Here is a 121,896-nt window from a genome sequence, read left to right on the forward strand (position 1 = left end):
AACAATCCTTTTAGTATGAGTTGCTTGTATTCTACAAACGTCAATGCTGTATGTGTCACCTTCTTTTTTCTAACATGAAGTTGCTTAACTGCTTTGATCTTCAAAGGAAATGTTATATTATTTGGCTTTTAAACTACATAACCAAGTGTTTTGGTTTGTACATGATTATTGCTCAGCAACCCATCAAGCTTGTGCAATTACTTTCTGAACAAGAATGTTATGCGCTGTGCACTAGGCATGATATCATCCACTAGTTTTGATTTCATCTTAGACTGCAGGTGCACTATAGGTCAATTTAAGGTGAGCCTTTTCTCATCAGGAATTGCTTATATAACAACTTACATTATATGAATCAGTTAGAGCACTGAAGCCACAGGAAACTCACATGCCTTGTGATTTCCAAGCGGTTTATCAATATCAATAGGTTGTTATACTGTTATCTCCTGTGGACAAGGAAATAAATCTCTCATGCTGAATTCATTTATATTAATGGTGCAACTTCATCTTTCAATATATGTGACGTATTTGTTTATTCTTATGCACTTATGTTTAATAGTTAATGAATAGAGATGAGCGAACACTAAAATGCTCGGGTACTCGTTATTCGAGACGAACTTTTCCCGATGCTCGAGTGCTCGTCTCGAATAACGAACCCCATTGAAGTCAATGGGAGACTCGAGCATTTTTCAAGGGGACCAAGGCTCTGCACAGGGAAGCTTGGCCAAACACCTGGGAACCTCAGAAAAGGATGGAAACACCACGGAAATGGACAGGAAACAGCAGGGGCAGCATGCATGGATGCCTCTGAGGCTGCTTAATCGCACCATTATGCCGAAATTATGGGCAACAGCATGGCCATGACAGAGTGACAGAATGAAGCTAGATAGCATGTAAAACATCCAATAATTGACCCTGACACTATAGGGGACGGCATGCAGAGGCAGAGGCAGCGGCAGCAGGCTAGAGAGTGGCATGGCGACATACCCTAATTGGACTCAGGCTTCAAACCAATGGGTGTCAGAGAGGAACCAAAGGAGGTGAGCAAGAAGCGCTCAAATAATATCGGTACATGATAAAAGTTTGCCAGTATATTTTGTGGATTACACAGCAGGGTGGCGACAAAGTTAACATGGAAGCCATGAAAACAACCCAAAATTCTGCCTGACACAGCTCGTTTGATAAGGGGACCATGTATGCTTACAGTTCATGCCAGTCGCTGCACTGGCTGCCAGTCTCCTTTCGAATACAGTTTAAAATAATAATAACCCTCATCCATAAAGCTCTGTATAATGCTGCACCCCCCTACCTCTCCTCTCTTATCTCAGTCTATCGCCCAACCCGTGCTCTTAGATCCGCCAGTGATCTTAGATTAACCTCTACCCTAGTGCGGACCTCCCACTCGCGTCTCCAAGACTTCTCTAGAGCTGCACCAATTCTATGGAATGCTCTGCCCTGGACTATCAGACTAATACCTAACCTCCAAAGTTTCAAACGTGCTCTTAAAACCCATTTCTTTAGGCAAGCCTATAACACTCATTAACTGCATGAAGTTTTAACTCTTCTACTAACCCGTCCTGTGTCGTCCTCCCATCTGTTATCCAGCAACCAACAGGCACCAGACTTCTCTGCAGTCCCATTCACCCTGGACCTGGTATATAAGATGACGGCTGAGTGGTTCAAGCGACAGCAATTCCATTTATTATATTTTTTTCTATTCCCTAAGAAGAATGGCTTGACCATTAAATATTCTTTTACCTCGTGTTACCCCATCATCTTCATAAACCGTAAGCTCTGGCGAGCAGGGACCTCACTCCTGTTGTTCCATACAAATGTTGTGCTCTGTTACATTACATTTGTATTTGTTTCCTATGATTTGTAAAGCGCTACAGAATATGATGACGCTATATAAATAAAGATTATTATTATTATTATTATGGAGGCAGTGAACTAGTAGTAGATTAAAGGTGCTGCAACTATGTTAGTTGGATCTTGGGATGGAGCTGGCGCTCTGCAGCCAGGCGAGCTTTTGCCAATCCAAGCCCCTGTCTCTAGGCTACTCCCCAAACAGCACTTCTAAGAAACTTTTGTATAAGATCAAGTGTAGTAGCGTTCTTATAAGTTTAGGATATGGCGGGTGAGGGGAATGTAAACAGATGCGCAAGAAGCGCTGAAATAATATCCCTAAATGGTAAAAGTTTGCAAGTATATTTTGTGGATTACACAGCAGGGTGGCGACAAAGTTAACAACTTTGATGTGGAATGCCCTGTAATAGCTCTTGGGCGGTGTGCCTTTTATCGCCTAGGCTCAGCAGTTTCAGCACCGCCTGCTGTCGCTTAGCGACGGCACTGCTGCTGTGCCTAGAGCTACCGACTGATGGCGCCATGCCCACGGATGGTAATTCGGAGGAGGAGGAGGTGGAGGAGGGGTGGGAGGAGGTATAGTAGGCCTTTGAGACCTGGACCGAGGTAGGCCCCGCAATTCTCTGCGTCGGCAGTATATGACCAGCCCCAGGGTCAGACTCGGTCCCAGCCTGCACCAAGTTAAGTGTAGTAGCGTTCTTATAAGTTTGGGATATGGCGGGTGAGGGGAATGTAAACAGATGCGCAAGAAGCGCATGATGCGCATGGAGCTGGCGCTCCGCTGCCAGGCGAGCTTTCGCCAATTCAAGCCCCTGTCTCTAGGCTACTCCCCAAACAGCACTTCTAAGAACCTTTTGTATAAGATCAAGTGTAGTAGCGTTCTTATAAGTTTAGGATATGCCGGGTGAGGGGAATGTAAACAGATGCGCAAGAAGCGCATGATGCGCATGGAGCTGGCGCTCCGCTGCCAGGCGAGCTTTCGCCAATTCAAGCCCCTGTCTCTAGGCTACTCCCCAAACAGCACTTCTAAGAACCTTTTGTATAAGATCAAGTGTAGTAGCGTTCTTATAAGTTTAGGATATGCCGGGTGAGGGGAATGTAAACAGATGCGCAAGAAGCGCTGAAATAATATCCCTAAATGGTAAAAGTTTGCCAGTATATTTTGTGGATAACACAGCAGGGTGGCGACAAAGTTAACAACTTTGATGTGGAATCCATGAAAACAACCCAAATTTCTGCCTGACACACCTCGTTTGATAAAGGGACGATGTATGGAGGCAGCTATATGGACGACTTTTGGAGGTAGCAATGGAGACAACGTGTGGAGGCTGCTATGGAGACAATTTAATTTGGATAGTGCCTGTATGTGGCAGTCCCAAACATTTTTCAAACCAGAGGAGCAGGTAGGTGGCCCTCCAGTAAAATGGAATAGATTGAGTGCCTGTATGTGGCAGTCCCAAAAATGTTTCAAACCAGAGGAGCAGGTAGGTGGCCCTGCAGTAAAATGGAATAGATTGAGTGCCTGTATGTGGCACTCACAAAAATTGTTTCAAACAGAGGACCGGGTAGGTGGTCCTCCAGAAAAATTAAATGCATGAAGTACTATAGCAAGAGCCAGTGGGCCCTGTCAAAAAATAGCCATTTTCCTCTGCTTTACTGTACAAAGAGGAGGAGAAGGAGGAAAATGAGGAGGAGGAGGAGTGGATCAATTATTCAGGTTGAGCTTCCTTCACCTGGTGGAGATTGGAAATTCTGAGAAATCCAGCCTTTATTCATTTTAATAAGCGTCAGCCTGTCAGCGCTGTCAGTCGACAGGCGTGTACGCTTATCGGTGATGATGCCACCAGCTGCACTGAAAACCCGCTCGGACAAGACGCTAGCGGCAGGGCAGGCAAGAACCTCCAAGGCGTACAGCGCCAGTTCGTGCCACATGTCCAGCTTTGAAACCCAGTAGTTGTAGGGAGCTGTGTGATCATTTAGGACGATGGTATGGTCAGCTACGTACTCCCTCACCATCTTTCTGTAAAGATCAGCCCTACTCTGCCGAGACTGGGGACAGGTGACAGTGTCTTGCTGGGGTGACATAAAGCTGGCAAAAGCCTTGTAAAGCGTACCCTTGCCAGTGCTGGACATGCTGCCTGCTCGCCTACTCTCCCTCGCTACTTGTCCCGCAGAACTACGCACTCTGCCGCTAGCGCTGTCAGAAGGGAAATACTGTTTCAGCTTGTGCACCAGGGCCTGCTGGTATTCATGCATTCTCACACTCCTTTCCTCTGCAGGGATGAGAGTGGAAAGATTTTGCTTGTACCGTGGGTCCAGGAGAGTGAACACCCAGTAATCGGTGCTGGAATAAATTCTTTGAACGCGAGGGTCACGGGATAGGCAGCCTAGCATGAAATCTGCCATATGCGCCAGAGTACCAACGCGTAAGAATTCACTCCCCTCACTGGCCTGACTGTCCATTTCCTCCTCCTCCAACTCCTCCAACTCCTCTTCTTCTGCCCATACACGCTGAACAGTAAAGGACTCAACAATGGTCCCCTCTTGTGTCTCACCAACATTCTCCTCCTCTTCCTCCTCATCCTCCTCCACCTCCACCTCCTCCGATATGCGCTGAGAAACAGACCTGAGGGTGCTTTGGCTATCAACAAGGGAATATTCTTCCCCTGTCTCTTGTGACGAGCGCAAAGCTTCCGACTTCATGCTGACCAGAGAGTTTTTCAACAGGCCAAGCAGCGGGATGGTGAGGCTGATGATGGCGGCATCGCCACTGACCATCTGTGTTGACTCCTCAAAGTTACTCAGCACCTGACAGATATCAGACATCCACGTCCACTCCTCATTGTAGACTTGAGGAAGCTGACTGACCTGACTACCAGTTCTGGTGGAAGTTGACATCTGGCAGTCTACAATCGCTCTGCGCTGCTGGTAAACTCTGGATAACATGGTCAGTGTTGAATTCCACCTCGTGGGCACGTCGCACAACAGTCGGTGAGCGGGCAGTTGGAGGCGGCGCTGCGCTGCCCTGAGAGTGGCAGCATCTGGGCTGGACTTCCTGAAATGCGCACAGATGCGGCGCACCTTCGTGAGCAAATCAGACAGATTGGGGTATGTCTTGAGGAAACGCTGAACTATCAGATTTAACACATGGGCCAGGCATGGCACATGTGTCAGTCTGCCGAGTTGCAGAGCCGCCACCAGGTTACGGCCGTTGTCACACACAACCATTCCCGGCTTGAGGTTCAGCGGTGCCAGCCACAGATCAGTCTGCGCCGTGATGCCCTGTAATAGCTCTTGGGCGGTGTGCCTTTTGTCGCCTAGGCTCAGCAGTTTGAGCACCGCCTGCTGTCGCTTAGCGACGGCACTGCTGCTGTGCCTAGAGCTACCGACTGATGGCGCCGTGCCCACGGATGGTAGTTCGGAGGAGGAGGTGGAGGAGGGGTGGGAGGAGGAGGAGGCATAGTAGGCCTGAAACACCTGGACCGAGGTAGGCCCCGCAATCCTCGGCGTCGGCAGTATATGAGCAGCCCCAGTGTCAGACTCGGTCCCAGCCTCCACCAAGTTAACCCAATGTGCCGTCAGCGATATATAGTGGCCCTGCCCGGCAGCACTCGTCCACGTGTCCGTGGTCAGGTGGACCTTGTCAGAAACGGCGTTGGTCAGGGCACGGATGATGTTGTCTGACACGTGCTGGTGCAGGGCTGGGACGGCACATCGGGAAAAGTAGTGGCGGCTGGGGACCGAATACCGAGGGGCGGCCGCCGCCATGAGGTTGCGAAAGGCCTCGGTCTCTACTAGCCTATAGGGCAGCATCTCCAGGCTAAGCAATCTGGAGATGTGCACATTAAGGGCTTGGGCGTGCGGGTGGGTTGCACTATATTTGCGTTTCCGCTCCAGCGTCTGGGGTATGGAGAGCTGAACGCTGGTGGATGCTGTGGAGGATCGTGGAGGCGACGATGGGGTTTTTGTGGCAGGGTCCTGGGCAGGGGGCTGACTAGCAGCTGACACAGGGGAAGGAGCAGTGGTGTGCACGGCCGGAGGTGAACGGGCTTGTTGCCACTGAGTGGGGTGTTTAGCATTCATATGCCTGCGCATACTGGTGGTAGTTAAGCTAGTAGTGGTGGAACCCCTGCTGAGCCTGGTTTGGCAAATGTTGCACACCACAGTCCGTCGGTCATCCGGTGTTTCCTTAAAGAACCTCCAGACTTCTGAAGATCTAGCCCTCGCCGCAGGAGCCCTCGCCACGGGAGCTTCACTAGTTGACACATTTGGCGCTGATGCACCAGCTCTGGCCCTGCCTCTCCGTCTGGCCCCACCACTGCCTCTTCCAACCTGTTCTGGTCGAGGACTCTCCTCCGTCTCAGAAGCACTGTGTTCACCCGGCCTCTCAACCCAGCTTGGGTCTGTCACCTCATCATCCTCCGATCCCTCAGTCTGCTCCCCCCTCGGACTTCCTGCCCTGACAACAACTTCCCCACTGTCTGACAACCGTGTCTCCTCATCGTCGGACACCTCTTTACACACTTCCACTACGTCAAGAAGGTCATCATCACCCACAGACTGTGACTGTTGGAAAACCTGGGCATCGGAAAATTGCTCAGCAGCAACCGGACAAGTGGTTTGTGACTGTGGGAAGGGTCCAGAAAACAGTTCCTCAGAGTATGCCGGTTCAAATGCCAAATTTTCCTGGGAGGGGGCAGACTGGGGGGGAGGAGGCTGAGGTGCAGGAGCTGGAGGAGTGGCGATTTCGGTGACATGGGTGGACTGCGTGGAAGACTGACTGGTGGTGGACAAATTGCTCGAAGCATTGTCAGCAATCCACGACATCACCTGTTCGCACTGTTCTGGCCTCAACAGTGCTCTACCACGAGTCCCAGTAACTTCAGACATGAACCTAGGGAGTGTAGCTCTGCGGCGTTCCCCTGCTCCCTCATCAGCAGGTGGTGTCTCACCCCGCCCAGGACCACGGCCTCTGACCCCTGCAGTAGTTGGACGCCCACGTCCCCGCCCTCGTCCTCTACCCCTAGCCCTCGGGTTAAACATTTTTAAAATGAGAGTTATAACTTTATTTTTTTTTTTACTTTTTTTTGTTTTTTTTTGTGTTTTTTTTTTTTTTTGTGCTTTTTGTTTTTTTTTGGGTTTTTAAAACCAAACAATGCTATCCTATTGCTATGGCTATTTTCTAGCCAAGTATCAAAGCACACTACTATGCCAGATGAGATGACACTGAGTTAGTGCCTAATTGAAATCCAACCCCTACTAAATTTTCCCACTTCGGTCTTTGCTATGGATATGTGCGTCACTAAGCGCAGAACACAGCGGTCGCAAGTCTCACTACAAATTGCTCAGAATTGGCTAGTACATGCACTGCAGAAAGTACAGCCACCAGCAGATCAACCAGAAATCAAATATATAGAACGCTACTGTATGCGTAAGTAAGCTCTTTGTATTCTCCTATGGCTATTTTCTAGCCAAGTATCAAAGCACACTACTATGCCAGATGAGATGACACTGAGTTAGTGCCTAATTGAAATCCAACCCCTACTAAATTTTCCCACTTCGGTCTTTGCTATGGATATGTGCGTCACTAAGCGCAGAACACAGCGGTCGCAAGTCTCACTACAAATTGCTCAGAATTGGCTAGTACATGCACTGCAGAAAGTACAGCCACCAGCAGATCAACCAGAAATCAAATATATAGAACGCTACTGTATGCGTAAGTAAGCTCTTTGTATTCTCCTATGGCTATTTTCTAGCCAAGTATCAAAGCACACTACTATGCCAGATGAGATGACACTGAGTTAGTGCCTAATTGAAATCCAACCCCTACTAAATTTTCCCACTTCGGTCTTTGCTATGGATATGTGCGTCACTAAGCGCAGAACACAGCGGTCGCAAGTCTCACTACAAATTGCTCAGAATTGGCTAGTACATGCACTGCAGAAAGTACAGCCACCAGCAGATCAACCAGAAATCAAATATATAGAACGCTACTGTATGCGTAAGTAAGCTCTTTGTATTCTCCTATGGCTATTTTCTAGCCAAGTATCAAAGCACACTACTATGCCAGATGAGATGACACTGAGTTAGTGCCTAATTGAAATCCAACCCCTACTAAATTTTCCCACTTCGGTCTTTGCTATGGATATGTGCGTCACTAAGCGCAGAACACAGCGGTCGCAAGTCTCACTACAAATTGCTCAGAATTGGCTAGTACATGCACTGCAGAAAGTACAGCCACCAGCAGATCAACCAGAAATCAAATATATAGAACGCTACTGTATGCGTAAGTAAGCTCTTTGTATTCTCCTATGGCTATTTTCTAGCCAAGTATCAAAGCACACTACTATGCCAGATGAGATGACACTGAGTTAGTGCCTAATTGAAATCCAACCCCTACTAAATTTTCCCACTTCGGTCTTTGCTATGGATATGTGCGTCACTAAGCGCAGAACACAGCGGTCGCAAGTCTCACTACAAATTGCTCAGAATTGGCTAGTACATGCACTGCAGAAAGTACAGCCACCAGCAGATCAACCAGAAATCAAATATATAGAACGCTACTGTATGCGTAAGTAAGCTCTTTGTATTCTCCTATGGCTATTTTCTAGCCAAGTATCAAAGCACACTACTATGCCAGATGAGATGACACTGAGTTAGTGCCTAATTGAAATCCAACCCCTACTAAATTTTCCCACTTCGGTCTTTGCTATGGATATGTGCGTCACTAAGCGCAGAACACAGCGGTCGCAAGTCTCACTACAAATTGCTCAGAATTGGCTAGTACATGCACTGCAGAAAGTACAGCCACCAGCAGATCAACCAGAAATCAAATATATAGAACGCTACTGTATGCGTAAGTAAGCTCTTTGTATTCTCCTATGGCTATTTTCTAGCCAAGTATCAAAGCACACTACTATGCCAGATGAGATGACACTGAGTTAGTGCCTAATTGAAATCCAACCCCTACTAAATTTTCCCACTTCGGTCTTTGCTATGGATATGTGCGTCACTAAGCGCAGAACACAGCGGTCGCAAGTCTCACTACAAATTGCTCAGAATTGGCTAGTACATGCACTGCAGAAAGTACAGCCACCAGCAGATCAACCAGAAATCAAATATATAGAACGCTACTGTATGCGTAAGTAAGCTCTTTGTATTCTCCTATGGCTATTTTCTAGCCAAGTATCAAAGCACACTACTATGCCAGATGAGATGACACTGAGTTAGTGCCTAATTGAAATCCAACCCCTACTAAATTTTCCCACTTCGGTCTTTGCTATGGATATGTGCGTCACTAAGCGCAGAACACAGCGGTCGCAAGTCTCACTACAAATTGCTCAGAATTGGCTAGTACATGCACTGCAGAAAGTACAGCCACCAGCAGATCAACCAGAAATCAAATATATAGAACGCTACTGTATGCGTAAGTAAGCTCTTTGTATTCTCCTATGGCTATTTTCTAGCCAAGTATCAAAGCACACTACTATGCCAGATGAGATGACACTGAGTTAGTGCCTAATTGAAATCCAACCCCTACTAAATTTTCCCACTTCGGTCTTTGCTATGGATATGTGCGTCACTAAGCGCAGAACACAGCGGTCGCAAGTCTCACTACAAATTGCTCAGAATTGGCTAGTACATGCACTGCAGAAAGTACAGCCACCAGCAGATCAACCAGAAATCAAATATATAGAACGCTACTGTATGCGTAAGTAAGCTCTTTGTATTCTCCTATGGCTATTTTCTAGCCAAGTATCAAAGCACACTACTATGCCAGATGAGATGACACTGAGTTAGTGCCTAATTGAAATCCAACCCCTACTAAATTTTCCCACTTCGGTCTTTGCTATGGATATGTGCGTCACTAAGCGCAGAACACAGCGGTCGCAAGTCTCACTACAAATTGCTCAGAATTGGCTAGTACATGCACTGCAGAAAGTACAGCCACCAGCAGATCAACCAGAAATCAAATATATAGAACGCTACTGTATGCGTAAGTAAGCTCTTTGTATTCTCCTATGGCTATTTTCTAGCCAAGTATCAAAGCACACTACTATGCCAGATGAGATGACACTGAGTTAGTGCCTAATTGAAATCCAACCCCTACTAAATTTTCCCACTTCGGTCTTTGCTATGGATATGTGCGTCACTAAGCGCAGAACACAGCGGTCGCAAGTCTCACTACAAATTGCTCAGAATTGGCTAGTACATGCACTGCAGAAAGTACAGCCACCAGCAGATCAACCAGAAATCAAATATATAGAACGCTACTGTATGCGTAAGTAAGCTCTTTGTATTCTCCTATGGCTATTTTCTAGCCAAGTATCAAAGCACACTACTATGCCAGATGAGATGACACTGAGTTAGTGCCTAATTGAAATCCAACCCCTACTAAATTTTCCCACTTCGGTCTTTGCTATGGATATGTGCGTCACTAAGCGCAGAACACAGCGGTCGCAAGTCTCACTACAAATTGCTCAGAATTGGCTAGTACATGCACTGCAGAAAGTACAGCCACCAGCAGATCAACCAGAAATCAAATATATAGAACGCTACTGTATGCGTAAGTAAGCTCTTTGTATTCTCCTATGGCTATTTTCTAGCCAAGTATCAAAGCACACTACTATGCCAGATGAGATGACACTGAGTTAGTGCCTAATTGAAATCCAACCCCTACTAAATTTTCCCACTTCGGTCTTTGCTATGGATATGTGCGTCACTAAGCGCAGAACACAGCGGTCGCAAGTCTCACTACAAATTGCTCAGAATTGGCTAGTACATGCACTGCAGAAAGTACAGCCACCAGCAGATCAACCAGAAATCAAATATATAGAACGCTACTGTATGCGTAAGTAAGCTCTTTGTATTCTCCTATGGCTATTTTCTAGCCAAGTATCAAAGCACACTACTATGCCAGATGAGATGACACTGAGTTAGTGCCTAATTGAAATCCAACCCCTACTAAATTTTCCCACTTCGGTCTTTGCTATGGATATGTGCGTCACTAAGCGCAGAACACAGCGGTCGCAAGTCTCACTACAAATTGCTCAGAATTGGCTAGTACATGCACTGCAGAAAGTACAGCCACCAGCAGATCAACCAGAAATCAAATATATAGAACGCTACTGTATGCGTAAGTAAGCTCTTTGTATTCTCCTATGGCTATTTTCTAGCCAAGTATCAAAGCACACTACTATGCCAGATGAGATGACACTGAGTTAGTGCCTAATTGAAATCCAACCCCTACTAAATTTTCCCACTTCGGTCTTTGCTATGGATATGTGCGTCACTAAGCGCAGAACACAGCGGTCGCAAGTCTCACTACAAATTGCTCAGAATTGGCTAGTACATGCACTGCAGAAAGTACAGCCACCAGCAGATCAACCAGAAATCAAATATATAGAACGCTACTGTATGCGTAAGTAAGCTCTTTGTATTCTCCTATGGCTATTTTCTAGCCAAGTATCAAAGCACACTACTATGCCAGATGAGATGACACTGAGTTAGTGCCTAATTGAAATCCAACCCCTACTAAATTTTCCCACTTCGGTCTTTGCTATGGATATGTGTGCCACTAAGAGCTAAACACAACGGTAGCAAGTCCCCCTGCTAATTCCTCACAAAATGGTACTAGATGCAAATTAAAATAAAAAAAGTAGAACGTTATTGTAGCCCTAAGAAGGGCTGTTGGGTTCTTTGAGAATCACTCCTGCCTAACAGTAAGCTAATAGAACACCCTAACGCTTTCCCTGACCAGCAGCAGCTCTCTCCCTAGCGGCATCCAGACACAGAATGATCCGAGCAGCGCGGGCAGCGGCTAGTCTATCCCAGGGTCACCTGATCTGGCCAGCCAACCACTGCTATCGACGTGTAAGGGTACCACGTCATGCTGGGTGGAGTGCAGAGTCTCCTGGCTTGTGATTGGCTCTGTTTCTGGCCGCCAAAAAGCAAAACGGCGGGAGCTGCCATTTTCTCGAGGGGCCAAGTATTCGTCCGAGCAACGAGCAGTTTCGAGTACCCTAATGCTCGACCGAGCATCAAGCTCGGACGAGCATGTTCGCTCATCTCTATTAATGAACTTTTACAAAGTATGTTTCAATAGGGAAGTTACAAAAAACTAAGATTGACTTTATTTTTCCTTCTCTGAAACTGTCACCTGAATTGTCTAGAGGGTTTTTTAACCTTAAAAGGGTGTTATGATTTCATAATGAATTTTACAAAAATGCGATTCCCATTTGAAGGACAATCAGATCAATGTTCATATTGTTTTGATTACCATTTTCTTTCCATAGTTATATCATTTTCTGTTCTGAAGCTACTTGTCAGAAATCTTCCTCAGCAGCAGTGAAGTGAACGGTTACTAAACCTCTTCCTGCCTTTGCCCTAAAGCCGAGTCAAATTTAGGATGTCCTCAGTTTGACTTGTGTTTTCCATGTAAGTAATTTAGCAATAAATACAGTGATAGTCCTACAACTAAATCCAATAAACACTTCATAGTATGTACGCACAGGATTATACAGGGCTTAGTCTGGCAGCTTCCATCACATAGACAAGCAACAGGGTATAAGTCAGTGATGGCAAACCTTTTGGAGACAGAGTGCCCAAGCTACAACCTAAATCCACTTATATAGCATGAAAGTCCAGATCGGCTCTACTCACTCCCATTACACACCGGTGCGCTGCAGACACGGAACGCCCAAGGCAGGGGCAAGGTACACTCCAATAAAGAAAAAATTATCCAGCGCAGCGTCATCCACGGTTAAAACTTGATTTATTGGTGCATCAGTACATCAGGTGTATTACATAGAAGATAAAACGATCAAATCTTCTATGTAATACACCCGATGTACTGATGCACCAATAAATCAAGTTTTAACCGTGGATGACGCTGCGCTGGATAATTTTTTCTTTATTGGAGAAATCCACTTATATGTTGCAAAATGCCAACATGACAATTTTAGAAAAAAATTATTGATCCCTCCTATATCACAGTTTTTAATCGTATTAGCATCCTGAGTTCACTAATACAATAGAAAGATGATGGCAAAATTTGGATTGTAGCTTACCTCCAGGGTCCCCCGAAGAGGAAGCTCCAATGACAATCCATCTCTATCCACACCTTCTCACTTCTCCTGTAGCCAAGGATGTTGCTTAAAAATAGTGCTGAGCATGGCACATCCTGGGCTGTATTGAACCACAGGAGAAAGCCTTGAGTTTTATCTGGCAAACTATGTGTTGTGGTGAAGGCCTGGGTGCCCACATAAAGGTCTCCGAGTGCAATCTCTGGCACCCGTGCCATAGGTTCGCCACCACGGATGTAAGTAATAGAAACCAGCAGTGAAATAGTTGGTCTGTACTGTGTGACCATTAAGTGTTTACAACTCCCTGATGTGTATATGCTGTCCAAAGTGCAGAAGCTGGAGGAGGGTTGCTGCAGGCGTATGACACATAGAAAGTTCTGTAGATTAACATGTTTTGAAGGACTGATATGGAACAGGAAACAACTTGTACCTCACTATTCTGTGTAGAGAAGCACCACAGAGAAGAAAACACTCAGCTACACAAAAAGAACACTATTATATGACCTCTGACTCCTTCCTCCAGAGTGAGCAGTGAAGCCATCCAATAAACAGCTGCAGATTCAGTTTAAAATAGGAGGACAGCAAAGGAACTGCTGGACATAGGCAATAAAGATAAAAGGTATAGTTGTTCTACATCCTAAAAACTGTGATAAAAATAAATATTGGAGTTATGCTTTATTGTTTAAGCTCATGTCCATTGAACTGTCCAGCTCATGTCCATTGTACAATATACTGCAAAATAAATATTATAATAATAAAGTAGTTTTTTCTCAAGTCATTTAGCATTTTTATAATTGGAACATTTAATAATAGCAGATAAAGGAAATGTATCACTTTGGCAAAATTTATTTTATAAAGTAACTTTTCAAACTCTTGTAATTGCAGGTAAACTGGAATCCCAATTCTGCTAGTTATAACTGGGAGGAGTCCAGGCCTTAAAGTCAACATGGCACCAAAGAAAGGAAACCAAAAAATATTTAGCTCACTCATTCTTGTGCTCACATTTCAATAAGGAAACAAACTAAGCATAAACCACACCACAGACACTTCTTACTTACACTTCAATTATATGAATATGTGCTGCCACCACCTATTCTGGAACCAGTAGGTACTCAAGACGTCTACTTATTATCCCACTAGACAAGCACACTAAGACGTGCAAGCGAACCAACATTAGAAAAACCTACCACTAGGAATCTTCTATTAGAAGTAGATCTGTTGGTAGATTCCTCCTGCCTGCCTCTGCCCTAATCTATAATTTAATAATCCTACAACCTAACCTAATTTGTTAAAAAAAAGCTTGATTTGAGTAATATGTGAATTAACAGCAGAGGCTACTGGGGCGTGTACTTGCCTGGCCAGGCAATGGGAGCAAAAGCTAGTACTGCAGTTAGTTCACATATTGCTTAAATAAAGTTTTAAAAAAGTTAGTTTAGGTTCCAGGATTATAAACCCTTACAGGACCCTTTTTCATTTTTTGTGTTTCTGTTTTTTACTCCTCTCAATCCAAAAGTGATAACTTTTTTATTTTTATGTTTATGATGTGTGAGGATTTGTTACCTGTGGGACTTTTAGTGGCCTAATTTAATATTCCACGCTATGTACTAGAAAGCTTTATTCTGCACTCCAAATAACGTATATTCTTTGGGTAGATATAATCACAGGAATACCAAATTTATATAGGTTTTATTTTGTTTTAGTACATTTTAAAACATTAAAATCTTTAGTACAAAAAAAAAAATTGCCACTTTGCCAAATAACTTTTTCACACTTCAGTGTAATATTTTGTCGTATGTACTGCCATTTTCATTTATATCAATTTCGGGCCTGTATGACTGTTTGATCATTTTTATTCAAATATTCATGGATGGAAAAAAGTGCTGTTTCGATGCTATTTTCCGTTTCAGTGTTCACAGCCAGGAATAATCTTTTTTATATTTTGATAGAACTGCCGTTTTGGGAGGTGACGATACCTATCATGTTTAGGATTTTTACTGTTTATTTCTTTTTATATGTGATCTAGGGAAAGGCGTGTGATTTAAACATTTACATGTATTAATATTTATATAATTTTTTTATGAATTCTTTTTTTTTACTATTATTTCAGACCCTCTACGGTACTTTAACCCTACAGGGTCTGATTACTACTGTATTAGTATATATAGCAACTTTGATGTTGATATCTAATAGCCTGACATATGCAGGTTATTGGATATCATTACACATGGCAAGTCTACAAGTGACTGTAGACTGCCATGACAACCAATCGCCAACCTCTGTGCATGGAGAAAGCTCAGCCTGTAAACTCTCTCCATACACCCCCAGCACCACCAGGGCTCGTGTGTGTAGAGGTTACATTATATATTAGTGCAGAGGCAGGTAGGAGGAATTTACAATCAGATCTACTTCTGCTTGTAGAATCCACATGGTAGGTTTCCTTTAAAGGACATTATCACCAGGATTAAGGATTATAAACCAGGCACACTGACATACTGGTGTGTGCCCCTCTGGCAGGAAGTGTCCTCCTTTAGCTTCTTATGCCCTGGCTTATACAGTGCATAAAAAGACTTTTAAAATTAAGCAAATAAGCCCAAGGAGCTCCAGGCTCTAAAGGTGTTAATCGTGCCTGATGCCCCTGAGGCTTAATTGCTTGATTTTTAATGCCTTATTTTCTTAAAAACAAGGGCATAGGAAGCTTAAAGAAGAGCGGATCCTGCAAGAGGGGACACAGTATGGCAGTGTGCTTGGTTTACAAAGGTAAAAAGGATACAAAATATGACACAACACAGCAAAACAGTCTAAAAAAAAAATAAAATAAATTTCCAAGTTAAAGTAAATTTTGATTAATTTGAAGATATAGGAAACATGGAACACTTTGGACAAAGTGTTCATTTAGGAGGAGAGTCCAGGGATATCAAGCAGTTCTTTGCCTCCAAAGTCCTTGTGGAGGAAGGGTAGGTGGGGCGAAGAAATACCCATGTGTCCTTTTGAAGTTTTTAGAAACCAGGCTTAAGGTTAGAGGTTATCAAGCTGATACCCTGATAACATGATGTCATAACCTGTGCTGACAACTTCAAAATATGCCAATTGCCCTTTAGTTTACCAATTTGTACACACTTTAGTTTATAAATTTCATCACAACTTGAATTTAAGTGACTTAATGTTCTTCCAGCCCCTCCCCAAATTTTGATGTAATTTTTGCACTATTTAACATTTGTATATAAATCTGGTGAAAGTTAGCTAATAGTCACATTTCCCATATATTAGCAAATAGGCAAAGTGCCTCATAATAGCCTATTCACAGTGTCCCTAAGTTGCCAAGTCACAGTGTCCCACATAGTAGCTAAACCATATTGCCCCACAGTAGTCAATTTACATTGCACCCACAGTAGCCACGTCCCATTGCCTCCACAGTAGCCAAATAACATTGTCCCCACAGTACCCTTGTCACATTGTCCCTTACAATAGCCAAGTCACATTGTCGCTGTCAGGAACCTTGCTGCTCAGTGACTAGAGCTGACTAAGGTCCAGGAAGAGAGATTGCCGGGTTTCAATGGACTGTGCTCTGACAACTCCCTGCCCTCCAAAAGCCTGAGTGATTTTAGCTGCCACCACTCGCCATATATAGGTTGACAAGACACATAGGATATATTATGCATGAGTATGATTATACTATCACAAATTAAGCAATCAATGTAGGTAAGATTTGCCCAGGCATATAGAATCGTTCGAACATAGGAAGACTCTTGATAAATTGAAGTTGGATATCAAAAGGACAGTGCATACAAATAAAAAGGATTATTATACAAAAAGGGTGACATATTAAACAGACATAAACTAACAATGCAAAAAATATCAGTATGGTAAAATATAAAGGGATTAGAAAAACATAACATAATACATTACGTGACGTTATTAGTCTGGCGCCTGGGGAAACAGAAATGCATGTTCAAACTATCCACTTCTCCATTTCTAGGTGGAGACTTTCATCTAAATAGATTCTAACATTCAAAATACCAAATAAATAAAAACAAGAGGAAAGGACAAGGCTTCAATGCAACAACATAAAAGGGAAAATCTTTATTTAGTAAACAACAATGGGAATGCATAAAATAGACTGAGAAGCATCTCAGAAAAGATACAAAAAAGCACGCCAGGTAATATGTCCTAAAATACATGAACAAATGTAAAATGTACAATGTAAGGGACCAAAACATGTAATGAACAGTAATGAACGACAATGGGTGTAAAGTGGTAATGAGGTAGAGCCCTTATATAGCTAGCAGGTATACTGTAATAATAACAGAGGTCACAGACGCCAAATGATAAACATGGATAAACACATACAAATAGTGCAAAGTGAGTGGAAGCTAGTGTGACCAAGAGGAGGACATGATATTACCTGGCGTGCACCCCAACGCGCGTTTCAATCGCAGCAGGTCTTTCAATGACTAGAGGACTTGGAACACTTGGAGTACATCCAACTACCTTAATGGCACTTTAGCACCTATATATACTACTTTAGCAGACTTTATATACTAGGGTGACTTATTATTAGCACATATATATGGATACTATTGTTACATTGTAAGGCACAAAAGGATCAACCATACTATGGAATACTATTAGAATCTGCACCTTATATTTATGAATTTATTTTTTTTAATAATAAGTTAACCCCTTGATATGTGACACATATGTATATTTGATGGGATGGCTTTATAAGGTAATGTGACTGCCATTTTTTGTATATATGTCCACTCTGTTCACTTGTTATTTTGCTTAAAAAAGGCTCAATGTGATGCAAAATGTTGCTACTGTCACTTGTGGAATAAAAAAGACCACAACTTTATTATCACAAAGTTTTTGGAATGCTGCTCATTTTTTTCTGTTTCTAGATAGATAGAAAAGAGAGATAGATAATATAGAAAGATTGATAGATATATTTACGATTTTGGGCAATGTCGGGGCCTACAGCTAGTCAAGGATAAAGTTTATCTTCACTGTTGATTCCACCAGTCACAGAATAATGCGCCAAAAGTGAAGAATAGATCTTATTTTTATGTAAAACATAACTTTTACTTCATTTGTTTTAAAACATGAGTTATCAAACATGTACAGTAAATGCTAGACAACCAGCTGGACCACCGTCCAAGCTCCCGCCAATCTGGTCTTTGTAGATACACCTCACAAAAGGATGATGGAAAGAAATGTTACACCAGCTATATGCAATTATTAAAACCAGGCCTCATTTGGGAGTCTTACCAATCCTTGATGCGGTCAGTGCTTAGGTGTTGATCCAATGAGGTCTGCATGATAATCTTATTATTATAATGTGAGCGGAGAGTCTGTCAGTAATTGAATAACTGTGTTACAAAAATAATCAAGGTAGCCAGCAAGTATAAACCAGTGTTCACACTAACAACGTCAGAGTTAAATATAATGACACAATTAGCACATCCTTAGCTGTACTTTGTGGACAGAGCATGACCTTAAACAATCTAGCTTGTGAGCCATTAATCATATTTCCTGACTTCCATGAAATATCATATTTGAGAGAAGATGTGACCAGCTGCCCATTTATCCTTCAATGACCATATAGTAAGATAATACAGGATTTAAAAATAAGTCCAACTCTGGTCAACAAACATTTTAAATGTTTGTGGATATATTAGCAGCCAAATATGATAAAACCGATCACATAAAATCCAGCATACCGTAAAACAGCGAACTCATAAACATAGAAATAGAGATATTGGGGATATGTGATACAAGGCATAAGAATAATAATAGTAGCCGGAGCTGAGGCTATACCGGGCAGCTACTCCTGACCGTAGTATCCTCTTGCGTTCCACCTACCAATCCCGCTTTAGTGTGGAGCTATGAGGAGCTGCGCACACTTGTTCGCGAAGCCGGGTTCTGCACATACGCAGTAGCTTCAGCTGAAGCTGGATTGGTAGGCGGATCGCAAGAGGCTACTGGGGCATGGAATAGCCGCGCCATGTAGCCTCAGCTCCAGCTACTCCACGCCCCAGTAGCCTCTTTAGTAAATTTGCATAGTAGGGCCATTAAACATTATAAAAATTTGGACAACTAAAGGATCAGCCCTAAAAAGGGCTATTCTACTATAAATTAGAGGAACCTGCCATCGTATCTACCTTAATAGGTAGGTTTCCTTTAAATATGCACATTGGGCATATAGAGACATACAAAATTAACCTTCTTGTGCTTCTTTGAGATAGGTATTTTAGAAGTTGCATTCCAAGCATATGGACTATTAGTACCTCACTACCTAATTACATATCCACTTAAAGCAATTATAATGTCATTTTTTTGTATGTAAATGTGATTCATTAGGGGAATTTTGTCTAGTTAACAAAACAGAGGTGTAAATCAGTGTTTATTCTTACATTTGTTCTAACAACATATGCTGTTTTTTCAGGCTGACTAATCTCTGTTCCAATGGAATTATCCAATTTCCTTATCAAGACTTGAGCACAGCATAGGAACCATGCTACCTACTGTGTCACCATATTACCCTCATGCCAGTATGAAGTCCAATATGTAGATTGTCTTCATCTTATATAGTATAGCACACATTGCTGTAAATAATAAAGATAAAGAGGGATTAGGCCAATTCACGGCATTTCTAATCTGTCAATTTAAAAAAGAAAAGCCATATTGTATAAAGAATACATTATCATTGAGCAGCTAGCAGCGTTAAATAAGACATGAGATTGTAGAAACAAAGATATTAGCAAAGAACATGTTGGGAAAGTATTGTGAGAATCATCTCATGATGAGTCTAATCCTGTATTTCTAAACAGTATAATACACAAGCTGGATTCCAAGCTATAACTAATACAACAATATTATTACAATAAATGAACACTGAATGCAGCCTAGAAATTACAGTGCATTTTCATAATAATAATAATAATAATATAACGTGCTGGTGTCACAGGTGTCCTTGTCACGGATCGCAGGCACCCTCTTGCCTTCCAGGCCATGCGCTCCCGCTGCGGTCTTAGTCATACATGAGGCTAAGTTCACACTGTTTAGGAGGTGTCTAAACCTGTGGATTACTAATTTGATTAGCCGCATTAAAGCATTCCAGAGAGACAGTGCAGCATGAGAAAAGCCAGGAACACAGGTATATGATTTTTGGATAAGACAGGATAAAGTTTAAGTTTGTTGGAAGAATGAAGAGTATAAAAGACAAAATGAGGAAGGATTTGTAGGGAGGTGCAGAAGTATGGAAGGATTTGTGGTTAACTGTAAGGTGTTTAAATGTTAATGATGATGGGATTTGTCATAAGTATTGATTATTTTTTTTCATTTTAGTAGTGCCCATAGCATTCTGGATCTCTGTACAAATTAATGTCACTTAATTAAAACGTCACAGATATTCACAGTAAGATACATACAATAAAAACACATTGTAAATAAAGCTGCATTCAAAATCAAATTACAGAAGAATCTGGATCATGCTAGATTTTTTTTTTAACACAGGTATTTTTGGTTAAGGGCATTTGTACACATAAGAGAAGATGGATCCAGTTATGCAAGGAGGTATCTCATAAAAGTTGTCCAGCAGCATGTAGAAGAGAGCTTGGGCAGCTCCAAGTAGACAATGATGTAACAAGGCAGGGGCGTTGCTAGGGTGGTAAAAGATCCGGGGCACGGGCCCCAATGCATGTGTATTGCACTTTCAGTAATGCCCCCTCCTGTACATAACCCCCTCACATGTGGTTGTGCCAATAACAAGGTTACTCCTGGCATATAAAGCTACAGAGAACAAAGGAGAAATCCCTACGTGTTCTATCCAGTGCCTGTAGGTGACGCGTCCTATATCTTCTTCATTAGGCATCACCACATCTTATGTTCCTCATTGTCCCTACATCTTGGTTCCCTGACAGTGTTATCCTGCTGCCGCCCCTAACAATCTCCCCAAATACTGTAAGGCTGCGCTCACACTTTGTCTTGCATTTAAACAAAACCAGGTGCGTGTTACCCATCACTTGTGTATTACTGGAAAATATATGTGATCAAACCAAGGCCTGTCCTAGTGCCATGTGTGAACACGCTCCAAGAAATGTCCCCCACACAGCCCCCCCATAAGTAATGTCCTCACACAGTCCCCCAGTAAGTAATGTGCCTCACACACAGCCCCCCAGTAAGTAATGTGCCTCACACACAGCCCCCCAGTAAGTAATGTGCCTCACACAGCCTCCCAGTAAGTAATGTGCCTCACACAGCCCCCCAGTAAGTAATGTGCCTCACACACAGCCCCCCAGTAAGTAATGTGCCTCACACAGCCCCTCAGTAAATAATGTGCCTCACACACAGCCCCCCAGTAAGTGATGTGCCTCACACAGCCCCCCAGTAAGTAATGTGCCTCACACAGCCCCCCAGTAAGTAATGTGCCTCACACAGCCCCCCAGTAAGTAATGTGCCTCACACACAGCCCCCCAGTAAGTAATGTGCCTCACACAGCCCCCCAGTAAATAATGTGCCTCACACACAGCCCCCCAGTAAGTAATGTGCCTCACACAGCCCCCCAGTAAGTAATGTGCCTCAGACAGCCCCCCAGTAAGTAATGTGCCTCACACACAGCCCCCCAGTAAGTAATGTGCCTCACACAGCCCCCCAGTAAATAATGTGCCTCACACACAGCCCCCCAGTAAGTAATGTGCCTCACACAGCCCCCCAGTAAGTAATGTGCCTCACACACAGCCCCCCAGTAAGTAATGTGCCTCACACAGCCCCCCAGTAAGTAATGTGCCTCACACACAGCCCCCCAGTAAGTAATGTGCCTCACAGCCCCCCAGTAAGTAATGTGCCTCACACAGTCCCCCCAGTAAATAATGTGCCTCACATAGCCCCCCAGTAAACAATGTGCTTCACACAGCCCCCCAGTAAATAATGTGCCTCACACAGCCCCCCAGTAAATAATGTGCCTCACACAGCCCCCCAGTAAATAATGTGCCTCACACAGCCCCCCAGTAAATAATGTGCCTCACACACAGCCCCCCAGTAAATAATGTGCCTCACACAGCCCCCCAGGAAATAATGTGCCTCACACAGTCCCCCCAGTAAATAATGTGCCTCACACAGCCCCCCAGTAAATAATGTGCCTCACACACAGCCCCCCAGTAAGTAATGTGCCTCACACAGCCCCCCAGTAAGTAATGTGCCTCACACACAGCCCACCAGTAAGTAATGTGCCCACACACAGCCCCCCAGTAAGTAATGTGCCCACACACAGCCCCCCACTAAGTAATGTGCCTCACACAGCCCCCCAGTAAGTAATGGCCCTCACACAGCCCCCAGTAAATAATGTGCCCCACACAGCCCCCCAGTAATGTGCCTCACACAGCCCCCCAGTAAATAATGTGCCTCACACAGCCCCCCAGTAAGTAATGTGCCTCACACACAGCCCCCCAGTAAGTAATGTGCCTCACACACAGCCCCCCAGTAAGTAATATGCCTCACACACAGCCCCCCAGTAAGTAATGTGCCTCACACAGCCCCCCAGTAAGTAATGTGCCTCACACAGCCCCCAGTAAATAATGTGCCCCACACAGCCCCCCAGTAATGTGCCTCACACAGCCCCCCCAGTAAATAATGTGCCTCACGCAGCCCCCCAGGAAATAATGTGCCTCACAGCCCCCCAGTAAATAATGTGCCTCACACAGCCCAGAAGTAAGTAATGTGCCTCACACAGTCCCCCCAGTAATGTGCCTCACACAGCCCCCCAGTAAATAATGTGCCCCACACAGCCCCCCAGTAATGTGCCTCACACAGCCCCCCAGTAAATAATGTGCCTCACACAGCCCCCCAGTAAGTAATGTGCCTCACACAGCCCCCCAGTAAGTAATGTGCCTCACACACAGCTCCCCAGGATATAATGTGCCTCACACAGCCCCCCAGTAAGTAATGTGCCTCACACACAGCCCCCCAGTAAGTAATGTGCCCACACAGCCCCCCAGTAAGTAATGTGCCTCACACACAGCTCCCCAGTAAGTAATGTGCCTCACACACAGCCCCCCAGTAAGTAATGTGCCTCACACACAGCTCCCCAGGAAATAATGTGCCTCACACAGCCCCCCAGTAAGTAATGTGCCTCACACACAGCCCCCCAGTAAGTAATGTGCCCACACAGCCCCCCAGTAAGTAATGTGCCTCACACACAGCTCCCCAGTAAGTAATGTGCCTCACACACAGCCCCCCAGTAAGTAATGTGCCTCACACACAGCTCCCCAGGAAATAATGTGCCTCACACAGCCCCCCAGGAAATAATGTGCCTCACACAGCCCCCCAGGAAATAATGTGCCCCACACAGTCCCCCAGGAAATAATGTGCTTCACACAGCCCCCCCAGTAAATAATGTGCCTCACACAGCCCCCCAGTAAGTAATGTGCCCACACAGCCCCCCAGTAAGTAATGTGCCCACACAGCCCCCCAGGAAATAATGTGCCTCACACACAGCCCCCCAGGAAATAATGTGCCTCACACAGTCCCCCAGGAAATAATGTGCCTCACACAGCCCCCCAGTAAATAATGTGCCTCACACAGTCCCCCAGTAAATAATGTGCCTCACACAGCCCCCCAGAAAGTAATGTGCCTCACACAGCCCCCCAGTAAATAATGTGCCTCACACAGCCCCCCAGTAAATAATGTGCCTCACACAGCCCCCCAGGAAATAATGTGCCTCACACAGCCCCCCAGTAAATAATGTGCCTCACACAGTCCCCCAGTAAGTAATGTGCCTCACACAGCCCCCCACTAAGTAATGTGCCTCACACAGCCCCCCAGTAAGTACTGTGCCTCACACAGCCCCCCAGGAAATAATGTGCCTCACACAGCCCCCCAGTAAATAATGTGCCTCACACACAGCCCCCCAGTAAATAATGTGCCTCACACACAGCCCCCCAGTAAATAATGTGCCTCACACAGCCCCCCAGGAAATAATGTGCCTCACACAGTCCCCCCAGTAAATAATGTGCCTCACACAGCCCCCCAGTAAATAATGTGCCTCACACACAGCCCCCCAGTAAGTAATGTGCCTCACACAGCCCCCCAGTAAGTAATGTGCCCACACACAGCCCCCCACTAAGTAATGTGCCTCACAGAGCCCCCCAGTAAGTAATGTGCCTCATACAGCCCCCCAGTAAGTAATGTGCCTCACACAGCCCCCAGTAAATAATGTGCCCCACACAGCCCCCCAGTAATGTGCCTCACACAGCCCCCCCAGTAAATAATGTGCCTCACACAGCCCCCCAGTAAGTAATGTGCCTCACACACAGCCCCCCAGTAAGTAATGTGCCTCACACACAGCCCCCCAGTAAGTAATGTGCCTCACACACAGCCCCCAGTAAGTAATGTGCCTCACACAGCCCCCCAGTAAGTAATGTGCCTCACACAGCCCCCAGTAAATAATGTGCCCCACACAGCCCCCCAGTAATGTGCCTCACACAGCCCCCCAGTAAATAATGTGCCTCACGCAGCCCCCCAGGAAATAATGTGCCTCACAGCCCCCCAGTAAATAATGTGCCTCACACAGCCCAGAAGTAAGTAATGTGCCTCACACAGTCCCCCCAGTAATGTGCCTCACACAGCCCCCCAGTAAATAATGTGCCCCACACAGCCCCCCAGTAATGTGCCTCACACAGCCCCCCAGTAAATAATGTGCCTCACACAGCCTCCCAGTAAGTAATGTGCCTCACACAGCCCCCCAGTAAGTAATGTGCCTCACACACAGCTCCCCAGGATATAATGTGCCTCACACAGCCCCCCAGTAAGTAATGTGACTCACACACAGCCCCCCAGTAAGTAATGTGCCCACACAGCCCCCCAGTAAGTAATGTGCCTCACAGACAGCTCCCCAGTAAGTAATGTGCCTCACACAAAGCCCCCCAGTAAGTAATGTGCCTCACACACAGCTCCCCAGGAAATAATGTGCCTCACACAGCCCCCCAGGAAATAATGTGCCTCACACAGCCCCCCAGGAAATAATGTGCCCCACACAGTCCCCCAGGAAATAATGTGCTTCACACAGCCCCCCCAGTAAATAATGTGCCTCACACAGCCCCCCAGTAAGTAATGTGCCCACACAGCCCCCCAGTAAGTAATGTGCCCACACAGCCCCCCAGGAAATAATGTGCCTCACACACAGCCCCCCAGGAAATAATGTGCCTCACACAGTCCCCCAGGAAATAATGTGCCTCACACAGCCCCCCAGTAAATAATGTGCCTCACACAGTCCCCCAGTAAATAATGTGCCTCACACAGCCCCCCAGAAAGTAATGTGCCTCACACAGCCCCCCAGTAAATAATGTGCCTCACACAGCCCCCCAGTAAATAATGTGCCTCACACAGCCCCCCAGGAAATAATGTGCCTCACACAGCCCCCCAGTAAATAATGTGCCTCACACAGTCCCCCAGTAAGTAATGTGCCTCACACAGCCCCCCACTAAGTAATGTGCCTCACACAGCCCCCCAGTAAGTACTGTGCCTCACACAGCCCCCCAGGAAATAATGTGCCTCACACAGCCCCCCAGTAAATAATGTGCCTCACACACAGCCCCCCAGTAAATAATGTGCCTCACACACAGCCCCCCAGTAAATAATGTGCCTCACACAGCCCCCCAGGAAATAATGTGCCTCACACAGTCCCCCCAGTAAATAATGTGCCTCACACAGCCCCCCAGTAAATAATGTGCCTCACACACAGCCCCCCAGTAAGTAATGTGCCTCACACAGCCCCCCAGTAAGTAATGTGCCCACACACAGCCCCCCACTAAGTAATGTGCCTCACAGAGCCCCCCAGTAAGTAATGTGCCTCATACAGCCCCCCAGTAAGTAATGTGCCTCACACAGCCCCCAGTAAATAATGTGCCCCACACAGCCCCCCAGTAATGTGCCTCACACAGCCCCCCCAGTAAATAATGTGCCTCACACAGCCCCCCAGTAAGTAATGTGCCTCACACACAGCCCCCCAGTAAGTAATGTGCCTCACACACAGCCCCCCAGTAAGTAATGTGCCTCACACACAGCCCCCAGTAAGTAATGTGCCTCACACAGCCCCCCAGTAAGTAATGTGCCTCACACAGCCCCCAGTAAATAATGTGCCCCACACAGCCCCCCAGTAATGTGCCTCACACAGCCCCCCAGGAAATAATGTGCCCCACACAGTCCCCAAGGAAATAATGTGCTTCACACAGCCCCCCCAGTAAATAATGTGCCTCACACAGCCCCCCAGTAAGTAATGTGCCCACACAGCCCCCCAGTAAGTAATGTGCCCACACAGCCCCCCAGAAAATAATGTGCCTCACACACAGCCCCCCAGGAAATAATGTGCCTCACACAGTCCCCCAGGAAATAATGTGCCTCACACAGCCCCCCAGTAAATAATGTGCCTCACACAGTCCCCCAGTAAATAATGTGCCTCACACAGCCCCCCAGAAAGTAATGTGCCTCACACAGCCCCCCAGGAAATAATGTGCCTCACACAGCCCCCCAGTAAATAATGTGCCTCACACAGCCCCCCAGTAAGTAATGTGCCTCACACAGCCCCCCAGTAAATAATGTGCCTCACACAGCCCCCCAGTAAGTAATGTGCCTCACACAGCCCCCCACTAAGTAATGTGCCTCACACAGCCCCCCAGTAAGTACTGTGCCTCACACAGCCCCCCAGGAAATAATGTGCCTCACACAGCCCCCCAGTAAATAATGTGCCTCACACACAGCCCCCCAGTAAATAATGTGCCTCACACAGCCCCCCAGGAAATAATGTGCCTCACACAGCCCCCCAGTAAATAATGTGCCTCACACAGCCCCCCAGTAAGTAATGTGCCTCACACAGCCCCCAACTAAGTAATGTGCCTCACACAGCCCCCCAGTAAGTACTGTGCCTCACACAGCCCCCCAGGAAATAATGTGCCTCACACAGCCCCCCAGTAAATAATGTGCCTCACACACAGCCCCCCAGTAAATAATGTGCCTCACACACAGCCCCCCAGTAAATAATGTGCCTCACACAGCCCCCCAGGAAATAATGTGCCTCACACAGTCCCCCCAGTAAATAATGTGCCTCACACAGCCCCCCAGTAAATAATGTGCCTCACACACAGCCCCCCAGTAAGTAATGTGCCTCACACAGCCCCCCAGTAAGTAATGTGCCCACACACAGCCCCCCACTAAGTAATGTGCCTCACACAGCCCCCCAGTAAGTAATGTGCCCACACACAGCCCCCAGTAAATAATGTGCCCCACCCAGCCCCCCAGTAATGTGCCTCACACAGCCCCCCCAGTAAATAATGTGCCTCACACAGCCCCCCAGTAAGTAATGTGCCTCACACACAGCCCCCCAGTAAGTAATGTGCCTCACACACAGCCCCCCAGTAAGTAATGTGCCTCACACAGCCCCCAGTAAGTAATGTGCCTCACACAGCCCCCAGTAAATAATGTGCCCCACACAGCCCCCCAGTAATGTGCCTCACACAGCCCCCCAGTAAATAATGTGCCTCACACAGCCCCCCAGGAAATAATGTGCCTCACAGCCCCCCAGTAAATAATGTGCCTCACACAGCCCAGAAGTAAGTAATGTGCCTCACACAGTCCCCCCAGTAATGTGCCTCACACAGCCCCCCAGTAAATAATGTGCCCCACACAGCCCCCCAGTAATGTGCCTCACACAGCCCCCCAGTAAATAATGTGCCTCACACAGTCCCCCAGTAAGTAATGTGCCTCACACAGCCCCCCAGTAAGTAATGTGCCTCACACACAGCTCCCCAGGATATAATGTGCCTCACACAGCCCCCCAGTAAGTAATGTGCCTCACACACAGCCCCCCAGTAAGTAATGTGCCCACACAGCCCCCCAGTAAGTAATGTGCCTCACACACAGCTCCCCAGTAAGTAATGTGCCTCACACACAGCCCCCCAGTAAGTAATGTGCCTCACACACAGCTCCCCAGGAAATAATGTGCCTCACACAACCCCCAGGAAATAATGTGCCTCACACAGCCACCCAGGAAATAATGTGCCCCACACAGTCCCCCAGGAAATAATGTGCTTCACACAGCCCCCCCAGTAAATAATGTGCCTCACACAGCCCCCCAGTAAGTAATGTGCCCACACAGCCCCCCAGTAAGTAATGTGCCCACACAGCCCCCCAGGAAATAATGTGCCTCACACACAGCCCCCCAGGAAATAATGTGCCTCACACAGTCCCCCAGGAAATAATGTGCCTCACACAGCCCCCCAGTAAATAATGTGCCTCACACAGTCCCCCAGTAAATAATGTGCCTCACACAGCCCCCCAGAAAGTAATGTGCCTCACACAGCCCCCCAGGAAATAATGTGCCTCACACAGCCCCCCAGTAAATAATGTACCTGACACAGTCCCCCAGGAAATAATGTGCCTCACACAGCCCCCCAGTAAATAATGTGCCTCACACAGCCCCCCAGTAAGTAATGTGCCTCACACAGCCCCCCACTAAGTAATGTGCCTCACACAGCCCCCCTGTAAGTACTGTGCCTCACACAGCCCCCCAGGAAATAATGTGCCCCACAATGTTCTCCCCCTTCCCTAGTCCCTATCATGTTTCTCACCTCACAGATGCAGCTCTCTCTCTTTCTGTGCGCTGCTTTCCCCTGCAGGTCATGTGATCATGACATCATCACAGGTCCTTCAGCCTCTGGAACTCCCGGAGGCTAGGTCCTTGCAGGGGAAAGCAGCGACTGCACTCGTTCTCATCACGATCTGAGGACACAGATCGTGATGAGAACGAGAGGGAAGGAATCTCCCGGGCAGCGGGGCAGATGATCTGCTGACCCGAGGAGATTCGGGGCACTGGCCAAAAGATCCGGGGCACGAGCCCCGGATCTTTTGACCTAGCGACGCCCCTGTAACAAGGTAACAGTTTTTAGCATTGTAATTGTAATGTGCACATGGAAAAGAAAAAATGCCCGTGGACTAAGGATTAATCATCTAAAACATGTTAACATACTTTTTCCTTTTCTATGTGGACATGACTCTTTTTACCATGCCTTCAATAAAAGTTATTTTTCAGCCCTCACCTATTTTAAGGCACTATTACAACCAGAGGAGTAAAATAGGGGCAAAAATGGGTCACATGCAAAATAGGGTTTCTCACTAAAAATGGATTACCCACTTGCCCCCGATGACCTTTTATTATTTTTGGCGTTTCCATATTTTGCTCCCCTCCTTCAAAAATCCATATTTTTCTGTGTACAGAACTATATAGGGGCTTGTTTTCTGTGTAACAAATTGTCCTTCCAAGTGACAGTGTTTATATTTATATATCATGCTGTGTATAGGGAAATGGGCAAAAAAATTCTAAATGTGGTGAATTTGATGGCTCTGTTTTTATGGCTTGGCATGTGCGCTCTAAATGATAGCACTCCTTTATTCTCTGGGTTGGTACCATCACAAGTATACAAAATTTATAAAGGTTTTATTTATTTTAATAGATTTTCAAAAATGAAAATTGCTGCTGGCTATATACAAGGGGGCTGCTGGCAATATACTGGGGGCAGGGGGCTGCTGACTAAATACAATAGGGCAGGTACTGGCTATATACAAGGGGGCTGTGGCTATATACAAGGGGCAGGCACAGGCTATTTACAGGGGGCTGCTAGCTATATACTATGGGGTGGCAGGCTATATACTAGAAGACTGGCTATATATTAGGGGGCTTAGGGCTATATACTACAGGGTGGCTGGCTATATACTAGAAGACTGGCTATATATTAGGGGGCTGCTGGCTATATACTGGGGGGCATGTGACCAATGCATTTCCCTCCCTCGGCTTATACTCGAGTCAATAGGTTTTCACAGGTTTTTGTGTTAAAATTAGGGGCCTCGGCTTATACTTGGGTCGGGTTACACTCGAGTATACACGGTATATCAAGTATAAAAGGAGACGGCTCTGTTCTGAATTTTGTCCCGGGGACCAGTGGGCTCTAAATACACCACTGATTACAACACTAGAGATGAGTACTTTACACAGTTGGGAAGTATTGAACATGTCACCGAGGTCTTATTGAAATTCTCAACATATGTTGGTAACAGCCCATCTAAAGTACAATGGCAAAGAAATCAAGTCATAGATGCCCATAAATTGAGTTATGTGTAATAATGTAAAATGACAGACAGAAAAAGTATTAATGCTTCTTGAAGTTTAATCTTTGTACAAAAGTCTTTGTTGGTGATGGGTCGGAAGTAAAAGCTCAAAGTTGCCTTGGAGGTCTGCGGAGACTTACAGCCATTGACGCTCCAAATTCTGGAAAATTTGCAAATGCATTTTCTGTGATGAAGAAAAACCTTGCCTCTTAGCTTGTACGGCGTCCCCCTTAACATCTATCATGACTTTCAGGAATCCCAATAAGATGATTTGTTGGTGATGACAGCTTTAAAATGGCTCCTTTATGAAGAAATTAGTTGCATGCTTTGCTCAGGTGTGATTCTGACCCTTTCTATCACACAAACACTCTTCAAATCCTGAAGGTTCAATGGTGTCGCTCTATAAACTGTGAGCTTTAGATACTACCATAGATTTTGTTTTGGATTCAGATCAGGTGATTGAATAGGCCATTCTATAAGCTTATTGAGAGTTTCCTTGAATGTGTGCTTGGGGTCATTGTCTTGATTAAATGTCTACCATCTTCATCATCCTGGGAGATGGCAGCAGTTCGCTATCGAAAATGTCTTAATAGAATTGTCTATTCATCCTTCCTTCAATAATATGAAGTTTTCCAGTGCCATATGCTGAAAAACAGACCCATACATGTTCTTTCCACTCAAGGATTGTCAGCCCAACTCATTGAAGCCTTTGGTATTTTAGATATTTAGAGGAAGCAGAAAAGAGATGTATAAGGGATGGTAAAGTATAGTGCAGAGAGAATAATAATAATAATTCTTTATTTATATAGCGCACACAGATTACGCAGCGCTGCACAGGCATTTCAAATTGGTCCCTGTCCCCATGGGGCTCACAATCTAAACAACCTAACAGTATGTTTTGAAGTGTGGGAGGAAACCGGAGTACCCGGAGGAAACCCACGCAAACACGGAGAGAACATACAAACTGTTTTGCAGATGTTGACCTGGGTGGGATTTGAACCCAGGACTCCAGTGCTGCAAGGCCATGTTTGGTTGTAATAATTGGTTTAAAGGTATTTGGTTTCTAGAGTGAATATTCATAACATATAAGCAATTTCTATCAGAAAATGTTTCAAAGACCTTCATGAAAAAAACATTCTTCTATTCTCAGTAAAATTTTGAATTTTGTACCATCACATACAATTCAGCATTGTATATTTTTTGCCTACTTTGGCATCCTTGATAAACATTCCATTTTTTATCTTCACATCATCAGTAGTGTGATTTGATTTCAAAGAGAAAAAACTATTTGGCAGAGGACAGGATACATAACAAACGCTTTCTTCAGGATTCCCAAAAATGCCACTTAGGTGATTTCTTAACCCTTGCTATGAAAACGAAGGTGACATTGAAAGGAAATTGATTTCCAGTTTAGAGTTAATCATGTTATTGGTTGCCTAGGAACCTCTTTGTGTTGTGCCTTACTTTGTAATTACATGCCAGATCCCCCGGTTGTTAATTACAGTTACTCGGTATCAAATAGCTTTGTACTTTTTGAAAGGAGCTCAAATAAATTCCACAATAAAAGGCCAGATTTAGGACTATTAAATTGTTCAGGGCATTGTGTGACCCTTTGTACTTTCAGGGGGAATAAAAAAAAACTATAGAGAACATGATCAAGCAATAAAACTTTGGATTTGTAGGACATTTGTTGACATGCAAAACCTAATAAATCCCGAATGTACAGTGAGTACAGAAAGTACTTTAAATTTTTCACTCTGTTTCAGTGCAGCCAAGTGGTTAAATGAAAAAAGTTCTTTTTTTTTGCTCATTACGGTAGACTCTACACATCATCTTGACAGAATAAAACAGAAATGTAGATATGTTTCATAATTTATTTAACAAGAAAAACTGAAATATTACACGGTCATAAGTATTCAGTCCCTGTGCTCAGTATTGAGTTGAAACACCTTTTGAGCTGGTACAGCCATGAGTCTTCCAGGGAATGATGCAAACAGTTTTTCCATGATTTGGCAAGCTCTGTGCAGCGATGCAGAATATGCTGGTGCTATAGAAATAAAGGAATAATAATAATAATAATTATTATTATTCCCTCCTGGATTTGGGGATCCTCTGCCTTTTTTCCTTGCAGATCCTCTCCAGTTCCCTCAGGTTGGATGTTGGTGGACCATTTTCAAGCCTCTCCTGAGATGCTCAATTGAATTTACATCATGGCTCAGCTGGGCCCGTCAATAATGGTAACAGAGTTGTCCTGAAGCCCCTGCTTTGATATTTTAGCTGTGTGCTTTTGGTCATTATCTTGTTGGAAGGTGAATCTCTGTCCCAATTTGAGGTCCAAAGCAGTGTGGAAGAGGTTTTCATCCGGGATATCTCCATACCACATTATCTCTGGCCACATTAATCTTTCCTTCAATTGCAACCCTTTGCTCTGTCCTTGCAGATGGAAAACACCCCCATAGCATGATGCTGACACCACCATGGTTCACTGTTGAGATTGTACTTGTCAGGTGATAAGTAATGCCTGGTTTTCTCCACACATACCGCTTAGTATTATGACCAAATAGTTCAATCTTCATCTCATCAGACCAGAGAATCTTATTTCACATAGTCTGGCAGTCCTTCATGTGTTTTTTTGCAAACTGTATGGAGGGTTTCATATGTCTTGCACTGAGGAGAGGTTTACGTCAGCCCACTCTGCCATAAAGCCCCAACTGGTGGAGGGTTGCAATGATAGTTGACTTTTTGGAACTCCCCCCGCCTCTCCCTACTGCACCTCAGCCACAATGATCTTGGGTTTCTTATTTGCCTCTCTCACCAAGTCTCTCTCCCACTAGTGCTTAGTTTGGCTAAATGGCCAGGTCAAGGAAAATTTGCGGTTGTCCAAAACTTCTTCCGTTTAAGGATTATGGAGGCCACTGTGCTTTTAGGAACCTTTAGTGCTGCAGAAATCATTTTGTTACCTTGGCGAGATCTGTCTTGACACAATTCTGTCTTTGAGCTCCTTGGGCAGTTCCTTAGACCTCATGATTCTCATGTGCTCTGACATGCACTTTAAGCTGTGAGGTCTTATATAGACGGGTGTGTACCTTTCCTTATCAAGTCCAATAATTTTAATGAAATACAGATGGACTCCAATGAAGAAGTATAACTATATCAAAGAAGATAAGAAGGAAATGGACAGCATCTGAGTTAAATAATAGCGTCACACTATGAATACTTATGACCATCTGATATTTCAGTTTTTCTTGTTTAATAAATTAGCAAAAATATCTACAATTCAGTTTTTTTCTTTAATATAGGATGAAGACTATACATTAATGAGCTAAAAAAAAACTTTTTTGATCTTACCAAGTGGCTGCAGTGAAACCAAAAGTGAAAAATTTAAAGGGGTCTGAATACTTTCTGTACCCCTAGTACACAATGCATAAAATCTCACTAAAGTTTACATTTAGTGTATGAGTTTCTTTTTGTTACAATTGTTTTGGATTTCTGTTGCTTATTAGAACAATGCTATTTAACTAATAATGCTTGCCTCATTTTATTTCTCACTGGGTATTAGATATGCCAAAAAATGTATGTTAACCTCAAGAGATTGTATTGTATGAATAAATTATCATCTTGTTATGTTATGGTTCTGTTACACTCCCAAGAAATAACTACAAGTGTCAGTTGCATGTACAGCCATGGGCCCGTCACTGAGGTTCACTTGAAATCCACCAGCTGGCTGTTATATGCCTCATTGGGTCCTTCTTGCAAGTTTGACAATACAAACTGAGGAAGAACTATTTAAATCTCAAACCTCATATCTGAATAGACACATGTCTCCTCCAATATTCCACCCATAATTTTTTTGGCTGCATTACCTTGGATGTTGATACCATTAAGAAGACTGGACAAAGTGTGCTTAGTTAAACATTAAATTGCTGACAGGCCCAAAGAGCAGCATTTAAAATGTGAGGCATACTTTAACCGGTTAAGGACCGGGCCCTTTCCTGTTTTTTCATGTCCATTTTTCACTGCCCACCTTCAAAAATCTATAACTTTTTATTTTTACACGTAAAGAGCTGTGTGACGGCTTGTTTTCTGCGTAACAAATTGCACTTCATAGTGATGGTATTAAATATTCCATGCCATGTACTCGGAAGCGGGAAAAAAATTCCAAATGCAATGAAAATGGTGAAAAAACGCATTTGCGCCATTTTCTTGTGGGCTTGGATATTACGTCTTTCACTGAGCACCCCAAATGACATGTCTACTTTATTCTTTGGGTCGGTAAGATTAAGGGGATACCAAATTTGTATAGGTTTTATAATGTTTTCATACATTTACAAAAATTAAAATCTCCTGTACAAAAATGATTTTTTTGATTTTGCCAACTTCTGGCGCTAATAACTTTTTTATACTTTGGTGTACAGAGCTGTGGGTGGTGTCATTTTATGCGAAATTTGATAATATTTTCACTGATATCATTTTTAGGACGGTACAACCTTTTGATCACTTTTTATAGATTGGGCGCTATTTTCCGTTACGGGGTTAAACGCATTGTAAAACCGTTATCATATTTTGATAGATCGGGCATTTTCGGATGCGTCGATACCTGATGTGTTTATGATTTTTACTGTTTATTTATATTTATGTCAGTTCTAGTGAAAGGGGGGTGATTTGAAATTTTTGGTTTTTTTATTATAATTTTTTTTAAAACTTTTTTTTATTTTTATTTTTACTATTTTCCAGACTCCCTAGGGTACTTTAACCCTAGGTTGTCTGATCAATCCTATCATATACTGCCATACTACAGTATGGCAGTATATGGGGATTTTCCTCCTCATTCATTACAATGTGCTATCAGCACATTGTAATGAAGGGGTTAAAACAAAATAGCCTCGGGTCTTCCATGGAGACGGATCGCCACCCCACGATGACGTCACGGGGAGCGGCGATCCCAGGTAAGATGGCGCCGTCCGTGCGCCGCTATCTTTTTGAGGCTGCCGGCAGCCATCGCTGCGAAAACACCCGTGAGCCCTCTCCATGCAGCGCGACCCGACCGCCGCCGTGAATACACGGCGGGGGGTCGCGAACCGGTTAAACCTTCAGTATGCGTTGTAGTTCCTGTGCAACGAACATCAATTTTCATCAAATACTGTCACTAGAAATACAGAATACAGAAATACATAAAACAAGCCCTCATATAGTTCCATACATGAAAAAATTAAAAAGGAATGGATTTTTAAAAGAATAGACCAAAAAAATAAAAACACAAAGTCCATTGGTGACAAGGGAAGACAAATGTTAGATAAAAGTTTTTAAAAGGTTAAGGCAAATGTTAAATAACTGTTGCAATATATATTTTTTTCACCAATGGACAAACTGGAACAATTGGCTGCTATGGTCATGGGGCACTAAAATTATGTCTCATACCATGATAACCAGATTAGCTAGCATGCAATTGGCATTACAAGACTCCAGTGTGCCATGGTGTAAACCTAGGATCAGGGCCCAATATACCTAAACCTTCACCAGCTGTCCCCATAGACATACTATAAACACTCGTGTAGTTTTGAGTTAACACTCAAGTATAGGTACATATACATATAATTATATCCACCCCTAACTATACTTACCACACACAATATAATACCACACAAAAAGGTAGATACCTGAAACGAATATACAGGCAGTCCCCGGGTTACATAGGTTCTGTAGGTTTGTTCTTAAGTTGCGTTTGTATGTAAGTCGGAACTCTACATTTTATTATTGTAAGCCCAGTCAAAATTTTTTTGGTCTTTATGACAATTGGATTTTAAAAATGTTGGATTGTCATAAGCTATAAACTATAAATCTTAATTACAGGCACCATTGATAACTGTTACAGATGTTTACTGTAGCCTAGGACTAAAGTACAGTAAATTAACAAAATCCAGAGGTCCGTTTGTTACTAGGGGTCGTATGTAAGTCAGGTGTTCTTAAGTAGGGGACTGCCTGTACTGCATACAGAAATATATACCAACAGTAAATATACTGCATACCAAAATATATAGAGGGAAAATAAATGTACTGCACATCAGGGCTGCCATCAGGTAGACATGGAAATCACTTACTGTATAAATCAATCACAGCTGCTCCATTCACCTTTCTCCTGCCCTGGTCATTTTTGGTCTTTGCCATGTGACAATTGTCTTCATGTGACAACTTCTAGAACAAAGACTTCATCTGGCCATGATTTATTGCTATGATGTCCTCTGATGTTTTCAGCTCCTTGCCTCACACTGCGACCCTATATACTTAAATCATAATGACTACTGTACCACACTTTGCGGAAAATAACATATAATGCTCAACAATGCCCTGGTTTAACTGTTATTGTTTTATTGGCTACAGCTATTATGAAAATACTTAAACAGACTATATATACACATCCTTCTGGTGGTCCTGTGCAGCACATTGCCACCATTACTATGGTGCTACAATGCAATTCCAGAGAGAGGTAAGTATATGCTGTTATAAGGCCCACATTGTGCCAATATTACAATAAAAGTTGATCTTTGGCACGCCCTTTAATAGATACCTTTGTTAACCATTAAAGTAGCCCCCCTTTATGAATTAATTTAAAAAACAGCTCTATTAATTTATTAATATATAGAGTACTTGCCTCCCTTAGGAATACAGTTCAGCATTTCCCCTCGTGATTTTTTTCAGTTCGTAACAGCCCCCCATTTATATGCAGCAGAATGCCCCATTAACTAGTCTGAAGACTGCGTCAGTTAAAAAAATATATATACACTTCTCAAAAAAGGGATAACACATCCAAATAGGAATGAATGAAATACTCTCATTGAATAGTTTGTTGTGTACAGTACAAAGTTGATTGTGCTAACAACAAAATACCAAAAAAAATCATCAATGGAAATCAAATTTATTAATCAAGCCCCAGCCCCATTTTTTGTATTCTCACTTATTAAAATGATTCTGAAATTGTTTTTTCCCTCACATGTTGTACTTCATTTTAGCGGTAAATTTTGGCTAATAAGTTTTATCGTTTATTTACCATAAAAAAACCTTTATTGAAATTCTAAATCATTGCGTTTTCAGACAGATAGATCTACCATAGCCTCTTTGACACAGCAAACCTTCTGGCCACAGCTTGCATTGATGTGCCATCCTGAATGAACTGTACTACCTGGGTCGTAGAGTACGTCTCATGCTACAACAATTGTGAAAGCACAATCAACATTCAAAATTGACCAAAACATCAGCCAGAAAGCATGATGTGTGAAGTGCTCCCACCTGAAGAACCACTGTTGTCTATTCCATTTGCAACACAGCATGTGAAATTGATTGTCAATCAGTGTTGCTTCCAAAGTGGCATTTTGATTTCACAGACGTTTGATTTATTTGAAGTTATATTATGTTGACATCATGGCACCGCTGCATCATAAAAAATGTGCATGCTTTGATATCTTTGCCTGCGCATTCTCTATTCTCGGCAGTGATATGGTGGCTCTTTTAATCAAATGTATGCATGTCTTAAATATGCATAATACAATTGATTCCTTATTTGCCGCCATGATCTACAGTCTACCATCTAGAAGATGTGGGTTCTTTCTAGCAGGAGAGTACTGCTGACAAGATTTTTGGAGCAGCTTTTATCTCCAGTTGTCAAAAAAGGAAGCTCAATAGTCCATGTATGCTGAATTTTGTTTGACAAACTCACTACTAAGGAAACTAATTCTGCAATAATAATTAAATGAACAGTATAAACATTGTTTTTATTATCTTCTTGTGCCTAGACCCTGTGGCTAAAACTGTGGCATCCTTTATTTCTTTCACAGACAATCCAGAGAAGTGAGACTATGGAACTCTGTGCTACAGGATGTTGTAATGATTCAGACACTGGTCAGGTTTAAGAGGGACCTGGATGCCTGTGTTGAAAGCAAAACATAGAACTTTATGATAAACTTGTTACATTCTTGAGTAGGGATGTTGATGCATGCATTTATTATGACTGCTATATTTGGGTTTAGTAAGAATTTTTTGCCACTATGGGCTAATTGCCATTCAGCCTTGTAGGGTTTTTAAAATTTTGATTTCCTCTTGATCAACAATAGAAACAAGAGTAATGATTCAGCTCCATTAGAACACTCCAGGAATGGTAAAAAAAAGTTAATCCATCGTTAAAAATACATCATATATACATCACTAGGCAGAGATTTGTTGGACATGTATGATGGATTTTTAATGATGGATTAAATGAAAATACTTTTTTTTACCATTGAGGCCCAGGTGTTCCATGCTCAGGAATCTCAATGGGCATAACCCCCCACACACTGGTGAGCTGACCTTTCATTTTTGTTTTGTCTGAATCAACCATGTAGGATTATAGATTGTACTTATTCCATGTAATCTACTATAATATTGTAAAAATACAGTAACCATTTAAAATCCTTTTTTTAGAATATGGCTGAAACAACTAACTTTGGTGCGGAAGCTGTAGGCAAACAGATAATCTAGGCGACCAGGAAAGATCATATAAGTTCTGTGCAGATGTTGATGATACTCTTGTCAGACCTTTAATCTTCTGCCTGTCTGCCTGTCAGACCTTTAATCTAATTTTTTATTTTGTCACATTGCTGGTTTTGGCCATACTGTATGTATTTATCTGAGAAGGGTACACACAAACAGCATGGACATGGAGTTTTGCATTTACTTTATGAAAAAACAAGACAATAGTACAGTTACTCTCATGATAGCTGGGAAGTGTTTGATGCTGGAACCCCTTCAATCGCAAGAAACCAGAAATCGCTGCTTCATTTATTTTCACTTAAGTTCTGAAATGGTGGTGTCTGGCAGTCCTAGTTTTATTTAAGTCTTCTTACCTTTTTACATTTTCTTTTTGCATTTCACCCCAATACATGAAATAAGTATTTTTGTAATGTCTTTATTAATTATTCAATATAGGATTATTAAACCAATAATACATCCATCTCTAAAATGAAGAACAGGAATTTCTGTGGTCATGCTTACAAAAGTAGGAGGGAGCAAGAATTTCTTGTGTGTTTAAAAGATACCAATGAATAGTAAAAAGGAATGTCTTTTTAATGCAAACATTGAAATTATTCCTGAAGATTTTATGATATCAACCAATCCTCTATCCACATTCCACAATACCAGGGAATGTGGTGTGCTATGACTCAAAGCCAATAAAAAACATTAAAGAAAATCTACCATTTGCTTTTATGCATTATGAGCCAAATATACCTTGAGAATGCTGTAGCTACACTGCTGCAGAAACATTAACATGAATGAACATTAATTTTTTTCCCTGAATTGAGTGGTTTTGCTGAAAAAACAATTATAAAATTATGAAAATTTTACCCTACAACACACTGCTCCGGCCTTGTCCTGCCAGCATAAGCAAGAAAGTGTCGTCACTGTGTTGTCCCTGACAGGCAGAAGTAATTAATCATTGCACCATCCCCCAGCTGCTGTGTATAAGTCATCCAGCTCAGGTTGATTAGTTCTGTCTGGACATTTCAGGAAGCCATGTAATGTGTTTATGAACGCCATTGCGCATCTAACCCAGCTTTACATTATTCTGCATTTTAGTATTAGATGGCAAACATGCAGTCATACAGTAATGAGAAAAAAGTCCACCCTCTTTCAATTCTATAATTTTATATGTAATAACTTAAAGCATAAAGTTACTGACAAAAAATAGCTTTAGCACAGCTTGAGAGAGCCTTTGGCAACAATTCCAAAAATACCTGTATCATGCTGATGGTTCTTCCTAGCCTGATATATAGGGATAACAGATATAAGGCTATCTGTAAAATCCACTCAGCTTTTCCGGAAGTGGGTGGAACTTCCTGGTTGTAGCATCAGCACTCAGGAAATTTATATCAATCAAGGCCGCATGTTTGTAATTGAACAACCTAAAGCATGTGATGAATCACATGCTTGTGACATGACTACAGGTTCTACAGCCACTCGTCTCTAACTTTTCTATACAGTTTCCCATGGTTACCAGAAATCATGGTAGATGGAGATTAACCTGGGGGACATGGTAAAGCCTATGCTAGCTGCTAAACACCTGCAGAAAGCTAATTAGAGTAAATTAGCGAATTGCTTATTTTTGCTTAGTGCAAACATTTTGATAGTTTACAGCAGTACTTTGATAAAGAAAAATCTTGGTTAAATGCAATCTCAGATGACCAACAAATCATTATTTATAAAGAAAATAAAAACTGAAATAGAGAAGCCAAGTTTAAAAACGTGTACCCTATTACAAAATAGCTTGCAGAACCCTATACCCTAAAGTAATCATTTTCTCTATGGTTTCATCAATCTCTAATATTGTTATGGAAGAATTGGGGCCCACTCTTACAGAATTTTACAAGATTTTATTTGTGTTATGATCTGGACTTTGACTAGGTCATTGCCACGCCTTGCAATGTTGCTGGATTATTGGAGTTCAGTTTGGCACTCAGTACCTCAGGTATGTATCCTGCCAGCTCCCCCCATCCCCCAGCTACTCCCTTAACAATGAATTTATTTATATAACGCACACAGATTACGCAGTGCTACCTCATGTAGAGAAACTTTATCAGCAGTGTACAAATAAGTTCCTGCATGGTGTCTTATCTGGTCAGCTTCAACAATGTATTGCCATATTTACTGCAGTTTGTTAGATTATGGTAATCATCAAAGCATTGAAAGAAGTACAGAAGTTGGAAAATGTAAGTCTTAAGCCATGCCACACAGGATAGTACCACCCCCAAATTGTCCTCAAACTTGACCTGCCTTGTGGCCCATACACTCTATACCACTTCTTTTAATTTACTCTACATAGTATAAGGTACCCTTTCTGTAACACCCCACTATGTATAATGCCTCTCCTTCATATGACCCACCCATAATGTATAATGCCTCCTTCCTATGACTTCCACTAAATAATGCCTCCTGTCCAGTGACCATCCCCCAAACTATAGAATGCACCTCTGTAGATCCCATATATTATGCTCCCTAATATTGTTCACCACCTAATAATGTACCTCCAGGTAAAATCCCCCTTCCTTTTTCTCCTAATCTCAATATTTGTGTAGCCCCTTTATAATGCTCCTTTTTTTGTAACCCTTCTCACTTACAATGACTTCAATTCCTTTTTGGTGTAAATTTAAAAAAAAATCAGATACTTACCTGGAAAATATAGATACAGTTGACATATCACCCACCACCCGAGACAAACAGTCCCGGACTATGCTGCTCAGTATGAGACAGTCAACAGTTATGCAAATGAAGGAAAGTAAAAGTGTTACCGCTTATGGAGACACTTGGTCCAGCTTGAGTTTAAATGAAAAATAGAAACTTTTAATTAAAGGGGTTGTCCACTTTCAGCAAATAATTAATATGGTTTGTTTAAAGAAAAGTTGTACAATTTTCCAATATACTTTCTATATCAATTCCTTGTAGTTTCCAGATCTATTTTTGCTTTGATTCTATAAAAAGATTCTATGTTTACTTCCACTATGTAAAAATCTGTCCATGTGATGTGATGAACATCCAGGTGAATGAGCGGTTATTATCACAGAGAGTAATCAGAGCTGTGTGATTCTAACAGCTTGTGCACCTGCATGTCCATCAGAAGACCATGGACAGATTTCTATCCAGTGGAAGTAACCATAGAAGTTTTAAATAGCAGGACAGCAACCAGACATCAAAATATTGATACAGAAAGTATACTTCTAATTTGTATAACTTTTAATTATACAAACAATACCAATTATTTGCTGAAAATAGACAACCTTTTTGAGGTCATGTTACTCCTTTTTTTATTTCACCTTTGTTTTTCTCATGCGATCCTTGAGTACCCATCTTCTTCTCTGCATAGCTAATATAGCTACATTTCAACCTCACAAACTCATAAAGTCTTATAGTTCATTAAACCACATATTACGGTACTTAATTACTCATATTACTTTAGGTTGACAAGGCTACAAAACAGTATCACATTTCCTCTTCCCCATTAGTAATCATAAATTGTGCACCTAACTAGGACTAAAAATTATAGTCAATAAATATAATAAAAACATAAATGAATGGCGAAACAGAGGGCTTGATGGCAAAGTCAGCGGTCCTGCAATCATTCTAATCAGGCATCTTTCCCAGGACTTGTGCTGCTTTTAAGTTTCGTCCAAATTGAGGAATTTAGCTGAACCATAAACATAAACCACATGTCTCTCCTAGCCAGTAATTAAAAGGCACACATTTGTTTGGATGCCTTTTAAATAACAAATCTGGTAACAGGGTTATAGCATATAGTTTAAATCAAAGGAAGCTGTCAAGGAAATATTTAGACTGCATGTGGGAGGAAGCCAAAGACAAACATAGCATTGAAATTAAGAATGACGATAATGTCCACAGTCTTTTCACAAAGACCATATGGAGGACTAATAAATAGCATAGGACAACTAGGAGCTACTTAAAGCCTTAGACCTGGAATGGCTTACACAAAGAAAGCAGCTGATTAGAGAACTTCATCTAAATTGATATGCTTGTTTTCTTGGCCTGATAGGTACTATTATCATGCACACAGTTACTGCAGGGGGACTCATAAATATATCATCATATCTGGCAATCATTTCAGCCTAATGAACCAGGCTGCTAGCTTTTCACTGGCCATCAAAAAGAAAATATTGCTACAATAAATAATATAATTTACACGGAAATATGGTTTTGCCCATCTCAAAATTGTCCTTCTGTTCTCCTTCCTTTATCAGAATCAAAGGACATCTTTAGAATGATGTCACAGACTTTGATGTATTTTATAATTTAATAATAAGGCTTTCATTACCACATTCACAAATATGTAAAAAAATGTATAAATATTAACATAAAAAATAAATAAACTTTGTAATAAAATCTGATGATGTCACATTTACCATTCCCAATATCATCAGCCCCTGAACCATCCAGGTACATCACCAAGCTAGTCTCCTTGGAGGTCTTACCCAGTGCATCTTTTCTAAGTGCAACTACACTGTATTCAAGTGCACAAAAGAATTATTCCAGAATGTAGCATTATAGAATATGGCCTCACATTCCATCATAATTTTCAATGTCATCACTTTCACCTGGTCTCACCATCACTCACTTGTCTCATCCACAAGTATGTCTGCTTAATTCGGCACCAAAACTCCCAGCATCTCTTGCAGCATTGTTTTTTTCATGTTAATAGGTATGTGTACATGCATCCGTATCTGCCCTAGAGACTTCATGACTCCTTTCTCTGTCTATCCACCCTCTGGATTAACACCTAGTAGTTTAACTAATCTGTCTTTGGTGTATAAATTGCAGACTGCAGTAATACCTGACCAAGGTCGTACACAGTGCATCTTTCTTAAGTGCAGCTATTTAAGTGTACAACAGAATTATTCCAGAATTGAACCAGAAGGGAACAAAGGGACTTTATCTGTATGGACATGTCTAACTCTTGTCTCTCACAATATCATCTGAAAAGCACAATAACCTCGTTCCTCCATCGCCTTTTCCCCCTCTTGTGGACTTTTATTAGCACTTAGAAACTTGCACTTGCCAAATGGAGCAGCTGTAGGTGGTTGCCTATGCTATAGTTATGATTTTTAACCCCCCTCACCGTGCCCTGCAGCAACAACTTGGCGCACTCACGCCCACTAAGCTAAACATCAGCATCAGGGGCTCCATGTCGCACAACTGGTTGCAGCAGAGTGTCAGAAACGGACCTTGGCAGCCAAAAGAAACAGCTAAGACTTCATCGGAGTGTCTGAAATGTAAGTGATAACAACCAACCTTACTGCAAGTCAGGAGGAACGCTGCACCAAGGCTCCAGTGGCAGCCACAACCAGGGAGCTTGAGCACCAGTACTTTCCAAAAGTGGAGCTACGGGCAGTGTCTCTTCTGCCAAACTAACAGGAGCAGAACACTGCTGTATGACTACAACACTGTTAGCGTCGACCAGCACCCCTACTATAGTATCACCTATATATGTCTTTTTAATCTGTGTCTATTTGTTATTGTAACTGATATATTTTTGTATGGAATTGTTTCCCCATATGTAATGTAATATTTTCATGTAGCCTGTATTGTGCTTTATTGCAATGTAACTATGTTTGTATGCAACCAAGAAATATAATAATAATATTCTTATTATTATTAACTAAAATTCTTTAAAGTTAGACAAAAGTGACCAGAGATTCACTTTCTGTAAATCTTAGACAGGAATAGTAAATCTGGCCCATATGTAGTGTGATGCTGCAGCCTTGTGTTCCTCCTACTCCTACCCTACAAACTGATAGAGAGTAATACAAGAATACATATCCTCACTACACACAGGGTTTATTTGCAATATGTAATCATGAAGGCAAATAGGTCAGCATGGGATCTGTGGTTGTAAAAGCTTATGAGCTTTCCCCTACTCACTACTAGGTCTGGTAACTAGGCCAGGATCTCATGTGGATTCTTTCTAAATTAATTTCACATTGAACTTTTTTTATGCATTCCACTAGAGGAAACATGAAGAGGGTTAGTAATTAATTGTATGGGGGCAGACATAGAGAGCTCTTTATGCAGTGACTATTCTGCTATGTTCTTAGTCCAACCTACAATTGTAGGACCTCTTGTAGTAGAAATGACAGCTGTCTGGATAGGAATACATTCTAGAAGTTAGTTATAAGCCTGTTTTAGCTATAGTTCATGACAGGTGGTTTTACTCAGCATTTCATTCTAGAATATCACAGCAGAGTATTGTTTACTTTTCCAACATCAGAGGAAACGCTGATCTAGGCTTCCTACTTAGTTAATTGAGTGGAAAATGTTGCACTGAACAGCTCGGTTCCGGGAAACGCACTGGTGATTTGTAGAGTGATGCCTGCAGCACATGTTATTATAGGTGAAAATAGGAGAATTCCTAGAAAATGTCATCATAGGATATGAAGAAATCTTTCTAAGATTCTTTCCACAATGTAAACTCATAAGATAATCAGTCTGAGTTAGGTCAGACAATCTTCTTTGCATATTTAATTTCCCAGCCTGAGTTTGGAAATTCATGGCATGCACTATTGTAGGGCTTGTAGTACAATATAGCCTTCATGTACTTTTCACTCTTTTTGGTCCATCTGTGTGACATGTCTGCCACCTAGTGCCCAAAAAGGTGTTTGTACCAATTTTCTGTTTACATTCAAGTGAATGGCATTAGAAGGCACATTTCATTGTGTTGTATGGCGTAGGCATATATTTACATCAAAACACCAAGAAAACCATAAATAACCAATGCAAACAAGTCACTTTCAGAGTATGGAGGAGATTGTCACTTGAGCTGACAATTCATTGGGTTCTATAGTCCTTCGAACCAGGAGATATGGGCAATTAAACTAATACGCAGGAACTGGATCTTTTATCTCGCATTTACCGTATTTCCGTAGCTCATACTGTATCTGAAGCATGAGGTAAATGAAAAATTAGATTCTCATCTTTAATATGACAAAATCAAATTTAACAACCAAAACATGTTTCCAGGGGCATAACAATCATGGTCATAGTGGGCGGGAAGAAGCCCGGAGGGCCTGCATATGCCTGACGGTAGATCGCTGGTCCATGAAGAGGGATGTATAATGTTGTAGTTGTGTCTTAAAGATATGAAATATTTCAGGGGGTAACAGGGACTGCTGCTAAACTCTGCATTAAGTATTCAGGGGGAGAAGCGGTGCTGATGAACTCTTCATTAAGTATTCAGGGGAGGCTGCTGCTGAACTAATTAACAAGGGGGGGCCCTCCAGAACTCAGCATAAATTAACAAGGGGGGCTGCTGAAATCATTAATAATAAGGGAAATGTGCTGTATGGAGCCAAAGACACCAGGGTGGCAAATTCATCACTCATCAATAAATAAATGGCAGGAGAATTTGTTCTATACTTGATAGAGAAGAATCTGTAACTGCTCCATCAGAATGATGACAGGGATGGACCAAGCAAGCACAGAGGTAGAAGGCAGCAGCTGTGACCTATTTTGACACAGCAAGAGATATACCTGCCTAATGGTTGCCTGCTGTGCAATATGATTGCTGTTGTTATGCAGTATATTCCCTGCTGATATATATTTGTGTAGTATATACACTGTTGGTATACATGTATTGTGTATTCATTTCAGTATTTGCAGTATTGTGCAGATATATGTGTATTGTATTGTGTGTTTATGAACTACAATACTATACACAGTAATATCTGTAAATGTATGTGTAGCATTTATATGGAGTGTATTTGTAGCATATAAATGGTGTATGTAGTGCATATATAGTGTATGTGCATATGTAGCAAACATGTGTATTCTAAGGTATAATGTGCAAGATTTTAGGTGTATGGGGCTCCAAGCATATGTTTGCATTGGTGCCCACAGGGTTTTGTTACATCAGTTTCTAGATACCATAGAACCCAAGATAGGGGTGAATGAAACCCCCATTCAGATTTTCAGTGTGACTCATCTTGGGTAAATGGCAGATGTATAACACAATATACTGAATTCTAAAAGGATATTTCATAAGCTACTGGAAGGTGCTAGACGTATAGCGGGATAGCTTTCCTGTCCCTTCTACCACTAAAGCATTCATATGGCAGCTTTACTAATGATTTCTTAATGTTGGAAAGTATCCCCCCTCCTCCAAGCATCTGCACCACTTTTTTTTATGAAGTTGGGGGGATTGTTTGCAGTAGTCTGTGGTATGCCCCCTCCCTTTTCACAAACCCTACTGCCATACATTTACATTGACTTTTGGCATCACAATGTTTCCTTTTATATATGTTATGCCAGTCATTTAACATCAACTGTCAAGCATGGTGGCAGATGGATCATAATTTGGGCTTGTTCCGCAGCCATAGAACCCGGTTACCTAGCAGCTGTTCAATCCACCATCAACTCCATAAGCAATCCATTCAGTAGTCATTCATAAGGATAACGGAAGTAACTTATTAACTCGAATGGAGTTTTGTTTCCATTCTCATCAGTTCCTAAAAAGGGGACTAATGGGGAAAAGATGGAATTGACAATCTCTCATGCCTGTTGTCTGGTGTAAATGAATGTTACGGTTGACTCCAGTTCCCTAGTGGAGTCAAATGTACTGAGCCACACTCACTATAGAGTGCACAGTGGGAGGGATCTACTACTTTTTGAGACTTATTTGTCTCTAGACTAGGAGGAAGGAGGACTAGGAGGAATAGGTCCCCTCCAATATTTTGTGAAAAGTCTTGATAAATGTCTGCAATGTCCAAAGTACACCAGAAAATCGACAATAGAGTGGGTAAAAAATGGTGCTGTCAAAGCCCAAACCTCCACAAATTAAAATGCTGTGTTGGGACCTTAAAAGCGTTATCCCAACAAGGTGATGAGACCCCCACCAATCACAAGAAGAGGAATCGTCCTGCTGCCACACCCATTAGTAAGAACGAGATACCTGTTCTCTGGAGAGTTAGTGGTTCCACTATCCTGATCAGCGTGGATCTCAGCAGTCAGATCCTAACTAATCACCTTGCTATCCCTGTCTTATGGATATGGGATAACTTCATAAACCCTTTATGGGTATCTGAAAATCTTATTGAGGGTTGAACAATAGGTTTCATTATCTGAAAATCTTGTATATTACCTGCGCATTTCAAGCGGTAGTATGCAAATCTGCAGGATAATACAGTTTAATACACTTTATTACTGCAGATCAAATGGTGAATTAGTCCATCATTAGTCCACCATGATGGACTTATGGAAACAGAATTAATTCATAATAATTCACCATTTTAATCACGTCTCGCATGACCCACCTGGAGAGTAAGTATATTTACGGAGGGACCATTGCTTGGAGCACCTTTCACTCAAAGCTCAAATCATGAGAAGAGGAGATGCCCAGATTATAATGTCTCACAAAATGTTAAAGAGCTTGACCATGTGGCTGCCTTGCATGTCTGATCTATGGGGTTCCCTCTGTTCTTCCCAAGGTGTAGCAACTGCTCTAGTAGAGTGGACCCTAATCTCATGGGGGGATCCAAGTTCTGTAATTCATTTGATTATTTAATCATATTTTTTAACTATCTAGCAATTGTATATTTTGACGCTTTTTGACTCAATTTTTTTTTACGGTTACTCAGTCTATCACTGAAGGACGAAGTATGGTTTCCTGGTTACAATGTAAGCCAGGCATTATTTTAGGGAAAAAGAAAGGGTCTACTTTAAAGTTAATTTTATCCTCTGAAATTACAATATAGAGATCTTTAGAAGACAGGGCTTTAAATCCCCTTCCCTGCCGCCAATGTTATGGCCACTGAAAAAACTGATTTTAGTGTCAGCTTTTTAATGTCATGTTCTGGGATGGGTTCAAAACTAAAAAGAGAGATCCCATTTAGGAGTATCACGCTAGGAACAAAGTCTAAGAAATGCAGTCTGAGCTGACTTTCAAGTTGTGACATCAGCTCAGGGCAATGAAGCCAGAACAGCACAGCATGTTTGTAAATGCCGATCTGAAGCATGTAAGTCACATGATTGTGACATCACTGGATGTCTCTTGCCAGAACACCAAGGACGTTCAAATAATGCAGGAAAGCATGTTTATAATTGGACAACATGAATCATCACTACAGGTCCTACAGCCCTCCTCAACAAGCTTCCTGTCATCTCTAGCTGTACTATATGGTTTCCTATTGCAACCAGAAAGCATGGCAAATGGAGATATGCCTGGGGATCAATGTAGCTGGCTACTAAACACCGGCAGATAGCCAATTATAATAAGTTAGAGAATTGCTTATTTTTGCTTAGTACAGAGCTAGGCAAAAGTTTTGTTATACTTTACAGTTGTACTTTAACAAATGTTCTTATCCTTCTATTCTTGGCGAGAGGTATTTCAAACAAGCAAATGTGTTTACTATTTTACCAAATATTACTTTTATACCAAATACCGGAGCTTAGTCTTTTGGTAGAATTGTCAATAGTAAAAAATCCAGAATCTGGGAGACATTTGGATTGTTCAGAACAATCAGGCAAGCTGATATGAAAACTTTTTTTTTATTTTGAAGTATACCTTTGTTGCCACTAGATTGAAGATAATAATAATTCTTTATTTATAAAATGCCTACAGATTACGTAGCGCTGCACAAAGCTAGCCAAATTGGTCCATGTCCCCATGGGGCTCACAATCTAATCAACCTACCAGTATGTTTTGAAGTGTGGGAGGAAACCGGAGTACCTGGAGAAAAGCCATGCAAACACAGAGAGAACATACAAACTCTTTGCAGATGTTGACCTGGGTGGGACTCGAACCCAGGACCCCAGCGCTGCAAGGCAGAAGTGCTACCCACTCAGCCACCGTGCTGCCCTGGATAGGATAAGGTATTTATTACCTCCTTTAAAAGATCTCTCCTTATAAGGAGTTTAAAACCTGATTGAGTAGGGGTCCCTGATAAAGAAGCGCTTTCTCTTGTGGGAAAATGATAGGTTCTAATATAGAACATTTCTGAAGTAACAGGAACCAATTTCTTTTTGGACAAAAGGTAGCCATGCCCATTGCTTTACCCAGAGGACTAGATCCACTGAATTGTATAATGCACCTTCTTTGGCAGAGAGTCTAATGCTAGGAATCCTGTTGTAAAATGAAGGAGAAGCATTGATTGAATCAAGAGTTCCGCATCAGCATCATTCCTTAAGTGGTCTTCCAGTTCTCCCAGCCAATAATAAAGGGTTCTGGCAACTGTGGTTGCTTCTATGTTAGATTTCATGTATCCACGGAGGAATCCATATTTTCTTAAGTAAGTTGTCCAATTTTCTGTCTATAGGTTCTCACTTTAGTTACCTGTACATCCACCTTGAGTGGAAAATCCCACAATTAGTTTTCCATCTCCTCAAAAAGTCTTTCCATGAATTATTTCTTTTAGTGTCTGGTTGATAGGGGGAACTCAATCTTGAATTGACTTGGACTCCATTATGTCCTGTACATTATGGCAAGTCTAGCTCATCAATGGAGAAAATGTTTTTGTAGAACAAGGTTTCTCATATGCTATAGAAGTTTCATCATCTTCCACCAAGTCCTTCAGTGAGTGGGAAAGAGCTGCTGACACTTGATCTGAATCAGATAAGGTCTGAACAGCAAATGCTGCAGTAGTGGAATTTTTCACAACGGATGTATGCATGTTTTACCAAAAAGTTGCATGTCCAAAATTGTAGTTGGCATACAACTTTTTGAGCGCAAAAAAAAAAAACACACATCAGTTGTGTTAAGATTTTTGAGACGTCAGGCAGAAAGCTACAACAACATGAGACCAGCAACTTGATTCTCATTTCATTCCAAAATTAACTCTCAACTGTAAGAAATGGAAAAATGCGGCTCATGTCCAAAACAGACCTGCACTATAAATGCAATACTTTTTAACAAATCAACTCACATATCCATTATTTCTACAGACCATGCGCACATTCCTGTTAAAAAGTAAAATGTATCCTAGTGAGAACCACATGGTTCACTTGTAAACTATAGTCCATGGGGTTTAGTAAAAAGAAGATGTCAATCAGTCATTAAAAAAACGAACGTTTAAGTCGACTTTACATAGAGAGCTGCTTCTAGCCTAACAGGAATACATGCTTGCGAGCAGGGCCGGTTCTAGACAAAGTGGGGCCCTGGGCAAAACAAAAAGTGGGGCCCCAAAATAAAATTATTTTAAGACCAGTCAGTCAGCAAGAGGCTCCCTTTAGTATGGTAAAACAATCTATAATATGGGAGAATTTTATAGGAGATAGATGATAGGGAGATTGATGGGCAGCAAGGTGCCTCAGTGGTTAGCACTACAGCTTTGCAGCGCTGGTCAACATCTGCAAAGAGTTTGTTCTCTCTGTGTTTGCATGGGTTTTCTCTGGGTCCTCCGATTTCCTCCCAGACTCCAAAAAATTACTGGTAGGCTGAATAGATTGTGAGCCCCATGGGGCCAGACTATGCATTTGGCAATTACATTCAAAATTTCCTCTAAAATATTTAAAAATCCAGAATACTTAATATAAAGAAAATATACTTTCCTAAAACAGTAAGATTTAAGGAGATCATACAGACCCCACACCAATATATTCACCAAAATATGCAGCAAAAGGAACCTTAAATCTACAGGGGACACCCAACATTTTTTGCAGAAAATTGCACTGAGCGTCACACAGATCTATCATTGTATGTCCCTTACACAATGGTAACCCAAATAAATATAAATATATATATATCCATAAACAAAGCTAATGAGATATGATAAAAGTCACTTTTAGATGTGCGCCAATGTATTAGCCACACAATAACAGAACCCTCCGCGCTTCATAAGAATTTGAGTGAGAACATAGGTGTAAATAATGGAGGATGGTGTGAAATTAAACTTTATTCCAGAACATGTGTGTGTGTTTTTGGTGTTACATATAGCTTTATGGACATATTCTGGGTCGCGGTTGTTAATATATAACAGCAACATTAGGCAAAGAGGATTGAATGTTCATTGTATCAGTCAATTTTCGAGAAAAAAAAATCTATCATGAAATAAAAGGCAATGCGAGAGAAAGTGTGTTCTTAGATAGTTTGCAAAGAGAAGGGTTAAAAACATGAATATTAGTTGATATTATCCCTTCTCAAAATGTAGTAACATATTAAGTGAATATTTCCATTATCTGAGGTGCAGCAGCTCCTGTGTGCAGCAAATTCTCACTGTAGCTGCCGCCTAAGAATCGGAGAGGGGGGGGGTGACACTACAGGGGGCTGTATCTCTGGCTCTGTGACACATAGAACCTCACTTCTTTTTTTCTATGAAAGAAGAGTCTCCTCCTCTTTTATATGAATCAAAATTTGTGTTTCTAATTGTCAGCTGCCATCGGGAGTGATTTTTATATATAAAAATGGCACTTGATATTCTCACTTTAAACCTGAATATCTTTGGATCCATTGCACCTAGAAACAAAATTCATTTGAAAGAAGAGATTGCCCTGGGCAATTGCCCACTTTGCCTACCCATAGCGCCGGCCCTGCTTGCGAGACATATCTAGAAGTTTTAGATAAACTTTTAGATAACTGCTAGAATTACTCTGCTCCTGGCTCTTATACAAGGTATCTATTACAGTCAGAGAAAAGTAGTGAGCAAGGTTCCTTAGAAGCTGCATGACAACCCAATTTTCTTTATCTCTTTGTGGGTAATAATAATGTTGCCCATTACTTCCACAATTTCTTGAGTAACCAGTAAGGACAGAAGGCCATCCTTCTTTTACCAAAAACAAGATACTATCCAGGTTACAGATGATCCTCATAGAACACGGAGGATAATTTTTTTTTTACTTTTCCCATTTGTCTCATTTGAAACAGATATTCATGTTATAAGCTAGTGGGACAGAAGTAGAACAGTAGATGTTTTAAGCAACATTTGCCAATCTGGATCTAGAATCCCTTTAGATGACTTTTCTTCAATACATGATGTTATAAAGGGAGGCATAGAAAGGCCGGTTTTCTAAAGTAAAAGATTACTAAATGCCAGTGTCAGGAATGCCATAAGTATAATTATGGCCATCAAGCCAGTATCCCGAAAAGTTAATTATACACAAAATATGTACGAGTATGTCTATTTTATCGGATGAAGTAAAGCTGCTGGTTGACTGTGCACTTATCACATGTTCCATGAATGAAATCCAGTTTAATTAAACAGCCACAGACAATACCAACTGTTTGTATCAGAGTTTACTGCACCAGAAATAGTCTTAAAATAATTTCATTTTAGTGCTTACAGACATAAATAATTTCTTTCATGAAACAAAATATATATATCAACTTTTCCTGTATTTTTGTTTTAAGAATGCAGAATATGCATATATATACGTATTTTATAGTACAATTACCATAGAAAATAAGAGCTACATGGGACAACAGGTCAAATCACGCGGGATAACAGTCATTAAATCTATAACTCAGCTAGTTGAACCTCCAACAGAATGTATCTGTTGCTACATTCTTTCAGATGCAATAGTTTTACAGAAGCATAGCCTGTTAATTTCATCATCATGGAGGGGTGGATGGCGGTGTGCCTTTCAGGCTGCTGAGAGCTGCATGGATTCGGAAATGCAATCTGGATTCCATGGAATAGTCTTTATAATTGGTCCTATAAGTAACAAAAGCATTTGTTAGTCAAATATAATTTTGTAAGTGACATTTATTTAGCTTAAATGAAAACTTAGATAAAAGCTAGAAAGCAGTTACTTTCTAGTAAGCCATTGTGCTGCAGTACCCCAGAAACGCCACTATTAAGTGGATGGAGCTTGTTGCTTCCAGCTCCGTCTCTTGTATGGTTTCTAATACCTGGAAGCAACCAGAATAGTTACTTGCTGTATGCTCTGGTTGTCAAATGGTAAAAGCAGAGAAAACCCCTTTGTTAATAGGACCCCACGGTAAATCAGAGCCAACAGTAACACGTGGAATACATTGACGAACGTGACCTACCATACCCTTATAAAAATATATAAGAGAAATAATGGTGAGATAGCACAAAACAGAGCAATGAAAAGTGGATGCTACAGAATAGTTATAGTATGGATATTTGACGGTATTTAGCAAAACAGGAGAGATGACAAGTCCTCTTTAATGTTGTTTTCCAACATGATAATGCCAATAACCTATCAATAAGATAAGATCTTCACTATCATATCTGTAACACTTGAACTCCCACCCATCAGCTGATCCTGATGAAGTGGCTCCTGGTCAGCTGCAGTTCCTGGCACTGGACTCTAAATACAGAAAGAGGCTAGACTTCTGGTTCCATTGTTATTCCAGTACCTGGAGGCTGCTGGAATCATCTAGTCAGTGGGAGTCCCTAGTGTCGGACCCATGCTAAAGTCATACGCATGTGGAAAAAATTGTTATTAATGAAATAAAAACAAAAGTAAAAATAAAATAAAATTTGCTTGTCAACCATGCTTCAATAGAATTTTTTTAAAAAATCATGAAACAGGCCTGGACATAAATAAACTTAAAGGGGTATTCCTATTTTGTTAAAATTAAAGGAAACCTACCACTTGAAGTGGTAGGTGTAAGATGCATATACCGAGCACCAGCTCAGGGTAGAACATTTCTGACCAGGCCGGTTTCATGAGGCCGGTTTTATTTTTAAAAGTTCTGTTGAAGTGTGGTTAAAAAGTAATGTCTGCCTTTCATTTGTAAATTTTCATAGAAATCTTATTCAATCTTATTACTTTTGTCAAGTTATTTCTGTGACCATTGTGGGTTTTTCTTTCATTAAACGAGGGTTACCAACAATTTTGAGGACCTTTCTTATGAATAGGTAATCAATATGATATGCTTTAGATAAAATATCTAAAAAGGACTTACTTTGCATTTTCAATAAAACGTATGGCTTTCACTTTGTCTCCTTGCTCTTTGTACAAAAGTCCCAGTTCATAATAAGTAAATGGTATTAAGTAGTGGTCGTACTTTAGCCTCTTTTCACTGAAATGTCAGAAAACAGTCAGTCATTATAATTTCAACCTTAAAAAGATATGATTGGCTTTGCCTTCACAGTTCCTGCTGTAAACCATGAGCGACATTACGTGTGGGGTACCTCCCACCTCTTGCTCATCGTTGCTCCTTTGCTGCCCTGACAATTGGTATTGCCTAACCTTTTAGTATAGGCGTCTGCATTATGTGTGTGCTGTTGGACTGGTATATAGATATATTTGTTGCATACACTTTTTTCCAGAGTTTTGTTATCTGATCCAATTTCTGTTATATTTATTGGATATTGGGTCATGAGATATTCTTTTGGGTTTACCTTTTAATGCACTGCTTTTATCCAGTACTGATGTCTAGAGGTGGTAACTTGGCAAGACAGGGTTTACACTAATCCAGTTAATGTTCGTATGTACTAATAACTACAGAGCAAAATAAAAGTTGTGCGCCATGAGGCATCAATACTAGTGACAATGCATAATGCTTTATGGTTCTTTGTGTGTTGGGATCTGAACAGCTCTAAATGTGGTATAATTGCCACCTTTGGCTGTTGTAGAACAGCATACAGACTCAAAGAAAGTCTATGAATTTATATACTTGCTAAGTCTACCTTTCAAAAGAAAGGCAAAAAAAAACGAGCCTAGCTAACCAGTAGAAACCATTCAAAGCTTCTGATACATAAGCATTCTGAAAGAATAGTTACTTGGTGAAAGGGAATCCATCAACAAGATTTTCTATGGGGTGGATTACAGGGAGGGCTTCAATGGCCTGCATGCCGGGACCACACCACTTTACTTATACGGAGGCCCACACCAGCAATGTCTGACGGTCACCTCGCACTGTGCCAGCTAGGCCAGAAGTTAGGCTAAAATGTAAGTATCAGAATGTTTAGAATTAATGATCATTTAGTAATGTGTAACACAGTCTGGGGTACATTCAGAAAGAGCCCCCACCAGATTTTGTGCCAGAACCTACCTTAATCCGGCTCTGCCTACACACTTTTTTCTGTCCAGCTGCTCCCTCCAAGCAAACAGTAAACTTTAGAATTATGTACATGAGACTGAAGTGCTATGAGTGTGTTAGCAGAGCACCTCAGGGCTCTGGCTTCACAACAACAAAGACACCCCCACTATACGGTCACCATTCAGCACTCTCATTCACCACTTTTAGTTACATCACTTCTGATGTGGAGTTGGAGTTCTTAGGTGCTCTGCTAACACCCCAGAGCACTTCAGCCGTATTGACAGAGTTATAAAGTGAAGTTCTGGCATGGAGGGAGCACCTTGATATTATAAACAAAAGGTATGGGTGGAATTTGTGGGCACAGACCTACATTACATAGCAGCTAGTTAAGGTAGGAAGTTGTGGTGATGGATTCCCTTTAAGACCATCAGACTATGACATGGAACTGTAGTACAATGTAATGAAAAATGTTTGTTCAAGTATACATATTGTCCCTACCTCTGAATCACTTGATCAAAACAAAGTTCAGCCTGTAGCAATCTACCAAGATGTTTTAAGCACAGGCCTTTCAGTAACTGGACAAGGCACTGATCATCTCCATAGTATTCAGTGGGATCTAAAATAAAGACAAAACAAAGGAGACACTGAAGCTTTACTCATTCTAGAGCTCTGGACATTATATACACACAGTTCTGCATACACCAATATGTGCTCCAGCACAGGAAAAAGTAAGAATGGATTAATGTAGAGGTGATAAACTGTTACTGCAATGACAGCAAATGGACATTGCATCAAGTTACAGTGCATCAACGCCTTAGGCATTTCCTTCCTTTTATTTTCCCTCTGATACTATAGTATAACATGCAGAAATATTTCAAGTTACATTGCAGTCCCTAGTAGAACTTCCAGTACAAATTTCCTCACACTCTGCAATGGGCAAATTGCACATGAACCAGTTGGCCCAACAATTTGCTTTTCAGAGGATGGAAATAGACCACAGAAAAACTATAATGCATAAATTAAATATTATAACTATATATGACATATTACTCCCGCCACTGGCTCACCCCTTCCCACAACCCACCCAAGTAATATTTTACTACTGTGTTTCTTTCGTTTTGTGATTTAATAGGTTTTGCTTTACAATGTTTGAAATGCTTATCTTCTGTACAATTTACTTTACACAAGGGGATAAGTAAAGTTGTATTCTATTCGTAAAAAAAACTCAATGCAAAAAGCCTGGACTAGAACCAGTGATCTGATCAATGCATCACACCACTTCAATATCTCTAGCCCCTCAATAATTAATTGTTGCTGGTGGAATATTTACAAACGGCTTGTGAGGTGTTCATAAAATGCATATTTTATCCTTTTTTAGTCTGCTGCACTGACACTGCTACTGAAATTTCTATAAATATTAAAGGCAATTTTTATAATGGTCTCAGATGCAATTCCAAATCAGGACCCTTGTGGTCAGAGGCAGCAACAGTGTGATGAGCCACTGGCTTAGTGATTCTTTTCTTACGGTAGACTAAATATCTAATCTTAAGAACTAAATTTAATACAACTTTAGATCAAGAGATATTTAGTTTTATCTCCATATACCAGTATTTTGTACCTGTAATTAATAAAATTTAATGAGGCTTTTAGGCTAATAACAGGTGAGTTTTTGGTTCATCACGCTATGTTGCTGCCTCTAATACCAAGGGTCCAGAGTCCAAATTCCCTCCCAGACTCATTGTTTATGGTCATCTCAGGTGCAATGCTTGTGCTTTCAGAAGACTATTCGCAGCATCAGAAGGGAGTGTGAATCTTTCTGTCCAAAAAAAAAAAAAAACTCTAAAAAAAGAGTTTAAACACACAAAACTCCTTCCATTTAAGTTACCGTATATGAGAAAAATGTGTATTTGGAAGCAAGTCTTACTTTTTTCATTCTGCAAATCAGTTTCTGCCTTTTCAACAGTAACCAGTAGGCTTTCAGTGAGATCTGACCGTCTCCCTACAATTGTAAAGCCATTCCATACATACATCATTTCCTGAAACACATAATGATAGAACAACACATAAATCAAACATCCGTGTCAACCTGTTATATATTAAAGCTTTTCCATTGTGCCATGTTCTTTCTATAGTTATTATGCCAAGGACTCTAAGTATTACAGTCAAAGTTCAGTACAGCTGATGACGGACAGGAATGAATACATTTCATAAACGTTTTTTTAATTATTTTATTTCAATTATAAAAACTGTCTATTACAGGAAAAAATAATAATCAGTGAATACATACACAAGAACCCATACACTTATTATGCATAACCCACTGCTCTGTCATTTCTATTCCAAGATTTCTCAGCATATGGTACTGTCATTACTGTAGTCAGTTACTAACAGTACAGTGTCAAGATTGGACAAGGAAGTGCAAAGAGCCGGGGAAGCCATTGGTATCAAGAGTGCTGCTGGGATTCCCCGATGTCTGCGAGGACACAATCATGAAGCAGCTGATGCACTAAAAGTCTGTCCATTTCTGTGACCTTAGGAACATTAGTGTACTACTATAGTGAAAGATTACTGCTAATGGCCATTAAAGACCCATAAAAAAACATAACATACCCCACTTACAAATGGTACAATTAATGCTCTTTGCTTCCTTTCAAAGTTCCTGATTGAGACACTTAACTGTGCCATATGTATATTTTTATTTAGTGTTGCATTAATTTTATTTATATACTATCTGTATCAATGTATTCTTTATTGATTGCATACTTTAGTTTTCATTTATTGTATACTAACATTTGCATATGGTACCGATGTATATGAGACAAAACAATTCTATAGGCTTTTTCTATGCATATGCAATATAATTTGCTCATGAACATTACTATATCAGCCTTACCAAGGCGGGCAGGATCAATTTGACAGGGTTAGCAGCTGCATATCTTCGAGACTTTCGAACTGCAAATTTTTCTGTTGGTATTGACTTTCCAGCAATTCTTTGTTTCAAACCTTCTACTTGTCTGAAATAAAATAGTACTTTTAAAACTGGTCCAAAAAGAGAGGCAGTGAAAAATAAATAGTTGGTGCACATGAATATTCTGACTTGTCTTTTTACACTACTTCTTGGGGGGTTTAATTTGTGACCAATACAAATTCTTACTATGATAATACTAGTGCAAGTCCACTTAACACTTTCAAAAATAGTGTAAGTATGCTTAAAATGTGTATTTAAAACACAATGCTGTACTTTGCTTACGAAGGTTTGCCCAACTAATAAAGACAAAATAACAAACTAAAAATACAACCTAGTATGATAAAGGAAATGAGTTGTATTTAAAAAGAGAATTTCCCATTCTGCACATTTATAGGATATGGCAGTAGCGTCTAACCATTGTGAGCCCCATTAGGGACAGGGACCAATTTGACAAGCTCTGTGCAGTGCTGCGTAATCTGTGTGCGCTGTACAAATAAAGGAATTATAATGAAAGACTCTAACACTGAGACCCACACATCTCTGGATGGGTGACAGTGTAGCTTAGTAATTTTCAGAAGTCCCATAGAAGTAAGAGGAGAAGGCAGCCCTAGCACAGCCATCTGTCCATTCACTGGCACCAGAACAAAGAGTTTAATGGCCCTCTGTTCTTGACAGTGGGAACCTAAGTGAACCACATACTGTAAACTCTACCTACATAACATAACCGTGTTATCTGACTAAAACAAGCTCACAGCCATGCCTTAAGAAGTCAAGCCTCAGTAAAAGTCAGTGTTTTTCTACAATTATTCCTGACTCCATGCCATTTCCATCTAACCACTGGTCAGATGTCTGATGTAAAAATCCTGGGGTGAGAGTAGCTTCATCTGAAAGATACCGGCTAACAGTCAATTGTTGAAACAGTTCTGCAGACAGAATTCCCATTACAAGTGGAATCAGACACCAGTACAGTTTTCATATACGGTATCCTAATTCCTTTATGAACTTGGTAATACGTTGACTACAAAACTGTCAAAACAGTAACCTCTACATTGATATAATGCAACTTTTTTGGCATGTGCACTATTGAGCCTTTATTTGCGTCTAACGCAATAGCCCTTTAAACTTTGCAATGGTCTCATTTTCATCAGTGTTGCCCGAGTAATTACCCAAATCCATATGTGGTTCTCAAAATTCACTAAATTAGGAATTCGAATAATATTTATTGTGCAAAATTTTGTGAAAAAAAATAAAAATAAAAAAAAAATTCCAAATATACTAAAGACCTTTATTCTTCAAACGCCAGATGTATATAAAGAGAAGAAAAAAAAGATACATCTGACCACCAGAAAAAAAAGAAGGTGCACAAAGCCAGACTTATCATGCATGTTTCTGGGGGCTGTCATTGCCCATAAAATCCTTCGAGCTGCACTGGAAGGAGTAAGTAGTTAAGTGTGCTATCGCACATTTTCAGTGATTTTGGTTATAAATGCTTCTGGCTGGAGCACTCCTATCATAAGTCAGTTATGAAATATCCAACAAACTGTTTTGTTCATAGGGAGAGCTACTTTTTAGATGGAGTCAGATCCAGACCATCTCACCTGAACAAGGCCACTATATCTTCTCCTGTGGATCTCGCATCCTCCTCTGGAAGCATGCTCAAGATGGCAGCTTTTTGAAACACATAGATTGCCTAGAATAGTAAACAGAATTCATGTTTAGGATGCCGTTTTATTTATTTTTTATACCAAAACATGTAATAAAACAGAAGCAAACGTTATGAAAACAGTCCATTCACATGAAGGAAAAGGCAGGCAGTATAATCTGTAATGTGATCTATGTTCTGGTATTCATCCATTACTAATAGTATATAAAAGAACCAGAATGTCAGGCTTTTGTTATATAAAAGCTAAGTGAATGCAGCATTTGTGAACGTTGTGATGTCAATACCATGCACTTTAAGGCGATTTACCAGATGATATGGTACATTATATGCCCCTAGTCCCAGCAGTTTATGAATGAAAAAGTGGGTTTTACTGAATGAAAACTAACAAAGATCTTAAAGATATGTGTAGTAAAGCGTGAAACGGTCTTAAGTGACTGGCTGCTTTCAATTGCAGCTATAAGCACATTATTCATATTCCATAACACAAAGCATGAGTAACACCGGCAATAGATAAGTAGACAATAAATCTTCATATCACAACAGAAGTAAGAGTGCCTCCACTCTTCTACAATTATCACAATGTCATTTTCTCAATCAACAAACTATCTGATTTTAAACACACAAATACAGGTGGTGATGGAAATTGTGAAATCGAGATTACATAGCATTATTTATACCTAGCATATGACTCTCCTTTATGGAACAGTTAAATTTAAAACCTGTTCTAAAACTAAACTAAAAATTGCAGTCTGCAACTAGCACACAGCCCAAAAGATGTTTGTGTGCATGCACTGTTGGGCTGCGTGCTACGGCACGGTGGGCTCACATCGGTGCACGGGAGAGGAGGAGGATAAGCGCTTAAGTGCATGTAGCCTTAAACTGAGAGTCACTCCTATTGATCCATATGAATGTTTGTACTCTGTAATGTAATATTATATTTGTATATGTCCCCTATGATTTGTAAAGCACTGTGGAATTTTATGGCGCTATATAAAGATTATCATTATTTAATAAGTGTCCAGAAGCATTTTGAGGAAACTGCAACAATGTGTACAGTTTTCCACATATTATGCAAAAACTTTTTATATTTAGATTTTTTACTTAACAAGCTAAAAAAAAAAAATATATGATACAGAAATAAATAAAGGGAAAGTACCTTTGACCACTTGCTTTCCTTACACAACAGGTCAGCATAGTGGTATGCTTTCAACCAGTCTTGCTGGAAGGAATGGCACCACATCAGCTCCCAGTAACAAAGGTGGTGAATCTGCTTCCACTCGTGCTGGGCAACAATGCACTGCCTGAAGGTTTCTTGTGCCTGCACAAAAAAAAATAGAATGTGGATTAGGTTCATTTTAGTGATAGAAGATACATTACAAGAATTTCGAAATTTCCTTTCAATGTCTGTTCTATTCCTAATCTAATGATTTAGGCCAGGGGTAAACAACATTTATTGGTCCAAGGACAGTACAGCACAAAATGCCACCCGAGAAATGATAAGTATCAGAGTATTGCGATACATACCACCCCAGAAACCAAATACTGCATTCAGAGCAGAAAATAATAGTCCTGGAGACTACATAGCAGGCTTAAAATAATGGAGACCACCCCAGAGCATAAAACTACTAATACTGGAGATACCACAGCAGACTAACAATACTGGAAACACCAAGAACAGAAAAATACTGATACTGAAGAAGTCGGTGACCATTTAAAAACTTGACAATGTTCAGCCTCACAAAAAATACATTTGTTTGGGGGTGTGTGCTAGTCATTGTTTCGATGGCTAACCCATCCCTTTCTATGGGCTCATACACACAACTTTGTTCATCCCTGTGTTTGAGCCGACTGCTGGAACCGCAAAAATAAGAACAGGTCATTTTCCCACCTATTTGTGGTTTGGAAGTCCTTTTCTCCGGACCCTTTACATACTGATGACACACAGACTGCAAACAAAAGACTGTGAAATGCACAAATTTGCATGCATAAGGTCTTACTCGTGAGGTCTTACTATAAATAGACAAGATGCAGATGCAAAAGCACTGGCTGACCCTTCTTAGATTTCTGCTGAATTTTAATATTTTAATACAGAGTTTTGCTAGCTTCTTAATACTTCATGTATCCAAGCAGACAGTAGAGAGGTGTTCGGTTCTAGGAAACAGTTTTTACATTTGGCACTGAGCAAGGCTGATCTATTTTCCAGAATGAGAGTCCCAGCAGAACGGTTATGGGTGTGCCTTTTAGCAGTCCACACAATGCTGCCTACTTGCCAGTAACAAAACCAGCAGAACTGGCTGGTACACTGACTAGAACTACAAATCTCTTAAAGAGCAAGACTCCAAGTAAACTGTGTCAGCAGTGAATTGCAGCAGAATGTTTTAAAGGCAAGTCTACATTAACATTAATATATCCATATTGTTAATAATATCCCTATTAAAATAGACTAACTTCAAGAAATAAAACAGTTTAACATAAAAATATACTGTCACCCTGAAATGTAAGAATGAAGCAAAAAATAACATACAATGTAAGAAAACATTAAAATACCTGTTCAAAGTTACCCTTGAGTATACCTATCCGGGCAGCATAGAAGAGAATTATAGATCCCTAAGTAAAGAGGAAGATTTAATGAGGAGGTTATTTAGGTAATCTATACAAAGTATCCTCTCAGGTTTGGGTCCCAGTTACATACGTTTGGAAATTTCTTGAGGTAGGGTTCAATGAGTGCTTCTGCTTCTTCAAGATTACCTTCTCCAGTGCCTAGAGAGAGTTGTAGGTTTACGATTATTGCTACAAATAGATCAACTTCAGCATTGTGTGCTAAAAAGGAGTGTATTGGACATGAAATAGATATGTCTAAAATAAAAAATTTCCTGCCGGTGCCAGAATGGAAGATGGGAAGGAAAGGGAGGACTCATCTCACATTTCCCTTGTAATAGAAATATAGTATTCCTGTGTGTTATTAGATGGTCACATACATAGATGGTTCAAGGTTCCACGCTGTATGCAGCGTTACAAACAGAGCTGCAAAATCACAACGTGGTACCATCATCACAATAAAGTGCTCCGATACCATGACAATCCAGTATGTACAGTCAGCAAAACAACATGTGGGCTGCCAAGTGAAAAGCTTTTCTAGTTCCAAGGATGGTTTTTACATATGAAGGTTGTCCCTAGGTTTAAGGACAAGATAGGTTCTGTAAGTTTGTTCTTAAGTTGAATTTGTATGCAAGTCACAACTGTATATTTTAAAGCTATAACTCCAGTCAGAATTTTTTTGGTCTCTGTGACAAATAGATTTTAAAAAATTTGAGCTTTCAAAGAATAGGGATTAACAATAAAGCTTAATTGCAGACATATTTTATAACTCTTACAGCTACAGTCATCCCTGTAGCCTTCTAAGTGTCCTTAAGTCAGGGACTGCTTGTAGGTAAGAAATGTCTCTCCAGTGGTTGTTGGACAAGTGTTCGGTTGGTTGTAATAGTTCCCCTGAACCACATTTCCTTACATAAGCATTAGGCACTAAAGCCAGCACGCTACGGATTCAATTGTGCAATTTACTATGTTATTTATGCCCTTCACTGCCTTCTTCGGGTCCAGTCTTCTATCTAGTCAGTGACCGGACAAAGCCTGATAAAGGTCCCTGACATACCTAAAATAAGGGCCTACGTTTGTCTGTTAAGATACACTGGAGAGAGTAAATTACTATTTAATATGAATTGCAGTCTTGTTTCCTGTACAGTAAGAGATGGACAGCAGTGTAGAAACAAAATATTTATTCAGTGTACTCAGATTTCATTTTAGTGTTGATCTAATGTATTATTAAAGGAAACCTACCACTGCTAATGGTGAGCTCAGGGTGAGCTGGTGCCGGAGCTTACCTTTGCTAGTGTTTTAAACCGCTATATCGTGGTTTAAACACATTTTGATGAACAGAGCCGAGGTAGCTTCGGCGCTGCGCCCGAGCCTGCTTCGGGTCTGTTCATCAAAATGTGTTTAAACCGCGATATAGCGGTTTAAAACACTAGCAAAGGTAAGCTCAGGCACCAGCTCACCCTGAACTGGTGTCCGGTGTTTACAGCTAATACCTACCATTAGCAGTGGTAGGTTTCCTTTAATTAAATAAAACTGCAAGGTTAGGTTCACATGTGTCTGAACACTCTATTGCACAAGATGTTAAAAAAGTCCTTCAAGCCGGACACTAATCTAGGCCCAAAGATCCCACTTTAGCGAAAGGGTCCTAGGGGCTAATTTGTGTGTCAGTAATCTCTCATTCCATTATTTATGCTTCCATTTTTTAATTGTTCTGCACCTATAAATTAGGAGAATAATAGTGTGCCGTTTGTGGTATTGTATTAATTACAATACCTTAAACAATTTCAACGTGAATATTCTCTTATGCATAGCCTTTAATAAAAGTGTGTTCAGTAGGTGATCATTTAGGCACCTACTAAATGAGAGCTTACCAAGTATTAATGAGACATAGGTGTGATAGAACAGGAGTGTGAGGACACACAGGATGGCTCTTAGACTGGCTCCAGAGGCTCCTTCTCTTAGCTGGAAAAGCCCCAGCTCCTAGAATATACATGGTTATCATTACCATAAGATTTGCAGTTCCTTTACAGCAATGTTCAGCAAAGATTATATTGAATGCTCCAACTAAGATTCTTATCATGCATGCCAGCTGTGCGAGACATCTGCTTATCTAACAGACTATTCTACATGTGCATTCAATATCATTTTAGATTAAATTCATCTTAATCCCTGAGCTTATTCAGTGTTGATGAATGATACGTACACCTTTATATAATACACATAGACCTGGGTGTATAAATACTGGATATTTCATTGCATAGTATATTGAATTAAAGAGTTTGTTTACAGGTTGCTCTTGTATTTAATACTGGTGAATATTGGTGAAAGCTACATGCAGAACAAATTGTGAAGAATATAATTAAAATATGGTCCTTAAACCTGTGGTCCGAACTGCATTTTTGAGTAAAATATCTGCATGTTATTATTGTTGTGAAACCAGAGTCACAACCCAAACTAGGAGCATCTTAGATCACTACAATGCGCTGCAGGTTTATTAACCCAAACTGGCATCAGCATCTCCAAAAGTCTAAAACCAATGTCCTCTGGAAAAATTTTCAAAAACAAAAAACAAACATATACTTTTACTATTATAGTCACTCACCCGGTTTCCAGAAAACCCTATGAATTCCAGCAACCTGAGAATCCTGGAAGGTAAAAGAGAAAGCATCTGGAAAAACAAAAACAGGAAGGGACAAAAGGGTTTAATATACACACAAATTACAAACAAAGCACATAAAATGTTAGGACAATATACAAGAGGCTTTAATAGTGTCCTATTTTTATATGATGTTTGCTTAAACTGATTGACTGATGGTAGATTAGTACTACTCACATGCTCTTTGTGACTTCAAGGGCTAAGAAATGCTTTTATTACAACCCAGAATGGCACTGTTTGGAAAAAAAAGACTGCTTAAAACATGCAAATTAACCTGAGGTTCCCAAGCTTATGCACCTACCTTGCATTTTTTAAAGGCCTATTTTATCCAAATAGCACTGTTGTGGCTAATAATAAAAGCAGTTCCTAGTCCCTAAACGCACAACAAGCATGTAAGTAGTAATAGTCTTCCATTAGTCAATCTGATGGTAGATAGTCTTTAAAACAAGAAAACGATTGGGATATTATAACAATTGCTCTAAGTCCAGAACTTGCTCTTCTGAATTAAAATATGGAGATAATCCTGCCAGAATGTAGATGGCCCGTAGTTAGAATGTTAGCAAAAGCAAGAAAAGCCATAGCATTACACTGGAAAGAGTCAAAGTGTCCAGATTTAAAATCAACTATGAGGAATTTTAAGCAAATCTATCAATATGAGAAAATTTTAAATGAGAAAGCCACCTTAATAAGAACCAACTTTGATAGCAAATGGGAAAAATGGATACTATATGCATCGAACAATGATACATTCTTATAAAAGTTAAAGCTTCCTATATAAATTGTTTTTCTATTCTTATTCCCCCCCCCCTTTTTGTTTTTTTTCCCCTTTCTGTTCTTTTCCTTTCTTTCTTTTTTGTTCTCTCTCAAGTGCCTACGGGATATATGAGATTAAAATCTCATGCCTTAATAGGGAATAGACATATTTATGTCTGTAAAGTAGGTGCGTCATGTAAAACAGTACCTAAATAGATATAGAAACACGTTTTGATGTAACTTTCTATATGCTTTGATGTACTGTTATATGTATAAATGTAATGTTAAAATCTCAATAAAAACAATAAAAAAAAATAAATAACAATTGGTGGATTAAAATGAATTGCATGGCCACAGATATGATCCCACAGCCACATGCATATTGCTAGCAAATAAAAGATAGAAAACTGCAGGTTTTGGTTTTTTCAACTATAAAATTAGCAGAGAAAACAATTCAAGAAATCAGGTTTCTTAGGTGACATTTTGTAAAACCTTTTCAACCTCTTTCTCAAATGCACCAATATTTCACCATGATAACAGACAAATGTAGGCCAACAGATGGAAAATTTACTTAGCTTATTGAAAAGACACAATATATAAGGCCATCAAGACATGCAACACTATTTATATGGAGGGTGTAGGGGAAGCAGAGTAGAATAGACACCAAGATGTGCAACATCAGAGAACAGCAAGTGTTAGGAGTTTATAGTAATATTCCAAAACAGTGGCTAAACAACCACCATAGCAGCCATAGCAGCTGCTACAGGGTCTGCATGGAGCAGGGGCTCAGTCCCGGTTGCTCTGTAGCCGTCAGCTTAGTGGTATACATAGGGGGTCTGTTTAATGCTATTAGCAGGCCCGTACTGACATGTATACAATATATGGCATCTGTGTCTTTAAGGCACAGATACCATAGAGTGACAGATGGTGCAGGTAGAGTAAGCTCCCTGTCTCTGAGACAGATGCCCCCTTTTTATCGAGCCTTCAGTGTCTTCACACTGTAGCTGAGCAGGAAAGTTGACTTCACATCATCCTGGGGGGGGGGGGGGGGGGGTGGAGAGGGGGGGAACATTAGGAAAGGTCTGTAAAGCTTTACTTTTTTAACATGAACTATAATTTATAAAAATATTTGAAATAATTGAACAATTGACTTTTAAATATATGCTTTTTTAGAGAAAAATATAATACCACACAGGTATTATATGGCAATATTTCTGTGACATGGCTCATCTCATTCTTAGTTCATAGTTCTTGCTCTAGGACAGCCCACAAAATTATAAATCAAGAGTTTATGCAACCACAATGTATATTAAAGGGGTTGTTTATGACATCCCTTGTCCTAGGGCATATGGAAATTACAAAAGTGGGGCTACAGTCAGAACTCCAGTTGTGAGCCAGAGAGCAGGAAAGAAGTCAAGCAGTTCATAATGACCATGTTAAAAGATATGCTCCAGGAGATTAGAAATGTGAGTGGGTTAACATAAAAAGGTACATGCCCTAATCTTTGTAACACTAGACAGGTTAATACTTTCATAATTTTTTACCTATCTTTGAACCATACTAGACGGACAGCATTTGTATCATAAGATTAATAGCAACATCACTACACATAGGGAAAAACATTCAAAAGCCTGTGAACGATGACTTACCAAATTAAAGGCCCCTATACCCAATTTAACTCCACCTTCAAATTGATGTTGAGTTTCACTTGAGTTCTTATTGTGTGTCATTCCTGAAAGAACTTGATGGCATTCTCTATAGGATACAGGCATAAAAGATTATTAGCAATTATTAGAAAATATCAAATATAAAAGGGAACTTTACTTTGAAAAAAAAAATACTTAACAACTTACTTGTAGATTTGGTAACTTGTCCTGATTTTGAGTCCCCCTTTGATAAAGTTGATCATGTTTTCATCCTGAAATATTGTTTATGGACAAAAGAAGAAAAAAAATGGCTCTAGTTTTAATTTTAGCCAAAATAGCATAGTTTTCAAGTTAGATAGATCCAAGAAAACTTTATGGTCAGTCAAGTGGCCAGTGAGCAAGAAATGAAGTGGCATGGTGCTTACTAGGAAGCCACTTTTTTCTGCAAAGATCAGGGGAAACATCTTGTCCCCGTGCTCCGGGCTGCTGATTATAACTTTCTTTTCTAGGTGATCCCGGCGTGTCAAGCACAGCATCAGGATCAAGATGAAGAGGAGCGGAGGTGAGTATTTATAAGTGTTTTTTTTTTAACTGGTTGATTTCTTTTAATCCCATCCCCAATTGGACAGTAGATGCATATTATTTACACAAATAAAGGACGTTTATGCAAATGAAATTAAATAATTATTTTTGTCTAATAATCTTAATGACCAATACATGGTCTGTAAATTAGAAAGACAAAATGACCTGATTGTCCGAGCCCCAAGACCTTTTATAAGTGTTGCAGATTCATTCATCAAACAATAGATACAAGCAGCAAACCTGCCCAAGTAAATTATTTAGCATATTGTAATAAAAAGATTAGACTCTGGGATTACAGTTGTTCCAATATTTTTAGAATAACTATTCTCACACAGGACACCAATTATAGTTAACCACTTAGCTCCCCTTGACGTACTATTACTGCATGGAGCACTGTAACTTAGCCCTTCTTGCAGTACGTCATGGAGCCGATGCAGCTCTACACCGGAGCTGAATCGGCATCAGAAAATGCGGGTTGTTAGCTGTATCTTACAGCTGACATCTCAATGTAACACCCACTGTCAGAGCAAGCTCTGATTGTGAGTCATAACACATTAAATACCACTGTCAGCGCAACCGCTGCATTTAAATGCCTGTAGGGATATTACCTGCTGCACTGGCACTTGCATTTTTGGGGGGCGCTAATCATTGCTATGGTAACCCTGGGTTATAATATAAGATCCTAGGGCTGTCTGTAGCAAATGCCTGTAAGATCCTGTAACAGACAGGACCTTACTGGCAAGTGTGTCAGACTATGTGATTGTATAGGCTGACAATGCTAATACCCTGCAATACATCAGTATAATATAATGAACAAGCAAGGGGTCCAAAGGAGGTACCTCTGACCCCCGCTGTAGTGATCTGTGGGGGTCTCATCACTGAGACCCTGACCGATCAGCAAGTCAAAAAATGGCTGCGTCCTTAAGGGGTCGCAAATGTCACAAAGGACTAGAAAAGTTGCCGTAATCTACTTTCAGCAGCAATCACCCAATAGGTGCAATAATACAACTGGTTTATGGGACATTAATAAAGCGAGGAGGGGATATACCAATATCACTAAACCATGTAATTCCTAACAGCCCATTTGAAAACAGTGTTCAAAACGTTCATAATGCTGAATATCCCAGAAGACAGGAGAACCTCATTGTGACCGTCATCATTCTGGATAACAGGTTGGTGGCAGTTTGTGAGCCTAAACGCTCATTACAGAGTCCCTTTTTATTCAAATTCATTTGAACCAGTGCCTATGTCAAATGATCTATTTTAATCATTTTCAGTTATAAAGGAATTCTACTATTAGTGCCAATATTAAACTTCTTTACAAAAAAAGCTAAAATATTTGCTTTTTACATAGCATCATTCCTCATAAATCCACCCAGTTTGACAACCCAGTATGGCACTCATTCATTACCTGTACAAATGTTAAAGCAGCCTTCTGCAGGAGGCACTCCGCATAGCAGATCTCAGCGTGCATTTCCTCTGAGGAACAAAACAAACCAGGGTCAAATAAAATGAGGGACATGAATTCTGGCATCTGCTGCTACACAGTTGTGGAATGTGAGTCACAACAGCCTGAGGACCATATATAATAGGAATCATTCTCCACAGGCTATTAGTCAAACAAACTGTATGAATAATACCCTCCAGATAATTACTTCAAATTTCTTATTTACAAACTATGACTGGAGCGACAGCAAGAATATGCACCGTTTGCGGCTATTTAGGATCTGTTCAAATCTGTGACATAGGATCTAGTGCAGTGTGGTCCACAACCATTTTGTATCCTGGGATCCTTACCATGGTCCCTGGGGGGAAAAAAAATAGTGTGTCCTGCAAATACTCCATATCTAACCACAACACATATGATGTCCCATTTCCTGCAGCCCCTGATCTAAAATGCCTCCTTTCCTCCATTGTCTGTAGCCCCATTTATAATGCCCCTTTTTCTGTAGCTCCTTACTTTTTCTGTACCCACCTTTTTAAGGCTTGATAAGAAGTGAGCTACAGAAAAGAAAACATTATAATACCCCTTTTTCTATAGCACCACACAAACCCCTATAATTCCCCCTAATCTTTGGCCTTTTCACTGTGAGAGGGAAAAAATGGCAGCCTCCACTCATTTATTAAATGTCCACAACAGTTTCCCCTCCTTAAAGAAATTTCCAGTCTCCCTTCACTGATAAAATTCCCAGCAGAAGCCTCACCTCAGTAATAAAATGAACACAGCAGAGGCCTTGCCATTAATGAATTGTCCACAGCAGTGTCCCACCCCAATAAAATGTCCCCAAGCACAGCCTCTCCAATTAAATGTCCCCAGCAGAGCCCCCTCAATGAAAAGTCCCAGGCAGTGTCTCCCCAATGAAATGTTCACAGCCTCTTAAAAATAACTTGCCTCCGGCTTTTTCACCCCACGGTTCAGTCTTCTTCCTTTCTCTGCTTCCTGGCTATGTGCTCTGCCTGTGTGCAACCGCTATGTTGCCAACATTATAGCGAATTGCGTGAGGGTAAAGCACATACACTTGCCTCTGCCTGCACTGCCAGGAAGCTGAGAAGAGAAGAAGCCAGAACCCAGGGTGAAGAGGAGCACTCGAGGTAAGTACTGAGTATGCAGTGCCATTTCTCTAGTCAAATGGCAGACACTGCAAAAAAAATCCAAAAAAATACTGGACACTTTAGAAAGTCCAAATACTGTATCGATGAATAAAGTTCTGTTTACACATGCAGCTCATTGCAGGTATATACAGCACAAAATAATTTAGAGGAATCCTGTCAACAGAAATGTACCTAATAAACCTCTAGCAGATTGTTGTCAAGCTGCTCATCAACTTCCAGACCATTTTTCTTTCAAGGCCTGGTGACGTGATATCATTCAGAAAATCAATTTTGATTAAGTGAGATGTAAACAGTTGTATAACTTCAAGGAGGTGGAGAGTTTAGCACTGAAGTCAAGCTTTCACAAGGCCTCCTCACAAGGTCTTTTGCTGCTCAAAGGCAGTTACACCTGAATCATCAGGAGGAGCTGGTTACTGATGTCCCTGGATGCATGTACGTCAATTACAGAAAGGGGGATTCTGAAACAGGGAGAACTTGACTTTGGTGCTACAGTCTCTTCCTCTGTGACTATATACAATCAATTTACATCTCACTGCAAAGTTGAATTTATGGATGAGGCTATGAAAGAAACATGATCTGGAAGGTGTTAATCTGCTTGACAACATATTGGTATCTACTTATTAGATATTAAAGCCAGCAGTCCAGGTAAATACTGAATACTCTAAAAATAAGACAAAGGTGGTGCAATTTTAATGTGCAGTGCTAAAAACCTTGAGGTAAGATAAGCATACCTCCCAACATCTGTGAAAGGGAAAGAGGAATCCCCCTAAGCCACACCCTCAATCACTCCCTGGCCACGCCCCAAATTTTAGCCATATTATAATAATAAAAATCATCTCAATTAAAAAATAAAAAAAAAATTCTTCATTGGGATTTGAACCTAGAACCTGCAGTGTCCATGAACAATAATAACACAGCGCCCCAACCCACTGAGCTATTAGCTCTGTGATTATCAAGGATTAGAATTTTGGTAACTAACTCCCGGGCTGAGTCCTCTTCATACAAGGGTGGGGGTTGTTGCATATTGCAGCAAACCCCCACCGCTAATAACCGCGGCCGTTGCTTTCACCGATCGCGGCTATTAACCGGTCCGTTGCCGCCGCCATCTTTATTCTGATCGCCGCGCCCCCGAACGTCATCGGGGGGCGGCGATCCGTTGCCATGGTAGCCTCGGGTCTTCGTTTGACCCGAAGCTATCTGGCTTCTGCAGATTCGTTACAATGAGCCAGTGGCTCATTGTAATGAATGAGCTGCAAAAATGCCATATATTGCAATACAGAAGTATAATAATAGGAACGATCTGACCATCTAGGGTTAATGTACCCTAGATGGTCTAAAAAAATAGTGAAAAAAAGAAAGAAAAAAAAAGTTTAAAAAAGAAAAAAAATTAATAAAATATTAAAAATTCAAATCGCCCCCCTTTCGCTAGAACTGATATAAAACATAATAAACAGTAAAAATCACAGACACATTAGGTATTGCCGCATCTCAAAATGCCCGATCTATCAAAATATAAAATGGTTACGGCCGGTGGTGACCTCCGAGACGGGAAATGGCGCCCAAATGTCCGAAATGCGACTTTTACACCTTTTTACATCACATAAAAAATGGAATAAAAAATTATCAATATGTCGCACAGACCTCAAAATGGTAGCAATGAAAACGTCGGCTCATTTCGCCAAAAATGACACCTCATAAAGCTCCGTGCGCCAAAGTATGAAAAAGTTATTAGCTTCAGAAAATGGCAATTTTTTTTTCTTTTTTGTACACATTTGTTAAATTTTTTTAAATTTAAAACACAATAAAACCTATATAAATTTGGTATCACCACGATCGCACCGAACCAAAGAATTAAGCTGAGGTGTTATTTTGAGTGCACAGTCAAAGTCGTAAAAACTGAGCCCACAAGAACGTACACGTGCGGTTTTTTTTTCAATTTTTCTACATTTGGAATTTTTTTTCAGCTTCGAAGTACACGGCATGTTAAAATAAATAATATTACGGGAAAGTAAAATTTGTTACGCACAAAATAAGCCCTCACACAGGTCTGTACACGTAAAAATGAAAAAGTTATGGATTTTTGAAGGTGGAGAGCGAGAAATGAGCGAAAAAACCCTGCGTCCATAAGGGGTTAATGCCTTGGTATATAGAGAGGGATCTTCTCAGAGATTATTGTAATTATTGCGACTATTATTATGGAGATTATTATTATTATTTTTTCTATTATTAATAATCGTCTCCATAATAATAAAAATAATAAAATTTATAATAATAAAAATAATAATAGTCTCAATAATTACAATAATAATCTCTGAGAAGATCCCTCTCTATATATCAGTGCATTAGTCTGTATCACAATGTAACACTGGCTGATAACATGTCTTAGTTACCAGAAATCCTCAGCTCTGTATCACTGGGCTTATAGCTCAGTTATATAAGCTCCTGTCTGCAGTGCAGAGGGTCCCAGGTTCGAATCTCAGCCTGGCCAAAACTTTATTTAATTTAATTATATAAAGAGCTTGTGTCTGGGGAAGCCCTGGAGACCATATATGGACAGATGCTGATCTGACCTGATGACGTGGTCCCTGCTCTCTCGCTAAGCCGACACTTCGATGTCTGCTCTGGGGAACCCTAGGAGATGCAGTGACCGTATATGGACAGATGCTGATCTGAAGCTGATGACGTGGTCCCTGCTCTCCGCTAAGCCCGACACTTCTCTGAAAAGGATTCCGTCCCAATGTCTGTAGAAGCCATTCTGTACTGTGAGTTCAGACTTTCAAAGTATTTACTATGGGGACACAGCGCCGGGACACAGCAGGACCTGGGGGGAGAATCCGTGACAATCTCATAGCTGCCTGTGACGCGGGGCAGAGGTACGAAAAACGGGAAAGTCCCGTCAAAATCGGGACGGTTGGGAGCTATGGATAAGACGTCAAGTATATCTCTTGCTGGATTTTAGGGTAGACATTTTGGAGGAGGATAAGGAATGGACTAGGACGTTTCATACATTAGCCAGTAGCCTAATGTTAGTATAAGAAGGAGGAAGCAGTAAGTATATGGCAGGTAACCACATTGTCCGGCTGGAACAATTAGAGAGTGCGATGTGTCCAGCATTGTAGGGATCGTTTGAAATTATTAGGCGGCTTGCACATAATAATGACACTCGCATGTATTGTTGTGATCACTCAAGAGTGGAATCTGGGTTTTTATAAAGTTAACTTTGGCATGACTCAATGGCTGACAACCTTTCTTATACAAATGTAATTTAATGAAAAAAATATTGTTAGCAGGGGTTTAACTATGTGGAAAAATATAAAAACAATATACTGTATCCCCCAAAGCTTTATACAGATGGGTCCTTGAGACAATCACTAGACCACAGTCTTCTAGATAGACTTTCTACATGTAATTTTCTCTAATATGACTACCTGAGACAATTGTGCCATGTCATTGGTTGCCAGATGTCCAAAAGACAACCTGTCACTAAATGGTTGCTTTAAATGATTCCTGATTAATAATCAAATTTACCATTTGACATTTATGAAAATAATAGTTCTAGTGCTCATAACCTCCCCACTCTACCTCAAAAATGTCATTGTTACCTTCAGACAATTGGTCCCCTGATTGTTTGGATACTAGATTAGACAGAGACTCCACCACAGAATTTCTCTTTCTAAATCTGTTGAAAGAAAAAAGGTTTTGCTTTTAAGATAATTTGGTTCTATTAAATTACTCAGTGGTAACAATTATGCTTAAAAATAAAGGATCTACCTCTGACATGTCTGTAAAGCTTCTTTCATTGTACCAATTCCCATCTGGATATCCTGGGGCTCAAATGTCATTGCTGCCTGCATAACCAAGATGGTGCTATACCCAAGTGCATGATACATGCTATCTTTAGCCCTGTGGAGGTAAGGCACAATAGTTACATCTATGCAAGTTTCACCTGAAACACTATATATAGCAGAGGAATGGTTATGTCTGCAAAAATATGCTTTTAATTATAAAACTGATTGTTGCTCTTCATATTTCAGAAGAGTTTTATTTTAAGACATCCGTCTATTTGCAGAAAAATGTTCAACATGCAGTGTGTTTTTGCATTTCCTTTTCTATTTTAAGACTTGTGAACTTGCTCCATGTGTCCCTCCCCTCGCTTCACACTGAAAATCCAGGGAAGAATTCTAGCGATATAAAAGGCTGGTATTACACCTGTTAATCCATTGTTCATTTCCATAATATGAGCAAAATAACAAAAATGGAGGCATTGCATGTATAATTCTAACAGTGCCTAAAAGACCTCACGAGTCCATTTCATTCCTTCATTTTACAGTATTAACCGTTACCAACCACTACATACAGTATATATGCCATGCCTTAGGATGAGGGTACACACGTCATTGCTGTCAATAACTACTGTATAGCACAGTACACAATTTATTGGTCCACATAATACAAGTACAAACAAAATATTTATATTTAAAAAAAATGACTATAAAAAGGTAAAATTAGGCCTAAAACACATAAGCAGTCCAGTGTTACTGAATTTTCATCTGAAAATTCAATAGAGATTATTTTACTGGAAGCTTGATTCTTTTTGTCTACTTCTTTCTCTATTGCCTGGCATAGTGAATAACTGCTCTTAGCTATAGCAAAATAGAATGGGTTGACAAAAATATTGTATATGTATCCATCTATCTCTGACTGTCTCGGTTTCTTTCTACCTCTGACTGACTGTTTCTGTCTGTCTCCATCTCTCTTCTAACTGCCAGAGCAGCAGACAATGGCTCCTGTATATGGTGGATAATAAGTGGATTTTGGAAAGCGTGGGGTGAAAATTTCGGCTCAAACCCTAGTCTATGACCTTGCCCAAGTCACAGAGAGCGGCTTTGCAAAATTTGAGGATTGTAAATGCAACTGTATAGATTTAGTCCTTTAGTGGACATACATATATACACACACACACACACACAGCTTTAGATAATAGATGAGCAGACATACTTGTTTAGCACTATATACTCTTACCATGGACGCAATAACTCCAGAGCTTCTGAAAATTTGTTATTCAAAAATAGGTTGAGAGCCAAAGTGCACTCCTCCAGAGCACTTCGTAAGTCCATCTTAGAGGCCCTTTGAGAGAAAGTATGTAAAATATTAAGGTATTTAAATAAAGATTATTAAACTTATATGACCTGAAATTGAACAAAGAATACCTTCATTTACATACATGAAACACAAAACTCTGAAACAGAAATGTATTCATCAACATGGGGGTGTGTAAAGTTTTACTTGCCCATCTCAAGAAAACATTAAACACACATAATGGTTGCTCAACTAATATCCTATAAATTTGGTATTTTTACAGATTTTATCCATTTAAATGACTTGGCCCCCGAGGTAGGGTTAAAATTGTCCTTTCTATAATTCAATCCTTTATGTGAAATCTTGTCAATTCACCTATAAAAGTTTTTTAAGGCATAATATGACTCTTCTCTGACCAATTTATTTGGAAGAGTTTTTAACAGGTGAGATTTTACTAAAAATAGGGTAGGAAATATAATTTCTAGAATACCCTACCTGAGGGGGTTAGGTGTTTAATGGGGTAAAATCTGGTGACTGGTTCCCTTTAAGGCATAATGGGGGACATGTATCATTATTTCTGCTAGTCAAATTGTCTCATTCTTTTGTCGTTTTTGCGACTTTTTTATTGCCTTATGATTTTTTTTCATGGACCCTGTTTTAACATGTACATTGGAATTATTACAAATGTTCTAAATGTTTCAAATTTTGCACAGTAACCAGTTTTATGAAAATGCTGAAATTTTTGCATTTACAATTTTTTTTTTAATTTATTGGTTACTTCTGAGGGTGCAGTCACATGTCGCGTTTAACCGGCTGAGATTTGCCTAATTAAACAGCTGTTAACACATCGCTTTTCCTATGCATTTTGTAAATGCAAATGTTAACAGTAATGTAATTAGGCAAATCACCCCTCCTCAGCTGTGTGACCGCAGCCTCATATGGTCGTCATCTCCATGGGGTGTGACTACAAGTGCTTAAAGTGTAACCGTCACATACAAAAAATACATAATTCTGCTCCAGGTGTCCCTGGGAATCATTCCTCAAAGTATTTTGCCTCCCAGTCCTCATTTAGTACCTTTTTTGGCCCATAGCAACCAGGGTTTCCAGCTTTCAAAAAACTACAATCAGCAAGAAGGAGCAGCGGAGCCTGCCCCTGTCACCTCATCACAAACACCTACTGCCGACCAATGACACCAGAGGTATCTGTGTATATCCTATCTATCTCCTATCTATCCATCTCGTATCCATTTATCCATCTCTCATATCCATCTAATATCTTTCTATCTAATGTCTTTCTCTTGCCACTTCCTTGTGTGAGGTGTGGGAAGGGGGGACTGCAGTTTGTGTCTGTGTGGATTATTTGCTTATACACAAGTGCTGGGAAAGCTGAGGGAGAGATAAGTGTATGCGTTTTGTCACTACATTAGTGAGGGTTTCTCCCTGCACATGACTGACTGCTGGGGCAGTGAGACATGAGATAATCATCTGTGTGCAGGGAGAGTAACAGTAACACAGGACACAGCCTCAAATTCTAAATTAACAGTAGTGTCCTCTCCTGTATATAACCCCCTCACATGGCTTTTGTCCTCTCCTGTATATAACCCCCTCACATGGCTAGTGTCCTCTCCTGTATATAACCCCCTCACATGGCTAGTGTCCTCTCCTGTATATAACCCCCTCACATGGCTAGTGTCCTCCCTTGTATATAACCTCGTCACGTGGCTTGTGTCCTCTCCTGTATATAACGCCCTCACATGGCTTGTGTCCTCTCCTGTATATAACGCCCTCACATGGCTTGTGTACTCTCCTGTATATAACCTCCTCACAAGGCTTGTGTACTCTCCTGTATATAACCTCCTCACAAGGCTTGTGTCCTCTCCTGTATATAACCTCCTCACAAGGCTTGTGTCCTCTCCTGTATATAACCCCTCAAATGGCTTGTGTCCTCTCCTGTATATAACCCCCTCAAATGGCTTGTGTCCTCTCCAGTATATAACCCCCTCAGATGGCTAGTTTCCTCTCCTGTATATAACCCCTCACATGGCTTGTATCCTCTCCTGTATATAACCCCCTCACATGGATTGTGTCCTCACCTGTATATAACCCCCTCACATGGCTTGTGTCCTCTCCTGTATATAACCCCCTCACATGGCTTGTGTCCTCTCCTGTATATAACCCCTCACATGGCTTGTGTCCTCTCCTGTATATAACCCCTCACATGACTGTGTCCATGCCTGCATATAACCTCCTTACGTGACTTGTGTCCATGTGGATTTGATACATTTGCAACAAAAAGTCTGTCAGGATAGGAAAAACTGAACATGTATCAGAAGTAAAAAGACATTTGGCGTAAAAAAAAGAGCTGCCAAATGTCTCAAAAATTCCCCACAGAAAGACAAAACTATGATACATGTCCACCAATATAATCAAAACTGCAGGCAGATGTTTACTAGCCTCAGTTATTTACCCACCAAATTATTGTATAAGTCAAGGACATAAATTTATAGTTCAAAAAATTACTGGCAAGACTAAGGCAATTTCACAAACGGAAAAGTAACTAGCCTTTGGCCTTGGGAGTTAGGCGATAATCTATCATACCCGAAGGAAAACACACAAAAGTGGGAGAATACACGGCATATATAAATACATACCATATATACTTGAGTATAAGCCGACCTGAGTGTTAGCCGAGAAACCTTGTTTTAACACAAAAAAAATGGAAAAACCTATTGACTCGAGTTTAAACTGAGGGTGGAGATGCATTGTCACAGCCTCTCAGTATACAGCCACCCCTTGTAGTGTATAGACTGCCCAGCCCCCTGTAGTATACAGCCTGCCCAGCCCCTGCCCGCAATATAATTCCTGTAGGAAAATAAAAACAAACAATGCAGGCAGGTGCTCTTCTATACCGCAATGCTCCGACATTGGCTCTGTGTCCCTGCGCGGTCCGTCGCAGGGATCGTGACGTCAGCCGCTTGCTGACATCATAGTGTGTGCCGAGCGACCAACGTCATTATCCCTGCAACGGACAGCGTGGGGACACGGAGTTGATGCCGAAGCATCACGGCACAGAAGACAACCTGCCGGGGAGCGTCGGAAGCGGAGTACAGTGTTTGTTTTTTCTCATGACTTGAGTATAAACTGTGTTGAAAAACTCTGCTTATATGCGAGTATATACGGTAACTGGGAATATTCAAGTCCAGGACCTCAAGGCCTTTGAGGCTGCAGTCAGAGACCTAAAGGGGTTGGCCACTTTACCTGTTTTTTGTAATGTATGTGTGTAGGGGACAGGATATTAGGTAATTTACCAATATACATCTATTAACTCCTTAACGCTCACTGACAAAGCCTCTTCATACAGACATGGGGTTTGCAGTATATTATATCGCTAGCAATGATCGCAGGTGTTAAGCCCTTGATTGCCACCGCCAAAGACTATGGTGGCATCTTGCTCGAGAATGCCCTGGCGACATTGGGGAGTGGTGATAGTTTGCCACAACAGCCAGTGGCGCATTGTAATGAATCCTATGTTAAAATGCCATATACTGCAAAACAGTAGTATTGCAGTATATGGTAGGAACAATCAGAGCATCACACCCCCCCCCCCCTTTCCCTAGAACTGATATAAAACTAAATAGACAGCAAAAATCACAAAACATTTTAGGTATTGCAGCATCCCAAAATGCCCGATCTATCAAAATATAAAAACAGTGAACCACATAATGGAAAATAGCGCCCAAATGTCCAAAGCGCGACTTTGACACCATTGTACATAACATAAAATAAATTAATAAAAAGTGATCAAAAGGTTGCATAGTCCTCAAAATGGTAGCAAAGAAAACATTAGCTCAACTCCAAAAACATGACACTTTACACAGCTCTATACACCAGAGTATGAAAAAGTTATTAGCGTCAGGAGATGGCAAAAAAATTTTTTTTTCATATACACTCTAACTTTTGAAAAGGTATCAAAACATGATAAAACCTATATAAATTTGGTATTACTGTGATCATACCAAACCAAAGAATAAAGTGTCATTTGGAGCACACAGTGAAAATTGCGCCCACAAGAAAGGGATGCAAATGTGTTTTCTCACCAATTTTACCACATTTGGAATTTTTTTCCAGCTTTCCTGTAAACCGCATGGAATAAAAAAATAACGTCACTGAAAAAAATAAGCCCTCACACAGCTCTATACACTAAGAAATGAACTATTTACCAAGCCAATCTGCTACCCTGTACACTTTTTGTCATCTCCTAATAAACTGATCTAGGGTTACCTATATGAATAAAAGCCAAGGTAAATAGAAATTTATAGGAGGAATAAGATAAGCAAATGCAGATGAAAATAATGAAAAAATACTGTTAGAAATTTAACTAAAGGATCTCCAAACCAACAGCTCTGAATTTCTTCACAGACAGGCTCGAAAGAATAACACTTCATGATTTGTGACATTTGAGTGTCCTATTTTATCCCACCAGTTAATATACTGCCAAGAGATCAGCAAATAATCCTACATCTGCTTTATAAATATACTTCAAGCTGCAATAATAAAACCAGGTCACTGTGATCCTGCCTGGCCACAGCTACAGACAGATGTAGAAGAAAATAGGAGAGAGTATGACTCTGTAACAAGCCATATATATAGCATGGAGGAGGAGATCTGTAGATATGCTACATCACACATATCATGTGCTAGGAGGTAATCTGTTTAACAACAATTCAATCCTGACAATAAGACACGATCTGTAGGGTTTTCATACAAACTGATTTTCTTCCAAGTTCTTTGGTTTCTTCCAAGCTCTGTAGTAAATAATGGAGTGGATGCGTGTACTAGCCAATTAAATCAAGCCTTTCATTCTGCACTGGGAGCCGCATAATGGGTAACTGTAGTCAATATGGACACCAATAACAACATAGAAGCCTATATAATGCTCCATGTATGCCCTACACATGTTAGCTATTATAGAATGGAGAAACGGTAATAGAATAAATGTAGCAAAATGTATTTATTTTTAGGGAGGTAAGTTGTGAGTTTATTTATTTAATGTGTTAAGTAAAGCTTCTCCAATGTACCAAATAAACCAGAAGTCTGCAGGTAATGTTAGAATCCTGGGGCATTATTTGACATGTAAATATAGAATGAAGCTTCCCCTGCAGCATTAGAAAACTTTTTTACAGCACATCCCCTGTACTACAGTAACACCAGACTATGCTTCATCTGTATTTATACAACATGGAACCATCCACAATGGGTTACTAATAGGAAAATGTGGAGAATAACATCCTGAAAAGGACAAGATGTTCCCAATACTGCGTCACTGGAGCAGTTAACCCTTGCGGAGCTGGTCTTGCTAATCTTGCATTTTCTGTGTCTTGACACCATAAATAGAAGCAGCCACTGCTAGAGCAGCATTCTGCTACAAACACTGAGGACACATTTTCCATCCCTCCCCCCTGTAACCAAGTCTATACAAGTAGATGCATACATGACAATATAAAAAAGTCCCCAATGAGGCTGCAGGCAGAGGGAGGGAACATGAAGGCAATGCAGATGCTCTGGATGACCCGTCAGGGACCGTACAATTCAGGACAACAGTACAACGATACCTAAGAAACCAGAGAAATACTGCATCCACACAGATTTTAGCCAATGGCTAGTATAACATTGCCCATCAGCTATGTCTGTCTAATACAATCACAGCATACATTGCCAAGGTGAAACAGATGGGAGCAGAACACTGTGTACCAAGCAGCTACTCCCAATGACAAAACTGCAGCAATGCAGAATGAGCTGCTATACTTACATGCAGGAAGGCAGCAATTCCAAAAAAATCCTGGTGAATCCTTCTTGCTTAAGGCTTCCACTTTACCAGAAGAAAATATACCCTTTGTAACAGGACATGTATATTATGCCAATATACATATATACATATCAGTGCTTTGCTCAGGTACTCATTCAGCAGCTATGAATTAGTCATCAAGAAGAAAAGAAGGGCCAGCAAAGTTGAAAGGGCAGCAGCTGGCCCGGCAGGAGCTCCCCATTACAGCATTTAAAAGAAATGTCAAATAAATTAGCAGCAGGTCGATGCTGGTACGCCGGATGATGCTCTCTCTTCTTTGCACAGGAGGGATGCTGGGAGATTTCACCAATCTGTGATGCAGCCCAATTCTAATCCATCACTCTCCAACTATAGGACACACACACACACAATATGCTGGAGCCTTAATATCTGCAGTGTCCACACGGGGGGAGACCAAAAGGAGTAATATAGGTTAATCTTCTACCATGTGATGGAGAAAGGAAAACACTTTACATCCCGGTGTTGCAAGGGGCGGAAAATGATCACAGTAAAAGGTCTGACTAAGAATCATTGATTTCATATTTATTGGACTTGGTCAGCAAAATGAATGAGCAAAGAAACTGAAAACCACTGAAGCTAAATGCAACTACAGCAATAACATACAAATATATACCGCTGCACATCCAGAGAGATTAATAAAAATACTAACAAGTTCTGTTTTTCCAAGGGGAAAAAAAAAAAAAAAAATTTAAAAAAAAGAGTAGTAAAACCAACGTATTTTTTTGGTTTACATAGCAGCTTTATGAATATACCTGAAACCCTTGTTTAGGGGAAAATGATCAGCACTTGAGGGGTGACTAGCTTTTCTTGTCAATCATCATGTTACATGTGGATTTAAAAAGTAGCTTAAAAAGTTTTTATTCACTACTTGACATTAAAATAGCTTCTAGATTCAATATACTTTCTAAAGTTGTGTTCAAAAACAACAGATTTACTGAAGAATTGTCCCATAAACCCAAATTACATGCAGAAATACTGAAATTTCTGTAATCCATCAATTTGTAAGGTGTGAAAATACCCTAAGGAGCTAATAAAGAAAGGAATTCCAGTACCTGACAAAACATATTCTCACCATATAGTTCGTGTTTCAGGCTCTCACAAAATAGATGTAGTATAAAATGAGGCCAAGATAAAATCTCCTTTCAGACACCATATCAGTAAAGAGAAACTATAAAGATGAAATGAAAGATTTATACTTGTACATTGAAGAATTTGTGTAACATGTAAGACTTGAGGGCAGTGTCTTGGATTAAAAAAAAAAACTGGAAACAGGGACATTTTTGTTAAAGTGATATTCTTATCACAGACATGTATCAGCTCCTAACTTTAGAACATGGGCACCCATCTGTATTATTCCGACGGGTACTACAGCTGCCATGAATGGTACCAGGAAGAGCACTGCTACACATCTGCAACTTTCTCTAGAAATGTCTACGGGAGTTCCAACAGCCAATTATCAGCCAAGCCAAGTATCAGCATGCCAACAAGGTCTGTAATGAGACTATCCAATAAAAATAAAATAAGAGGATCAACACTCTCCTATTCAATCCCCAAAAAACTAAGTTTGAGACAGCATCCAAATTTGCCCAATCTGGGCCTGCTTACATAACCCCAGTTGCATTGGTCCAGGAAGATACAATTGAGGAAATAGCAGCAGCACTACATTGTAACCCAGCGAATAAAGTATTCTCTCAGAAATCCATGCATACCTTGCATGCATTTCTGATGAATAAAGAGAACACGTGATTCCCTGTAATACAACAGAGTGCTGCTGCATTTTCCTCAATTCTATTCAATCCCAAATCATTGCTTATTTTCATGCAGCATTAATATACTCTAGGTACACATGACTGCTGCATTCTGTCCCTACATAACAAATCAGTATTTATTACCTTATACACCTGTGTATAAGCCAAGTTTTTCAGCACAAAAAAATACATATTCACCCACGCCATGCTCCACGTGGCTCCCAATCCTCAGCGCGGCTCCTCTTCTAACTTCTCTATGCTGTACTAACCAGCAGAGCCGCGTCCATGTGTTCTGCCGGCCGGCGCACACTATGATTCCACTGATGACGTCATAGTGTGCGCCAGCCGGCAGATTGCGTGGGCGAGTCTCTACCGGCTATAACAGCATAGAGAAGATAGAAGGGGAGCCGCGTGGAGCATCGGAGCGTCGAAGGGTGAGTATGTAAGTTTATTTTTTTTCGTGCTGGGCGGGCAGGCTGTACACTACGTGGGGGCCGGCCTGCTGTACACTATGTGGGGGGTGCATTTCCCACCCTCAGCTTATACTCAAGTCAATAGGTTTTAATAGGTGGTAAAATTAGGGGTCTCGGCTTATACACTGGTCGGCTTATACTCACGTATATACGGTACTTCTGGAATGAGGAGCAGGTATGACCTTTTGTATTTTACTATTTCTTTTGTAATCCAGGACAAATATATACAATTTAGTTTTATTATCACCATCATCATCCCGTTTTGGTACAATAGCTCAATATAACGTTGCTGTAGGTTGCATTAGGTTTCCTCTCTACACAGTGTCAGCACAGAAAGGAGACACTGACTAACCAGATCCTAGTGGATCCCCAAAAAATAATTTCTGTAAATGTATGCTATTGGTAGCAAATTGTGCTAGATCCTAGCCTGGGGATACTTGGAACAGTGGCAGAAAAAGTCTACCACAGGCCCTCGGCTGGACTCCAAACCTCGCCTCCCCCTCCCCTATTGTATTTGGAGACGGCACAATTTTGCCAAAACAGCCTCTGTTCTCTGTAGACAGAACAGTTCTGCACAAATATTCCTTGAGGCATGGCAACATACCATATAAATCTGTAAACAATGACAGCAGTCTTTCTAAGTCTATTACAGTTTATAATGGGTCCATAGTGCAACTGATCACCAAGTTTAGTTTACAAATTAAGTTTACCATCCACCAATATCCGCAAGTATTTTTTCAGATGTAGTTTTACCAAGTAATTGACCTTTTAGAACATAATTGTACTTTTTGTAATACGTTGAAGCAGACGCCCTGTGATTTGATAGAGGTTGCTGGCAGGGTAAACTTTAATTACTTTTAGAACCTTCAATGGTGAAGTTTGGCTATAAAACCATTTTTTGCAATCTTTTTTACAAGGGATATTGGAACTTGTCATTAGGTTAAAATGCCCTGAAAAGCAAAAACATCTTTCACTGTATAATATACATAGACTCAAACTTAGGCACTTGACAAGGAATATAAATAAATCTTTTGCTTAAATTTTCTTAAATAAATTATTATATATGCTCCAGTATAAGTCGTGATTTTTAGCAAAATTTTGGCTGAAATAGCCCCACTCATCTTATAGGTGAGTACAGGCAGTCCCCAGGTTACGTACAAGATAGGTTCTTTAGGTTTGTTCTTAAGTTAAATTTGTATGCAAGTCAAAACTGTATATTTTATCATTGTAGTTCCAAGAAAAAAATATTCTGTCACATCGGGCAGAAGTCTGCCTATAACTAGGGGTCATCTGCAAGTCGGTTGTCCTTAAGAAGGTGACCGACTGTATATAAAAAAAATGTAAAAAAAAATAAACATAGTACTTCCTCACTGGGGCTCCCTGCAGCTCCTCTTCTTTCACATCTTCCTATGTTAAAGAACGGGTAGACATGGCTCCATGCACTCTGCCTGTGCACATAAAATGATGCGGCAGTGTTGCTGTCTGATGACATCATTGTGTGTGCTCGCGGCCAGAGAGCATGGAGCGGTCACTACCCAGGTGAGAAGACTTGATGTGGGTAGCATCAGATGCAAGTACAGAGAATGTTATTCTTATATAAAACGAGGATGGGCTGCTGCTCGGCTCTTCATCAGTGAGGGGAGGCTGCTGCTGAGCATCATATTGCTGAGGGGAGACTGCTGGGCATTTCCTAATAGGGGAGGCTGTGACCAATGCATCTTTTCCCCCTAGGATAATACTTGTGTCAATAAGTTTTCCAAGTTTTTTGTGCTAAAATTAGGTGCACTAGCTTATATTCGTGTCGGCTTATACATGAACATATAGTGGCTTATTTACTTAGGGTCAACGGATCGCATTTCTGTCGGACTTCCCAACGTTTTCGGGGATAACAAGGCTGGGAATTTAGAATAGGACTGTGTCACACGGGATTGGCTTTTGGCGCAATTGTGCCCGCTTTCATGCAACAGAAATCAAGGGGGCGGGCCATCGGACGATCCGACGGATTCGGAAAGAGCGCAGGATTTAACTTTAAAATTGTGTCACAAGACAATGCACTTACATACACCTGGAAGAAGAAGCTGAACTCTGGTGGACCTGAGCGGGGATATCGGGCGCACGGTCTTAGTGTATCACGCCAGAGTGCATTATTGTCGGAACAATGCACTGCGGGTGAACTCCTCAGACAGTTAAGTAAATGTGCCCCATAGTATCTTAAAATTAAAATCTTCATCTTTTTTAAACGGAAAGCGGATTCTCAATTTAAATCGTTGAAAATTCAGTAGAACTATTTAAAGGACATCTACCACCAGAATGAAGGACTGTATGCAAATGAACCTGTATGCAAATGCCCTTTAAATTCCAGGAAAGTAAATGGGTATTGGTGGAGAGTGGTGTTGGATTAACTATCTGGGTTAAGACTAGAACCTCTCTCTCCAGGTTGCTCATCACTTACCGTGCTGTTCCCCTATGTTGCCCCCCACTTATCTCCTTATACCCCTTACTCTATGTTGCCTCCCCTTATGTCTCACTAGCCATGTCTCTCGCAGAATTATACTTTAAAATATGTGGCGCTTATGGCTCTCTCAGCCAAAAAGGTTCCTGACCCCTGCCTTACATGGTAGTTTCTTTTAAATCAAATAGCTAAATAAAAATGTTTGATTTTGCTACTTAAAAAATAAACCTGAAGAGTTAATCGGACCATACAAACAAATATTGGATGAACCTGCAAATGTTGGGTATGCTCTTCCACTAGTACTTATGGGAACCTCCCGATTATGCTTGATACAGGACATGATATCTTTAATTTGCTGGGAAAAACTATTATCAAGTGGAATGTTGTAGATACAGATTTGGTTATTATACTTACACTGGGATATTTTCATATGCATCTTCAAAGCCTTCCTAAAAGAAAAAGAAAACATTATCAGGGAGTATAATTTACAATCAGATTAGTACAATCAGATTAGTACATTCTTTTAGTAACGTTATTATGAATAGATTATACAATGAAAGTATTCCATTATATCCCGAATTTTACAAACCCACTTGCTAATACTAATACTTGTAATGATGTTTACTCCATGTAATTTGTTTTCTCTCATCATATGTACAAACATTCCTAGAAATGCTCTGTGGCATGTATCAATGACATATCACTTTCAGCAGGTTGTCACTTGCAGTGAATGTTACCTCATACTGTACTACTAAATCATTTCTGCCCCCATAGAATACAGTTTAATTTAAATACAACAAATTTACAGATGGCAGATGTTTCCATTAAGTCAGTATTTATGGATCGTGTACTAGTTCTGTCTGTCATTGGCTCCAAATGCAAAACAAAAAAAGAAAAAAGAAAATTGAGAAACAAGCTGCTCATCTGTGCCAAGTGAACAAAATGATTTATGTATTAACCCTTCCTTTTTTGTATTATCACTTGCGTCGCTTTATATGGTTATAACTTGTGAACACTTTTACTTATCAAAGCGATTTTGAGATATTTTTTTGTCATTTTAGTGGTCAATTTTGGCTGATAAGTTTTACATTTATTTATTAAAAAAAAAAGTTTTTGACCCCTGGACGACGTACTATTATGTCACGTGTCGGCTGCGGGTGAATGGAGAGGGCTCAGGGGCCCTCTCCATAGCCGGTAAGTGTTTGCTACATATCGCAAAGGTGCCGCTGGCTTAAAAAAGATGGTGGCGCATGGTGAAGATTGTCGCTCCCCATAACGCCATGGGGGGGGGGGGCTGCGATCAGTTGCCATGACAGCCTCGGATCTTCTGAAGGCCCAAGGCTGTCTCATTTTAACCTATTCATTACAATGTGTGATTTGTACATTGTAATGAATAAGGAGGAAAATCCCCATATACTGCCATACTGTAATATGGCAGTAAATGGTATGATCAGACAACCTAGGGTTAACGTAAAAATAGTAAAAAAATAAAAATAATAATAATATTAAAAAGTAAAATTCAAATCACCACCCCTTTCCCTAAAAGTCATACGAGTATATATAAACCAAATCATAAACAAGTTATCACCGTATCCCAAAATGTCTGATGAAAATATTATAGTTTTTCACTGCGTTTAACCCCATAATGGAAAATAGCGCCCAAAGCATTTTTTTGCCACTTTGAAAAATATAAAAATAAATAAAACGTGATCAAAAGGCTGTACAGTCCTTAAATAGAGAACCATTGAAAACGTCAACAGTCGCAAAAAATGACACCACCCACAGCTCCTTACACTTCAGTATGAAATATATTGGCGCTAGAAGATGGAAAATTAAAAAAAAAAATTTGTGCAGGAGGTTTTGATTTTTGTACATGTATGAAAACATAAAACCTATACAAATTTGGTATCACCGTAATCATACCGACCCAAAGAATAAAGTAGACATGTCATTTGGGGCGCACTGTGAAAGCCATAAAATCCAATTCCACAAGAAAACGGCACAAATGCAGTTTTTCACCAATTCAACTGCATTTGAAATTTTTTCCCCGCTTCCCGGCATGGAATATTAAATTTCGTTACAAGGAAGTGCAATTTGTTACGCAGAAAACAAGCCCTCACAAAGCTCTCTACATGGAAAAAATAAAAAATGCTATAGATCTCTGAAGGTGGGGAATGAAAAATGAAAAAGAGCCACGACAGGAAGGGGTTAAAAAATTATGACTGTTTAGAAAAATTTGCCATTTTTGAAATTATCAAGTTTTCAGGCAAATAGTTTTACCTAAATTAGTTGCTACATAATATTTCCCATATGCCTACTTTACGTTTATTTTTTTTTTTAAATGTCTGGATAATTTTTTTTGATGGAACGCGGCTTACAAATCGAACATTGGTTTTCTGTATTTTCCAGGTGATTTCAGAATTTTCTTTTTTGGGGATAATTACTGTTTTTAATGAAATTTGAAACATATAATAATAGAAACACCCTATATATCAACCTATTTTTAAATCTGCATCCCCACAAACTATCAGAAACAGCTTCTAGAAAGATTGTTAACACCTTGAGATCTTCATAGTGATTAATTAAAATGCAGGTGAAATTTAGAATGCTCCGATTTGGTTGGTAATACCGTTCTTTAGCCCTAAAATTTACACATTCATAAAAGATAAAAAGAGTAAACCCATCTTAAAATTTGTTATGCAATTTCTCCTGAAGTACGGAGACCACCCACATGTGGAGCGTTACTTGTTGTAGGGAAGGAGGACCATGCAATAGCCAGCTTTGCCTTATAGAATTTGGTGGTTTTTAGTTGGTTCATGGCGCTATAAAACATTTGTCTTTCCATTAATGCTGCCACTTATCATTTGCGAGATGAGATGCATTTTTCAGTGGTATTAATTTATTGTATAAAAAACATGAATTCTGTAATTTATTTTTGACCTTTTTTTGGTGTTCACCATATACCACAAGTAAAATATTAGAATTATAGAATTATTCTTTGGGTCAGTATGATAACCGCGATAACAAAGTCTATATTTTTGATCACGTTTTACTCATTTTGTACAACCAAACCTAATGTGGGGGGGGGGGGGGATTATACTTTTTGCAACACCATTTTCCAAGTGCCTTTATAGCTAGATGAGAGGTTTTTGTGGGACATGTGCTTTACAACAGTACCATTTTTGTTTTTTTATCACTACGGTATATTTTATCGCATTTTATGTGGGACAAAATAGGTTTAAAAAAAATCAAAAAATTTTGTGTTTTACAAAATTTTCATGGTTCATCGTGCAGGTTTACAAATGATTTTGTTTTATTGTACAGGCCATTATGGACATGGCGATACTACATATGTGGGGTTTGTAAGGCGATTTTCCCTTTTTTCTACTTTATATGCAAGGGTAATATGTAACAGAGCTTTTTTATGCATTTATTAGTTTCTTTTTATTTAAAAACTTTTATTAGTCTTTTTCCTTTTAAAAAAAAAAAAAATTTTACTTGACCCACTATGGGCAATGAACAAGCAATAGTTCAACTATGTAAAACTATTTATCTTTAGACCAGGGACATAAGGAGAGTTTTCTGCAGGTTAGTCGCAGAACAATTGCTGGTACCAGCATCCGCTGTATGGGTGGCAGATTCTCATTAACTGGATGCTGTGTTTGTCATTAATGACTTATCGTTTTGAAGCTCAGTTTCAGGCTAGTTTCAGTACACTTTACGCCATGGGCGTACATTAATGGCCCTGGGCTGGAACAGGTAGTATAGCTCCTCCCATCTGATGTGTGATACATGATTTGATATCTAGTTAAGACTAGAGAGAAATTCCAACTGCGCCAGATTAAGAGGAGTGAAATCTTTTGCAGCATGCTAAGAAGTTGATGAAGGTGGTGAAAGGTCCTTATGAAAAGACAACGTTTTTTATGACTGACTATGACTGTGCATTCCTTTACCTTGACGGACTGGTTTAGTAACCTATTTTCATGGTACCTTTTCTATATAACAAATCTTCTGCACAACTAAAGGTTATCTGCAGCTCATAGTACATTTCATTTCAAGTTCCTCTTGAAGCGATTTCCATTGGCTTTATTTTTCTTTCCATCATTCAATGAAGTGTGAACCCACATGTATCCTATAGTATAGGAAAAAAAATCAGCACAGACGTACAGCTACGTCCATAAATATGTGGACACTGACACAAATGCAGTTTTTTATTTACCAGTTTACTGAAAAATATTCAAATTATATTTGTATAATGGACATGGACTTGAAGTCCAGGCTTTCACCTTTCATTTGAGGGTATCCTTATTAAAATTGGTTGAAGTGTCAGCTCCTTAACATGTGCCTCCCTGTTATACAGGTAGTGACAGGTTCCTATGGAGCTCTAATAACTATCTTACACCCTGCTTGTAGCTAAAAATTATGCCCCTGAGATTCCCATATATTCAACTTTATAGTTTTATCTGGTAACTAAGCATGGCTACATGGAGTCCAGGTGGGCGTGGCCTCCTCGGGCTGAATCCAGCAGCTCCTCCCCATCCCTATCTCTGTATGCTGCTATAATGTCATGTGACCAGGGTGACATCATCGCAGGTCCTATAGCTTTTGTAGCATTAGGAACTGTACACTAAGCATATATGTCATGAAATCACAGCATATTTTATCACATGAAATCACAGCAGGCTGCATGGAGAGGAGTAGAAGTCCATGGAGGCTGCGGTGATTGTTTTATGTGATCAGATATGTACATGGGGTATAGTTTTCATATTAAGTAGCTCAAGGACCTTTGATGATGTCACATGACATTAGGCCACGCCCCCCCTGGACTCGAGCCAAAGCTGCATAGATACCAGGCAAGATTATAACTCTGATTTTATGGGGATCTGAGGGGAGCAGTTTTTAGCTAAAAGCAGGAGGTCAGATAGTTACTAGAACTCTATAGGAACCTGCCACTACCTGTATTTGTGAAAATAGTGGTGACAGGTTCCCTTTAAAGGCGGTTTCATGAGCAGACGTGGGCATTTCCTTTATTATGTCATTCTGAATTAGGCTGCAGCCACACGTGGTGTTTAAATTGCATTTTATTGAAACAATATACAACGGCTGAGGAGAGGAGATTTGAGGAATTACATGGTTGTCAACATTTGCGTTTACAGAGCGCAATGTTGATGCATGTGTGTACATATTGCGTTTTTGTAAATGCAAATGCTAACAGCAATATAATTAGGCAAATTTCCTCTTCTCAGCTGTTGTATTGCGGTTCAAAATGAAAATGTGCAAACACAGCCAAAACCAGATATAAAGCCTGGATCTGATTTGAAGTGTGGTGCTTGCATTTGGAAGATTTTGCTGTGGAGAAATCAATCAGTCAAAGGAGCTTTCCATGCAGCTTAAACAAACCATCCTTAACCCCTTCAAAGCAATAAGATGAATGCGCTCATGAATACGCCGGGCCGCTATAAGCCTGGTCAGGCATTCTGAGCGATACGTACTGCAGTATTTACTAGCTTCAATTTAACACTGCTATTACTGGGGCCAATATTCGGGTGACAGGTCCTCTTTTAAAACTGCATACACCGTAAATGTCTAAGTATGACAAATAGTAAGGTGTCATAACTTTTTATTTAACTTTTTCCCACACCAAAAATGCAAAGTATAAATTGTGGCCCAGGAAAAAAAAAAACATTCTCTTGTACCAGAAGATAACTTTAGTTACCATGCTGCTGTAGACCACGGTGTCCTCGTCAAGGTCATATCTGCACTTTTCATTACAGTACTGGTTAATCAATAAGGACAATTCAGCAAGCTATCCTAAACACAATGCTCTCCTCATGAGTGGTGAGATATAGTTTTACATACTACAATTTATAAAATATTTTTTTTTTAACTATGGATACATAGAAGTGTTTACTTTAATATTCAGAACAAGTTTAACAAAAAGCAAAGAAATAGAATTAAGATACAAAGTACAAAAAAAATGAGTTATTTGAGTGTTCCTAACTCTAAGGGTGGTGGCACAAGTGGCGTTTTGAACCTGTTTTTAGGCCGTTTTTAAGCAGTGTTTTGAAAACACATGTGTGTTTTTTGACCGTTTCTGTCCGTTTTCCAAGTATCTTATGATAATTGAGAAAAACGGTCAGAATCTATAGAACAGTTATATCCAGTACTCGGAATCTAGGAACTCCGATTTTAAAACTTCAATCTTTATTCATAAGGCCCGATGCATAAAGACGGACATATATACGGCCCCATGTATTCCAAAGGGCAATATGGCCATCCTTGTACATGGCCATATTGTCCACCGTACTGTACTGTGAGTGAGCTGTATAAAAATATAAAGCATGTCCTATTTTCCACCATATTTCCATTCCATACAGCCCGTAGAAGTCATTGGGAACGTATAAAATACGGGCTAAATACATGCTGCATAAGACTGTGCACCGTATACTGCCGTATATATGTATACATCATCTGCCAGCCAACCTTATTTTATTCCACTATGGTACAGATACGGCCCGAATACAGCCATATATACGGAGCAGAACAGACCATACGGTCGTGTGCATGAGGCCTAACAGTATAAAATACATGTTGATGTATCCCCTATAAAATACAGTACCCACATTTTTCAGACATTGCTTCATGTCCTTACTAATGGTCTGAGTGTGCATGCCTAACTCCCTCCGCTTCTATGATAGTGCTTTAAAAAGCCAAGAATGCTCAGTTGACAACGTTGAATTCCAACATAAGGGAATAGTTTGGCATACTTGTCCACCGTTCTGCAGCAAGACTACTGTGAGGGACTTCAAATCTCAAGAAATCTGCAGGCCCCAGAGAAGGGACCTCCATCACTGCATTTCATTCCTGTAAATTCCACTTTGGCAATCACTGGGGGTTAAGTGCCACTGCAGTCAGACTCCTGCGTTCTGATAAATCCGGCGACTGGCTGCGTAGCCGGACAATTCAGAATGGCCCTATAGTTTGCATATGAACCAGCGCAGGTTATCACAAGTACACAGGGGTGGTGCATAAATGCCCTGTGCCGACCCACTCCACCACCTGGCACAGCCCCCTTCATGCCCTTCTACTACCCACTTGGATTGAAGGTGGTAGTAAGGGGGAAAAATAAACGCATATAATAGATAAACCTTGATAAATTATCCCCCATTGACTGCATAGTCATTTCTTATCTGTCAATAGGGAGAATGAAGCAAGTTCAGGAGTCTGACAAAATTAGAACAGGAGCAGCAGGGGATTGGCGAGACAGGTTCTGAAACTTATTTTTGTTTAACACCTTTTGAGCAGTTTAACCGAAAGCCAACTGGAACACCCACTTGTGAATTATACAAAAATAAATAGATGAAAGTAGTGGTAAAGAAAGAGGGAATTTTTCTGGAGTTGTATGCAGCCTGATGAAGGCAAAAAAGTGTGTCAATATATGGCACAAATATATCAGGGCTAAAGAATAATCCCTAGGGTGGCAACTTGTCCATGTAAATAAGTGTCAAATGTGCAAAATTGCAGAAGGAGCTCTCAATTAGCAGCTCAAGCTTCCCTAGTGATTCCAATAGCAGAAGCGGAGCTCAGTTTACTTTCCACTGTTATGGTTATACAAGTCTACAATTAAATATTAACATTTTAATATGCAACAAGAGTGTAGCTACAAGGACTTTTTTAGTTGAATATTAACAAATTAAAAAACAATTATTGTTGAAGAGTAAATAAATCTCTTCAAACATGATGTAAATATTTATGATGCGGTTGCAGTCACATGACAGATCACACCATCACTGGGATATAAGTAAACAGGTTTACAGATAATCAGCACAATAGGAAAAATGGGCAAAAACAGCTAAATGGTGTCAGAAAATGGAATTGAAGAGGTTTCAATATAAAACAATAGATTTTATGGCAAGGTAAAGTTGAAACACAAAAAAAAACACATATTTTTCAGTTACAAAAATGAAAGGAATAAATACAGTTAGATTCAGCACAGATTTCCTCCTTTATAATGACTGATCACTGCACAATGACTGATCAGAGCCCCAGCCACGAACATCTGTACACCTACCTAAGCAGTTTCCAGAATCAGGAAATTATGCAAAGTTTTCCAGGATGGGATAAGGAAAACCACACCTCTTTTAGCTCCCTTGTAGGGCAGCTCCCTTGACATCAAGCATAACCTACAAGAGGTCTTATGACATGAAGTGGGATTAAAACCAAACCAGTACATCTATTCCAGAAGGAACATAGACAGCACTGTTTCGACCTGACTGGGTCTCCTCAGTACAGCATAGGGAACTGGTTTGGCTGAGTGAGAGGCTTGTGACTAGGGTCAGGAAGTAAGAGCTCTCCTTTTGGATGCTCCACTAGGGGGATTCTGGGAAACTATGCAAAGTTTTCCAGGATGGGATAAGAAAAACCAAGCTGCCTTACAAGGAAGCTAAAAGAGCCCCATGCTGCCTCCATAGACACACACTATACAGGCTGGAATACACATCTCTATGGGAGGGAGTAGTATTTTTTTAAGCAGAATTTGTTAATGAAGTATATTAATTTGTGAAAGTTATCCCCCCCCCCCCACAATATTAAAAATTATCTCAAATGATAGTTACACTTTCACATAATTTACTCTACACATTCAGTTTTTATGATAGAGAAGCCCCCTGGAGATTATATTTTTTTCTATAACCTGACGGAGGTTATTCTGAGGTGATTTTACATGTAACAGGTTTTCACCATATTTTTGTACAGACCATTTACATACGTTATATTAATATCACAATGGTGGACACTTGAGCCACACTGGTTCATGTGCCAATTTTAGCTACAAACTTTTGTTTTCTAGGGAGAGGAGGATCCATGTAGTGGTTGTAGTCTTAGCGCATCGTGAATACAAGTTAGGAGAGAGACCCATATACAGCCCACACCCTCCTTCCAGGTAGTGGATGGCTGACGGACGTGAAGAAAAAACAGATACAATACAGACATCATGTCCACATTTTTTTTTCAGATGCGCAGCAGAAACGTCTGAATGAGCCCTTATTTTTTGTCTTATACATTTTTATCGATTGCTTAAAAATAAATAATAATAATAGTACAGTGATATAAAGAGAGATCTCTGAGAAGAAGAATCTTTATACAGCTAAGCATTAAGCCTGTGTCACAGTGTAACTCTATAGAGGCTGTAGTGAAACGCTTGGTTACATGAAATCCCCCCTATTGATAATCAGTAAGCCCATAGTGCATTTGATCATATATGGTGTTTCTATGTTTAATCCACGTTTATTAATGAAAATGAGGAACAATAAGTGCAAAACAGAATTCTCAAAGCATGAAGGGACCCGGCAGTAAGATACATCCAACGTCACATAAGTATATATGGTGTTTCTACATCTTCCAGGGCTTTCCCTGAAACAAGACTGTAAATTAAATCATTTTTTGTCTAACCTGGGATTTGAAATCACAAAATCCACACTCCACCTGCCATAGAAAGACAGCATGGAGTTTGTGATTTCAAATCCTGGATTAGACCAAAAGATTATTTAATTTAATAACTTACAGTCTAGTGTCAGGGAAAGCCCTGTTAGATATAGAAACCCCATATATCAGTGATGGCGAACCTTTTAGAGACCGAGTGCCCAAACTACAACAAAGACCCAATTATTTATCGCAAAGTGCCAACACAGAAATGTAATTTGTGATTTATACTCCCTTCTCTGTCACAGTTTTCATTGATACCAGCACCTGAGGACACCAATAAAGCAGAAAATAGTCCCAGGTACAGCTGTCACTTTAAAATAGCTCTGTGCACAGCAAGTCCTGGGCTGTCTGGGACTGCAGGAAGATACCTGGAGTCATCTCTGGTGATGGCCTGAGTGCCCACAGAAAGGGCTCTGAGTGCCACCTCTGGCACCAGTGCCATAGGTTAGCCATCACTGCCATATATGGTCAGATGGTGATATTTCCCTGATGAAATGTGGAACACCCCTGCCAAAGCACAGGCAGGCTACTAGTTGCGATTGGCACCCTCCCCGTGTCAGGAGCTGTTAGGGAGATTGATCACCTCTATAGGAAGTTTCTAGATTTTGGAAATTGTGTAATTGCAGCTGTAGTACTGCCTGGTAAGGCAACAGTTAACAATATTAATGTTGTTAGCCAATGATATGCTTAGTAATTGCTATAGGCTGTAGGATTAGGTTAGTTGGATGATCCACCAGAGCTGGACAGACCCTACGGTTATAGAAACATTGGATATGGAAGATTCTGGTCTCTTTCCCCAGAGGTCTCACCAGGGAGAGCCCAGAGAATGCTGAGGCACAGCACTCCACGGCACATGGTCTGCAGCTATGAGGCACACGGCACATGGTCTGCAGCCTCGCTGCTGAAGCAGCCCACCATCCTCCAGCGTGAAGCCACCTTGCCAGGCTGTGAGCCCATCATCCTGAGTAATCAGACCCGACCAGCTATCTCCTACCGTCTGAAGTTTGCTAATGTTTGTCCGTTGCCTCCTGTTCAATAAAGAACTGCAAGTTGATTTGCACAACGTTGCCCCTGTCCGATCCCTGGATTCAGGCTGCTTACCACCATGGGCTCCATCCACCACCAAGGTATTTTTCCTGCAGACACCTCACTGCATCAGCTCCTCCCTCCTTATTTCTTGCACACACCACCTGCTGGAGACCTGCCAGGTTGTAGGTCAGCCATACAAAGCACCGTGACCACAGTGTGCCCAAGGCCACACTAGCCAGCCCCTCTGGTATTCTGGGGCCCAGCTGCCTCCAGGCCATAAGAAAAGGCTAGGCCCTGGTGGGGGTTGTTGCACATGGTCCAAGGATTCCTTGCCCGATGTCTCCTCTGGGGAACCCCCTGCAGACGGACACTAGGAGTCATTCACTACCGCAAATGACAGAATACCATTATTGAGTATATAAGTTCAGAGTATTAAAGTATTGAACAGGTATCAAGGTTTTGATACATTGTGCCACCCTACATTAGAGTAGAAGATATTTGTGAGATTTACTTCCTGTTGCAGAAGCCATTCTTGGTTCTGATGCTTCTATACAATGTCAGCATCCTGTACAAGGTTTAGCCCATTAGGTCACCAAAGAAACTATTTGTCAGCTTATTAAAGCATAACTTTATTATTTACACATTAAAAATTACTGGCCCTGGCTTTATAACAGAGGGACAGGAGCTGGCTATATACAAGGGGGGCAGGGGTTGGCTACATACAAGGGGGGCAGGCGCTGGCTATATACTGGGTGTAGGCTGTGACCAATGCATTTCCCACCCTAGGTTTATTAGGTACCTCGGCTTATACTCGGGTCAGCTTAGACTTGAATATATATGGGTAGGCGATTAAAATGCTGCTCCCCTCAGTGGGAACACAGAACATATAAGACTGCTTGATGTACACATGAATAGGTTGAGGAGAATGGAGACCCTTTGAAACCCAGTTCTATATCTAAACCCGATAAAAACAGTAAGAGCAACACGCAATTTCCAAAACGCAGCTTATTACTTAATGATAAAGAAAAAGCACACTTAGCAGTAAAAATCATTACTTTGGTGCAGGTATGGCATATAGGATCCAAGCAAGAAGTGTTATCAAGGACAATTAATATAAGTATATAGAGGACATGTAGATCAAATAGCCAGAACCAAGTGCTTTTGCTTTCTGCTTAGCCATAGCCATAAATTCATGCTCAGTACACTAACCATTTTATTGTTTCTATTTTCATACAGAGTAAGAGTAGTGTGTACACATAATAAGTTATCATTTGTAGAGTAACCTTTAGTTTACTTTTGTGTTGTTTGCCAATGCATAAAAATAGCCCTAGGAAATATCTAGTATATTTTTCCCTGCTGATACCTGCTACTAGGATTCATTCATTTCATTATCCTACTGAAGGGCCCTCTTTCTACTGGACTTTCATGTTTCACATTTCATGTTTCTACTTCCCTATAAGGCACAAACAAAAGACACAGCTTTTGGTTTTTTTTGGAAAGAAGTAGTAAAATTTCCCGTAGGAAAGTTTGCAAATGTTAAAATCCATGCTGCCAAATTATATTTGTGCTGCAGGTTTTATTATGCAGTAGGTAAACTGACCTTGTTTTGCTTTGCTAAGGCTTGAAATCGCTGTGGGTCAGTAAGGAGTCGAGGCAGGAAAGTTCTCTGTACAAATGATTTTTTTTACTTGAAAATGCAGTGTGCACTTGACTAGCCTTCTTTACTGTCCTTTCTAAGGCCTCTATGGAGGGCCAGAGTTTGACCACTTATAGGACTGTAACCTACCCACACAGAGATGAAGAATTATAATTTCACAAGGAATACAGGTATTAATTTAAAGGCAAAAGGTCCTCTGTAAATGAAATGCATATATACATTTGTTTTTTAAGTAGATAAAAACCATATTAAATATCAGGCTAAAAATTTAACTAAACTAATTGCACACAGAAAGCTTAAAAAAAAAAAACAAACAAACAAAAAAAAAAAAACGAGTGTTAGATTTAGCACCAAAACACAACTGTATTTTTATGAAAAACATTTTTTAGTTTTTTCAGATGTGACAGATTTACCGTATATACTTGGCTATAAGCAGAGTTCTTCAGTGCAAAAAATGTGCTGAAAACCCTAACCCACCTTTTGTGACGTCCCCCACAGCTCCTCTTCTGTCTGGCTATATATTAGGGGCAGGGGGCTGGCTCTATACTGGGGGGCAGGTGCTGGCTATATACTGTGTGGAGGCTGTGACCAATGCATTTCCTACCCTAGGCTTATACTCAAGTCAATAGGTATCCTCAGTTTTTTGTGTTAAAATTAGGCACCTCAGCGTATGCTTGAGTATATACCGTACAATGTAACGTAAAAGTCAAAGATATTGAGTAGTCAAAGTTCCACATGGCAAAAACCAATACATATGAGAGGAAAATCCCTCAAAAGAAGTTGGTGTAGCAACCCCGAAGAACAAAAACAGGGGAGGTGGTAGTGGACAAAGAAACACTTGTCTTGTCTATAATGCACCAGATTTGTATATGGTATATTGGTTGAAGAAGAATGGTTGCAGAGATTCTCCCAAAGAAAGATCGGTAGTTGTTTCACTTATGGACTAGTCCCTTAACAGAGTCAAAGAGGAGTGGATAATTTTGGAAAAGGAAAGCTCTGTGAATACTGGAGAACATGGTACAGTGCATGTCATGCGCCAGAGCCTAAGGTGTTGACAAGAAAGTGGTCCATTGTCACCCCTGGGGTTACTGAGGTTACCAATGTGGTCTATCGCCATTTGGGACCCTTTCTAGCCTGTCCAGCTAAGGTGGGCTAGCATATAAACCGCTCAAAGGGTGACCGGGTGCGGGAGCTACAGACTACACGTCCGTCCGTTCAGCACTAGGACATGCCCTCCTGAATCACTTAACTAGTGAACAATTGCTTTTGTATAAACTAAAAACACCCCATGGACAAACTATTGGCTATAGGCACCCATTGCCCAAGTGTAACAGCCACCACAATATACAGTAACCCCTTTATTTGAATCGATTTTGAGCCCCAACTCAAGTATATTATTCCTTGTAGTGGCCTGCACTGTACTGAGGTTAAACCTTTACTTTTTCATATTAATTAAGGCTCAGTTCTTTTTTTTAAGCTTTGACCAGTGTCTCTTCCTGTGGTAATAACTCTTTACTCCCTGTGATTTTGAGACTGTTTTCTCGTGACACATTGGGGCAGATTTACTTACCCGGTCCATTCGCGATCCAGTGGCGCGTTCTCTGCGGTGGATTCGGGTCTGGCCGGGATTCACTAAGGCAGTTCCTCTGACGTCCACCAGAGCCATCCTGGGTGAAGGTAAGCGTGAGTCCAGCGACACTTTTATTTAAAAAAAATGCAGCGGTTATTCCGTCTGGTTTTCGTTCGGCCACGCCCCCATTTCCGTTGCGTGCATGCCGGCGCCGATGTGTCACAATCCGATCGGGTGCGGCAAAAACCGGGGGCAATACAGGAAAAAATATCGCCGCAAATCGGAAATATTCGGGTAACACGTCGGGAAACCGCAAATTGGGCCCTTAGTAAATTACCCCCAGTGTAGTTTATGTTAGTATAATTTCTTTGATCAGTTACTTTTTGGGGAGGGGATTCTATAATTTAGGAACATTTTTTTACGGATGTTAGAAGGTTTAAAGTTTTAGTAGCAAGTTTTTAAGTTTTCAAGAGATATGCGAGATAATCACACGGCAGGGCTCAGGTGGAAAGGGGCGAAATTTAGGTTTTGGAGCTCCGTTTTCACTAGATTAATGTTGGGGTGCCCCTAAGTGACCCCATTTTGGAAATGGCATCCCTCAAAGAATGCATCTAGGGTTGTATGAGCATTTTAATCTCTAAGATGCTGGCCTTAAATGTAAAACAAAGTGAATGGTGCAGAGTAAAAATGTGCCATTGAAATGACAAATAAAATCAGCTCAACTCATGCCACCGGGGACAAACACCCAAAAAAATCTTGTGGCAATAATCTGCAGGATGGAGACACGGCAGGGCTCAAAAGGGAATAACTGGCATAATGAAGCATTTGTAGTCCAGTACAGTAGAAACCCTACAGACAGACCCTATTTTGGAAACTACACCACTCCATTAATTAATCCAGGGGTATAGTTAGCATTTTAACCACACAGGTGAACCCCATATGTAATGCATATTAAAAAAATATCATAGTATCATAGTATATAAGGCTGGAAGGAGACGCAAGTCCATCAAGTCCAACCTTTAAGAATTAAATAAATGTTTTATCCCTATAACCCGTGATATTTTTGCTCTCCAGAAAGGCATCCAGGCCTCTCTTGAACATGTACATAGAGTCCGCCATAACAACCTCCTGCGGCAGAGAGTTCCATAGTCTCACTGCTCGTACAGTAAAGAACCTTTGTCTATGGTGATGGTAAAATCGCCTCTCCTCTAGGCGTAGAGGATGCCCCCTTGTCCTGGTCACAGGCCTAGGTATAAAAAGATCTTTGGAGAGATCCTTGTACTGTCCGTTCAGGTATTTGTACATTGTAATTAGGTCTCCCCTCAGTCGTCTTTTTTCTTAACTGAATAATCCCAAATTTTTTAATCTGTCAGTGTATTCTAGTTCCCCCATTCCCCTAATAATCCTGGTTGCTCTCCTCTGTACCCGTTCCAGCTCTACTATATCCTTTTTATACACTGGTGCCCAAAACTGTACACAATATTCCATGTGTGGTCTGACCAGGGATTTGTATAAGGGCAAAACTATGTCTTTATCATGCGAATCTATTCCTCTCTTGATACATCCCATTATTTTATTTGCTTTAGCAGCAGCCGCCTGGCTCTGGGCACTAAAATTAAGTTTACCGTCCACCAATACCCCCAAGTCCTTTTCAGCTTCAGTTTTACTAAGTAATTGACCGTTTAGAACATAATTATACTTTTTGTTTCCATGGCCCAAGTGCATAACTTTACATTTATCTACATTAAACCTCATCAACCATTTCTCTGCCCATCCCTCAAGCTTCCACAAATCCCTCTGTAATGCTAAACTATCGACCTCAGTATTTATTACTTTACACAGCTTAGTATCATCTGCAAATATTGAAACTTGACTGTGTAAAACCACTACAAGGTCATTAATAAAAATATTAAAAAGAAGTGGCCCCAATACTGACCCCTGTGGCACTCCACTGGTAACATCAACCGAATCTGAGAATGTGCCATTAATGACCACCCTCTGTTTTCTATCACTAAGCCAATTACTTACCCAAATACACAGATTTTCTCCTATTCCCAGCAGTCTCATTTTATATACCAACCTTTTATGTGGCACGGTGTCAAATGCCTTTGAAAAGTCCAGATATATAACATCCACAGCTTCCCCCAGATCCAGTCTTGAACTTACCTCCTCGTAGAAACAAATCAGATTAGTCTGACAGGACCGATCTCTCATAAACCCATGCTGACGCTGGGTTATAAGGTTGTGCACAGTGAGATACTCCAGGATAGCATCTCTAATATACCCCTCAAATATTTTCCCCACCACAGCAGTTAGACTCACGGGTCTGTAGTTTCCAGGATCGCTATTTGATCCTTTTTTGTATATTGGTACCACATTTGCTATGCGCCATTCCTGTGGAACATAACCAGTCCTCAGTGAATCTTCAAATATTAAAAATAACTGTTTGTCTATCACCTGGTCTCAAAAAAAAAAAAAATATATATATATTTATATTATACTTAATAATCACCTCTTGAAATTCTAGGAAAGTTCCCCTCTGGCCTGCACATCGATGTAGCACATAAGCATTATATAGTGCTATCAGCATGATGTGCACGGCTACCTTGTTGTACCACACACTCAATTTCTGCATGGCGTTGTATGGCTGAAACACCTGGTCCGACTCTTCCCGTGTACTTGTTATAATCCAGTATGCAGTTAGGTTTGGGGGTTTCTGTACTGGTACCTTGTACTGGGACAGGGGCGATGGTTTGCCCACGTATTGTTGTCAATAAAAGGACCCCTCTCTTGTACTTACATACAGGGAGACCTATTTGATTTCGGCGTACAGTGCCACATGCCGCAGTAATTCAGGAAACTTCTGGTGGCACTTGAATGCTATATTGCTAGTGTAGAAATTGTCCAGGTAGAGGTGGTAGCCTGGTCCACTATCTTTTATGGACGGCTTCAAAGCGCATCCTGCTCATTCCTGCTTCATTGTCCCTTTAACACAGAGGTGTACAACAGGGTGGCCACTTCCATCCACTGACCTGGGTTGGCTGGTCTCTCCTATGCAGAGTAGGCCTATGGAGAATTCAGACCGCTGCACTTTATTTCTAGTTAGTCTAGTGGTCAGGTACTACACACGGAATGCACGGTGTCTAGTATCGACACAGCGTAAAATCCTAGTAGATGAGGTGGTTAGGAACATTCTGTGTGACCTGGTGAAGGTGCGCCCTCTGGAGTATGAGAGGCTGGGCACGGTGAGGGCCTCTCTCCTTTGGAAGGAGTTCTCCTTTAGTGTCCCTTAGTCTGTCATCCCCCCTCCTGGTGTTGGGCTGATGCTGCACTGAAGATTTTTGTTTTGAGTATGTAGTAAAGTAGGGCTTGCAGGTGCCAAACCTGGGCTTTATGTGATTGGTTGATATGACTGTATTATGTTTTCACCATGTTGTAAATAGTATATTGTATATAGTGTGGTTTGGGATATAGTGTTAGGTTGGGAGGGTCGTGATGGTGTGGGATTTATGAACTGATCTTGGACCAGTATTTGAGGGAGGGAGTGGGCGTGGGATTTGGTTTAGTATTCTGTGATTGTTTAAAAAAAAATTGGGGTGTGGTATGTGTTATTTGTGTTGATATATTATTAGGGTGTGGGGTGGTCTGTTATTAGAAGGTGGAGGATAGTTATGTTTTATATTATATATATTTAAAAAAAAAGATCTACAGAATGTTTGTGCTCCAGTAGTCTCTGATGATTATGCCCCAATAGGAAACAGATACGGAACAGACAGTGTAATTCTGGTGTAACCGTAACGCTCTGCTCCTCTCTCCAGTGATACCAAACCAAAATGGTGCCACTGGAGGGAGGAGGTAGGAAATAAAACCTTGGTTTTTGGTGTCATCAGTAGGAGGTTCTCCTGCCTCTGTTACCCGAGTCCTATTGCGATATCACCATGTCACGTGACATGGTTACACGCAATGCATCAGGTGCACTGGCGCCGTATTAGGACTGTGAAAGGTGCATTTATATTCCAGGATTGTAGTTGGACTCTGAACACCGTGGTACACTCTCCTAAAAGATCTCACAGCACAGCTTGATGGCCAGTGAAGGTCATTTTACATTTATCGGTTATAAAAGGGTTAAAAAAGAAAACTAAATCTGTGCAATTATGATAATCACATTTGGGAAAAATCATAGGGTCTAAATCCAGCCATGAGAGATTTGCTTTCGTTCAGACCTGCATTCCACAGTACACAGAAATTTTGATGTATCAAATGAGACCTTATAAAGAATGTCTAAATAATAAACTGCACTCTAAGCTCTTTCTTTTAACCTACAGCTCTACTGGAGGGGATTAACACTTTTTAAGACACCTGCACATCTTTAATTAAAATACTTTTTCCCACAAAACACTTGTCTGAACTACCAACTAGGACATGCCTTTTAAAGAAAAACAGTGGCCATCTTAGAAATCTGTGTTCTGCCATTCCTCTCTTATTTCATCGAGAGAAAGGGGTGTTAATATATATACAGACCACTGCTGTTCATCAAGAGCTAACAAAGTCCTTTTTAAAACACCCAGTTTTATAGAACTGGAAGAAAATGGTTATGCCCAGAAAGATGGTCTACCACCAGGAACAGGAAGCAGAGTATAAAAAACTAAAAACAAAGCTCCTGGATTAAGGGCCCATGCACATGAATGTGTGCCCGCACGGTAGAGGGGGAGGGGGAGCACTGCTCGCCCCTCTACATGGAAAATACTAGCCGCACGGCTGTAGATACGGCCAAAGATAGCGGATGCTCTATCTTTTTGCGGCTCCAGCTCGGAACGGTGAGCTCACCATATCAAGCCTGGATGCCATAGCTGTCTATGGGGGGACGCATGTATAGCAGCAAGCTTGGGGCCGTACATATGTCGGTCGATGGTTGTGTGCATGGGGATTATGAAAACAATTAACAAAGCTGGATTGGTTGGTGCCTTTTCTGGATCCAGAATCAAGCCCAAGTTCCGTTGCTTTAGAGCTATAGCAGTCAAGTCTCTTTGACAAACGAATGGCATTCCAAATTCTGAAATATATGAAAGTAATATATGGCAAATATAAATATCTTCTGGGGTATCATCTGTCCTGCTATCAGATAAGAGTTCTTGTACTTTGAAGAGAGTAAAGTTGTCCCCAAGGGAACGCTGACTTTTTTTCTTTGTATTCTCGATTCAAGGGAAAGTAAAAGAGGATTATCTATGTTTAACAGTTAACCCAAACAAGAAAGGATTGCCCAGGATTCTTCTTTTTTTGTTTTGCACAGACCGATTTCTCTACCAAGAGGAAGTCGCCAGAAGGGAGCTATAACCCTGCCTTTTGCTTATGTGTGCAATCATCTCTGCTTCCACCTTTGTGAAGACTCCCTTGTGATGAAGATCCCAAAGAGCAAGGTCCAATATTGAAGATAAAACTTTTTTAGAATACCAAGGGAAGATTTAGTTTTAAATTTATCTCACAGCGGGACCAAATACAGAATCAGTCTGAGCAAGCATTGCCACTCTACTCAATTGTGTGTGAGCACTGAAAATATCAGTATGAATAGACTCCTCCTGCGACCAGTGGCCTTTGTGTATATACCTGGCCGATGTCATGTTGACAGTGTACACCCGCTTCTATATGCAGCGGAGGCCAGTATCAGGCTGTCGTGAGCGATTCTAGAGACAAAGGCGTACAGAAACAGATTACTTACACTTTTCCCTCCTCCCACGACCCACTGGAGTCTCAATATTCAGACCTTCTATTTGCTGCTAATTCTAGTCCTTATACTGTACCATAAAATGGTTTGTGCAAAATAAACCTTTTTAAGCATAAAAACACCACACCAATTGTCTTTACACTTTCACAAGCTTGCTCTTTACTTCCGTTATACAATTCAAGTGACCTCAACTGATCAAATAAACCAAAGCTTGTTTTTTGCCCTTTAAACCATGTAGGTACCAGGGTTTGCTGCACATTATCTATGATTATAGTCATGTGCTTCTGTATAAGCTGCTGCTTAATATTAGTACTTTAAGCTTCTCTAAGAAGGGACCACATAACAAGCTACAATAGATTGCAGCCACTCTCTAGTCAGCAAGTGCAAAGTGTGTTAAAGCTGCTTTTCATTTAACCAGATATCAGTCACATTTAAATTTGGTAATAATTGAATAAATTGATTTTTGCTTTCACATCTTGCATAATTTTTCTCTGATAATATAGATAAATCCAAAACTTTTAATGCCACAATAAAAATAACAGTACTTAAGAAAATTAACCCTCTTGTAAAAAGACCAACTTTGTACATATTGTAAAAAATGAAGTATCATCATGAAGAAATCTACCATCAAAATCAAGCATGATAAACAGGGACACTTCTTATAGATCTCAAAGCCGGCAGAGACGCATTCAATGCTCTCTGCTGACCGGCACACAATATGATTACGTGGTTGGCTGTATACTACAGGCGGCTGGCAAGCTATATACTACAGGGGGCTGGCAGGATATACTACAGGGGTGGTTGGCTATATACTGGGAGGCTGTGACCAATGCATTTCCCACCCTCCGGTTATACTCGAGTCAATAGGTTTTCCTAGTTTTTGTTGGCAAAATTAGGGGCTTTGGCTTATATTCTGGTCAGCCTATATATCGGAGTATATACGGTACATATAGTACAGACCAAAAGTTTGGAAACACCTTCTCATTTAAAGAGTTTTCTGAATTTTTATGGCTATAAAAATTGTAGATTCACACTGAAGGCATAAAAATTATGGATTAACACACGTGGAATTATATACTTAAAAAAAGTGTGAAACTGAAAATATGTCTTATGTTGTAGGTTTTTCAAAATAGCCACCTTTTGCTTTGCACACTCTTGGCATCCTCTTGATTCAAGAGGTAGTCACCAAAAAAGTTTTTCACATCACAGGTGTGCCCTGTAAGGTTTTATAAATGGGGTTGGGATCATCAGTTGTGTTGTGCAGAAGTCAGGTGGATACACAGGCGATAGTTCTACTGAATAGACTGTTAGAATTTGTATTATGGCTAGAAAAAAAGCAGCCAAGTAAGAAAAACGAGTGGCCATCATTACATTAAGAAATGAAGGTCAGTCAGTCCGAAAAATTGGGAAAACTTTAAAAAAAAAAGTGTCCCCAAGTGCAGTTGCAAAAAACATTGAGTGCTACAAAGAAACTGGTGTACATGAGGACCACCCCAAAAAAGTAAGATCACAAGTCATCTCTGCTGCAGAGGATAAGTTCATCGGAGTCACCGGCCTGTTACTGCAGGGTAACAGCAGCTCAGATTAGAGACCAGATCAATGCCACACAAAGTTCTAGCAGCAGACACATCTCTGCAACAACTGTTAAGAGGAGACTGTGTGCAGCAGGGCGTCATGGTAAAATAGCAGCTAGGAAACCACTGCAACAAGCAGGACAATCAACAAGCAGAAGAGACTTGCTTGGGCTAAAGAACACAAGAAATGGATATTAGACCAGTAGAAATCTGTCCAAATCTGAGATCTTTTGTTCCAACCACTGGGTCTTTATGCGACACAGAAAAGGTGGACGAATGGACTACAAATGCCTGGTTCGTACCATGAAGCATGTAGGAGGTGTGATGGTGTGGGGGTGCTTTGCTGATGACAAGGTTGGGGAACCTAGATGAACCTAGACTATATGACATATTTTCAGTTGTTTCACACTTTGTCAAGTATATAATTCCACATGTGTTAATTCATAGTTTTGATGCCTTCAGTGTGATTCACAATTTTTATAGTCATGAAAATACAAAAAAATTCTTTGAATGAGAACGTGTGTCCAAACATGTATGTATGTACACATACATATATAATATATTAAAACACTATAGCTTAAAAATGTGGTGACATGAGGAAATTTTTTTCTTTTTTCTCTACAATGACAATTATTTTAAAGTTATTAAGTACCGTATATACTCGTGTATAAGCCGAGTTTTTCAGCACAAAAAATGTGCTGAAAAACGTCCCCTCGGCTTATACACGAGTCAATACATAACATGCATACTTAAAAAAATATTTGCATTGGTCACAGACCCCCCCCCCAGTATATATACAGCTTGCCCCCAGTATATATACAGCTTGCCCCCCAGTAGTTTACAGCCTGGCCCAGCATTAAAAAAAAAAAAAAATAAACGTATATACTCACCCTCCAGTGGTCCCGACGTGCAGCGCTGCTCCCCCGATGTCCGCGCGGGTCCTCTTCAGGCTTCCGCGCCCGTCTTATTTCTTCTGCTGGGCGCCGCCATTGTTTTTCTCCCAGGTGGCGCCTAGTATGACGTCAGCAGTGGCGCGTCATACTAGGCGCCGCCTGGGAGAAAAACAATGGCGGCGCCCAGCAGAAGAAAGAAGACGGGCGCGGAAGCCTGAAGAGGACCCGCGCGGACATCGGGGGAGCAGCGCTACGCATCGGGACCACTGGAGGGTGAGTATATACGGTTATTATTTTTTTTTAATGCTGGGCCAGGCTGTATACGACTGGGGGCCAGGCTGTAAACTACTGGGGGGCAAGCTGTATATATACTGGGGGGGGGGGGTCTGTGACCAATGCATTTCCCACCCTCGGCTTATACTCGAGTCAATAGGTTTTCCCAGTTTTTTATTGGTAAAATTAGGGGTCTCGGCTTATACTCGAGTATATACAGTAGTAACAAAACTATAAAATTATGCTATTTCTGATTGTACGGACCCACAGAATAAGGGTTATGTCATTTGGACTGTACAATGAAAGCCATAAAACACAAAGCCTTTCAGAAAATTTATAGAAATAAGAAAAAAAAAAAAAAAAGTTCTTTTTCCCAATCATCGCTCATTACTCATTGGCTTGATGTAAGATGGCTTGCTACAGTTTTCTTTCCCTGCTCTGTCTTAAGTAAAACAGAAGACTTGGAAATCCTACTGCTTGGTTACATCGTACTCATTCGTTCATTCAACTATCTGAATGTTGGGGTTCGGACACTTGGCACCACTGTCGGTTATTTGAAGAGGCCAGAGTGTACGGACAAGCAACATGGTCTCTTTACAGTGTCCCAAGCACAGTACTGCACATAGTAAAACTGGATTTCAACTTAGCCCCTAAATTAAAATGTACAGTGTTTACCAAATTATAATTCATGACAGGCACAATATTATAAGAGCGATTTACATTTAGTATATACTTCACCAAAACAAAGCTTAGTACATAAATACAGCACCAGTATGGTGTGCAAAACTTAATTACAGTACTAGGAGTGAGCTTCATAAAGTAACACAGCACTAGGACCAATTACCAGTCCCTACATACAGTATCCCAAATGATTTTACATTTGTACAGAGCCCTCTAATTTGCATGCATACAGAACCTTCATAAGGAATTTATAATATATATATACAATGCCCCCCCCCCTCTATTAGATATTTCCTGTTCCCCACAGTGCACACTGACTAGTATATAGCTAGGTATCCCCAGCTTCCTACCCCCAGTATATAGATAGTTAGCCCCAGGACACTGCCCCCCCCCCCCCAAGTATATAGGCAGTCCCCAGGACACTGCAACCAGCACATAAAAAAATTTAACTCAATACTCACCTTCCAGCGCTCTCTGTGGCTCCTCTTCTGCAGCACTGCGGGCAAAGCCAGCTCCGATGACATCACTATGACATCATGAGGATCTGACCCAAAACGTCATAAGGTACGCTCAGACAGAGCCTGCAAAGCTGGATCTGCCCACACTACTGCGGCAGAATAGGGGAAAATAGGAGCCACAGGGAGCGCTGGAAGGTGAGTAATAAGTTTTTTTTTTTTTTATTTGTGCTAAGGGCAGTGGGCAGCTGCTGACACCAGGTGGCGCTTCATGCCAAATCAAATATTAATTCAAATATAAATACTCTCCATAATCTGCTGCAGAACCTCCTAATACATTCCTCAACTGCAGTTGAGTCCTCCAATATACATGACAGATATTGCAGAACCCTCTAATACAGATCTCAGCTGCTGCATAAAGTGATGATAATATTTTAGAGACCACCTCATCCTGCCTCCTTTGAATGACCGACATAAGGGCATGGCCTAAACCATTACATACTAAAGTTGGGTGGAAACAACAGAAATGCAAGCAATGAAATTATAGTATTGCTTTAAAAAGGACCTGTCACCTGTAAAACCGGCACTAGGAGCTGCTTAGTAAGGAACCCTCTGATAACGCTAGCAGACACTGCCACGATGTACAATAGGAGGGGGCGCTGCCTCTTTCCCGGACTGCCCACTTTACATGCCAGCAGTGACTGGCGGGCACCATGTGGCAGTCACCATCCCTAATCCCACCTGCTCATGTCTGCTAGCGTTATTGGAGGTTTCACTGCTGCATCTCTTGTAGCACTAGGAGCTGCTTACTATAGTAAGCAGCTCCTAGTGCCATTTTTACAGGTCCTCCTTAATCTTTAGAGGAAACCAATACAAAGCAGGGTCTTATACATCACAATGCTTGCACTATTTATTTATATTATGTATCATAATAAAGTAGCTGCATAACGCAACATGGGGGAACAAGGAGCCAAAGTACAGCATAATACATAAAAATGGTTAACTCCCTCCATTCTTTATTGTTAGGTTGGATGATGAGGGCCCCCTGACACTGCAGGTCCAATAGTGGCTTCTATGGCTGCTACAACTGTGTGCTACCTGTGCAAGCAGGTGCATAACTAGACAAGCTATGATCAGGGCAGACTGCAGAAATGTCAGCCCTTTTGCTTACTGACCCAACTCCTGCAGGAGAGGAAGAGGCAGTACTCCTGCAGCATTTGTGCGTCTCGTTTTTCTGTCCTATACCCCACACCCGGTCAGCATTTCTGTGCAGTTGAAACCCCCCTCTGCCAAGCGGTAGAAACAAGCATGTCTCTAAGAGGCTCAAGTTAGGACCAAAAATGTATTTAAGTGAACCTGAAACAAAACCTGTGAAATACAAAAAACTTAAAAAAAAACAAAAAACACAAATTCGGGGCACAAAAGTTTGATACAGTAAATTCCCCAGTGAGAAAGTACAATGAAATGGTTAATTGTGGTGATAAACTGCCACTCCTAAGCATTTTCCTATAACCTTTGCCCTATCCAAGAAAAGATTTTCACGATGATGTAATTTACTGTACTTTCATTGTAATCATCAAGTAAGAAGGATGGGCAAACCCTAGCAGGTCAATGTCCTCTAATAAGGTGCAGTACATTTTACCACATTTGATAATGTAATTGATTTATAACCAATTATGTTATAAAGTTGGGGTAAAGTAGGCTAAAGATAGACTTTACGATTTCTTTAATGAACAACCCAAAGTAATTACGGTATATAAAAGAGCAGGATATTCTCAGCAAGACAAACTTGTATTGGAAATACGTCTAAAAAGCATGCTGAATTTCTGTGCAGAAAATCCACAGCATAATACAGTTACATTATAGTTTATGCAGAAAAAAATCTGCAGTGTAAACAACTTTCTGCTGTGTATATTTCATCTGTAGCAAATAAGGGACCAGCCACTTATTTATGAGGATTGTGGTGCAAAAATCAACCTTTAAAGGGCACCTACCACCACGAATCTACCTATAAAGGTAGATCGGGTGGTAGGTGGATGTATGGGACGTGAGGATAGCCCTTTTTAAAGCTAATCCTCACGTCCCCGCTACCGTAGCATAAACTTTATTGCCCTAATATGTAAATTTAATTAAGCGGCTACTGGGGCGTGGAGTAGCCGGACACGAGGCTACACGGCGCGGCTACTCCACGCCCCAGTAGCCGCTTTCCCCGCCTACCCTGTGATCTTCGGCGCGCAGCTCCTGGCAGCTGCGCGCCCTCGTCCGAGATGCCGGAGTTCTGCGCATGCGCAGTAACTCCGGCCTCGTTCCCGAGAACGCGCATCCTCGGGCCTGCGCTCGGAGCCCGAGGATGCGCGATCTCGGGAACGAGGCCGAAGTTACTGCGCATGCGCAGAACTCCGGCATCTCGGACGAGGGCGCGCAGCTGCCAGGAGCTGCGCGCCGAAGATCACAGGGTAGGCGGGGAAAGCGGCTACTGGGGCGTGGAGTAGCCGCGCCGTGTAGCCTCATGTCCGGCTACTCCACGCCCCAGTAGCCGCTTAATTAAATTTACATATTAGGGCAATAAAGTTTATGCTACGGTAGCGGGGACGTGAGGATTAGCTCTAAAAAGGGCTATCCTCACGTCCCATACATCCACCTACCACCCGATCTATCTTTATAGGTAGATTCGTGGTGGTAGGTTCCCTTTAAAGCTTTTCCCATCGGCCATGACAGAAGCACAGCAGTATCCCCAGCAGAAAAAAGTCAACTGCAGCTTGTTTCCAATGCTTGTGGAACAGCCAAGGGACTGCGGCTATAAATCATACAGCAATTCTACTATATGTGCAGATGCCCTTAAAGAGGTTGGCCATTTAAGCAATTTGCCAATATACATGTATTAAAAGTTCTGCACCTCTTTCTTAATATGTAAAGTGAAACTTATCTCATCAGCCAGATATTCCTGTCCATAAAATAGCTGCAGATGGAGGGTCATGTGATCTCTATCTGTCCATGAGCAATGGCTCTGCCAGGACCTTATGATAGTATTCATAAATACATGATCAAGGTCCTGGCAAGGTGATTGCTCATGGACAGTTAGAGATCACATGACCCTCCAACTGCAGCCATGAAATAAATTTTACAAATCAAGAAAGCAGAGCAGAACCTTAATAGATTGGTAAATTATCTAATATCCTGCTAACACACATTACAAAAAACATGAGTTAAAGTGACGTAGTACAGTGCGGGCACAATGAAGCCAGGGCATTCACTAGCCACATCTCAAGAGGTGGTGCCAGTGCAAGATCTTCTGATGTGCCTCATCGGACTCGAATCTAGGCAAGTATGAAAAAGTTGTTTTTTTTTGTAAAAAAAATAAAAAACTTTCATACTTACCTAGATGACATGCAGCTAGTGAATGCCCTGGCTTCATTGTGCACGCACAGTACTACGTCAGCTTCACTTGCTGCAATGTGTAGGCGCCAAAGGGAATGGTGACTATGTGAGTATAAAGTTTGGTTAATTTTTAATTATTCCCTTTAATTGAATCCAGATGTAAAGCCACATTTAGGCTTTAGTGCAATAGACACTACATAAACACAATCTAAACACAGTGACAATGCGATACTAGCATAATGTTAACGCAAAGTTAGCCCGGGGGACTCGGACGAGGGCGTGCAGCTACCAGGAGCTGCGCGCCGAAGATTTCCTGGTAGGCGGAGTAACTAGTAGCCTAATCCACGCTACTCCATGCCCCAGTAGCCACATAAAAAAATTTGCATATAGATGTAATAAAGTTTTTTAAAAGACGCCCGGGGCGTGAGGATTAGCCCAAAAAAGGGCTATCCTCACGTCCCATCCATCCACCTACCACCCCTTCTACCTTTATAGGTAGAATCGGGGTGGTAGGTGCCCTTTAAGTTCAGAACCTTGTAGAAGTCATAGATTCTCAAGGGGAAGTAATAGGGTCTGGGTTCTGGTATAATTGGATCCGGGTGAATCCCTGGATTGCTTCTAAATTGGGCCCCTGTTCCCACTGAAAAAATACATTTGTATACTTACACCTGCAAGTTACAGCTACATATTTATACATTCAAGCGCTCATATATAGAGCATATACACACACAATACAACATATACACATCACAGAACCAGCATATATACATCACATGCAGTATATGAGATATACATTATGCCATACAATGTGGAGCATAATATGTACATAATGGTGCATACCCTCCACTATTTAGTGTGTCAGGTCGGGTGTTGGGGTCCCCTGACAAGGTGGGCCCCATAGCGGCTGCTATCACTGTATTTACGCTCCTGCAGATTCCACTGATCTGATAAATTTTCTACAGGACCCCGACATGACATTCCCACTTAAATTATAAGACATACTACAGGCAGTCCCCGGGTTACATACAAGATAGGGTCTGGAGGTTTGTTCTTAAGTTGAATTTGTATGTAAGTCGAAACTGTATATTTTATAATTGAAGCTCTAGACAAAATTTTTTCTTTTGCCCCAGTGACAATTGGAGTTTCAAAATTTTTGCTGTAATTGGACTAAGAATTATCAATAAAGCTTCATTACAGACACATTACAGCTGATCATTGCAGTCTGGGACTATAGTAAAGTTTCCAGAGAGCTTCACCAGAGGTCACAGTGGGCAGAGAGGTCCGTCTGTAACTATGGGTTGTCTGTAAGTCGGGTGTCCTTAAGTAGGGGACCGCCTGTAATTACCTTATACCAGAGAATCATTGTGACAACAATAACCCTACCACAAAGATTTGAGAAGTCAAAGGATTCAAGTGACAACCACATTGTTAGCCTGAGAATAAGTCACAGCTCTGCTCCACCACTTCTCCAATACTATGGAACTACACAGCGACATGTGTCAGCTGCACTTTATCTTCTGTTGAGGTGAGAACTAAGGGGCCACTGAGGGACATAGAAGGGTAAGCCGGCAATTGGGCCTCATTAAGTAACATCTGGTATGTTTCCTTAGTAAGGTCAGCTGTGCATACAACTGTACAGAATGTGTGTTTGAACGTGGTATTTTTGTAGCACATATAATCATATCCCCTATGCTATGTAAAATAGCTTTCAGTATCCAAAGGATGAGGACCACCCTACTTTTATTCTCCACAATGCCAATTTGTGCTCGAATTGCTATGGATTAGCAACAAAAGCTTCTGTTGCAGCTGAACTTATAGTCTGGTCTACAACCTCAAGAGCTGCTACTTATTTACACACAGACTTCCTGAGATAATATAAGTCACATACATAGTCAAGACATGTAACCAGCTGCTCCATATCTAGTGGTTCAGCATTGGTAACAACACTATCATCCAGGCAGGTCAAAGCAGATTCATAAATTCAATCAAGTTTAGTCGTTGTATTGTTGGTGCAATGATACACTACGGTATTACAATGCCCCTGACATTTCGTTTAGAATCAGAATATATAATTACAAAGATCTGTCACCAATGAACGAGAATATTGTTTTTTCAATCACATTGTTATACGCGATTAATATTCCGGTTAAATGCCGAGGCGACCCTCAATAACATATTATAGCTAACTCATCTTGTGACGTTTTGGAGGATCCTCAGAGGAAGGAAGGGGCATCCTCCAAAACGTCGCAAGCCAGGGCATCTGGGGTCTCGGTGAGCCACAAGAATTAAGTGTGGTCTTATTTTAGGTTTATGGACTTTGTGCTACTACAGAAGACTATAGTGACGGAATGAACTATTTTTCTACTTTTCCAGATTTACATTGTTAAAAGAGAATAAGATATTGATAAAAATCAAATGAATATAAATTGTCTATTGTGGGCGTAATTATCATTTTGAGATGTGTTCACAGATTTGTTACAGATTCTCCTTGCAGACTTCAACCTTTGAAATCGCTCAGGCCACATTAAAATCGGGACTAAAAGCTATTGCAGCAACCAGCCCAGTGTAGCACAGGACATCTACCACCAGGATGAAGGATTGTAAACCAAGAACCCCTCATTAGCATGTACAATATAAGTGGATATTTATTCAATAACAATACTTTATAAAACAATTGTATTGCTTCATAAAGTGGAGAAGACGGCAGACTGGTGAACGATAGGTGTCTATCATCCGCATGTCAGATCTCAGCATCTCTTCATAGCCGGTAAGTCCTTGCTGCATATTGCAGCAAAGGCTATCCAGCTAGCACCGATCGTGGACGTTTTCCCACCGATCGCCGCTGGCAGCTCCAGGGGCCCCGTTTCTATTCACCGACAGCAGTGATCTTAAAAAGGATAAGGAATTGAAGAACAATAGGTTTATATTATAAATATTTATATCTATTCACATTATACCTTGGGTTGCATGTAACTAGAATGTGATCTGTGCACTTCACAATCTCAAACCACTGAGACCCAGCTGCTGTTATGTATTGCATTTTGTATGACTCCCTCTGTTTTATTTATGCATATGGCGGTTACTTGGATGAACACAAAGTAATCACTGATCCTTTTAAGATGGAGAATAGCACACATATTACAGAAGATCTGGAGAGACATCCAGATATGTACATACAAGGATAGCAGTATATAGAACATTTGTGACTGCCTCTAATGATCTCTTCTCCAGTGTGTCATATCACCCTGACAACCAGGATCAGAAGAGAAGCTGCTCCCAAATGATGAGACATTATTATGGGTTGGATGCATTATCTTACGACACAACATCTCCATCCCCTGTGGGTACAGATCTGTAAGCACAGCTGCTGAAAATATCCTCTACATGAGGAGGAAAAGAGACACACGATTTGCATAATGGTTTGTGTGACACAGGTTGCTGTGCAGCAAACACACACCATTATGTTGCTTATTTATCCGCTGTTTGTTAGGATTCCTTAAGTATTCAAGGCAACGTATACCTGTGGAACCGGCTATGTACACCCGTATCCTATGTGCAGAAAGGAGGCACCATTGATTGTGCCAATCATGCAACTGGCTTCTCTGGGAGCCAATGGGGCACATTTACTAAGAGCATTTCGCTGCACTTTTGTCGGACTGTGCACTTTCTTGTAGGCTAAATCAGCTTGCACAGGTATTTAAGAAGTGTCTGCGCCACTATTGTGACCCTTTTGTGGTGCAGCTCTGCTAGCTTCCATGTAACACAAATTAGGGGGCGTGTGACTGATTCGGACCAAGCGCCGTATTTAACTTGCAAATTGTGTCGCATGCCCTATGTTGAAGGTGCACCACAAAAAAGATGTTGAACTCTGTTGGGCCAGTGCAGGGAAACAACACAATCATGATTTCTGGCGCACGATCTTAGTGAATCGCTGCACCCAGCATTATACAAGGAAATAGTACTATTAGTGCAGATTCTGACATCCTAAGTAAATACGCCCCAATGTCTGCACATTTGACAGAAGTGTTCACTCTCCATGAATGTTAACCTAAAGATGACAAAGAAATGAATAGCTTTGGCTAGTTGCTTGTGTCACGTTGTTTATATGACCCATAGCATTTCTTGTGGGCTACCATACAAAAGACAAAGGTAACGTTGGAAAGTGTGCCATGTTACCATAGCTGTTGAGGACAAAATAAAAATAAAGCAGATCCTCAAGGTGGACAAAGAGCACAACACTCTAGAACAACAAAGTAGAACACAATTAGGATAGAACATAATAGCACAATGCTCTAGAACAGGAAAGTAGAGTGCAGTCAGGATAGAACATAGGACGTTCTACAACAGCAAAGTAGTACACAGTCAAGATAGAATGTAACAGCACCAATAGGGAAATTTATAAAGCTGCCTAAGAGTAAGTATGTGCTTAGTTGTCCATGGCAACTATTTACAGCTCCCTTCAAAATATTCATTAGCACTGGTAAAATGAAAGCTGAGCTGTAATTGGTTGCCATGGGCAACTAAGCACAATTTTACTCTTAGGCAGGTTGATAAATCTCCCCAATGTTCTAGAACAGCAATGTAAAGAGCAGTCAAAATAGAATATAACAGCACAATGTTCAAGAACATTAATGTGAAGTACAGTCAGGATAGAACCTAGGACGTTCTGCAACAGTAATGAAAGTGCAGTCAGGATAAAACGTAAAATGTTCTGTAACAGCAAAGAAGAACACAGTCAGAATAGAATATACCGGCACAATGTTCTAGAACAGCAATGCAAAGAGCAGTCAGGATAAAATATAACAGCAATGTAATGAGCAGTCAGGATAGAATATAATAGTTTCATGTTCTAGAACAGTGATGGCAAACCTTTTAGATACAGAGTGCCCAAACTAAAACCAAAACCCACTTTTATGTTGCGTTGTGCCAACATGACAGTTTGAGCAGTAACCTATTGATCTCTGCTGTATCACAAGTTTCAATCATATTGGCGTCCTGAAGGCACCAATACAATAGAAAGCATTGCAGCTTCTCTCCAGGGTCCCCTGAAGAGGAAGCAGGAGCTCCAATTATAATCTATCTCTGTGAACACCTTCTGGCCTTTCCTGTAGTCCTGGCAGCCAAGTAGGTGTCACTTTAAAAGAGCACTGAGCGTGGCGCGTCATGGGCTGTCTTGGACTGCAGGAAGAAGCCTCGAGTCCTATCTGGTAAATTCTGTGCTGGGTGCCCACAGAAAGGGCTCCGAGTGCCACCCCTGGCACCCGTGCCATAGGTTAGCCATCACTGTTCTAGAACATCAATGCAAAGAGCAGTCAGGATAGAATATAACAGCTTGATGCTCTAGAACAGTGATGGTTAACCTTTAAGAGGCCAAGTGCCCAAACTGCAACCCAACCCCCCCCCCCTCATTTATCGCGAGGTGCCAATCAAAAATTAAAGCAGTAACTTATTGCTCCCTGTTCAAAAACTGTTAAACATATTAACCTCCAGAGGACAGCAACACCGTCATTTTAGCTTATTTCCAGTTTCCCTCTGTACACAGGATCGTGGGGTCAACAGGAGATCCTCCAAAAATAATTTGACCCTGTCTAATTCTCTCTCTTTCTACAGTCCCAAGTAGCAAAGTATCAAAATATGTATGAAAGCAGCATCTTTTAAGTTGCTTGGAACTGCAGGAAGATTCTTTGAGTCCTGTCTGGTGTACTGGGGCAATGGCCCAGGTGCCCACAGAAAGGGCTCTGAGTGCCGCCTCTGGCACCCGTGCCATAGGTTCGCCACCACTGCTCTAGAACATCAATGCAAAGAGCAGTCAGGATAGCATATAAGAGCTTGATGCTCTAGAACATAATGTAAAGAGCAGTCAGGATAGCATATAACAGCTTGATGTTCTAAATCAGTAATGTAAAGAGCAGTCAGGATAGCATATAACAGCTTGATGTTCTAAATCAGTAATGTAAAGAGCAGTCAGGATAAATACAACAGCACAATGTTCTAAATCAGTAATGTAAAGAGCAGTCAGGATAAATACAACAGCACAATGTTCTAAATCAGTAATGTAAAGAGCAGTCAGGATAAAACATAAAACATTCTACAACAGCAAAGTAGAACAGTCAGGATAGAATATAACAGCAAGATGCTCTAGATCAGTGATGTAAAGAGCAGTCAGGATAGAATATAACAGCAAGATGCTCTAGATCAGTAATGTAAAGAGCAGTCAGGATAGAATATAACAGCTTGATGCTCTAGAACAGTAATGTAATGAGCAGTCAGGATAGAATATAACAGCAAGATGCTCTAGATCAGTAATGTAAAGAGCAGTCAGGATAGAATATAACAGCAAGATGCTCTAGATCAGTAACGTAAAGAGCAGTCAGGATAGAATATAACAGCTTGATGCTCTAGAACACCAAGGTGGAAATGGTTGTGGGAACCTGATACACATTTTGCCATGTCTCGCTTAGCGAATGGTTGCAGGTAATGGCCACACTACAGTGATAGATAGATAGAAGTTGTCATGGAGTATATGGCCATCTTGACGCCTCCTGCTTCTCACTAGAAGAGCCATTTCCATGGTAACTACATCCACGAGCACAACACCTAGATGCCACCTGTTGCCCCAGCATGTGCCCAGCATTACTCACAGTCACCTGGAGCGGAGGTGTGGGAGGGAGTACCGGGCAGAGCATGATGTGACAGCTCACCCTTCAGTACCGCACAGCGGCCAGTAGTAACCCTGCTCCTAAGCACACTTCTACATGTATGGAATGTGTTCCGTATATAATACATAAGCAGCGACCTTGCCCGGACATAAAGTAGTGCTCGTACCTCGTCCGCCTCCTTCTCGGTGCCATTACTCACAAACGCCATGTTTCTTCTTTCCCAGTGACGGGGGTGTTCCTTCCTCCGGGAGCGCACGGGTAGCGGCAGCCCCTCACAGTCGCCTCTCAGCGGGTCACTAGCAGCAGCTACCCCGAGCGTCTCATAGTCTCAGCGCAGCCGGTATCTGGTTTCCTTGGCCCGCCCCCTGATGCTCAGCCAATGATAGGAGCCGTGTGTATCGGACACGCCTCCTACTAAAATATTTACACGACGGTCTCGCCTGGCTCCCCTCACACTGAGGTACCTGGGCATGCTGCAGGGTGTATGGTGACTGTCACCTCCTCCTTCCTCCTCATAGATTGTCAGCTCTTGAGAGCAGCACCCTCATTCCTACTGTATCATGTAACAGTGTTATTGCTCTGCTGTCTCACAGTGTGTTAGTATATGCACCCCATGATGTGTAACTCGCTGCAGAATGTGCTAGTGCTATATAAATAGTTATTACATTAGTGGGGAACCTAAGGATAAAGGGGAAGGGCTTTACTTGTTACCAGGCAAACATCCCCTTCCCCATTTATATTACTGCCCCCCTATGTCTTGGATGTGGTGAAGTATAATGCCCCTTACACACTAACAGATGTGATGCATCCACCTTACATCACACTCGCTCATTTGCCGGCCCGAACGCTGACAACCGTAACAGAATGGACATGCTGAGTTCAGTCCCGGTTGTCAGTGTCGGGGACAAATGTTCCAGCAAGTTGGATGCATCACACTATCTAGCGTCTAAGGTGCCTTAGGTTATCCTCTTAACACTCTGTAACAGTACGGCGCGGAGCTGTTACTGCTGTATGAAGAGGGCTTATGGGGTGAGCCCTTGTCATACAGATGTGGGGTTTGCTGCATTTTGCTAACACCCGATCTCTGATGTTAACCCCCTGATTTCTGGCAGTGGCATTTTAAGGGGTTTCCCCATGAAACAAGTTAGACCCTGTCCACAGGAAAGGGCCTAACTTGCCGTTCGGCGAGGCTCTTAGTGGTGAGACATCCCCCCCCCCCCCCACACACACACAGATAACGAGAACAGGGCAGATCACAAGAACAGCTCCAAAGAGGTGAACGGGGATGCGTGTCCTGCTGCTCCGCTCATCTCGGAGAACGATGAGAGGTCGACCTGGGTACGTTGGACCCATCGTTCTAGTGATCTGTGAAAGTCCCATCACTGAAAACCCCCACCGATCACCATGTTAGGCCCTATCATGTGCCTAACCTGTTTAGTGGGAAAACCTCTTTAAAAGACTGTGGAGCATGGGCGCCACCATCTTGTTTTTGATCTCGTTCTCTGTGACATCATTGGGGGGTGGCGATCGGTTGCCATTATGACCTGGGGTCTTTGTAAGACACGAGGCTTTATGGCTTAAGCAGATTCGTTACAGTGTGCCAGCAGCACATTGTAATGAATTGTGTAAAAAAAAAACAGGTAGGAATGATCAGACTGTCTAGAGTTAAAGTAGTATAGTATATAGGGTTAAAATAGTATAAAAAGAAACAGTTAAACATTTTTTAAAGGGAACCTGTCTCCAGGGACCTAATTTTCACTAAAGACAGATTGTAAAAGCCCATGACACCTGCAGTGCAAAAATGCCTCTCTGCCTTTTATAAGCAGTTGCATTACAATATAATTGTGTGTTATAACTTACCTTGC

The 121,896-nt window shown here is 41.0% G+C and overlaps 1 protein-coding gene across 2 annotated transcripts; it reads right to left on the bottom strand.

Annotated features, from left to right (window-relative positions):
• Positions 1 to 52,827: 52,827 nt before the first annotated feature.
• TTC39B (tetratricopeptide repeat domain 39B) lies at positions 52,828 to 120,396 on the bottom strand. Of its 2 annotated transcripts, XM_072152957.1 has the most exons (19): positions 120,198 to 120,396; positions 87,072 to 87,106; positions 76,062 to 76,166; positions 74,811 to 74,942; positions 74,642 to 74,718; positions 69,838 to 69,905; positions 68,052 to 68,116; positions 67,848 to 67,953; positions 65,392 to 65,457; positions 64,661 to 64,769; positions 62,887 to 62,954; positions 62,742 to 62,801; positions 61,351 to 61,512; positions 60,130 to 60,221; positions 58,457 to 58,577; positions 57,488 to 57,599; positions 56,062 to 56,179; positions 54,484 to 54,600; positions 52,828 to 53,260 (listed from the first exon to the last, which is right to left on the bottom strand). In XM_072152957.1, exons 1-19 carry the CDS (start codon positions 120,237 to 120,239, stop codon positions 53,161 to 53,163), a joined length of 1,755 nt encoding a protein of 584 aa, XP_072009058.1. In that variant the 5' UTR covers positions 120,240 to 120,396; the 3' UTR covers positions 52,828 to 53,160. The 2 variants fall into 2 exon arrangements, with proteins under 2 accessions (XP_072009058.1, XP_072009066.1); XM_072152965.1 differs by lacking the exons at positions 87,072 to 87,106; positions 120,198 to 120,396 and adding an exon at positions 81,928 to 82,305.
• Between the last annotated feature and the right edge of the window lie 1,500 nt (positions 120,397 to 121,896).

The sequence above is a fragment of the Engystomops pustulosus genome, chromosome 1 (assembly GCF_040894005.1).
Source record: "Engystomops pustulosus chromosome 1, aEngPut4.maternal, whole genome shotgun sequence".
Lineage (NCBI taxonomy): Eukaryota > Metazoa > Chordata > Amphibia > Anura > Leptodactylidae > Engystomops > Engystomops pustulosus.

Bases quoted from the DNA above. Each gene is read 5' to 3' on its own strand.
- TTC39B (XM_072152957.1), bottom strand. From the start codon at position 120,239: ATGGCGTTTGTGAGTAATGGCACCGAGAAGGAGGCGGACGAG. The intron at 69,906-74,641 runs GTAACAATGACA...TTTGTTCCTCAG, and splicing joins AGGGGACCAATTGTCTGAAG to AGGAAATGCACGCTGAGATC. The intron at 54,601-56,061 runs GTAGGGACAATA...CTGACATTTCAG, and splicing joins TTTGATCAAGTGATTCAGAG to TGAAAAGAGGCTAAAGTACG.